The 140,549-nt window shown below is 53.0% G+C and overlaps 3 protein-coding genes across 19 annotated transcripts; 2 read left to right on the top strand and 1 right to left on the bottom strand.

The window, feature by feature from the left end:
* Positions 1-901: 901 nt before the first annotated feature.
* IL1RN (interleukin 1 receptor antagonist) lies at positions 902-13,572 on the top strand. 3 transcript variants are annotated; one of them, XM_019716539.2, is made up of 5 exons: positions 902-1,066; positions 9,154-9,205; positions 10,640-10,728; positions 11,279-11,391; positions 12,387-13,572. In XM_019716539.2, the coding sequence occupies exons 1-5, from the start codon at positions 1,057-1,059 to the stop codon at positions 12,597-12,599; spliced, it is 477 nt and encodes a 158-aa protein (XP_019572098.1). In that variant the 5' UTR covers positions 902-1,056; the 3' UTR covers positions 12,600-13,572. The 3 variants fall into 3 exon arrangements, with proteins under 3 accessions (XP_019572098.1, XP_019572097.1, XP_019572094.1); XM_019716538.2 differs by lacking the exon at positions 902-1,066 and adding an exon at positions 8,862-9,015; XM_019716535.2 differs by lacking the exon at positions 902-1,066 and having other exon boundaries at positions 9,022-9,205.
* A 22,584-nt stretch (positions 13,573-36,156) lies between these two features.
* Positions 36,157-65,362, top strand: PSD4 (pleckstrin and Sec7 domain containing 4). 8 transcript variants are annotated; one of them, XM_074332575.1, is made up of 17 exons: positions 36,157-36,313; positions 52,186-53,175; positions 54,192-54,308; positions 54,568-54,649; positions 55,112-55,457; positions 57,386-57,595; positions 57,944-58,024; positions 58,361-58,473; positions 58,611-58,669; positions 58,749-58,838; positions 59,308-59,351; positions 59,633-59,793; positions 60,725-60,795; positions 60,874-61,022; positions 61,449-61,593; positions 61,773-61,916; positions 63,226-65,362. In XM_074332575.1, exons 2-17 carry the CDS (start codon positions 52,291-52,293, stop codon positions 63,535-63,537), a joined length of 3,009 nt encoding a protein of 1,002 aa, XP_074188676.1. In that variant the 5' UTR covers positions 36,157-36,313; positions 52,186-52,290; the 3' UTR covers positions 63,538-65,362. The 8 variants fall into 8 exon arrangements, with proteins under 8 accessions (XP_074188676.1, XP_074188677.1, XP_074188678.1 ...); XM_074332576.1 differs by lacking the exon at positions 36,157-36,313 and adding an exon at positions 47,885-48,195 and having other exon boundaries at positions 54,571-54,649; XM_074332577.1 differs by lacking the exon at positions 36,157-36,313 and adding an exon at positions 47,885-48,195 and having other exon boundaries at positions 57,419-57,595.
* Positions 65,363-70,909: 5,547 nt separating this feature from the next.
* Positions 70,910-118,194, bottom strand: PAX8 (paired box 8). 8 transcript variants are annotated; one of them, XM_019716530.2, is made up of 12 exons: positions 117,750-118,186; positions 117,328-117,429; positions 94,464-94,629; positions 92,591-92,791; positions 91,312-91,400; positions 90,941-91,066; positions 90,559-90,713; positions 87,119-87,239; positions 86,504-86,710; positions 80,481-80,582; positions 75,377-75,463; positions 70,910-74,174 (listed from the first exon to the last, which is right to left on the bottom strand). In XM_019716530.2, exons 1-12 carry the CDS (start codon positions 117,997-117,999, stop codon positions 74,098-74,100), a joined length of 1,683 nt encoding a protein of 560 aa, XP_019572089.2. In that variant the 5' UTR covers positions 118,000-118,186; the 3' UTR covers positions 70,910-74,097. The 8 variants fall into 8 exon arrangements, with proteins under 8 accessions (XP_019572089.2, XP_019572090.2, XP_074188685.1 ...); XM_019716531.2 differs by having other exon boundaries at positions 92,591-92,788; positions 117,750-118,181; XM_074332583.1 differs by having other exon boundaries at positions 74,035-74,174; positions 86,504-86,631; positions 117,750-118,190.
* Positions 118,195-140,549: the final 22,355 nt, after the last annotated feature.

Below are 140,549 nucleotides of genomic sequence, written 5' to 3'. Positions count from 1 at the left end.
GCCACCAGGTGGACCTGTCACCCCCATCCCTGTGTCCTAAGGTGTTGCAACCACAGGGCCCTGTCCCCACGCCCACCATGCACAAAGCAGTCTGCAGTCAGCACCTGATCTAAGATGGGGCCAGGGGTGACGGCCCTGCTCAGCGTCAAGCAGAGGCCTGGAGAGCAGGAGTGCACATCTGGGGACACGTGCCAGAACTTTCAGTAGAAGGAGCCCTTACCCCTGCACTCTGTGCGTCACCCAGCTGGTTCTGGGGGTTCTGAGTGTCTGTTCCCTGATGGCAGGATCCTGGGGCAGGGCACGGGAGAGCAGGCTCTGAACTGCAAAGAGACAAGGTGTCTTCCAGACGAGGTAGGGAGGGTGTGGCTGCCTTGTGGGCACCATCGCACTGGCTGGGAGGGAGGCGGGGGATGTAGGACACCCCTCTGCTCCCTAAGCCCCAACCACATTGGCCCCATGACCCACACTCAGGGAGGGGCCTTCGCACTTGCTGTCCCCTCCACCTGGAACACACGCTTCCTTTCCTTAACCTCCCTCAAGCCTCAGCTCCAATGTCACCTTCCTGAGGAGACTTTCCCTACCACTTTCCCTAAGATAGAGCCTATGACAGGCCCCTCAGAAAACATAAAGCTCTCACGGCCATCTAAAGTTGTTTTTTCCTGGTTTCCTGTCTGTCTTCCTCTTTAAGACATCAGGGGTCTTGCGTGGCACACCAGGCTCAGTGAGCCTGCTGGGTCTGGGCGAGTGGAGGCATGCATGAACTGCTGGGAGTCACAGTTGGGTGGGCACACGGGTACAGCCCCACTGGTCCAGCTCAGTCTCTCACACGTGACCCCCAGGTTTAGGCAGATAAGAACCAGTTTGGCTTCTGGCAGCCTGAGTCATGCTGTTGCGGCAGGGCCGGGCCAGCTCTGCGTGGGTGTCAGGCGGAAGCACACCCAGCCCAGAGGCGCTGGGGCACAGGTACCACCCACTGTCCTCCTTCCCAGGCAGCTGCTTGTCTGCAGCCAGGGCCTGGAAGACCTCAGGACATCTCGTGGCTGCCAGGCCTTCCCCATGGCTTCAGGTAAGCTCCCTCCACTCCTGTCTTCCACCTGAAAATGGGCAGGACAACGTCATTAGTGGTGTTTGCCAAGAGCTTTCAGATTCTGGAGAACAAGGTCCCCAGGAAACGTCATGGGTGTGAGCTGCTGGCCATGTGGGAGGCCTGGCCGCTGTGGAGGAACAGCTATGTGGGGAGGCCACACAGAGGCGGGGCTGGGCCAGCAGGTGACAGAGAGGGCTGGCCTGCCATAAGGAAAGTCTGGAGCTCTTAGAGTCTCTGCTCATTTTCCACTATTGGTAGAGACAAGGGAGCTGGAGAAATATTTCTGTACAATGAGGGGGAAGGACGGTGTGAGCTCCCCGAGGAACACCGATAGGTCTAAGCAGCAATGGGGAGGGTGGTGGCTGTCACTAAGTAGTTCTAGTGGACGCTTGTCACATGAGAATGCAGGCGCAGGTGGCCAGGACTTGTAATTTCTCCAGAAGAGTCAGATATTCTGATTTGGTATGTGTAGTATTTTGATTGAATAAAACAGTAACATGAACAAAGAAAATATACAGTGTATGAGCTACCAGCTGTCACCTCTAGATCCGTGTGGGCAGAGAACAAATCTTAAGGCTGGTGTCTGAACCCCGTCCTCTGAGAGGTAAACTCTCTCCTCTGAGTGTCACCTCTTGGTTGTCAAGAGGAGGTTGACACAGGCACACCTAGTTTCATTGCACCTCACAGAACTGCTGGGTTGTTTTAAGAATTGAAGGTTTGTGGCAGCCCTGCATCCCGCAAGTCTATCTGCCCATTTTCCCCACAGCGTTTGCTCAGTTTGTGTCTCTGTCACATTTTGGTAAATCTTGCAGTATTTCACACGTTTTCATTATTGTTATCTTTGTCACAGTGACCTTTGACCAGTTTTTTGTTTTTTTTTTAATTAGAATTTTATTGGGGAAGGGGAAGAGGACTTTATTGGGGAACAGTGTGTACTTCCAGGACTTTTTTCCAAGTCAAGTTGTTGTCCTTTCAATCTTAGTTGTGGAAGGTGCCATTCAGCTTCAAGTTGTTATCCTTTCAGTCTTAGTTGTGGAGGGCACAGCTCAGCTCCAGGTCCAGTTGCCGTTGCTAGTTGCAGGGGCACAGCCCACCATCCCTTGCAGGAGTTCAACCGGCAACCTTGTGGTTGAGAGGACGCACTCCAACCAACTGAGCCATCCGGGAGCTCAACGGCAGCTCAGCTTAAGGTGCCATGTTCAATTTTAGTTGCAGGGGGCAGAGCCCACCATCCCTTGTGGGAGTCGAGGAATTGAACTGGCAACCTTGTGGTTGAGAGCCCGCACTCCAACCAACAACTGAGCCATCAGGGAGGCAGCTCAGCTCAAGGTGCCGTGTTCAATCTTAGTTGCAGGGGGCAGAGCCCACCATCCCTTGCGGGATTCGAGGAATTGAACTGGCAACCTTGTGGTTGAGAGCCCACTGGCCCATGTGGGAATCGAACCGGCAGCCTTCGGAGTTAGGAGCACGGAGTTCTAACCGCCTGAGCCACCGGGCCGGCCCTGACCAGTCATTTTTAATGTTACTATTGTAATTGTTTTGGGGCACCACGAACCATGCCCCTATTAGATGGCACATGTGATCGATAAATGTGTGTGTGCTGACTGCTCCCCCGACTGGCTGTCCCTACGTCTCTCCTTGTCCTCAGGCCTCCCTTGTCCCTTAGTCCCTGCGACACAACCATGTTGACATCAGGTCACCTATTGACCGACAGTGGCCCCTAAGTGCCCAAGTGAAAGGGAGAGTCGTACGTCTGTTCCTGGCGAAGATGCTTTGAAGACTGTTGACATGACAAAAAAGGACTGAGAATGTCACATAAACTCAGTTGACAAAGCGGTGGCAAGTTTCAGAGGACTGGCTCCAATTCTGAAAGCAGTCCTACTGTGTGTCAAATGCTGTCAAACAGCTTTGCACGTTACAGAAAAAAATCATTCATGAAAGGGAGAGTCGATCCGTGTGGCAAAGCCCATCGTTGTTTCATTTTAAGAAATTTCCAGGGCCGCCCAGCCTTCAGCAACCACCCCCTGACCAGTGGGTAGCCATCGACATGGAGGCAGACCCTCTACCAGCACCAAGATGGCGACTCGCTGTTGGCTCAGACGTGGCTAGTGTTTTTAGCAATAAAGTATTTTTTAATGAAGGTACATACATTGTTCTTTTAGATATAATTCTGTTGCATTGTCTAGACTTAATAGACTATAGTAGAGTGTAAACATAACGTTTACGTGCACTGGTAAACCAAACATTGTGATATTCGCTTAACTGCAGTGGCCTGGGTGGAGCCCACGGTGTCTGCCTATAGCAGCCATCATGTCCAAGTGTCCCCTGCAGGCCAGGCACTCTGCTTTGCTTGTCACCTGGCTCGTCTCTGTAGTCCTCACAACAAGCACGTGAGGAAGGGCCATTATGGTTCACATTTCCAGAAGAGCACACTGGGGTACACAGAGGTGAAGTAACTTGCCCAAGGCCAGGTGACCACTGCACGGGGACGAGCCAGACTTGCTGCAGGGCAGGGACACTGAATGTGATTATGGGGGGCAACCCAGCTAAACCACAGCACTTATGCCACAGGCAGCACAGCCCCTCCTCCCCCATGGGTGTGTTAACATGTCGGCCACAGTCTTGTGTGTTTTTCAAATGTGTAGAGGAAGGTGCTGGAACCTATTCCAAAACTAGCAATAAACTGAATAAATCACTGTACTTAAAAACAGTTCCATCCAAAACACCAGCACATGGTGCTGAATAAATGTCTGCACTTGTATTGTAATTGCATAGCTGGAGGAGATTAAATATGAATGGCTAAATTAAAAATGAGTTGATCAATACTGTACCTACTATGGCCTCTTTTCTTAAATGGAAGACTTATGGTTTGGGGACACTCTCATATGCTCTGTCTGTCTGTCTAATAAAACAGGATGTACCTCTGCTGCTAAAACCACACTGAACAGGAAAGGGGCAGTAACTGTGCCTGCAATTTGAGGCACCGGCCACCAGATGGTGCCAGCACTTCTAAGGGCTCATGTCACATGGTGACTATCGCAGTTTTCCTGGGGATCAGGAGTTCCTAGGATGTGGGACTTTTCCAGGAAAAACCAAGGCAATTGATCGCCCTAGTCTGTAAGCAGGTAGAGCTTTCTCTTTATCCCATGATAAAGAATCATCTTTTTCTCACTGCCAAAAATTTCAAAACAGTTATGGGCTAAATCATTGCTTTGTAAGCTGTGAAGTCTAACTGCGGGGCACACCATAAGAACACATATAAGCCTTGCTTCTGTGAACAGTGCAATGAAGCAGAGAGGAAAAGCCAGTTGCTGCTCTGGCAGGATGGGCACGGGGACAGGTTCAAATCTTGCCTCCGCCAGGATTGGGGCAAGTGAGCTCTCGGAGGCTCGACTTCTTATTCTACAAAGTGAGCATAAGAACTCACCCATCTTGAAAATGGTGTAAGTGTGCCTGCCCGGCACAGCTTGTTACTGTTACGAGAGCCAAGCGAGATCGGCATGAAAGAGCAGGAAACAGGGCCCGAGCACAGCAGGTGAGACACACAGCCGATACCTACCCAAGCTCCTGTCCCCCTCCTGTCTGCACAGAAGCTGCCTCATAAAGTTCATCATTGGGGCCCAGACGGCAAGAGCAAACACATACCTCTAGAAACACAACATGACGAGATCAAAGTGGCTTTCCAGACAGACACATATCAAACCCAGAACCTGATGGACCAAAATCATCTTGGGAGAACCTCGGGAGGATTTACAGCCAGTTGACCACTGGGACCTGGGAGGGGAAGCAGGAGTCTTGCACAGCAGTGATGGTGACAGTCAGCTTTGCACAGTCTCTGTACTGTCATTCACTGCAGGGCCCGGTGGTGGAGACAGACAAAAAAGACATATGATGGTGCTGGAGAGACACACAGAGAGCATGTCTGATGGTACTGCCCCTCCCCTGTGCACCAGTGTGCTCTTGCACGTCTCAGGAAGGGTAACTGGAGCCTCTTAGGAAAACGTACAGTTTGTACAGCAGCACAGCCAGTGCTATGTGTTGTGTGCTGCGTGTCCAGGCACTCAGGAGCTGGCTGAGATGTCTAAGCGTGTGTTAGTCAGTAGCTGCAGAGGCACACTTGCTGCTTTATTGACAGTGCCTGTGTGACACGGGAGGCACAGCTGGCCATGTCTGCACTGGGATTCAATAAACTTCCCTAATAAACAGGATTTATCCATGGAAAGTGTTTTCTGGGAGGGGACAGGGCCTGTGGATGAGACACTGAACTGAGGAGGAGAGAGACTGTGGTTAGAAAGTGGGACGATTGCTCTAGAAAGACTGAGGAGCAGCCAAAGCTCCCTCCCCCCCTGGAGTTTTAGGGCCAGCGAGTCGCAACATCCCTCCCCAGCTCTGCCCTCAATGACATCATGCTAGTGGCTTGAAATCACCCATGCTAAGTGTAGTCACATCACAGAAGCTAGCAATGCTGTAAGTCAGGTGTCCTCTGGCAGTCGAGCCAGCACACCACTGCCTGCCTTCGGGCTTGTGTCTCACGCATGTGTCCACTGTGACCAGGATGACCCTAAAACAAATCTGATACTGTCACCCTCTGATTCACTTTTCTTCAAGGTAAGTTCCCTTCTCCTCAGTGTGGCGTTAAGTCCCCTCATCTTCCAGTTCTCCCCCAAATGCTGCTTAAACTCCAGCTCCGAGAACAAGACAGGACACATGCCACATCAAGTCCCAGCTTCGGCCAGCGTGGCTAGGGCCCAGCTTCCTGCTCAGATGATGAGTAAAGCTGGACAAAACGTCTCTCTAAAAAATTTGAGGGCGTCGAAAACTGGCTAAGGCTTTGAGGAGCCGCAGAGGCTGGAGGTGGAGCAGGGCCTCGGGCCTTACCCAGAAGCATGGGCCAGCTCCAAAGGCTAGTGCTGAGCTTGGCCAGACTCAGGGCTTGGGCACGGGCAAGAAGGGCTGTGCTGTATCTCCCACTGAGGAGCAGGGCCCGATGGATGCCCAGGTTTGGGTGGGGACCTGGAGGACCAGGAGGGAACAGAAGAGGGGTAGCTGGCACAGTCACCGAGTCACCTCTAACCCTGCCTAGGTGAAAGGTGCCTGGGCTGCAGGGCCCAGGCCTCCCTGCCCAGCGGAGGCCAAAGTGGGTCATCGCTGGGCAAAGTCATCATTTGCAGCCTGGAGGGATCCTCACAGTGTTTGCTGTACCATGTTCAGTAGTCAGCAACCGGGCACAGGCAAGGTGACCCATTCACTGGAGGAAAACATGACTGGAGGAGGCCCAGTAGGGATTCAGGTGGGGGAGGGACCGGGGACAGTGACCGGGGACAGCATTTATGAGAACCACAAAAAATAAGCTCAAGGATTTGAAAGACAAGATTGAAAATTTGGCAGAGAACTGGAAAGTACACAAAAAAGAAACCCAATGGAAATTGCAGGACTGGAAGATGCAATTGACTGAACTTGAGGACGAGCTGGCATTTGCATGGGTGGCACTGGGCTTCTGAGCACTGCACAGGCATTAGCATTGAACTCTCGACCTGCCTACTGACACCGCAGTGTGATGTGGACACGGACAGCCTGCTTTTCCCATCTCCTTGCACGTGGGACTTGGTCCTTTCTGCTGTCACCAGAGTCCAGTCGGGCAGGGCTGAGCATGGAGAGGGCACTAGCACAACGGTGATGTCTGCAGCTGGGAGGGTAGGACCAGGCCGACTGGGAGGGCTGAGTCGACTGCGTGATGCAGCCATTACCCTCAGTTAGGGAAGTGGAGTAAGGGGCCTAGCGCGAGAACTGAGAGTAAGTTTAGTCAGATATTTCCTGTCGGCAGAAATCATAGGGACACTAACCTTTTTAAGACGGAACTAACAGTGGAACTGTGGCAGGGAGTTTGCCCTCCCCCACTTTGTGCCCACCCTAGGGAATGAGGGCCAGAGCACAGGGCATGGCTGACTGGATCAGGGACGTGTGGCTGGCCTCACCCACTTCACCTGGGACGAAGGTTAGGGCTACGCATATCACAAGTGGTACCTCAGTCCTTGCAGCCGCCTATGACATGACTTCTGTTATTAGTCCCAGCTAACAGGTAACAGATAAGGAAACTGGGACCAAGAGACCTTAGGCACATGTTCTGGGTGGCCTAGCTCATAAATGACACAGGAGGACGTAACCCGGGTCCTGGGGATGAACGCCCATCCCCAGACCCAGAAAGGCCTGTGGTCCACTTGCCGGGCACAAACCTGGGAAAGGTGGGGACCCATGACTTCTGCCGTCCAGGAGAAATCTGTCTCTGAATTTGGGTTGGGGTCAGAGGACTGGTCCCAGGAGCTGCACTTTGGGCAGGACCTTGACTACTGATTCGTAAAGGATACCTCCTTCAGGCATCCCTCCCAAACCAACAAAGACAAACAAAATGCTCCCCTGGCCCTCGAAGGGAGATGTCATGTCTCACATGTACTTCAGAGGCAGAGGACTCCGTCCCACCAGGTCACACAGCTCTGAGAACAGGGCAGGGGCACACATGGGTGAGCCACTTACTCCTCCATGCAAATGCCCAGGGAGGCAACTCAGTTTTTGCAGAAATGTCTCATGTGCTCTGATGAGGAGCTTTTTAAAGATCTGGGAAATTCCTTTGTCACCTTCCTCTTTATGTCTCTTTTATTGAGGCGTAATTGACATATTATATCAGTTTTGGGCCAGAACATGATGACTTGCCTGGCACCACACGTAGTTACATAATTCTTTCCTTGTGATGAGAACTTTTGAGATCTATCCTCTTAGCAACTTTAAAATACGCAGTGTGACCTTCCTCTTCAGAGGGTATTCCCTCATTTGAACACTGATTCGTTGGTTGAAAATCGCCAGACTCATCACGTTGCCTGCAGCAGGGGAAGGCCCCTGGTTGGGATCAGGAGGCCTGGATCCCTTCCTGGGTCTTTCTGGGTCGTCTTCCACCAGCAACAGGTGGGGTAGGAGGATGGCTGAGCTTTCACCAGTCCTGAAAGGTCAGTCTGCTTCTGCTCCGCCATGTGAACCCCATCATAGAGGTCACGTGGAGAGAGATTCTCCCACCTTTATTCCCCACACACAGCAGTGTGCTTGCCTTTCCAGCTTTCTGGGATGTAGTAAAGAAGGTGTTTACTCGTGTCCACTGAACGTCAGAACTATCCCCTTCCATCCAGTTAGCCTCCCTCCCCCACTCCCTTCACTCTCCGTGAAGTGACTTGTTCAAAGCCACATGGGTGGTTGACAGCAAGTGGCAGAAGGGGAATTTGAATCCATTTCTGTCCCGGTGCTGAATTCACCTCAATGTCCCCAAGACATGGACGACAGGGACAGAGCTGGTGTCAAAGCCCCTCACAAGAAGTTGGCTCTGGAGCAGAAAAGTTCAGGCAAAGCCAACTTCACCGTTTCTGTAAATAAAGTCGGTGGGGTTCAGCCCGCCTATTGCGTTATAGGCTGTCGACTGCATTTATGTGATGCCGAGTTGAGTAATCATGAGATCATGTGGCCCACAAATCTTAAAATGTTTTCCATTTGGTCCTTTTTACAGAACGTTCATAGTCCCTCGTCCAGAGTCCAGCAAGGACACAATGTAACATGAGACTGTCCCTGTGCTGGGGCCCTGCCACTAGGCATATTGGGAAAGGGGACATTAGATCTGTTTTTTTAAGTCAACAAAGAGTCCCAGGACACCTGTTGGCACATGAGGGTGTCTGGTTCTTGCTGTGCTTCTCTTTCCAGGAGCTCAGTATAGGGAAATGGAAATCTCCACTTTGGGGAAATTGCACAGGGAAAAGGGGACAGTCATTTACAGCACCATGTTGCGACACTCAGCAGGGCTGACGGTGACAACAGCAAGGGTTTCTCTTTTTTTGAAATGCGAGGGCATTTCCGCTTGTCAGAGTGGGGCAGGGCGGTGACAGCTGTTTGGGGTGAGTGACTATCTTCTTTATAAGCAGCTCCTGTGGGCCTGAAATGGCAGTCCCCATAGCCAGCGTGCCACAGGATGGGGGCCTGTAGGTGGCCCCCCAGCCACCTGATCTCTCTCCTCCTCTTCCTGTTCCCTTCAGAGACAGCCTGCCGCCCCTCAGCGAAGAGGCCCTGCAAGGTACAAGCCTTCAGGTAAGGCTGGCCCCTGATGAGGTGGGTCTGTACTGCCAACGGTCCATTATTAGAGAAAGGAGCTGCAATGTGCAGCCCTCTGGGCTGGTTTTCAGAATGTTCTAGATGTGCAAGCCTGGCTGCCTTTGGAGACCTGGTTGACTTTTCCAGAGACGCCAGCAGCTCAGTGAATGATGGACACGTATGTGCCCAGGCGTCCAGTGGGGGTTTGGGTCAAGTGTGCTGGGCAAAGAAGCGGAGAGGGTGCCAGGAGCAGGTGACAGTTAGCAAGGCCTGTCTGTGTTGACACCTGGGAGGATCCCGTCCCTGGGGCCTCAACTTCCCCATCTGTGACATGGGGTTCACGATGACCCCCTGCCTGCCTTACAGGTGGTTGTGAAAATAACACTGGGACAGCGCTCTGTGAGCCGTCAAGTGCCCCCAAATGATTGTGATTTTTAAAAATTGGGTCAGGAGTTTGTGAGATGTCACCATCACTGTCGTGAAGACGACAGGCTGTGATGGGTCTGAATGTGCCCTCTGCCTTGTTAGCCCAGGGCTGAGGGTATCTGGGTGACCTCATCCTCTGGCCTGAGGCTGTGGGTCAGACCTGTGCAGACATCCGGGTTAGTGCCCGCTGTCCCAGCCGCTGGGAGCTCCAGGAAGGCTGTTCAGTCCATCACATGGATACTCACCCAGAAAGGAAGAGTAACTACAAAGAACTTTACAGTTTGCCTGACCATCTCACTGAGCTCACAGGCTCCTTAAAGCTGACAGGGAGGTGGGTGTTGGCAGCCACACTTCCCAGGACAGGAGATGAGGCACAGGCCCCAGGTCTGGCTGGTGGGAGGCAGGAAGTGGAGGGTCCATATCCACCTCACGGCCGGAGGGGCCCCCCACGAAGGAAAGAGTGAGCCAGAAATGGGCTGCTGGGCAAGCTGTACAGGAGGCTGCCCCTGCCAGGCCCAGAGCAGGCCCCTGGTGGGTGGATGACAGGCTCAGGGACATAACCCATGGTCTAGGGCTCAGGGTGAGTGACTGCAAGGTATCTGTCCTTTGAGACTTCTAACTCTGTGCTGTGGTGGCCACTAGTCTCAAGTGACTCTTTAAATTGACATTTCAATTAATAAAAATAGAAATTTAAAAATTCAGATCTTCAGTTGTACCACATCTCAAGGGCTCGGCAACCACGTGTGGCCTTGTGGGACAGCTGACAGGGAGCATCCTGCAGCCTGGAAGTCCTGAGGTCCAGCACTCCTCCTGGGAGCGGACGAAAGGGAGCAGGGCTGGGGTGAGACTGTGTCCTGGCCAGGGCCGCCCTCGGGGTCCTCCTGCCACAGGGGTGTGAAACCGTCGCCCCCTGGGCAGAAGGTTGGACGCAGTCTCAGCAAAGCCTAGGGACATAGGAAGGCTGGGGCTCAGTGCTGTCTGCAATGGGATCCTTTCTCCTTTCAGAATCTGGGATGTCAACCAGAAGACCTTCTACCTGAGGAACAACCAACTAGTTGCCGGATATCTGCAGGGACCAAACACGAAGTTAGAAGGTAAGAGGTTACTGGGGACACCGAAGCTGTGTGGGCTGGGTCACCCTGCCTGGTGGTGCGTCATAGTGGCCTCTGTGTGATGTCCTGGCCACTGGAAGGCAGGGAGGGGTAAGCCTAGGTTGGGAGCTGCTACCTGCGGGCACACTGGTCCCAGGGCCACAGCCTCCAGTGCACAGGCAGCCTGCATTCCTGTATTCAGACTCCAGCTCCTCCCACAAGGGACACACCACATGGGGAGGCTGGCCTTTCCCTGCTTCGGGAGGCCCAGGGTCTCTGGGGACAAGGTGGTTCAAGCCCTGGGATGCCCCTGTGACCTCGTGTGCCAGTCCCCTGCTCAAGGGCAGCATAGCTGTTGACCTGAAGCTCGGGTACAGGGGCGGGTGGGGCCAGCTGGGTGATGTGCCTGGTTTGATCTTCTATTTGGATACAGATGAGAAAGATAGGACCTCGCTGCCCTTATGACCTGGGTTCAGTTAGGGGGAATCCAGGTTCCCCCTACCCGCTGCCCCCTGCTCTCTGCAAACTGACCCTCTGCTCTGCTCTTCCCCAGAGAAGATAGATGTGCTGCCGGTTGAGGCCCATGCTATGTTCCTGGGGATACATGGTGGGAAGCTGTGCCTGTCCTGTGTCAAGGCTGGTGACGAGATCAGGCTCCAGCTGGAGGTAAGGACCTGCCCAGACAGCAACCTCCCCACAGTCTTCCTGCAATTCTGGGGGCCGACTACGACCAGCCGGGCACTTCTGCTCCATGTGGGGAGCTGGGGCTGTTCCTGCTGCTGCTCTCAGCGGGCTCAGCTGTCCCTGCAGTGTCTGGATGGTACCCAGAGTTCAGTAGTCAGCTTCAGCCTCCCTACAGCATGGCTGCTGGCTGACAAGAGGGATTATCCCCCAAACACAAGCACTTATAAAACATCTGCTTCGTAAGTCTGGGACATACTGCTAATGTCCCCTTGGCCAGAGCCCATGTCACACGGCTGAGTCTAGTCTCAATGGGGGAGGGGCTACACAGGGGTCAGCACCAAGAGATTCATTTAGGGATCTCCACCTCTTGTCCAAGGGTCCCCACCCCAAATACATGCTCCCGCTTCCAGTGAAGCCCCCCGTCCCTATCTGCTCAGACCTGCAGCCAGCACCCCTCGGTCCTGTGCAGTTAAGGGCTTGCTGGCCCTGGGAAGAGATGGCTTTGTCTCAGGAGCTTGTTGAACCAAATCTTAACCCAGTTGTGAACCTTAGTCCACAGTGGCCGTAACTGTGGAGTTGTCACCTTACGCTGCTCGAGGGCAGGGCACCTCTCTGGAGAGGACTGCCTACTGTGTGTAGAACAGGGCTGAGGTTGAGTGGACTGTGACACTCTCTGCCTGCCTCCATTTCCCCAAGCTCGAGGTGTGGACCCCAGCACAGCTCAGCCTTCCCAGGCTGGGGCCTCCACTCGTGGCACCATGTGCTCACCAGACTCACCGCCCCCTAGCGAGGGTGGCCAGACCTTCCCAAGCCAAGCTGTGACGAGGGGGCAGTTTCTTTGTGGGGCTGCTATCCCAACAGGCACGTGTGGCCTCCAGCAGGGGTCCCCAGGTCAGCCTTCGCCCCACCAAGGGGGCCCCAGGGTGGGGTGGAAGGTGGTGGCGTGGGAATCCTCACCTGCTGGTCCTGTCCCCCAGGCGGTCGACATCACTGAGCTGAGCAAGACCCAGGAGCAGGGTAGACGCTTCACATTCATCCGCTCAGACAGTGGCCCCACCACCAGCTTCGAGTCGGCCGCCTGCCCTGGCTGGTTCCTGTGCACACAGCTGGAGGCCGACCGGCCCGTGAGCCTCACCAACACGCCCGGGGAGGCCATCATCGTCACCAAGTTCTACTTCCAGCAAGACTAGTGGCGCTGCCACACTCCCGCCTGGGTCCCCAGCTGTCATGGGCTCTGAGTGGCAGCCTCAGTGGGCAGACCCTCAGAAGGGGCTCCAGGGACCCTGGTATCAGAACTGTGTATCCAGGCCCCTCAGCTCCCCAGCCTCCATTTGCCCCACAGTGGTCTTTCTGTAGTGCAGCTCAAAGCCCTTCAGTGTCCTTCCAGGTGACACCCAGGTCATCGGCCAGCCTTCTCTCCTTCCGGGCTAACTCTCCACCCCAACCCACTAAGTGCCTTCTCTCACCTTCCACCACATGGCTCCCAAACCCCAGGGAAGCAGCATTTCCAGGGTTTGTGGCAAAATGGAAAATAAGGATTTCACGGTGTTTTTTAAAAGCCCATTTTATCCAATTTGAAGGAAAGTCTTTTCCTTGGACAAGATGTCCTTCCTGGAAGGGGTAGGGGATCAAAATATCCGTGCACTTGTGAAATGGTGGTGAAAGTCAGTTTTCTTTTTTGTTTCTCTTTCTTGTTTTTGTAACGCCCTAACCTGTAAAAATGAGAAGTTAGCAGACCACGTTGGTCCCTCATTTTTTGTTTCTGAAATGTTCCTTAAGTCTGGACCCTACCGCCCCGGTCCCAAGCACTATCTCCTCTCCAGATCTTCCACAGCTGCTGGCAGTGTCCCCCAGTTCCCAGCCCCCAAGTCACAGCAGCTGCCTTCTCGCTCTGCCCTGTCCCCCGATCTCCCGAGGAGTGACTCTCTCCTTGGCCATTTCAGCACTTCTGACACTGAGGCTTATTTGACAGATGCATGTACGTCTGTCTGTCTGCTCCCAGACTGGAGAAGGGATGTGACTCCATGTGTCTCTGGTCGCTGCAGGGCTGAGAACATTCCTGGCCCTTAGCCGGTGCTCACAGGAATATGTTGTATGTGAGTGGAAAGTTTTCCTGCTCTCCGTGACTCAAGTTCTGTTTTACAATAAAGCCTTGAAAATGCATCTTCATCGCTGGCTGTGTTCATGGCCCCAGGCTCAGGGCAGTGAATACTAGGGAATGGGGAGGCCGAAGGCTTCCTCACCTTGGCCAGTCCAGGCATCTGTCCTCTGGGCCTGTCCCTGCTGGGGCTTTCCTGTCGCCAGACACACTAGAGCACGTTTCCCTGCAGGAAGACGTGTAGCAGCGTTGTCCCCAAACCAGAAACACCCCAAGCCCCTGTCACAGGAGAGGAAGTGCCTACATCGCATGTGTTAACACAGTGCAGCTCAACAACAGACATGGGGAGCTCCAGCTGGTGGCACGCAGCAAAGTGGGGACTGTCATCCACAGAGGCAGAGAGCACAAACAGGCAACGCTGATGGGACAAACACAAGGACTAAGAACGTGTCCTCCCTGAAGGCTGGTGGCAGTGACTGGGGGACACGGAGGGTGGCAGGGGCACAGACAGTCAGGACCCAGGCAGCATGCTGCTGGTTGGCGTGGATGTGGCACTTTTCTGTGTGTGTTGTATTTCAAATTCTGAAATGTTTCACAAATGAAAAGGCTGCCCCTGGTCTGTGGGGGAGGAGGCGTCTGGGAGATGATGGGGTTGGCAGGGGCATTGCATCTGGCCCCATGAGGTGGATGTGTGAATCTGCAGGAGCCACTGTCATTAGACGTCCCTCCCCCGATGGCCTGGCGAGTGGGGATGCTCTCCTCCCTCCTGCCCAGAGTCCCAGAGTCAGGCTACCCGGGGCCATGAGCTGCCCTGAGATCCTCACCACGGGGCTTCTTCTGGGCCGGTGTTGACCGAGATGCCGGGTACAAAGGGGACTGAGCACACCTGTACCCCTCAGCCTGCTCTTCTCCCCATTCCCAAACTGGGCGCCTGCCTGCTTGGCTTTATTAGAGGAGAAGAGCTCTCTGCTGAGAAGAAACTACATCAAGCAGGTTACAAGGCAACAGACGGGGAAATCATCACCGTCTTCTCTAGATCATGCGTCCTGTGATGACTGTGTCAGCACGGCCGTCCATCTCTGTGTCTCTTCCTCGTGTGCAAAGTGGAAGGAGCCACGCCTGCTCCACGGGAACCATACAAGAACAAAATGTGATGATCCAGGTAACATGCTGCGTGTGACAAAAAGGCCCAGGTGGCTGATGTGTCCTCAGTCCTGGTAAAAGGAGGACATTTAAGGCAGGAAACGCTTCAAGGCTGACTGGTGACAACAGCAACAAACATGTGATTCTCTGCAGCCACCAAGCCAGTCAGACACTTCATGTGAGGAGGTCGCACGGTCGCTTACAGATAAGTTCCAGGCTCTGGGCCTCTAGAGCCACTTCCTGTTTGCCTGTGCGCTGCCAGATGCGACCAGTCCGGGGAGTCTTGTCTTCCTTATGCCTAAAGGCAGGTAACAGCTGGTGCAAAGGGGCCAGGTTACCTCGTCAAATCTTTGCAGTAGCTTTCTGCTGGGCATTAACATTATTTTTGCTGTCATTGGTCCTGGAAAGACCTTTTGAGTCAGAGCTCAAAAGAATGCATGTCAAAGTCTGGCTGCTTTAAGCAAGGTCCCCAGATGAGCAGCAGCATGTGGAACCCCAGGCCTCCTGCCGGACTCACTGACTTACCAGGTGGCTCCAGCTCCCTGAGGACGTGACACCGCCCCCAGTGCCTCCTGGCTGGGGAACATGTTCTTCAGGCCAGAATGCCTGCCCCTCCCCCCACACACACCCAGGTTCCCATGTTTTCTTCTGTGACGCATCGTGAGTTCCCAGATCAATGCTCCGCGTCTGCTGGGTGCTCGAAATATTTGGTGACTAAATGAATTGACCACTGACATATCAACAGGGGGTAATGTCTTACCTGGGTCAGAAAATTTGAGAAAATGGGAACTCAGGCCAGCAGAATTTTGAAAGAAGCCTAGAGAAAGGGACGGGCCTGGGTGTGGGGAGTTCCCAGGGTTCAGGGCTCTCAAGGAACAAGATATGAGCACGAGCTGGCCGTGGCACACACAGTCTTTACTGGGTGATGCGGTGAGGGGCCCTGACAGCAGGAGACCGCTCAGTGGTGGTTGCTGCTCAGAAGAGGGCCAAGGGGCTAGGGAGCGAGATGGAAAAGGGCTCCTGTGTCTGGTGATGCACTCTGTAGTACAGCGGGCTCTTGGGCACAGAGATGCCAAAGGGCAGCAGAGCTGGGGTCCCTGTGGCCTGGGCTTATCCATAGCTGGCAGATGTGCGGTATGCGAAGCAAGCAGGCTCTAAAGGCTAAAAATCTGCTCATTTGGATGATGTTTAAGACAATGGATGTGGACATATTTGAATTTGGCAGAGTAGGCTGCTGAGCCTGCTGTGAAGAAATCAATTCCCCAGGGCTGGTATGCAGAGGCCACCTTTGGCTCGTTGATGGAACTCGGGGCCTGGGTATAGTTTGGGAAGCCCGGCCTGGGCAAGACATCCATATGATTCAGAGGCAGTGTGCAAGGAGGATGAGAGGTGGGGTCTCAGGTGTGAAGGGAAAGCACTGGGGGGAGAGGGGGAGGACTGGGAGGAACGTGGCTTCAGAGTCAAAGGCTGAGGTCAAGTCCCCCCAGCTGGCTCTCAGCAGGAACCTACCTGGAGCTCAGCAGGGAGCAAAGGCGGGAGATGGCCCTTCACCTTGCAGAAATGCTCTACCAAGTCACTGGTGTATCCCAATGATATTTTAATTTGGGTTGAAGGTAGAAGTTTTCTGCTTTTTCAGTCACAAGGCTGGTTAAGACACACTTCAAGCTTCACTTTTCCTTTATTGGCATAAATCGTGCTCTAATAGTTGGTGTTAAGTTGGGTTAAAATTCTTGCAAATCTTGAGGGAACCAAATAATTTTGTTTTTTCTCCTCATATAATTATGAAATCTCTAAGCCATAGTGGCAAATCTCAACATTCTTTATATTAAGTCCAGTGCTCAGAAAAGCTTGGAGAGATAGTGAAACACATCTGTGGTGTTCTCAGCCTCAAATGGAAAAAAGCTTAAATAGAGTGATGTCCAGCTTCCAAAAGTTCCTGTGGCCTCTGGGTCTCCTGGGGCGGCAAGTATGAGGGAGTAAAAGAGCAGTTCAAGAAATGACCACCAGGGGTCAGCATCTTCCCGACGATAATCCACACGCCGGCCTTGATTTCGGCTCTAGGCCCTGTGCCTGGGTGATTGACATGTGGAATTACCCCTACACTCGGGTCTGGGGTAACATTTGCCCCAGACCTTCCACTACTTGCCTCCTCCGCTTGTTCATCGGTGTCTGCGCCAAAGGCCATCTCCCCAGATAATCTCTGAGCCTCCGTACTCAAGGTGCCCCAGCGGGCTCCAAGACAGGGAAAGCATAGTTCCTCAGCTCAGTACCACTAGGTGGCTGCTGTGTCCCCAAATAGCACTCAATGCTGCCCTTGAGTCCCCGGTGAAAAACTTGGACTGGGATCGTGTTTCAGTGAGACACACACACTCCGCAGAGGCAACAGTGTGCAAGCGAGTCCCACCAATTAGGGAAGAAACATGGAAGCTGTGTGCAGAGATGTGGCCCCTCGCCTCCCGTCCATGCCATCCACGCCGTCCACACTGCCCACCCCATCCACACCGTCCTCACGCACACCGTCCACACCGTCCGCACCATCCATGCCATCACGCCATCCGCACACGGTCTACCCTGTCCACACCATCCACACCATCCGCACCCTCCACCGCATCCGCAGAACCGCTCTCCACTGCCTGCTTTTGGGATGATGGCTTTTGATTTGTAAATGCATAATCAAATGTCTGCATTCTGTGCCCAGAACAAAGGACCCACCTGCCCCAAATGCCTTCCAAGTGCTCATCTTTCCAAAACAATAAAATTGCTTCCTACTTTGAAATGACAATTGCCCACTCAACTATCCACACCGTGTTTTCAAGGAGATTGGGACGGGGCTGGTCTGGCTCTGACTCCCAGCCTCCAAGCTGGGGGCGTCTCCTCCTCCTGCTCTGTGACAAGGAGGTCCCCCAGCAATGCAGGCTGAGGGATTGTTTTACCCCTGACCACCTCACACTGCTCAACCCTCTTTCCGCAGTTAATCAGGAACAAGAGAATAACATCATATTTATGACTTACCCTTTGGAGGGTTTCAGATAGAATCTGTGGCATTAACATCCATCAACATGTCTCTTTTCTGTCTGGGAGCGTAAAGTCATTTAGTTATCACCCTCAGCTCTACATAACAGTTACCACTCATGGTCTCCTAGGGATGCTGGGGGAGTTAGATTCTGAGCCATCAGAGCCATTGAGTTTTAAGCTAAAAGATGAAAGGACTTGGTTAGCACTTTTGATTGAGGTACAATTTACAAACAGTATCACTCAGGATTTATACATATTCAGCCTGTGAGTTCTGACAAATACAGACGTTTATGTAACTACTGCCTCACCAAAAATGCAGACTGTTTCCATAACTACTGAAATCTTTTTTGTAACTGCTCCCCCAGGGCCACCCTGCACTGATCTCTACCCCACAGCCTTCCCAGAAAAGGACTCAGACCAAATGCTCTTTTCTCTGGGTTTCTTCCTGTTAACACAGCGTTTCTGAGATTGACCCACATTGTTGGGGGAAGTCAGAGAGCTTCTTTCTCATGCTGAGCCGAGTTCCAATGTCTGAATATATAATAATTGTAGCTGTGGACTTGGGGCTCTTGCCAGTTTCATGCATAAAGCAGTTGTGGGCATCCTTTCAGGGAGTCTTCTAGTGGATGTTCATTTCCAAGTCTTTGGATAAACAGTGAGTAGTGGAGCGTCTGGGTTAAATGGTAGATGCGTGTTAGCATCACAAGAAATTGCCGACTGCTTTCTAAAGTGGCTGCATCGTTTTACATCTGCGGCAGTTTCTCCATTTCCTCACCAATATTTTGTATCACCAGTGTTCAAATTATAGCCTTTCTTGTGGGGTGAAGTGGGATCTCACTGCAGCTTTATTCTGCACTGATGATGTGGAGCACCTGTCACGTGCTTATTGGCCATTGGTTTGTCTGTTCCTGTAATGTGCGTTCAAGTGTTTCACCATCATTTTAACTGAGTGTTTTGGTATCTACTATTGGTTTGTAGCAGTTGAATATAATCTGGAAACGATTCTTTCATCAGGTATGTGTTTTGTGAATATTTCCTCCCAGTCTGGGGCTTGCCTATCCATTTTCCTAACAGGGTATTTTGATGGACATAATTTAAAACATTTTTTTTTTTTAGTTTTTAAAAAATTTATTGGAGTAACATTGGTTAATAACATATATAAATTTCAGGTTACAACTTTATAATAGGGCATCTGTATGCTCTATTGTATGCTCCCCACACAAAGCCAAATTTCCTTCTGTCACCATATATTTAACTCCCTTTATCCTCTCTGTCACCCCCCCCCCCCCCCGTCTCCCTTCCCCGCTGGTAACCATCATTCTGTTGTCTGTATCTGTGAGTTTGTTTTTTGTTTGTTTTTTTGGTTCATTTGTTACTTTTTATTTTGTATCTCACATATGAGTGAAATAGTATGGTTCTTGTACTTTTCCACCTGACTTACTTCACTTAGCATGATACTCTCAAGATCTGTCATGTTGTCAAAATAGCAATACAGAAAAAATTAGTATTGATTTACTTTTTCTTTTTTTATGTCTGTGCAAAAGGAATTTTACTAAGAAATTCTCATAGAAGAGAATTTCCCACTGAATTTTTCTTTGACATTCAATATTATTTTATATTAATTTCAGTTGTAAAGCATAGTGGTTAGGCATTTATATAATTTAAGACGTAATCCCCCTGACTAGTCTAGGACCCACCTGGCACTATAAATAGCAGTTATTACCATATCATTGATTATATTCCCTATGCTGTTCTTTACATCACACTGATTGTTCTGTAACTATGAATTTGTACTTCTTAATCCCTTCACTTTTTTTTTAACTTATTGGGGTGACAATTATTAGTAAAGTTACATAGATTTCAGGTGTACAATTCGGTATTACATCATCTATAAATCCCATTGTGTGTTCACCACCCAGAGTCAGTTGTCCTTCCATCACCATATGTTTGATCCCCCTTACCCTCTTCTCCCACCCCCACCCCCCTTACCCTCTGGTAACCACTAAACTATTGTCTGTGCCAATGAGTTTTTGTTTCTCATTTGTTTGTCTTGTTCTTTTGTTGTTTTCGGTTTATATACCACGTATCAGTGAAATCATATGGTTCTCTGCTTTTTCTGTCTGACTTATTTCGCTTAGCATTACACTCTCAAGATCCATCCATGTTGTCACAAATGTTCCTATATCATCTTTTCTTACCGCCGAATAGTATTCCATTGTGTATATATACCACAACTTCTTTATCCATTCATCTATCGAAGGACATTTTGGTTGTTTCCATGTCTTGGCCACCGTAAACAAAGCTGCAGTGAACATTGGAGTATAGGTGTCTTTATGTATAAATGTTTTCAGATTTTTTGAGTAGATACCCAGGAGAGGGATTGCTGGGTCATATGGTAATTCTATTCGTAATTTTTTGAGGAACCTCCACACTGCCTTCCATGACGGCTGCACCAGTCTGCATTCCCACCAACAGTGTATGAGGGTTCCTTTTTCTCTACAGCCTCTCCAACACTTGTTACTATTTGTCTTGTTGATGATAGCCATTCTGACTGGGGTGAGGTGCTATCTCATTGTGGTTTTTATTTGCATTTCTCTGACGATTAGTGATGTTGAGCATTTTTTCATATGTCTATTTGCCATTTGTACGTCCTCTTTGGACAAATGTCTCTTCAGGTCCTCTGCCCATTTTGCAATTGGGTTTTTTGTTTTTTTGCTGTTGAGTTTCATGAGTTCCTTGTATATTCTGGATATTAGCCCCTTATCGGAGGCACTGTTCGCAAAAATTTTCTCCCATTCAGTTGGCTGCCTCTTTATTTTGCCGATGGTTTCTTTTGCTGTGCAGAAGCTTTTAAGTTTCATATAGTCCCATTCGTTTATTTTAGCGTTTACTTCCATTGCCTTTGGAGTCAAGTTCATAAAATGCTCTTTGAACCCAAGGTCCCTAAGTTTAGTACCTATGTTTTCTTCTATGCAGTTTATTGTGTCAGGTCTTATGCTTAAGTCTTTGATCCATTTTGAATTAATTTTGGTACATGGTGACAGATAGCAGTCCAGTTTCATTCTTTTGCACGTGGCTATCCAATTCTCCCAGCACCATTGATTGAAGAGGCTGTCTTTCCTCCATTGTATGTTTTTTGCTTCTTTGTCAAAAATTATCTGTCCATATTTATGTGGTTTTATTTCTGGGTTCTCAATTCTATTCCATTGGTCTATGTGTCTGTTTTTCTGCCAATACCATGCTGTTTTGATTATTGTAGCCCTATAGTACACTCTAAAGTCAGGGAGTGTGATACCTCCAGTATTGTTCTTTTTTCTTAAGATTACATTGGCTATTCGGGGTCTTTTGTGGTTCCAAACAAATCTGATGATTTTTGTTCTATTTCTTTAAAAAATGCCATTGGGATTTGATGCGGATTGCATTAAATCTGTATATTGCTTTGGGTAATATGGCCATTTTAACTATGTTGATTCTTCCAATCCATGAGCACGGAATGTCTTTCCATTTCTTTGTGTCTTCTTCAATTTCTTTCAAAAATGTCTTATAGTTTTCAGCATATAGGTCCTTCACATCCTTGGTTAAGTTTATTCCTAGGTATTTTATTCTTTTTGCTGCAATTGCAAAAGGAATTGTGTTTTGTATTTCTTTTTCTGAGATTTCATTGTTAGTATATAGGAATGCAATGGACTTTTGTACGTTGATTTTGTAGCCAGCAACTTTACTGTATTTGTTGATTGTTTCTAATAGCTTTTTGGTGGAGTCTTTAGGGTTTTCTATATATAGCATCATGTCATCTGCAAAGAGTGATAATTTAACTTCTTCATTCCCAATTTGGATGCCTTTTATTTCTTTCTCTTGCCTGATTGCTCTGGCAAGGACTTCCAACACTATGTTGAAAAGCAGAGGTGATAGGGGACAGCCCTGTCGTGTTCCTGAACGTAGAGCAAAGGGCTTCAGTTTTTCACCATTAATTATGAGATTAGCTGAGGGCTTGTCATATATGGCCTTTATTATGTTAAGGTATTTTCCTTCTATACCTATTTTATTAAGTGTTTTAATCATAAATGGATGTTGTATCTTGTCAAATGCTTTTTCTGCATCAATTGATATAATCATATGATTTTTGTCCTTTATTTTGTTTATGTGATGTATCACATTGATGGACTTGGGGATGTTGAACCATCCTTGTGCCCCGGGGATGAACCCCACTTGGTCGTGATGAATAATGTTTTTAATGCATTGTTGTATTCGATTTGCTAGAATTTTGTTTAGGATTTTTGCATCTGTATTCATCAGAGATATTGGTCTGTAGTTTTCTTTTTTGTGTTGTCCTTACCAGGTTTTGGTATCAGGGTAATGTTGGCCTCATAAAATGAGTTAGGGAGTACTGTCTCTTCTTCAATTTTTTTGGAAGAGTTTGAGCAGGATTGGTATTAGATCCTCTTTGAAGGTTTGGTAGAATTCACTAGTGAAGCCATCTGGTCCCGGACTTTTGCTTTTGGGAAGGTTTTGGATGACTGATTCAATTTTGTTACTGGTGATCGGTCTGTTTAGATTTTCCAGTTCTTCATGGTTCAGCCTTGGAAGGCTATATGTTTCTAAGAACTTGTCCATTTCTTCTAGGTTATTGAATTTGGTGGCATATAGTCCTTCATAGTATTCTTGGATGATCCTTTGTATTTCTGTGGTGTCCGTGATAACTTCCCCTTTTACGTTTCTGATTTTGTTAATCAGTGTCTTCTCTCTTTTTATCTTAGTGAGTCTAGCCAAGGGTTTGTCAATTTTGTTAATCTTTTCAAAGAACCAGCTCTTTGTCACATTAATTTTTCTATTGTCTTTTTGTTCTCTATTTCATTTAGTTCTGCTCTGATTTTTGTTATTTCTTTTCTTCTGTTGACCTTGGGTTTCATTTGTATTTCTTTTTCTAGTTCTTTAAGGTGTAACATGAGGTTATTTATTTGGGATTTATGTTGTTTCTTGAGATAGGCCTGTACTGATATAAATTCCCCTCTTAAAACTGCTCTCGCTGCATCCCAAAAATTTTGGTAGGATGTATTTTCATTGTCATTTGTTTCTATGTATCTTTTGATCTCTCCTCTAATTTCTTCTTTGACCCAGTCGTTCTTTAAAAGTATGTTGTTTAATCTCCATGTATTTGTGTTTTTTCCTGCTTTCTTTTTGCAGTTGATATCCAATTTCAAAGCCTTGTGATCAGAGAATATGCTTGGTATGATTTCAATCTTCTTAAATTTGCTGAGGCTGATTTTATGTCCCAATATATGGTCTATCCTTGAGAATGTTCCATGTACACTAGAAAAGAATGTATAGTCTGATGTTTTAGGATGAAGTGCTCTATATATGTCAATTATGTCCATTTCATCTAATGTGTCATTTAGGGCTGCTATTTCGTTATTTATTTTCTGTTTGGATGATCTATCCATAGCTGTCAATGATGTATTTAAGTCCCCTAGTATAATTGTGTTTTGGTCAATTTCTCCCTTTAGTTCTGTTAGTAGTTGCTTGGTATATTTCGGTGCTCCCTGATTGGGGGCATAAATATTGATGACTGTTTATTATGTCTTCTTGTTGTATAGTCCCCTTTACCATTATGAAATGTCCATCTTTGTCTCTTGTTATCTTTTTCACCCTGAAGGCTGTTTCATCTGATATCATGATGGCTACACCTGATTTTCTCTGGGTACCATTTGCTTGGAGTGTCAATTTCCACCCTTTCACTTTGAGTCTATGCTTGTCATTGTAGCTGAGATGTGTCTCTTGGAGACAGCATATGGTTGGGTTTAGTTTTTTAATCCAATCTGCTACTCTGTGCCTTTTTATTGGTGAGTTCAGTCCATTTCCATGTAGGGTGATTATTGATATGTGAGGATTTCCTGTCATTCTATCTTTAGTTTTCTGGTAAGGCTGTGTCTCCATTGTTTCTTTGCCTTTTTGTTGTTGTCTATTATTTCTGTGTGGTGGCATTCTATGATGTCTCCCACTGTTTCTTCTTTTATTACAGTATGTATTTCTGTTCTGGATTTTTTTTGAGTGGTTACCCTTAAGTTTATGTAAAAGAAAGTTTGATATTTAGAGTGTTCCATTTTCTTCAGCACGTTTACTTTCTCCATTCCCTAATTCCGGTTCAGGCCTTTACTCTCCCCCTTTTTGAGTTTTGGTTGCCACAAATTGTCCCTGTTGATGGTGGTCGAATAGCCTCCTTTAGTATTTCTTGTAGTGCAGGTCGTGTATTAGAAAATTCCCTCGGCTTCTGTATGTCTGGAAACGTCTTTATTCCTCCTTCATATCTAAAGGATATCTTTGCTGGATATATTATTCTTGGCTCATAATTTCTCTCTTTCAATAGTTTATATATTTGGTTCCACTCCCTCCTGGCTTGTAGAGTTTCTGCTGAAAAATCTGATGATAATCTAATGGGCTTTCCTTTGTAGGTTACCGTCTTCTTTTCCCTGGCTGCCTTGAGGATTCTTTCTTTGTCGTTGATTTTAGACACCTTCAATACAATGTGCCTTGGAGAAGGCTTGTTGGGATTGAGGTAATTAGGTGTTCTATTTGCTTCTTGGATTCGAGGATCCAGTTCTGTTCACAAGTTTGGGAAGTTCTCATCGACAATTTGTTTGAATATATTCTCTGTTCCCTTCTCTCTTTCTTCTCCTTCTGGTATGCCCATTATTCTTATATTGCTCTTTCTGATGGAGTCAGAAAGTTCTTGTAGAGTGCTTTCATTTCTTTTAAGTCTCAAGTCTCTTTCTTCTTCCGTCTGTGTAATTTCCAGGTTTCTATCTTCGATGTCACTGATTCTTTCCTCCATCTGGTCAACTCTACTACCTAAGCTGGTTATTTCATTCTTAATTTATTCTATTGAGTTCTTAATCTCCAGAAATTCTATTTGGTTCTTTTTTAAAATTTCAATCTCTTTTGTAAAATGCTCATGTTGTTCTTTGATTGTGTTTCTGAGTTCATTAAACTGCGTTTCTGTGTTTTCTTGCATCTCGTTGAGTTTTTTCAGAACTGCAATCTTGAATTCTCTGTCATTTAAGTCACACATTTCAATATCTTTAAGTTCCTTTTCTGGAGGCTTTTCACATTCTTTCTGAGCTGTCTGGTTGCCTTGGTTATTCATGGCAATTACTGATTTATTATTTCTCTCCCTAGACATCTACAGGAGTGGCTTCTGCAACAGGTTGATAGGAAGAGGTCTTTCTTTTGTTTTCCAGTACTTGTTGGTAGGATGTTTTATTTTCTCTCCGACTGCAGGCTTTTTTTTTTCTCTCTCACACGGTAGTGCTATGTTTTCTCTGCACTATTCCAGCTTCTCACACAATGGGGTGATTTCCCTGGGAGACGGGCTTCTCCTCTGTTAATAGTTCGCGTGGGTCACAGGGCGCAGTGTCCGTGTGGGTATGCGAGAGCTTTTGAAGTTCCAAAGCTCTTCCTGCACCAGATTCAGAGCCCGTGTGTTTCAGCAGTTCTGTTTACTCCTGCAGGGATCCGCCCAGATAGGTGGGGTCAGGGGAGGGGTGAGTTGTGAGAGGTGGCCCAGAGCAATGGCGGCAACCACCACCACAGCCAGTCCTGCTTCCACAGTCAGTCCTGCTTCCACAGCTCCCTCCCTGTCCTGCCGGAGACCCTGCTCGCTGTGCCATTTGTCGTGCGGGAGACCCTGCTCACTGTGCCATTTGTCATGCGCGTAGGCCTGCTCGCCGTGCCATTTTTCAGGCGGGGCGGCCTTCGGGGTATCAGCTCCCGCTCCCCACACAAGAACGCAGGATATGGTGAGGCCAAAAAGGAACACCCACGGAGCCATAGGTAGGGGAGTCATACCACTATGGTCTCACTGGAGGCTGGGCCCACCGGACGCGCGACCTGCCATCTGCCTTTCTGCCAACCTACCGACTGACGACTCTCCTCCACTCTCTCCACTCTGTTCCTCTCCTCTCTTCCGCTCTCCTTGGCTCTGCTCGGCTCCTCGGCAATACTCGGCAGTCCTCGGCAGTCCACGGCTCTCCTCCATAGCCGCAGCAGTTATACCGGTGGCCAATCGGCTAACCGGCCACAGCCGACAGCCAATCAGCGACAGCCGAGCCAGCACCCTTCCACGTGAGGCCGAGAGCCTGTAAACTACTCTCTGGGGCTCTGTCCCCACACTCCCCTTTGCTGGAACTGGTTGGGCTGCGAATCTGTGTCTGCGGTCCACAGTTCTCAGAACCACAAACATTCTGTTCTTTTGATCTGACACTGCTACTGTTCTGCTTCTAGCACCGCACCGGGCAGGTGGGGGCGGGGCGAGCTCTGGGAGGATAGGGAGGGGGCGGCTAGTCTCAGTGCCTAAGGCTTCCGTTCTCTGTGACAGTGAGGGCTTAAACCACCATTTTCAGCCTTCTTCCCTCAGTCTTTTCTCCGAGGTCTCTGCCATGAGCGTTGGGTTCAGCCGTGTTATATGCTGCCCCCTCAGCCCTGTGGGCCATAAGTGGAGCCCTAGCAGTCTGAGTTCTTCCCTCTCCCGCAGCTGTGGTAGTTCCCGGATGCAGTGAGCTCCGAGCACTGAGTTAGGTCTGTGTCCTGTGCCCGCGGCTCAGTCTCCGCACTTCTCCCTTCCCTCCTCCCCCGCTCGTGTGAATTCAGTAGTGGGCCTCTTCGTCCTGCCTGTCTGCTGTGCAGGAGTTATTGTTGTGGAGTTACTCCAGTACTTTGTGGAGTTATTGTTCGATTAGTTGTAAATTCCAGGGGAGTTTTACAGAGGCTCACCTCATGCTGCCATTTTGATCAATCTAAAACATTTTAAAATAAAATCCAATTTATCAATTCTTTTTATCAAGTTGTAAAAAATCTTTGCCTCCCTCAAAGTAGCAAAGATTTCCTCCTGTTTTCTTCTAGATATTTTGTAGTTTTAGTTTTTATTTTTAGGTTGAATTCGTTTTCTGTGTGGCACAATGTTCATTTTTTCCTTTCGAAACAGGTTTATTGAGATATCATCATTCACATGCTGTACAGCTCACCCATTTAAAGTGTACAATCCTGCGTTTTTAGCGTTGTGATGTTAATTTCAAGTGTCCCACAACACGACTGAGGGACACCTGGAGTGCTGGCACAGGATCTCTGGGTATGTCTGGAAGATATTAGCTCTAAATCAGTGACAGAGTGAAACAGACGCCCAAGGTGGGCCCCTTCCACCCGCTGAGGCCCCAACAGTATGAAATGAGGAGGAAAGGTGGTTTTGCTGTCTTTGCTGGAGATGGGATGGCCACCTTCTCCTGCCCTGGGACACTGGAGCCCCTGGTTCTCAGGCCTTTGGACGCAGACTGGGACTTACACCCCTGGCTGTCCTGGTGAGCCAGTGCCTATAACAAGCCTCCTTTTATATATATGCATGTGCGATCCTGCTCTATTTCTCTGGAGAACCCTGACTAATACAAGTACATTCATAGGCTTGTGCAGCCCTCACCACAAACAATTTCATTATTTTTATCACCGTCCCCCCAAAAAAAAACAAAAACCTTATCTTTTAGCTGTCACTCTCCATTTCCCCTCTACCCCAGTCCTAGGCAATCGTTAATCTTTCTGTCTGTTGATTTGCTGAAACCAGACATTTCATGTAGGTGGAATCATGCAATGTGTGGTCTCTTGTGACAGTTCTCTCACTGAGCACAATGCTTTAGGAGCTGACCCGTAAAGTAGGTAGTGTCAGTTTGGTGTTGTTTAGCCATCAGCTGATGGACATTTGGGTTGTATCCACTTTGGGCTGTTCTGATTAATGCTGCTCTGAACATTCATGCACATATTTTTATATGGACATGTATTTCCATTTCTCTTGGGTACACACCAAAAGTGTGCTTGCTGGATCACATCATAGTACTTCTGTGTTTAACCCTTGAGCAGCTTCCTACTGTTTGACAGTGGCTGGATCCTTCCTAATCCCACCTGCAGTCTGCGAAGACTTCAGTCTCTCCATGCCTCCGACACTTACTGTTAATCTTTTCACTAAGGCCAGCCCAGTGGATGGGAAACCTGACCTCACGGTTTTGATTTGCATTACTCTGATGGCTAAAGATACTGAGCAACTTTTCACATGTTTACTGGTCATTTGTGTGTCTTATTTGGAGAAATGTCTATTCAGATCCTTTGCCCATTTTTCAGTTGGGTTATTTGTCTTTTTTTTATTGAGTCGAAACATTTCTTTATATATCTGGGTACAAGTCCAGGATGATTTTTTACCATGCAGATTTCTAGGTGTTCCAGAGCCATCTGTGGACTTCCCTTTCTCCATTGAATTACCTGACATCTTTGACAAAAGATGCCAATTGACCATGGATGTGTGGATTTACATTTAGACACTATGTTTATCTATCTTTAGGTCATTTCAGATTGAAGTATAGTGGTACCTCGGTTTTCGAACATAATCCGTTCTGGAAGACCGTTTGGGTTCTGAAACGTTCGAAAACAGCTGACAGCTAGGCCTCAAGATCTTGCACTCAGCAGAAGCCACGTGATATGTTCAATTTCAGAGACGTGTTCGAAAACCAAAGCATTTACTTCCAGGTTTATGGTGTTTGTAAACTGAAATGTTTGTCAACAGAGACGTTCAAAAACCGAGGTACTACTGTAGTTCCTAATTTTCCCTTTGATTTCTTCTTTGACTCATGGGTTATTTAGAGGTATACTGCTTAACTTCCAAATATTTGGGCACGTTTTAGATGAAATACTGTTGTTCATTTCGAGTTTAATTCCACTGTGACTGAGAAAATAAGATCTATATGACTTCAACCATTGGCAGTTAGATTGTTTTCAGTCAGTCTGTATAGCTGGGCTTGGTCAATGTTCCATGTGCACTTGAGAAGAATCTGTATTCTGCTGCTGGGGGTATAAGATTCTAGAATGTCATTTTGGTAAAGATGACTGGTAACATTTAAATCTTCTACACTCTTACTGAATTTGTGTGTACTTGTTTATTAATTACTGAGAGCGGTGTTAAAATATTCAACGGTATTATGGATTTTATATTTTTCCCTTTGGTTCTGTCTTTTTCTGCCTGATGTATTTGGAAGTTCTGTGGTTAGATTCAGGCATATTTAGGATTGTTAGGTGTTCTTGATGAATTGATCCTTTTATCTTTATAAAATGACACTTTATTTCTGGGAATACTCCTCATATTGAAGTCTCCTTTGTCCTAAATTAATATAACCACACAGCTTTGTCAGGCTTACTGCTTACATAGTATATTTCCCCATTCTTTTCCACCTGTCTGTGTTTTTGTATTTAAAGTGTGTCTCTTTGAAACAGACAGGTGAGTCTTCTTTTCTTAGCCATTTTGACAAGCTCTGCCTTTAAATTGGAGTGTTTAATGGGATCACTGATCATTTTCAACCTTGCTATTTATGTCCCCTCTGGTTTTTGTTCACTCTTTTCTTACTCTCCTGCTTCTTCCTTTCAGTAACTATTTTCATATGCCGTAGTGCACATTACTCTGCATGGATATTATAAAGCTGTATGGGAAGAGCCTCTCAGCAATAGGCATGCCTTTCCCTCTCCCTCCCATGCTGTGTGCTTTTCTTGTCATATACCTACTTCCACATGTGTTATCAACCCCTGACATGCTATTGCTTTTTATTTAAATTGTCAGGTGACTTTTAAATCATTTACCATGAGAGTCTTTCTATTACCCGTCTAGTTCTTATTTCTAGCTTTCTTTGTTCCTTTCTGTAGATTTTATGTTCTTCACTCGTCCTATAGTCTGGGTCTGCCAGTGGCAATCACTCTCAGATTTTGCGTATCTGAAGAGGCCCACTACTGAATTCACCTAAAGGAAGGCGAATAACATGAGCGGGGGAGGAGGGAAGGGAGAAGTGTGGAGACTGACCCGCAGGCGCAGGACACAGACCTAACTCAGTGCTCGGAGCTCACTGCATCCGGGAACTACCACAGCTGCGGGAGAGGGAAGAACTCAGACTGCTAGGGCTCCACTTATGGCCCACAGGGCTGAGGGGGCAGCATATAACACGGCTGAACCCAACGCTCATGGCAGAGACCTCGGAGAAAAGACTGAGGGAAGAAGGCTGAAAATGGTGGTTTAAGCCCTCACTGTCACAGAGAACGGAAGCCTTAGGCACTGAGACTAGCCGCCCCCTCCCTATCCTCCCAGAGCTCGCCCCGCCCCCACCTGCCCGGTGCGGTGCTAGAAGCAGAACAGTAGCAGTGTCAGATCAAAAGAACAGAATGTTTGTGGTTCTGAGAACTGTGGACCGCAGACACAGATTCGCAGCCCAACCAGTTCCAGAAAAGGGGAGTGTGGGGACAGAGCCCCAGAGAGTAGTTTACAGGCTCTCGGCCTCACGTGGAAGGGTGCTGGCTCGGCTGTCGCTGATTGGCTGTCGGCTGTGGCCGGTTAGCCGATTGGCCACCGGTATAACTGCTGCGGCTATGGAGGAGAGCCGTGGACTGCCGAGGACTGCCGAGTATTGCCGAGGAGCCGAGCAGAGCCAAGGAGAGCGGAAGAGAGGAGAGGAACAGAGTGGAGAGAGTGGAGGAGAGTCGTCAGTCGGTAGGTTGGCAGAAAGGCAGATGGCAGGTCGCGCGTCCGGTGGGCCCAGCCTCCAGTGAGACCATAGTGGTATGACTCCCCTACCTATGGCTCCGTGGGTGTTCCTTTTTGGCCTCACCATATCCTGCGTTCTTGTGTGGGGAGCGGGAGCTGATACCCCGAAGGCCGCCCCGCCTGAAAAATGGCACGGCGAGCAGGCCTACGCGCATGACAAATGGCACAGTGAGCAGGGTCTCCCGCACGACAAATGGCACAGCGAGCAGGGTCTCCGGCAGGACAGGGAGGGAGCTGTGGAAGCAGGACTGACTGTGGAAGCAGGACTGGCTGTGGTGGTGGTTGCCGCCATTGCTCTGGGCCACCTCTCACAACTCACCCCGCCCATGTCCCCACCTACCTAGGCGGATGCCTGCAGGAGTAAGCAGAACTGCTGAAACATACGGGCTCTGAATCTGGTGCAGGAAGAGCTTTGGAACATCAAAAGCTCTCCCGCATACCCACACGGATACTGCGCTCTGTGACCCAGGCGAACTATTAACAGAGGAGAAGCCCGTCTCCCAGGAAATCCTTCCATTGTGTGAGAAGCTGGAATAGTGCAGAGAAAACATAGCACTACCGTGTGAGAGAGAAAAAAAAGCCTGCAGTCGGAGAGAAAATAAAACATTCTACCAACAAGTACTGGAAAACAAAAGAAAGACCTCTTCCTATCAACCTGTTGCAGAAGCCACTCCTGTAGATGTCTAGGGAGAGAAATAATAAATCAGTAATTGCCATGAATAACCAAGGCAACCAGACAGCTCAGAAAGAATGTGAAAAGCCTCCAGAAAAGGAACTTAAAGATATTGAAATGTGTGACTTAAATGACAGAGAATTCAAGATTGCAGTTCTGAAAAAACTCAACGAGATGCAAGAAAACACAGAAACGCAGTTTAATGAACTCAGAAACACAATCAAAGAACAACATGAGCATTTTACAAAAGAGATTGAAATTTTAAAAAAGAACCAAATAGAATTTCTGGAGATTAAGAACTCAATAGAATAAATTAAGAATGAAATAACCAGCTTAGGTAGTAGAGTTGACCAGATGGAGGAAAGAATCAGTGACATCGAAGATAGAAACCTGGAAATTACACAGATGGTAAAGGGACTATACAACAAGAAGACAAAACAGTCATCAATATGTATACCCCCAATCAGAGAGCACTGAAATATACCAAGCAACTACTAACAGAAGTAAAGGGAGAAATTGACCAAAATGCAATTATACTCAGAGACTTAAATACATCATTGACAGTTATGGATAGATCATCCAAAATGAAAATAAATGACGAAATAGCAGCCCTAAATGACACATTAGATGAAATGGACATAATTGACATTTATAGAGCACTTCATCCTAAAATATCAGACTATGCATTCTTTTCTAATGTACATGGAACATTCTCAAGGATAGACCATATATTGGGACATGAAATCAGCCTAAGGAAATTTAAGAAGATTGAAATCATACAAAGCATATTCTCTGATCACAAGGCTTTGAAATTGGATATCAACTGCAAAAGAAAGCAGGAAAAAACACAAATACATGGAGATTAAACAACATAGTTTTAAAGAACGACTGGGTCAAAGAAGAAATTAGAGGAGAGATAAAAAGATACATGGAAACAAATGAGAATGAAAATATATCCTACCAAAATTTTTGGGATGTAGCTAAAGCAGTTTTAAGAGGAAATTTATATCATTACAGGCCTATCTCAAGAAACAAGAAAAATCCCAAATAAATAACCTCATGTTACACCTTAAAGAACTAGAAAAAGAAGAACAAGTGAAACCCAAGGTCAGCAGAAGAAAGGAAATAACAAAAATCAGAGCAGAACTAAATGAAATAGAGAACAAAAGACAATAGAAAAAATTAATGTGACAAAGAGCTGGTTCTTTGAAAAGATTAACAAAATTGACAAACCCTTGGCTAGACTCACTAAGATAAAAGAGAAGACACTGATTAACAAAATCAGAAATAAAAAAGGGGAAGTTATCACGGACACCACAGAAATACAAAGGATCATCCAAGAATACTATGAAGGACTATATGCCACCAAATTCAATAACCTAGAAGAAATGGACAAGTTCTTAGAAACATATAGCCTTCTAAGGCTGAACCATGAAGAACTGGAAAATCTAAACAGACCGATCACCAGTAACAAAATTGAATCAGTCATCCAAAACCTTCTCAAAAACAAAAGTCCCGGACCAAGTGGCTTCACTAGTGAATTCTACCAAACCTTCAAAGAGGATCTCATACCAATCATGCTCAAACTCTTCCAAAAAACTGAAGAAGAGACAGTACTCCCTAACTCATTTTATGAGGCCAACATTACCCTGATACCGAAACCTGGTAAGGACAACACAAAAAAAGAAAACTACAGACCAATATCTCTGATGAATACAGATGCAAAACTTCTAAACAAAATTCTAGCAAATCGAATACAACAATGCATTAAAAAGATCATTCATCATGACCAAGTGGGGTTCATCCCAGGGGCACAAGGATGGTTCAACATCTGCAAATCCATCAATGTGATACATCACATAAACAAAATAAAGGACAAAAATCATATGGTTATATCAATTGATGCAGAAAAAGCATTTGACAAGATACAACATCCATTTATGATTAAAACACTTAATAAAATAGGTATAGAAGGAAAATACCTTAACATAATAAAGGCCATATATGACAAGCCCTCAGCTAATCTCATAATTAATGGTGAAAAACTGAAGCCCTTTGTTCAGGAACACGACAGGGCTGTCCCCTATCACCTCTGCTTTTCAACATAGTGTTGGAAGTCCTTGCCAGAGCAATCAGGCAAGAGAAAGAAATAAAAGGCATCCAAATTGGGAATGAAGAAGTTAAATTATCACTCTTTGCAGATGACATGATGCTATATATAGAAAACCCTAAAGACTCCACCAAAAAGCTATTAGAAACAATCAACGAATACAGTAAAGTTGCTGGCTACAAAATCAACGTACAAAAGTCCATTGCATTCCTATATACTAACAATGAAATCTCAGAAAAAGAAATACGAAAAACAATTCCTTTTGCAATTGCAGCAAAAAGAATAAAATACCTAGGAATAAACTTAACCAAGGATGTGAAGGACCTATATGCTGAAAACTATAAGACATTTTTGAAAGAAATTGAAGAAGACACAAAGAAATGGAAAGACATTCCGTGCTCATGGATTGGGAGAATCAACATAGCTAAAATGGCCATATTACCCAAAGTAATACACAGATTTAATGCAATCCGCATCAAAATCCCAATGGCATTTTTTAAAGAAATAGAACAAAAAATCATCAGATTTGTTTGGAAGCACAAAAGACCCCGAATAGCCAAAGCAATCTTAAGAAAAAAGAACAATACTGGAGGCATCACACTCCCTGACTTTAGAGTGTACTATAGGGCTACAATAATCAAAACAGCATGGTGTTGGCAGAAAAACAGACACATAGACCAATGGAATAGAACTGAGAACCCAGAAATAAAACCACATAAATATGGATAGATAATTTTTGACAAAGAAGCAAAAAACATACAATGGAGGAAAGACAGCCTCTTCAATCAATGGTGCTGGGAGAATTGGATACGGTGGCCAAGACATGGAAACAACCAAAATGTCCTTCAATAGATGAATGGATAAAGAAGTTGTGGTATATATACACAATGGAATACTATTCGTCGGTAAGAAAAGATGATATAGGAACATTTGTGACAACATGGATGGATCTTGAGAGTGTAATGCTAAGCGAAATAAGTCAGACAGAAAAAGCAGAGAACCATATGATTTCACTGATACGTGGTATATAAACCGAAAACAACAAAAGAACAAGACAAACAAATGAGAAACAAAAACTCATTGGCACAGACAATAGTTTAGTGGTTACCAGAGGGTAAGGGGGGTGGGGGTGGGAGATGAGGGTAAGGGGGATCAAACATATGGTGATGGAAGGACAACTGACTCTGGGTGGTGAACACACAATGGGATTTATAGATGATGTAATACCGAATTGTACACCTGAAATCTATGTAATTTTACTAATAATTGTCACCCCAATAAATTTAAAAAAAAAAATTCTTAAAAAAAAAAAGAAAATGTCCTTATTTGGATTTCTATTTAAAATATGTTTTTCACTGGATACAGAACTGTAAATTGATAGCTTTTTTTTCCCCTCTGTCAGCACTTTAAATAGGTGTCCCATTGTCCTCTGGCCTACATTGTCTCTGATGAGAAATTAGTCACCATTCCTCTCAGTGGGTCCTGGAATGCAGTGTGTATTTCCCCCTGTGTTCTCATAAGATTTTTCTCTTGATATGTGTTAAGTCAGGAAATGTGAAAGAACCTGAGATTTGATTTTTCTCTGCTAGTAAGCCAGTGAGTTGGCATGTCACCGTTTTCATGTCATTGGGAGGATATCAGACAGTTTATGACCCTTAGCAATGGCAGAGCAACTTCATTGCATAGGTTCCCGACACCAATTCCCACAGGGTGATATGACAAAGGCCAGATATCACCTACATGGACAGTGGGCCATGTTGTAGCAAAGGAACCCCAATATGGGGAGGTCTTGATCTGACATAAGGGACACTGACAAACTCATCCATGTCCTCTAGACAGGGAAATCTTGAGGTGTCTCTTCATTCCAGGGTAATGGAGAGAGGGAGATTTCATTCCCTGGAACAGATTTGTCTATATTCCACTTAGTTGTTTACTTTTAAAAGAATGATGATTATATTTCTGCTGAAATTCCCTATCTCTTCACCCATTATATCCATTTTTTGCTGTAGGCTCTTTAACAGCTTTGTCACAGTTTTCATTTTTAATTCTGTATCCTGTGATTCTAACATCTTACTTGTCTGCAGATGTGATATTGTGACATAACAATAAATATATATTTGGTGTCTGCCCCTGTTCCTGACAGAGCTCATAAACACCCTTGCAATTTCATGAGTGAGGGGTGATAGGGGCATCTTTTGTTTTAACATTTGGTTTTCATTGTATTGTAAACATTGTGAATGATACAATGTAGATGCTCTGGGTTCTGTTACTTTCCTCTGAAGAGTTCTCGCAGGAAGTGAAAATACTGGAAGCTCAGCTTGGCTTTGTGGAGCCTTGGTTTTTGATTTTGGATGGTTTTCTTTTGGCTCTGTCCCTAATTTTAGGATATATTCCGTAATACTGGGGCATAGTCTTTACTTTTTGTGTGTGGCTCTTCTGGGGTCTCAGTGGACAATCCAAAATGTTTACAAAGCCCCTCTAAGATGGCAGGACTGGAACCCCAAATTCCCCAGCAGTAGGCCACTCACAGCTCGAATGTCGGCTCAGCTGCTGTTTTCCTTCTGATTGTTCAGATTTTCTCCAGTGTGTTCACTCAGGAGGCAGCAGAGCATCTGCTGGCCTCCTGTGCAAGGGGAGAGCCTCTCCCTTTGTGGCTCCCCCCTTTCCAGAGTTTTCCCCCAGGGAGCCCTCATTCCAGCACCAGTTACCTCACACCTGTCGGCCTCATTCCACCCCACAGGGCCGGCTCAGTGACTGACATGCACAGTAAGTACACGACAATACTTGTAGAGTGAACACATGAATTGCTAATAAGTTACAGGATTGCTGACCTAGCATCAGGGCCCATCTAAAAAGGACAAAGCGTCAGTGCTGCGTGATGACAAAAAGCATGGCCTTTGACAGACTGACCTCGTGGGTGGAAGGGTGCGCGGGGTTGGGACGCAGGAAGGGGGATGCTCAGGAGTCAGTGGAGACCAGCCCTGGGTGGCCACGGTCAGACCAGTCTGACGGCTACGCCCCGCCCCGCCCCTCTCCTCTTTTCCCCTCCCTTCCCCTCCCTTTTCCTCCCCTCCCCTTCCCGCCTCTACCGGCGCGGGAACCAGTACCTCCCGCGAGCGCACCGGCGAGCTGATGGCCCAGCCCCCGCGGCCGCCGCCTGCAGCCCTTGCTGCCCCCACACCTGGAAACCTGGGCACCTGGCCATGAGGCGCCCGGGCGGATGGGCAGCCGGAGCAGGAGCCTGGTGGGAAAAGGGTAAGGCGGTGGGGAGGCCGGGCTGGGGGTCCCACCGCCCCGACGGGGCTGTGCACCGCTCACGTAGTGCGGGGCCTGGAGCACCTGTCCGGAGCTGGGCCTGGACGGTGAGGGCAGGAAGCCCGCAGCCCGGAAGACCCGGGAGAGGCTGCAGGAGGGTCTAGGGCGAGTGGCAGGTACGAGGACAGCAAAGGACGCTCGGCTGTGCCCCACCGGGAGAGTCGCCCCAGGCCTGGGCGCGGTGGCTCCACCAGCTGCTCCAGCTGGGCCTGGTGGACCTGAGCACCAAGCCTGCCAGAGAGCAGGAGCGTCCCTTAAGGCCACCTAGTGTTGGACTAGGGTCACCCTAAGGGCTTGCCCCTGCCTCCCTGCTCCCATTTTTGGTGCCTCAGTGGCCCCAGCCGGCCATGACCAGGCCTGCGCTGAGGGCCCCTGCTACTGGGGGCCTGGAGGGCAGGCTGACCCCCCAGGAGAGCACGGGGTGGAGGAGAACCCCTCTTTCCCACCCCCTTTGATGCTGCCCCTGCCCTTGGCCCTTCTGGGTGTTACTGGCCACAGGCATTGGAGAGATTCCTGGGAAGATCTACAGTGTCTGCTCAGCTGACAAACTCACATACCCTCCTGGGGCCCTTTCTGGTCCCAGAACTGAGTCTGGCTTGTCCTTTCAGGGGATCATGGGGCAGCAATGTGAGTTCCTGCCCTGTTTCTGTAGGCTACATGACGGATTTTGTTGCTCTGGGCAGTGCCCTCACCCAGACTCCTGGCCCTGTGCATGTCTAGGTCAGGAAGCCGGGATCAAAGTGAAGGCCTGGGCTGCCCTTGAACCTTCCACAGGCCCAGAGTGATGGGTGTAATTAGCAGCTAATTGTGTGTCTCTGAGCCCCTGTACCTAGAAACACCTAGATGAGTGTAGTCCGTGGATGGTTGTGTGACTCATTCCTTTTTCCAGACGTGGTTTTTCTTGTGTGGAGGATATGAAGAAGAGTCATTCATTCCTTCATTCAGCAAGTATTGACTGCAAATACACAGATGGCGCATCATTTCAGAGCGATAAGTGCTATAAAAATGAAACAAACAGGGTGGTGGTGGGTACGACAGTGGGACAGGTGACAGCACCTGGCCCTCAGCTGGAAGAGGCAGCAGGCAGACCTTTGAGTAAGGCAGGAAGGCGGCACCGTCTCAGCCCAAAGCCCTGGTCACAGCGTAGGAGGATGTCTTGTCACTGTGAGCAGGCCACGGGCTGGCTGCAGGGGGCCGGGAAGCAGGGGTGGAGTGGGGGCAGAGCCCCAGAAAGTAGTTTCCAGGCTCTCGGCCTCACATAGACAGGTGCTGGCTCAGGTAGTAAATGGCCATCAACTGTGATTGGATGGCCATCAGCTGTAACCAGTGAGCCATTGGCCACTAATGTAACTGCTGTGGCTACGCTAGCAGAAAATGGGGGCTAGCAAGAAGATGGTGGCTGGGCTGGCAAGTGTGGATGGCGGTTTGCGGACAGTGTGGATCCAGCCTCCAGTGAGAGTATAGTGCCGCCAGAGAGAATATAGTGGTATGACTCCCCTATCTATGGCTCCGTGGGTGTTCCTTTTTGGCCTCACCATGTCCTGCGTTCTTGTATGGGGAGCGGGAGCAGAGACCCCGCCGGACGCCCTGCACGACAAATGGCGCAGCGAGCAGGGTCTCCCGCATTACAGGTGGGCCGGCCCTCTCCGTGTCCCACGAGTGTATTTCCTGTTGGGGGCCTAGTCTAAGGCAGACATTTATGCTTCCCCAGAAAACATGTTCTGTTTCTCTTCGCTCATTGTTCATTCAGGTACTATTGAAGGCCTAGGTGTTCTAGGCTGTATTCCAGGTGTTACGGATACAGCAGTGAACCAGACAGCCCTTCCCCTCACAGAGCTTATTTTCTGGTGGGGAGAAATGACAGTGAACAAGAACAGCGCTGTTTATGTCATGGCAGATATGGCATTTTATAAATGCCATGAAGGAAAGCAGAGCACCTTATGGGGTTCGAAGGCGACTGGGCTGTTGTGTTCAGTAGAGACGTCAGGATGGACTATGCTAGGGGACAGGATTTCAGTGAACAAAGCACAGTCAGGTGACTCTCTGGGGAAGGACATTCCAAGCAGAGGGAACAGCATGTGCAAAGGCCCTGAGTTGAACAAGGCATGAGCTGTGCTAGAGGAACATGACAGAGGCCAACAGGCCTCTCAGAGTTTCTGGTTAGAGGAGGCAGGGGTGGGCTCAGCCTGAGGACCACAGGCACCCAGGAGAGCAGATGGTGCTCCCAAGCAAACTCGGGGTCAGGCCTGCTGGTTGACCCCCAAGCAGGGGACAGTTGATCACCAGAGATGCGGAGTGTGTCTCTAGGTGGGACACTTGCTGTCGTGCGGGAGACCCTGCTCGCTGTGCCATTTGTCATGCAGGGCGGCCTGCGGGGTCTCTGCTCCCGCTCCCCACAAGAGAACGCAGGATATGGTGAGGCCAAAAAGGAACACCCACGGAGCCATAAGTAGGGGAGTCATACTAGTATATTCTTGCTGGCGGCACTATACTCTCACTGGAGGCTGGATCCACACTGTCCGCAACCAGCCATCCTAACTGCAATCCGCACTTGCCAGCCCAGCCACCATCTTCTTGCTAGCCCCCATTTTTACTGCAATCCATGCTTGCCAGCCACAGCAGTTATATTAGTGGCCAATGGCTCACTGGTTACAGCTGACGGCCAACTAGCCACAGCTGATGGCCATGCAATCACAGTTGATGGCCATTTACTACCTGAGCTAGCACCTGTCTATGTGAGGCCGAGAGCCTGGAAACTGCTTTTTGGGGTTCTGTCCCCACACTCGCTTTCCTCACACCCAGCATTATGTGCCAACAGGGAGTGCTGAAGTGGGGTAGACCTGTGCTTCTCAAATCAGTAAAGACACTGGAAACTGGTGATGGAGAGAAGAACTGTTGCCTCCTAGGGACGTCCCAGTAATCTTTCATTCTTAAATTGCTTAGGTGATCTCATTAGTTGGCTTGAAAGGAAGACAGGACATTTATTGAGCATGCATCGTGTGCCAGCCCCCCACCAAGTGCCTTATGTGCAGACACATTGCCCTCACAGCGCGTCTGTACAGGGTGTACCAGCGCTGCCCCCGTTTCACAGATGAGAAAACCGAGGCCAACCTTCACACAGCTGCTAAGGATGGAAGTCAGGTCACAGTCAGGTGGCTTTAGAGCCAAGTGCTGGGAGGGAGAGACTGGGCTGACAACTGACTGGGGAGGTTTGTCCCAGGGGAGATGTTTGTCCTAACGCAGGAGGGCAGGGGTCATTACAGAACCAGCAGGGGTGCTAAGCCCAGTCTACTCCACTTTTCCTTCTTTTTTAAGGTGATATTTGCATGGGTTACAATTTCTTTTAAAAATATTTTTTAAGGTAATACTTGCATGTGTTCAAAATGAAATGTTCTCACAAATGTTACTTCAGACAGGCCTTGGGCACACAGCAAACCATCTGACTCCCTCCTGTCCTCGGACCCCAGTTCTCTATTCCATTTCTTGAGAAAACGTTCAAAAGGATGTGTTTCTAAACAAGCACGTGTGTGTATGCACACACCCCTCCCCTTTCTCTTTCTTACACAAATGGTGCTAATACTCGGGTCTATACTTTGTAATTTTAATCTACTACCATTCTGAGTCCGGACGTACAGATGTACTTGTGGGGACAGAGCCCCAGAAAGCAGTTTCCAGGCTCTCGACCTCACATAGACAGGTGCTGGCTCAGGTAGTAAATGGCCATCAACTGTGACTGGATGGCCATCAGCTGTGGCTAGTTGGCCGTCAGCTGTAACCAGTGAGCCATTGGCCACTAATATAACTGCTGTGGCTACGCTAGCAGAAAAATGGGGGCTAGCAAGAAGATAGTGGCTGAGCTAGCAAAAGCGGGTTGCAGTGAGACCATAGTGGTATGACTCCCCTACCTGTGGCTCCGTGGGTGTTCCTTTTTGGCCTCACCATGTCCTGCGTTCTTATGTGGGGAGCGGGAGCAGAGACCCCGCTTGGCACCCTGCATGACAGTACTTCATCCTTGCTGTGTTAATGTGCCAGCTCCCAAGTGGAGGTCCAACAGTGGGAGGTCATCAGAAGCCTAGGGGGTCCTCTCTGGCTTTCGGGGTCTTGTCCCCATGTTTGTGTGTTTGCAGTAACAACAGCTTATGGAGCTTACTTGTACCTGTGCACTCGCTCACTTCTGCGTCTGCCTCAGCAGGAGGAAGCCACAGATGTGGAGTCATTATTGAAAAGCCATGTGTGTTTTAGGTTTTGGCTGATCTGCTTTCTGGCTTTCCAAGACGGTGAGACTTGGTCCTGAGTGGTTCCTTGGGGCTCCACCAACTGTGTGTTGCAGCTTTCTGTTCCTACTGCTTTGACAGAAACGGCATCACACTCAGGTTTAATAAGTGTTTCTTCATAGTGAGTGGCATTGTGAGTCTCACAGAAGTTTTAAGCTATTTGTCTTCCCCTTTCTGGGTCCTGTTCATATCCTTGGACTGTGGTTTAAATTGGGTTGTTGTCTTGTTCCTTTTTTGTTATTGAGTTATAATCACCCATCAGCTCTAGCCCCACTGACTGCCTCTCACTCCCACCCCAACCCTCACAGGTGGCGGCCACTCTGATACAGTTAGGATGCATTTATCCTCAGATCTGCACGCACGTTAGAGAAGCAGTATTGATTTACATATGCATGCTGAACTTGCACACATGGCATTGAGCCACGAATCATGGTCTTATTCTTAAAGCTGATAGTGTGTTTTGGAAGGACCTCTGACCGCTGTGTGAACTTGGCGGGCGCAGGGCTCTCCATGGTTGGACTTAACTGTGTAGTCATCTAACAGGTGATTGTCATTGGCTTAATCAGAAAGGTTGGAGAAATGGCATTTTGGGCGTGTGCCTTAGAGGATGGGGAAAGGGAACGGAGCTGAGCAAGTGGAAGCACAGGGACACGCTGACTAAAAGCCCTGTGACACTCAGGAAATCCCCGGGGATGCTGGGGTCACTCAGGGTGTGGGCATGTGGCCCCAGGAGAGGCTGGGTGGGGGAATCTCAAACTCCAGGATTGGGCGTTGCCTAAAGGCACCAGGGGAGAGGCAGTGGGGCTGGGAGTCAGTTAGCAAAGGTTTTCAAGGGCCAGAATGGTCTCAGGAGGAGACGTGGGGTGGACTGTGGACGTGGACCCTAGAGGCAGGAGGCCCTTGCAGTCTGAAGACGAGAGAGGAGCGGGTGCTGAGAGTAGTGGGGCCAGGCATCAGAGGGGGCGTGGGGTCTAGGCGGGTCAAGGTTGCTAAGTCGGGAAACCAGGTGGAGTGATGGCACAGACAGGACCTAGGGATGGGAGGCTCACCCTGCTGGGGGATCCCTGTTCGCAGTTAGGCCTCCTTCAGGCTGCAGAGAGCTCTGTGAACCTTTGGTGAGTAGATAGGAAGTGACTATGTGGCAGTGGGTGAGGTTGCCCAGGGACAGAGCCCAGGCATATATGCAAGGAGGAGTGGATGGACAGGCCCAGCCATCTAGGGACTCCTGGTGCCCTTTCGAACTCTGCCCTCTCCTGGCCGGAGGACCTCAGGAAAGCATCCTCTTAGCAGGGACCCAGGCTGGGGTTTGCTGTCCTTATAAACAAGGATATGAAGGAGGGGCCCTGCCCCTGGTGTCTGTCAGGGGCCTTGGAGGATGCATAGGAGTGCTAAGGCAGACAGGAGGCTAGGGGCTCAGGAAGCACAGGCAGATGGGCTCTGTTCCTTGGGATGAGCTTAGACTGGCGCTATTCCTGCTGGGAGTTGCCGGGCTTGCTGTCCCCTTGTCCCTGAGGGTGACTTTATCTGTAGAGTGTGGATCAACTCCTGCGGGCACAGAGAGGGCACTGGCCTGGGGCCTTGTTGCTACAGGCCTGGTGAGTGTGGACACCCCCAGGGGAGTGCGCTACCCTTCAGGTGTCCCAGGAAGTGCCTGGCTCTGTGTTCTGTCTGCCTCCTTCCCTGTGTCACTGTCTCAGCACACCTGTCCTCTGTTTTGCGTAGCACCTGAGTCTTGCTTTCCTGCTAATCATGAGCCCGACGTCCTGTTCAGCACTTAATGGCAGGTCACAACTAATGAGCATTATTAGGAAGACTCAGTTTTTCTTCCAAAGGAGTAAATGCCGGGCACATTTTTGGCACAGTTTTCCACCTATACTGTTTGGCACAGTTTCCACCTTTATTATTTTTCCTTGAATACACACAATTTGAAAAAATAAAATAAAGTAGGCATTATATACTTTAGCATGGTCTTAAGCAATAATATCTATGAAATCATAGGTTGGCTATATCGGTTACTTTAATTTTTTTAATTTTTTTAAGGAGGGCACAGCTCATAGTGGCCCATGCAGGGATCGAACCGGCAACCTTGGTGTTATCAGCACCACGCTCTAACCAACTGAGCTAACTGGCCACCCTTATGTCGGTTATTTTTATAATGCAATTCAAATAAATGTTTAACTATTAAAAATGTTCTGCATCCCACACACCCACTCAGGCAAACCCAGCCGTGGCTGCATAGAATCACAGAGGAGGTGATCTCTGCTGTGAAAGACAGGAAAATCTTTTCCTCTGCCCTCTTAGATTTAGTTACTGGGGACTGCGAATTATACTGACGAAAGACAGATGAACAGTACAAAAGGGTTTATTGGCATACATAGTAGACCAATCAGAGAAGTAGCTGGTTTGTGACATGGCTGAAGGCATATGTACCTAACTCAGCAGGGGAAATGGAGGGACAGAAAAGGCTCCCATGGGAAGACAGATAGGTTTCTGTGGGCCATACGAGTGGGTTTCTAGAAAAAATGGGAGCTAAGAAAGTTTGCAGGGATGTTTGCGTCTTTCAGTCCCTCTGGGCCATAAATGTCCCCTGGAAGAAGGATAGGGGTGGGTTTCATTGAGTTCCCCACAGAGAGTAGGGCTGCTCTGAAGAGGAATTTATGGCAACCTGTTTCCCAGAAGTTGCTGTTTTTATCAGATAAGGGAAGCTCTAAGAAGGCTGCTTTGTGCATCTGTCAAATCTCAAATGTCTTTGCCTTAAAATAGTTTTCATACCAACTCTGGAGCTCAAAGTGAGTCCCCACATCAATATTAGAGAGGTCACACTGGCAGCCACTTGAGAAATGGTGACGGTGAGGGGCCCAAATAGTGACTGCCTGGGCAGACCCTCTCACACCCTTTCCCATCCCATATGGGGCTCAGCCATCACTGGTGATGAGGACAGAGGTTGGCATGGAACCTTCCAGCCTTTAAAGTGAGCAGAAATATTCGATCATTATTTAATGTAACAAATATAATTTTCTAATACCTTTTTTCTGCTGATGATAAACATAATACATATTTATTTTAAAAAGTTAGATACATACCAAAAAAGCATAAAGAACTTAACTGTGTGTACTGTTATCACACACAGAGAGCCATCATCAACCAATGTTTAGATATCTCATTACCTAAATACACAAACAAGTTTTTAAAAGTTGAGATAATACTGAATATATAATCTGTTTTCTTAATAATATACTGTGAGCATCTTTCCACTTCACTAACTACTCTGCAGAAACTGGGCAGTCACATGGCTGTGTGGCTGCAGCACCATCCGCTTATCCAGTCCCCAGTAGTTGGTATTGTCCAGTAAGCATCCTTCCTCTGTAAGTAACTTCATGTACATATGTGTCGGCAGATGTTTTGCGAGCATCTTCTGGATGCCAAGGTGGCTGGGGGCCGGAGGTGAGTGATCCTAGAGTCCTACAAGAGGACAGACCCTTGACAAGTGGCTGTAGGTAAGGTGCTGATCTAAGAACACACTGAGTTGGGAGGGAGCCGAGAAGGGAGCCTGGGAGAGAAAGCCTGGGCCAGGGAGCTGTGGCCTGGGTGTCTGTCCACGGTCAGAGAAGGGACAGCCCGAGGTTACTGTGCCTACCAAATGATTGGGCAACCAGATCCAAGAGACAGAAGCTTGCCATTCACTTTCGAAATCACTTCCTGCCCCAGGAAAACAAGGGTAGTGCCAGTGTGCCAGGAGGCTGGTGATGGTTTGTGCAATCAGAGGCGTTAGGGGTGCCATTGGCCCAGGCCGTGGACTTACCTCCCAGCTCTGCTCCATCCCCAGGGAGCCCACAGTCAAGTTGGCCAGTGGGACTATAACCTCTGACCTGGCCTGGGAATATTGGGAGGCAATATCTGTCCTCAGGCCTGAGGTCTGAGAGGAATGGGCCTTTTCTGGAGGAAGCAGCATGTGGCTGCCCTACGTTCAGGGACACGGAGTCCCTTGAGGTGCTTCTGGCCTGGCTGTCATCCTGCCCGGGAACTGGTGCCCTTAAAAGGACTATGGTGAGCTTGCTCAGCTGCAGAGTTTTAAGTTGGAAGAAGTGAGTTCAGACTACACTGTCAGCAGCCCTGTGGACTTGGAGGGAAGGCTGCTCCTTCATGTCCTCTGGACGCAGAGGGCAAAGGGTGAGGCAGTCCCAGTTCAAGTCCAGCCTGAGTAACTGCTCTGACGCCCAGTCTCCTCATCCATCTGCAGCGTGGTGATAATGACAGCACCCCACCCAGACTCACAGGCGTGGAGAGGCTGCTTGCAAAGGGCCCCTTGGTTAAGGCCAGTCACCAGCCAGACACCCTTCCTTTGCTGCCTCTTGGAGGGCAGACCTTGTGCTGAAACTCCCAGAGCCCCTACCCTGGGGAATCCGCTCCCCTGCTGCTCTCAGTTCTGAGACACCACTTCCTCACCTATGCCCAGTAGCTTCCTCTGTGGGCAAACAGGAAGTCTCTCACCTTGAGGGTGCGGATGGCAGGCAGGGCTGCCTGGTAGGGCTGTGTGTCCTCTGGGCTCTGGGAAGGGGAATGCTGGGTGGGTTTGGGGGGCGCAGGAGATCTAAACTCACTGCTGGCAGGGCCTTGGGCCAGAGCCAGTTTCCCCTTCCGTGCCCTCATTGGAGCCACATACCAGCTGTCCTTGCGCCCAGGGTCTCCCAGCCAGAGCCATGCACCTTGCAGTGTGGAAAGGAGATAAAATTCTAAGAACCAGAACAGAGCTGACAGTACAGGAATCTGGAAGTCTCTTCCAGAAGTTTGCTATAAGCCATGTCATAGCCCCCAAACACACACACCATCATACCCAAGGCCAGGGCCTGGAGCAGAGGGAGAGATGGGTCCCCTTCCCATGGGTGGGTCTGGAAGTGGTCAGGAAGCAGGAGGAGACAAGGGCATAGTCACTCCTCGTGGCTGTGGAGCCAGACACTGCACAACCTGGGTACCGTCATGTGGGGGACCAGTCCTAGTCTTTGAGACATTCACAGTAAAGGGGCAGGTGGACCCCTGGCCCTCGCCTGACCAGCCCTATTCCAGCCACAGGGAGTGAGGACCACTGGGCCTGTGGAGAGGCTGGAGTGAGGCGGTGGGAGACTGACCCCCATCCTCAGCTCGTGGCCGCCTGGCTCCTGCCCCGTCACACGCACCCTCCCCTGCTGTCCATAGCTGCCCTGTGGCCACGTTCAGTGGTCACTTTGACTGCATGACTCCCTAGGCTTTGCAGTAGCATTCAGTAGATCCAACCACATCCTCTTCTAACCTCACCTCCTCTCATCCTCTGTGACGACACTGTCTTCATGTCTCACTCTCCTCCTTGATAGTGCAGCCTGTTGCTGGGCAGGACCCCTAACCCTCAGTGTGGACCCCTTTCTGCTGGTTTCTCCAGCCCTCCCTTCCTGTCCACTCCAGGCATGGTATCCAGTTGCCTGCTGAGTATCTCACAGGCATTGCAAACCTAGTATTTAAAAAAATCAAACTTGATTTTGTCTCCTAAGCCTTATCTCCCCAATTCTGTCCCATTCCAGCATATCCTATCAGCATCTATCATAGTGCTCCAGCGGAAATCCAGAAGCTGCGCCTACACCCCTCTCCTTTGCTCTCTGCAATCCCAATGTGGCAGATCCTGCCAACCACCCAATATATACCCCAAGTCCTCTGTATCCCCTCTAAGCCCCATCTGCCTCCCCAGCTCACTGAGCCCCTGTCTTCTCCATTCAGCAGTGGACCACCTTAAACACTAGCAGAAATGCTCTCTGACCTGTCATCTCCCCAGGACCTGGCCCTGCTGCTCCTGCCCTCCCCAGGCCCCCAGGCCAGCTGCTCCAGCCACACTGCCACTCCTGTTCGCTTAATTCAGGGACCTTTCCAGCCTCAGGTGACGAAGTAAACTGCAGTTTCCTCTTTCTACATTGCCTGCCTCATGCTCTCCACACGTGGGCTGCTTCTGGTTTATAATCTGGCATTGATTCATTCATCTACTTGTTTAATTCTGTCTCTGCCACTGGACTGGACGCTCCCTGAGAGCAGGGGTCTCACACAGGGACCAGGGAACTGAGTCCACAATCCAGGCACGAGGGGGCCTCACATGCTGGCCTCGGTGATTGAGTCTAGGTGTACATGCTGGGCAGTGTTGTAAGCGCCCAGACAGAAGGAGCAGCTGGGGTGGGGGTGGGGGTGGGTAATGATCCAAGTTCCACTGAGTTTGAGGTGCCCCAAACATTTTCCAGTCCAGAAAAAACAGTGGTGGTCCCGTCCAATATGGGAGATGTGTCCAGGTTATAACCACAGCTGACACACTGTCTCATACAGTGTGTCCTGTTCTACCTCCCATCGTAAGTAGAAATCAGGACCCTTAGCCCCCTGGGAACATGGCCACAGCAGAGCCCACCCAAGCCTCCAGCCCCACCATGGCCCCTTTCCCTTCCTGTTTGCCTCCCTACCCACAGATCCCAGACCCCCAGGTCTAGGGCTGTAGGGAGCAGCGAGGCTATGTCCCCGTGGGAGGAAGAGGCCATATGGCAGGCAATTCCAGGCTCCTGGGGCCCAGAGTATGTGGAGAAGGGCCTGGTAGCCATGGCCATGTAGCCCCGCCTAGGGGGTGCAGCTGGAGGAAGGCTGGGGTCAACACCCGGCCCTCTGCACTGAGAGCCATGTGGCCGGTCTAAAGGCACTATGTGTGTGGAGGGGTCTCCTGGGAAGTTACGAATTATGAGGACTGGAGCAGGGGCGGGGCAAGTCAGTGGTAATGAGGCCAGTACACAGGGAGATGAGACAGCATGTGGCCCCAGACCATCTCATGCTCTGCACGCCTGTGGCCTGTGTCCTACAGATGTATGTTGGGAATTCAGCATGGGGAACATACAGCAGTCGGTTCATGTCCTCAGAGGCTCTGAGCTCTAATCCATCTGTGCATCCCTGGACAGAGGCTCGGCCTCTCTGAGCCTGCCTTGGAATCTGTATGATGGGTACCCTGATCCCTCTCCAGGAGGTAAAGGGTGCCACTGGGGAACACTGTAACTACCAGACAATTGTATTAGGTCAAAAAATCGGACTGTTGATTGCCCGAAACAGAAAGGAACAGTTGCCCCACCCGATCTCCTGTGTCCCATGGGGTGCCCTGAAGGGAACTGAGAGCTGTGGGGATGAGAACCTGGTGACAGAACCACAGCAGGAAGGGGTGGGGCCTGTCACAGCCCAAGGCCTGCACCTTCCCCTTTCTGTCCCAGGCCGTGGGGGGTGAAGGGCGTCTTTGGTGGGTTCTCTCTGGCCCAGATGGGGGCCCTGGAGAAGGGGCCTGGGGGCACAAGCCTGGGAGCCAGGCTCCTATCTGTGGGCAGGAAGTAAATGTGAGGTGCAGAGCAGTGGGGAGCCACGGGGAGGGGTGACATTCTCTGGGGCAGGGGGGAGCGGAAGTCGGAAGCTCCAGCGCCACGGTCACACGCTTACCACTCGCGGGCAGACACAGTGCAGGGACTGCTGCTGGGGAGCCAGGTCACCCAGCCTTTCCTGGGTCCTGTGCAGGTGAGCAAGGTGGGGCTGCTGGGGTGGGCATGTGTGGGAGCAGGGGGAGCAGGGCTTGGTAGGGTCACTTGTGCCCTGGTGGCAGTGACAGGTGGGCAGGAAGGGGGCAGCTGGGGGCCTTGCTGTGCACTTTCCCACCGCCTTCTCTCTGTTCCCCTCCCCATTTGGCCTTCCTCTGACTCCTGCCCAGCCTCCCCAGAGCCCTTAGGGTCTGCAGTAGTGAAGGTGGGGGGCGTGGTGACTGCTGTGGCTGGATGTCCAGTGGGTGCTCTTGGGTCAGAGGCCTCAAGTGAGTCTTGGCGTATGACCTTTGAGGGACAGAGGTCAGACAGGCCGGGTTTGTGTGGGGGATGCGGTCACTGCAGGGAGCTTTGGGGGGCTCCCAGCCCCATTCAGGCTGCATGGAGGCTGGGACCCGTTTATGCCTGCTGATCTGAAGGGCAGCAGGGCTGGGTCACTCTGTGTCCCTGTGTAGGGCACTCTGAGGCCTTCAGGTGAGGCCAGGCTTCTGGGTGGAAGCCCCTGTTCTGGAGCCTGAGATGCTGTGCTGAGAGTCACTCCTTGGCTAAAAGGCTGAGAGGGGTGACCTGTCGTTCCCTGAGGACTGTGGGGCCTTGGCCAGGTATGAAGGCTGGACCCCAAATAGGATTTTCTCCCCAACTTCCTGGGGCATCTACAGACAAGGTAGATCCCCAGCTCAGGGATCACAGCTGCTGAGCTGTTGGTGGAGTTTGGGGGAAGAGGTTGTCCAAGAAGGGGTGGGAAGGTCAGCCTGGCCGGGGCCCTCCTGGTGATCCTTGCCCTTCCCAGGCTGCAGCTGCTCTGAGACCTATTGGTGTTCTGCCCCCATCCTCCTGTCTCCATCCTCCCTGTCCCCATCCTCCAGCTCCCCATCCTCCTGTCCCCATCCTCCCTGCCCCCATCCTCCTGTCCCCATCCTCCTGCCCCCATCCTCCTGTCCCCATCCTCCCTGCCCCCCATACTCCCTGTCCCCATCCTCCCTGCCTCCATCCTCCCTTCCCCCATCCTCCTTCCCCATCCTCCCTTTCCCCATCCTCCTTCCCCATCCTCCCTGCCCCCATTCTCCTGTCCCCATCCTCCCTTCCCCATCCTCCTGTCCCCATCCTCCCTTCCCCATCCTCCTGTCCCCATCCTCCTGCCCCATCCTCCTGTCCCCATCCTCCCTTCCCCATCCTCCTGTCCCCATCCTCCTGTCCCCATCCTCCTGCCCCCATCCTCCCCTCCTCCATCCTCCTGTCCCCATCCTCCCTGTCCCCATCCTCCCTGCCCCCATCCTCCTGTCCCCATCCTCCTGCCCCCATCCTCCTGTCCCCATCCTCCGTTCCCCCATCCTCCTGTCCCCATCCTCCCTGTCCCCATCCTCCCTGCCCCATCCTCCTGCCCCCATCCTCCTGCCCCCATTTTCCTGCCCCCATCCTCCTGCCCCCATCCTCCTGTCCCCTATCCTGCCCCCATCCTCCTGCCCCCATCCTCCTGCCCCCATCCTCCTGCCCCCATCCTCCTGTCCCCATCCTCCTGTCCCCTATCCTGCCCCCATCCTCCTGCCCCCATCCTCCTGCCCCCATCCTCCTGCCCCCATTTTCCTGCCCCCCATCCTCCTGCCCTCATCCTCCTGCCCCCTTCTCCTGCCCCCCGTCCTCCCTGTCACCGTCCTCCCTGCCCTATTCATTCTTCCTCCCTCCCTAAGTCCTGGCTGACCCCACCACTGGGTCCTCAGTACCTGGGAGCCCCTCCCTACCTGTCTTTCTCTCTGTGCACATTTGCATGAGGCTCCTTTGTGTGGCAGGAAGTGGGCCTGCCCTAACAGTGTCTTGCAATGCGTAGGCCACAGGTTCAGGCAGGCACATCAGTCTTGCAGCTCCAGACGCAGGACTCAACCCTTGGCTCCTACCCTCTGGGATGACAGTCTGACCTGGTTCCTGCCAGGGCAGTTCAGGGAGAGGACAGGTCACTCCCTAAACCCTGGACAGACCAGGAAGGAAAACGTTTCAAGGGCAAAGAGAGGGAATGTTTGCCAAGTGTGGAAGCTTAAAGGGTGAGAGGGACTTGGGGCAGCTCTGGAGGAGGCTGAGGGCGAGAGTGCCCACAGAGCTGCCTGTGCTGTCAGGAACCATGTCTGCGGGTTTCTTTTCGCTTCTCCTCCTGGACCTGCAAAGCTGCAGAGAGAACTGGGCGTGGTATTTCTGAGCGTAGATATGGCCCAGCCCCCGCCCTGGCGCTCAGACCCATTTCCGTTTCACAAGCTGTGTACTAGCTTACTCCATCTTATCCTCTTATTTTACAGACGAGGAAGCAGGTGGGGTTTCTGAGCAGACTCAGTGGCTGGTCAGTTGTAGTTAGGATTTGAGTCCAGTCTGTGAGCCTCAGATGAGGACGTTGAGCGGGTCCTCGAGTCTCCTCTGCACCCAGCTGCTCCTGAGAGTGGGAACCCTCATGAGCATTTTTGGCTGCTGGCCTGGCAGAAACACCTAGGGACAGCTCTGCCTTCAGGGTGTTGGGCTTCCTGGGAGGAATGTGGTTGGCTCAAGGGGAGCCTGGCCCTTGGGTCATAAGGTTAGGATGCTATTGGCTCTTCAAGGTCAGGCTCCCCAGGCCTTCAGGGAGGTTGTTGAGGCTGCTGGGCTCCTCCCCACCATCCCTCCTCCTCATTGTCACAAACACCTCTGAGTGCTGGCGGGTGAGTCCTAGGGGTCAGTTGGATCTGAGGGACTCCTCACAGGGAGTTTGTGACCTCCAGGGAGGTTTAGTGGTGGGAAGAATAATGCTGGAAGAGCCGTCTTCCTCAGGCACCGAGTGCTCTCATCTCTGGTCTCCAGAAAAAAGCTGCTGCAGCTTGCCCACATTCCCCCTCCTCTCCCTAGAGGGACCCTGGTTTCATGGGAGGGCCTAATCCACATCTGGTGTAGAAGTAGCACGGACCTGTGCACATACACACGCTCAGAAGGACATGTTTGCAAAGATGGACATGTGGCACTCTCTCTTAGAAACTTGCAGGATGCCCTGCCTCCTTCCCTGCCCACCACGCCCACTCCCTTATTGGCATCTGAGCCTTTCCTGTCACGCAAGGGGGTGATGTTGTGTCTTCCAGACAGAATGCACTGACCCACAGGGGCGCTGCAAAGGCCGGACACATTCAGATGCAAGTGTGGGGTGTAGAGGAACGAGGACCCAGTGAGAAGGGGTCCGGGAGGGGACAGCTCAGCCTGGGGAACCCGTGTTCAGGTCCCCGTAAACCCGTTTCTTCCCTGTGCCCTCATCTCCTACATGGAGTTGTTTTCCTAGTGTTTTGGTACCCTGTGGGCTGGTTGCTCAAGGAGGCTGCAGTGGGGACATGTCACCTGCTCCCACTTGGTTACCCAGTGGGCGAGCGTCCACTCTCCAGGGGCCCAGGCCCAGCTTAGAACTTAGTGGGACCTTGACCTGCTTTCCCTGAACCAAGCTGCAGGCTGTAAAAAAGGACTAGCCAGCTAGCCTAGGGAAGGACGCAGGCCAGAAAGATAGGCACCTCGGGCCGTGGACATAGGCAGGCTGTGGCCTCCTTTCCTGGGTGCCTGCTTCTCCTGCAGAAGACTGTTCTTCTTCACTCTAGTCTGTGTCTGTCTCGTTGCCACATGCTTTGGTCTAGGTGTCATTTTTGGCTTGCCACTGATTTCATGCTGCTTTAGGCTGCCAACCACCTCCACCCCTCCAATCCAGCTCCCCAAGAGGAGGTCCAATTCAGCCAGTCCAACTTTCTCAGTAAACCACTTGGGCCACCTTCAGCCCTCAGACGGGTAAGCGGTTGAGATGGTGGTGTCAGAGAGAAAACATGGTTCAGTCCCCCCTCCCCCCTGCAGGGCTGTAGAGGACAGTGTCCCCCAGCAGGGGCCATGGACGTGGCAGGCACTCCCAAACTCGTCTGACACACTAGATGTGAGCTTCCAGGGATGGCAGCCCTTTGCTGACCTTTATTTGCTTGGGCACTTCCAGGGCACGGTGGATTCCAGTTGCCCCCTGGCCAGCACACCCCCTGATGCACACCATGGGATTCTGAAGACGGACACTCCTGGGCTTCCACACCCTTGTACTTTGTGGATGATGGGTGATGACAGACTGTCTGAACATCCCAAGCCTATGGGACTTCTTAACATCTGTTTAGGAGATGACGTGCAGCCCCCTGCAGGAGTGCACCCAAAGGGAACGCCCACACCTTCCTGGGAACACACCTGGGCATCTGCCCCCCCTGATCTCACGAGGCTAGGCGCCCCTCCCAGTGGCTCCAATGCAGAGCCCATGGACCTGGGGACCAGCCCGTCCCCAAGGGACCCAAGGCAGAACCAAGGCACGTCCACGCAGGTGGTGTTTTGGGCAGGCATCCTGCAGGCCCAGATGTGTGTCCTGGACCTGGAGGAGGAGCTGGAGAAGACCGAGGGGCTCAGGGCTGGGCTGAGGTCCTGCCTCCCCATGGCCCCTGCGGACTTGCCCCCCTTTTCCTGCAGCCCTGCGAGCCCTCGGGACTTGGGCCTACTTCCTGGTCCACCTGTGGAGGAGGTCTCAGGGGAGGATAGCAGTGGGCCTGAGGGCGAGGACCAGGACCTGGTGTGGCCAGGCAAGGGGATGCCTGGCTCCTCCCTGGAATGGGGTGCTGAGGAAGAGAGTGTGTTCTTTGACAACCCCCTCTTTCTGGAGAGCCCCTGCTCAGACTCTGCTCCTGGGGCCCGCTTCTCCTGGGGGACCCCAGACGCCTGCGCTGCCATGGGGCTTGACAACCCACACACCCTTGAGCCTCCTGTCCTGGCCCCGGGAGACGGGGTGCCATGGGGGCTGGGCGAAGACCCGGATGGTGGGGAAAGCATTGCTGACTCCAGCGGGCACACCACCCCTCCATTCTCTGTGCCCACCTACAAATCCCACTCCTGGACTGTGGTGGACACCACTGACCAGGCTCCCACAGCACCTCCTGGCCTGGGGGACAGTGAGGTAAGCCGGGCCTGGGAAAAGACCCAGGGCTGTGCGTGGGGACACGGACGGCCCGGCCTTGTTCTGCACTCCACAGTCACTGGGCCCAGAACACTCTTCAGATGCCAGGGCCTTTGGGAACCCTAGAATAATAGAGCTGGAAAACCAGACCAGTGTGGCCTTGAGAATTGTGGGAAATTCTGTGCAGGCCATGATGCCAACTGAACAGGATGGCCCTTGCATCCACAGTGTCTCTGTCTCGCCAGCTCTGAGGGCGGTGTCTGAACACTTGGAACTGGCAGCTCCTCCACTTACAGCCTGTTCCCAGCCTTTCTCAGACGCTACCCCTCCTGCCTCCCCACTGTAGCTGCAGGGTCAGCTGCCAAGGGCGACCTCTGCCCCTGACGGGATGCCCGAGAGTCCCGCCCTGTCTTTTCTTAGTGATTTCAGCATTTTGCTACTTTTAACTCACCATCTTTTATTCCCTCTCCCCTCCCAGTGTCAGTAGATCAGACCCTATGACAATGGCAGAGGTCCTGGATATCAGCTAGGACAAGTTACAGGGACAAGTGTGGGAGACAGCAGGGAGCACAGTTTTCCCAAGGAGGCCTCTGTGAAGAGATAAGGGAACTCCAGATGGCTGAGCAGGGCTGGAATTGTCTGGTATCCTGGGTCCCAGAGAGCAATGCAGACCTGTTACTCCAAGATCAGAGGGGCTTCTGACTGGCTGGGGTCTCAGTGTGAGTGGGACCCTCAGTGTGAGTGGGCTCTGGGGCCCTTGGGATCCTCAGAGGGAAGCCTGGGAGCCCCGCCCACTGCCTAGGGCTGTCACTGTGCCCCCCTCCCCCTGCCGTAGCACAGCCCCTCCTTGGGCATAGCCTCTCCTTGGCTGGTGCTGCAGGAGGCAGGGCCACCTGGGGGACTGGTGAGGGAGAAGGATGGCAGAGAAGATGGGTAGTCAGTGGACATGGGCCCTGGAGGCCTCGGTGTGGGACGGTCCCCCACGTCACACCTGTCCTCCCCTTTCCTTCTCTAAGACTCCTCTGGCAGGTGGTCTTGACCCTGCAGCATCCCATGTGGACAAAGCATCGACCTGGGAAAAGGGACCTGTTGTATCTAACCCTGACCCTGCCACCCATCATGTGCAACCTTGGGCAAGTCACCTCCCCCTCTGAGCCTCATCTCCATCTGTAAAGAAGGAGCGTGAACCCATGATTTCCAGGGCCTGGAATCAGCACCCCTAGGATGTGGGCCTTCTCTGGCCTAGGACCCTCCTCTGAACTCAGGGCTCAGGCCGGATGGGAGGACAGCAGGGTGGGCTCTGTGTTCACAGTCGTGCTCCCTGCTCTCTGCCTCGACCCTCCTCACCTCTCAGGGCCTCCAGACCTCACAGACACCCTGTGCCTCTCTCAGCAGGCCCTGCCCAGTGCCGAGGGCTGGCACACAGAACAGGGTCCTTCCTGGCGCCAGGTGCCTCTCATCTCCCAGGACAGAGGTGAGACATACTGTGGGGCCTGGGAAATTGGGTGTTGGGAGGACTTGCATCTGGAGTGGGACAGAGGTCATTCTTGGATCCATGGGTGTCATTAGGGGTCCCACTGTACTGTGTTGGAGCCAGACAGACTTGGGGTTAAATCCTGCTTCTGCCTGTGTGACGTCATCTGGAATGTGGGTTTCAAATACTCACTTTGCAGAGTAAATGAGGAAATATGCAAGAGTAGTTTAGTAAGTCCTAAGCCCTGGTTGCCTCGGGGCTGGAGACCTGGGAGCTCTATGCAGTCTGCCTCTGCATGTGGGAGGTTACTGCCCGAAGGAGGGACAGGACTTTCCCAGCACAGGGAGGAGCCCCACAGAGAGCGCCTGGAGGGTGGGCCCAGAGAACTGTCCTGGCTCTCCAGGATCCTTGGCCTTCAGCCTGCTGTTCACCCTACCAGCCTCACTCCATGCTCTTCCTCAGGTGACAGACATGCTGAGTGTCCCCAGGAGTCTGCTCTCTGCACCTCAGCCGCTAGCCCCTGGGGGGGCCCAGCCCCTTACCCAGAGCCTAGCAGCCCTGAGTCTGACAGCAGAGGCCCCGGCTCCAGGCCCAGCTCCGAGTCCTCCCCAGAAGGCAGCCCACGGCCCTGGGGCCAGCAGGCCGGCAGCATTCTGCCCATGTGGACACCAGATGCTCCCCGCCCATCACTCCTGGAGACAGGTGGGGCAGAGCCAAGTTCCCAGGAGAGAGCAGCTCCAGAGTCTGGGAGGGATGTGAAGAGTGAGGGGGCAGGCCAGCCTGACGTGCACCGAACCTCCACAGAAGGGTGAGTGTGGGACTGGCTGGCTCTGGCTGCTGCTGCTGGGTGTGTCTGGGAGGGCCCTGACCTAGGAGCATGATAAGTGCACACTGGGACTGAACACACCCATGTCAGTTAAGCCAGGGCTATCTGCCCGGCCACCAGCAAGGTTCTGAGGGAGACGGGAGGGTTTGAAAGCACCAGAAACCAAAGAACAGACAGTCACACACGTGTGCTGAGTCAGGGCCTTGCGAGACCTGTCCAAAGCTGGACAGCAGGGGGCCAGTGCCCAGAGAGATGGCAGTCATGCCAGGTAGGTGTGGGGCGTGGGAGGTCTGAGCTTGTGACGTGGGATCACATATGCTATGAGTCTGAGGAGGCGTCTGGGAGAAACTCATGCCAGAGCCTGGGCCCAGGCTGCTGGCTCAGATCTCGGGAAGCCAGAGCACCAAGGGGGTTTGACTGAGACTAAGGGACAGGGTCTGGGGCACAGGTGGGACCAGGCCAAGTGGGAAAGCAGCTGAGGTCTGCCCCCCCCAGATGCTGGGTGGAGATGTCAGCCCCTGGGGTCTCCACATGGGGAGGGCTTTGTTCTTGGGCTGGCTGACGAGGGGTCACCTGATGCTGCAGTGACTGCAGGGTCAACCCCACTCCCATCGCAGTGTCCCTGGGTGGTGGCACAGAACCCATCAGTGTCAGGATCAAAGAGCTGTCCTCCTCATGCGTCTGGAAAACTTGTCTCTGGAGACAGCTGTTCAGAGTCAGGGTCATTAGAGGGTCTCTCTGTATCTAGACCCAGAGTGTTCATTGTACCAAAATTAAAGTTAATTCAGCCCACAATGAAATAAGTAAATCCTCCTAAAATGAGAACCATACTTTTAGAGTAAATGATATACTAAATGTTCTATAAATGAATTTACTTAATCTTATATTTAATACAATATTGGAGGTCTAATTTTCCTTGCACGAGCTTGCCCAATGAGAGGCTTTCATTCACACTTGACTTTCACAGTGAGATCATAAAGGTCTTTCTGATTTTATTTTAATAGCAGCTTTACTGAGATGAATTTACACACTGTACAGTTCACTCATTTGAAATGTGTAATCACATGACAGTTTATTTTTGTTTAGTGCTTTTCCCCCCAAAGTGCCTCTCCATCTAGACACCATTATAGTAACGACACTAACCGACGAGGTCATTTTTGTAAAAGTATTTCAGGGCTTCGTCAGCTGATCACCCAGACAGTTCTCTCTAGAGGGGACGCATGTGTCATCCTCACATCCCGCTCTCCATTGCTCACTGGATGAGTGCCCCCAGCTTCTCCCCTAACCAGCTTTCCATGTGGTTCCTGGTCTCACAGCATCACTTTCATGGACTTCATGAAATCGTAGGGACTTTTTAAACAAGATTTGTAATTTTGCTGTTTAGTTTAGCTTCCATTATGTTTGCCTTGCTGGGTGTGTCTGAGTTTTAGGATGCAGTGAGAAGTTACCGGCAAGGACACTGACCCCATCAGGCCAGAGCCGGATGTGTTAAGTGGAGAGGGCAGTCTGTCAGTGAGCATTCTCGTACTATGATTTCTGCTTCTGTGCACAATTGCTCACTATGGCAGTGTGGACAATGACCATCCAGTAGACAAGGGTGCCTGGTTGTGATGTCACAGGGCAAACCGAAGGGTTGAGTAGAGACGGGACGTGGGGACTTCTGAGGTAATGTGTCTGTGGGGCTTGCCAGCTCACTCGTGTCCCGCAGTAAGGCCGTTTACCACAGTACAAGAAGGGAAAGGCTGGAAGCCACCTGAAGCTCGTCTAACTTCCCATTCTCGCCTCCTCCACATGCCTTTCTCGGCTCCAGATCTAGCAGTGGAGGCTGGAGCTGGAGGGTGGGGACGGACAGGCAGGTACCCTGAGGCCTCTCCACGACTTGACCAAGAACCCTTTCATGTCCATCCAAGTGGGAGTCTGATGACACCAATGGACTTTCCCAGGCTTCCTGAGAGCTCCATGCCCCAAGTGCAGCCCCCAGAGGAAGGCCAGAGGCCACAGGCTGGAGACAAGCTGGCTAATGGCGTTGGGACCAACAAGCTGGCCTGGGACCTGGCCTCTCGCCTCTATCGCCTAGAGGGCTTCCGGAAGTCGGAAGTGGCAGCCCACCTGCGGAAAAAGTAAGAGTCTCTGAGCCTGAGCAAGGCCAAGGGTGAGGCAAGACAGGCTCCCTCCACTGGCCACCCCTCCCTGTCCCTGTGTCCCTCCAGCTGACCTCTCACCCCATCATGCCTGTTCTGGTATCACCCCTTCTCATACCCTTGACCCAGCTTAGAGCCACTGGACTGGCGACTTTGCCTCTCTGCCCTGATCCCACGTATCTCTCCTACCCAGCAGACCACACCCTGGTTGATCCTTGCCCTCTCAGCCCCCTGGACCCACCTGTCAGGCCTCGGGATGTGTGCAGACCTTGGGGCCCCTCTGTACCTGTGGCCCCAGCCCAGCCCTGACCCCACTTCCCTCTGCAGTGACGACCACAGCAGGGCTGTGGCTCAAGAGTACCTGTCCTTCTTCCAGTTTGGAGGCCAGAGCCTGGACCGTGCCCTCCGGTAATGCTCTGCCCTCTGGTGGTGGGCAGTGTGCCTGGGCCACACCCTCCAGTTATGCTCCGCCCTCTGGGGGTGGACTGTGGGCTTGGGCCATGCCCTCCAGTAATGTCTGCCCTCTGGGTGTTGGGCTGTGGGCATGGGCAACACCCTCTGGTAATACTCTGCCCTCTGGGGGTGGGCTGTGTGCCTGGGCCACACCCTCCAATTATGCTCCGCCCTCTGTGGGTAGGCTGTGGGCTTGGGCCATGCCCTCCGGTAGCCCTCCGCTCTCTCTGGGGTTGGCTGCGTGTGACTGGGCTAGCAGCCCACTGGGGCCTGACTCTGGCCTCCGTGCAGGGGCTTCCTCCAGGCCCTGGTGCTCAGTGGGGAGACCCAGGAACGGGAACGAGTCCTGTACCAGTTCTCCAGACGCTTCCACCACTGCAACCCTAGGCTCTTCTCCTCAGTAGGTAGGAGGGCAGGGTCCCTGGGTGCTGTGGTTTGTTTGGGGGACTGTGAGAACCCTAGTATTTGGGGGTCCCCCACCCAGTGCGGGCAGAGGAAACGCAGGGTCTGGTTGCAGCAGCTTTCTCTCCACTTGGGGCAGACTCGGTCCACACCTTGACTTGCGCCATCATGCTCCTGAACACTGACCTGCACGGACAGGTGAGAGGGTGGGAAGGCCGGGTGGGTCCCAGAGTGGCTGGCTGGGGGGTGCCAACTGTCCTTGTCTCCACGACCACAGAACATTGGGAAGAGCATGAGCTGCCAGGAATTCATCAGCAACCTGAATGGCCTGCAGGATGGTGGGAACTTCCCCAAGGAGCTGCTGAAGGTGTGACGCCCACTCGGGCCTGGCTCTGCCTAAATGGCCTTGAGGGACTGAGTCTGTTTAGTGGAGGGACTGAAGCATCTGCTGGGGTCTGTTAGTATGTGCACGATCTGTTCCCAGTGCCCACCCTGGACCTACTGAATCAGACTCTGGGGCTGGGCCTGAATGGCCGTTGAGCTTCTAGCCCTTCCCACTCTGTCAGCTCCCTCCAAGCAGGATGGCATGTGGCTGATGTCATTTCCCTTCCAGAGAAGTAGCTCAGGCCTCACTCAGCTCAGGCTGGGACTACAACTGCTGTGGTCATCTTGTGTCTCCAGCTCCCCACACAGTGCCCGGAGCTCGGCAAATGCTCCATAAGTTGTCACATGTGTGGGGAGCGTGGATGGGTTCTTTCCTGCTCAAGGGAGGAAAGAGGACCCACTCCATCAGATGGAGTTGGGCTCCTCGGTCCACCTGTTTGCTTCTGTTCCAGGGCCTGTACTGGTCCATCCGAAGTGAGAAGCTGGAGTCCGCGGTGTAAGTGAAAGCCCTCCCCAGCCCTCCAGGACTCTGGGCAGTGCCCCTCAGAGTGGGGTGGGGCCAGTCTCAGAGTGGATACAGCCCAGGTGACACCTGGGGGTGCTGAAGGCAGAGGCTTGGGGGCATGACAGGAACTGATGGTTTGGCTTCGAAGGACAACTTCTGGGTGACCTGGGGTGTGGCTCCCCAGCAAGACAGAGGGTGGGGTTGCTGAGGTAGTGGGCACCTCCTGGTGGCCTCTGCACAGTCAGTACCCCAGCCAGATTCTCTATGTCCAGGGACGAAGAAGATGCGGCCAGACCCGAGAAATCCCAGCTGAGTACCCTGGCTGGCAAGATGAGCAACCCCTTCCTCCAGCTGGCCCATGACCCCACAGTGCCCACGTACAAGCAGGGCATTCTGGCTCGAAAGATGCATCACGACGCAGATGGCAAGAAGAGTGGGTGTCTGCTGTTTTGTGGGGCCTTTGTGTGGGGAGGGTGTGGGGAGCAGCACTGCTCAGGGACACCTGCTGTGTGCACGGTTGAGGACAGGCAGTCCATGTTCCTTCCTCGAAGGTGACTGTGCTGTGTAAGGTGCCCTGGGGGAGGGGGGTGTGCAGACACAAGAGGGGCCTAGTGTTTCTATCCCCAGAGCCCTGTGGCGAGGCAGGGTCTGAGTGGTATCTGGGAGCTAGGTCAGGTGTGGGGTGTGGAACAGGATTTTGTTTGGGGTGGGATGTGGGGGGCAGGATGGTTACGGCGTCTGGGAAACAGTGGGATCGGGGCTGAACCTTAGAGAGTCTGGGTATTGGAAGTTGAGCAGAGGGTGTCCCCCACAGAGAGGAGCAGGCAGTTTACTGCAAACATGGGGTGTGTGAAAGAGAATGGTGGGAGATGCACAGAGTTTCACTGCAGAAGGCTGGAGGCTTTAGAGCAGGGCAATCATGGAGTCCCAGATGGGACTGGTGGACACCAGCCAGGGAGTGAGCATTCCACGGGCCTGAGCTAGGCCAGGGCTCACCACAGGGGGACTGCCTTCTCCTGCCCAAGGGCATGAGCCCAAGGGATGGGTTTACAAAGTGGAGGTCATCTTGCAGAGGGACCAGAATGATGTCTGAGCAGGGCTATGCTTGTGGGTGGGTAGGGGTGTCCGGAGAGGGGATGGCCTGCCTGAAAGTCACATGTGTTGTAAACAGTTCTGGTTTGTTTTGGTTTCCACGTGACTGCCTGTGTGTGAGATACGGTCCGTGCCTGTTTGTGACTGTGTGTGTTTTTGCATCTGTGTGTTTATGTGTACCTGGGTGCTGGAGATGGTGTGAGGGGTGGGTGGGGGGCCTGAGGGTGTCTGGGTGGGGTGCCCCCACCCACCTGTGTGCTCTCCTGGAGCAGCGCCATGGGGCAAGCGCGGCTGGAAGATGTTCCACACCTTGCTTCGAGGGATGGTCCTCTACTTCTTGAAGGTAGGAAGGGGGTACGCACCCAGATGGGCAGGGCAACTGATGAACAGCTCTTTCCTGAGCCGCTGTGCTCTGTGGCAGGGAGAGGACCAGGGCCCTGAGGGGCAGATGGTGGACGAGCCCGTGGGGGTGCACCACTCACTGGCCACACCAGCCACCCACTACACCAAGAAGCCGCACGTCTTCCAGCTGCGGACTGCCGACTGGCGTCTCTACCTCTTCCAGGCACCGTGAGTCGGGGTGGGAAGCAAGCAGAAGAGCCCCGGCTTCCTATCCCTGAGCCCTGCTCACCTCTGGTGGCTTCTGGCCTTGCCCTGGTGGAGCTGCCAGTTGACCAGCAAACCTCAGATGGGCAGTGAGAAGGGTACCACGGCCCACCCTGCCATTGTGTCTGTCTCCTCCTTGCAAGCCCACATCAGCCTCCCATTCCAGAAAGTCACTAACAGTTGTCATTCTTTCATGTTTGGTGTAAAATCTGTTACCTTTCCTGATTTTCCTCTTTGGTGGATGAGCACGACCATTGGCACAGGTCAGCCTCTCTGCCAGCTTCAGGGTTCTGGGTTCTGAGCTGCTGTGAGAACACGAGAGGTGGGGGTGGGAACCGGCGACAGCTCCGACTCCAGGGCCCTGGGGACCCATGGCCTCTGCACTCGCAGCACTGCCAAGGAGATGAGTTCCTGGATCGCACGCATCAACCTGGCCGCGGCCACGCACTCAGCGCCTCCCTTCCCCGCTGCTGTCGGCTCCCAGCGCAGATTCGTGCGGCCAATCCTACCCGCGGGCCCGACCCAGAGCTCCCTGGTACGGCCTTGGGGCGGGAGGCAGCACGGCGGGAGGGTACAGGATAGGGTGCAGGGTGTAAACGGACCTAGAACAGAAGCGTGTGGCTGCGCACCTGGCCTAGGGAGGAGGAGGGGCTCCTGAACCGGGAAGGGTCGGGACAGCTTCTCCCACCTTCAACCCCCCTCCCCCGCTCTCAGGAGGAGCAGCATCGATCCCACGAGAACTGCCTGGATGCTGCCTCCGATGACCTGCTGGATCTGCAAAGGAACTTCCCGGAGCGGCGGGGCCGCAGCCGCGAGCTAGAAGAGTACCGCCTGCGGAAAGAATACCTGGAGCACGAGGTGAGGTGCTGGCTCACGTCCGCCCCCTTGTGGCCGCTCCCAGCCCTGCAACCTGCGCTCTCGGGCCGCTTGGGGCATGAGGTGCTTGTGTGCGCGCAGGGTGTGTCCGGGGACACTGAGCAGCCGCTTGTCTGAAACACTCTTAGGGACTTTACTTTTATAGTTTTTTTCCTCCTAAGTTGAACGAAACAACTATCTTAGCTGAATTATTTCTCCTAATGCCTATCTAATAGTAACAGGCTGTATTACTTGCCTGGATTACCTTGTTAAAATATCTAACGACTCTGGGGTAGGGACTACGATCCTCATTTTATAGATGAGGAAACCAAGGCACAGAGAGATCAAACAAGTGGTCCAGCCTGATAAATTTACGTGCTACTCCAGTCATTTGCAGTCTTGACTAAGAAATGACCTTGATTAGTTCTATGACCCATGCTGGGATGTTTTATCCGGCCTCCCCCAGTCAAATTCTGCTTTGGCCTGACGTCAGTCACATTCTGGGACCTGAGCAGGAGGGGTAGATGAGGGGCAGTGTGACAACAGAGGGGTCAGAGGCGATCCAGAGGCAGAGAAGGGAGCATCCGTGTTGCCTGCTGGCTGTGCCCACTGTACCCTGGGACTGCCCTCTCCCTTCCTGCCTGTTGCTGTCCTGTGCCCCACCTGACCTCCCAGACTGGGATGATGACCCAGTGGGATGGAGGGAGGGAAAGCACTGAGCAAACTGGGAACCAGATCTGGGGGATGCTCGTGACAGAGGCCTTAGGAGTGTTGAGCAGATGAGGGCAGTTGTCATCACACTCTCCAGATGCCAGTTGTCAAAATGCTGTTCAGGGCAGACGGCCGCTGTCTATGCACAGTGCTGCACAGATCTCAGGCCTGCTGGGCCACGGATCTCTCAGTGTCTGGGAGCTGTTACCGTTTTTCCCCGAAAATAAGACCTAACCGGAAAATAAGCCCTAGCATGATTTTTCAGGATGCTCATAGTATAAAATAAGCCCTAATGCGTCTTTTGGAGCAAAAATTAATATAAGACCCGGTCTTATTTTCGGGGAAATACAGTAGGGCTCATTTTCCGGGTAGGTCTTGGTTTCAGGGAAACACGGTAGTTTCAGCACTACACATGTGGGCTGATCATATTATAATCTTGTCCAGGGAGCGGCAGGTCTGTAACACACCTTGCTGTGTTCTGTAGAAGCTGGTTGCTCAGGCACAACACAGACACTAGCCGTCAATCCAGCTTTCTTTCTGCAGGAGTCCTTATCTCCATAGCTCCCTGTGCACCTGAGCTATCTGTCCCTCTCAATTCCAGCCTTCTCCCCTTCTGGAGCCAGGTGATGCTAAGGTGGGGGTGCCTGTGTTGCAGAAAACCCGCTATGAGATGTATGTGCAGTTGCTGGTGGCCCGGCTGCACTGCCCCTCGGATGACCTGGACCTGTGGGAGGAGCAGCTAGGGAGGGAAACTGGAGGCATGCAGGAACCCAAAGCCAGCCTGAAGAAGTCCCACTCCAGCCCGTCCCTGCAGCAGGATGAGGCCCCCACCACAGCCAAGGTGAAGCGCAACATCTCAGAGCGTCGGACCTACCGGAAGATCATCCCCAAGCGGAACCGCCATCAGCTGTGAAGCAGTCACTGCACAGACTGGCTCTGCTCGGGAGCACACCTGGGATGAACCCTGTGGGGAGCCCGTCCCTCCCTCCCTGCTGAGGGGCAGCTTCCTGTTCTGAGCTTTCCAAATATTGCTGTACCTGCGCCTTCCATGGCAGGTCCTCAGCTGCCCCAGGCCCTGGACACTCCCGAGGTGGGAGGGAGGTGAAGGATGTGGTTGCACTCCTGGAGTTTGACCATGTCCCCCCCACCCCTCTAGAATCCAGAGTGGCCCCAGTTCCTGGGCCTGGGGGCAGCTCAGCACTTGTTTGAGACTCAGCATAGTAGGCCCTGAGCTTCCGGGAGAGCCTGAGCATCAGAGGCCATGAGGATGGTCTTGCTCTGGGAACCAGGTGACCTTCTGGACAAGGCCCTGGAAGACCACAGCCAGCCCCTTGTGGCTGAGGGAGCAGCATCACTCAGGCTTCCCATGGAGGGGACAGCTTTCTAGGCAGGGCCCAGTGAGGCTGATCTGGGACCTGGGCCTTTGTTTCCTCTTCTGAACTACCATGGTCCCTGCGTGCCAGCAGCAAATGAGAGAGGCCCTACCTCCCATGCCCAATTGCTAATCAACAGAGCAGAGCCGAAAGCCGAAAGGTGGGGGCTCCGGAGTTCTGCAGGAAGCCCTAAAACAAGGGGCCTTTGTGTCCCCAGAGCCAGAACGGAGGCCCAGACCCCCTCCTATACACTCCATCCCTTAAAGTTCCATTCCCCAAGGCCACCAGGCCCCCTGGGGGCCCCTTCCCTCCTGCCCTACCCAGGCGGGAAGTCCTCTTGAGCTGCCCTCTGGCTGCTCCCAACTGGGCCTACTGTGCAGGAGGATGGCATTCAGGACACTTGGATCTGAGGCTGTGCCTGTGGGAAGGAGGCTGGGCTGAGGAGCAGCCACCATTGTTTCTGTTCACCCAAGTGTGCCTGCAGGCTGCCCGCCAAGTGGGGCCTCTCTGCTGCCCACCTGCCGCCTGCTGGCTGATGCACTGCCTCTCCAGCCTTCCTGCTGGCCCTCCTCCCGTCCTTGCTTGTAACCAGCCCTGGGACCTGGAACTCCACCAAGAGGGGCTGGCCCTTGGGGGGCATGAGAGGTGTCTGACCAGGGACTGGGGCTGCACAATGCACCCAATGGGTGTGTAATAAATACAGAGCAGTGAAAGGAGGTGTGCACGAGTGTGTGGGGAGGGGAGGATCAAGCAGCTCTGAGCAGCTGGGGCCACCTGCGGGTGTCAGGCTGCCTTCCCTGTGCTCTGTGGGCACACGTGTGTCTGCGTGTATGTGTGTGTGTGTGTGTCTGTATGCATGTGTGTAGAGCACTGTTCGTGAGCAGGAGTGACATTTACAGACTGTCAAAGCTGGAGGGGACCTCAGAATCATTCGCCCACTCCTTCATTTAGTTATTTCACAAATATTGGTCACTTTTCATGGGCCAGTCCTAGGGGACTCAAAAATGAACGGAACATGTCCCTGACATACCAGAGGTGACAGTGCTGCCCTCTGGTTCCCAGCTGTTGGCACACAGGCACACTCATTTTGCTGGGGCGGCAAGCTGAAGACACATTCCTACCTGTGCCCAGGGGTTTGGCTCTGTGGTCTGGGTCCAGGGTGGGGCATGCGCTCCTAGGGCCTCCTGGGTAGCTGTGTGTGCAGTTCGCGTAACAGCCCAGCAGCGTCCAACTGCATTACTGAGGTGGATGTGACTTGGCCCAGGACTGATGCTTACAGCTCAGTGGCCTTGGGTGAGTTATTAGCCCCCACTGGCCATGTAGCCTTATTTATAAAACCAGAATAAAGGCAGAGGTTTGTGTGCATGCTTGCGTGTGTAACACTCGATGCTTCTTTGCTCATGTACAACTGGCACCTCTCTTCATCTGGCATGTGAGGCCTGCAGAGCCAGGGATGGTGGCTGCCAGGCACCCTGCTGAGCCTGCAGCCTAGGCGGGCAGACTGTGTTGTTGTGCTGCAGTTATGACAGGTGGCCACTGGGTGGCGGGCTTGCATCTTTCCAGCTCGGAGGCCCAGGTGTCCTGCTGCCTCCTGAGCTCACTGAGCGCAGGTCAGTCTGTCCCGACATCGCCAGAACCAGGAGTGGCCTAGTCCCGGCCTGCCAAATCCGGACATGTCTCTACCACACAGAGGGAGGGACTTTAGCATCTTCATGCAGATGAAAGCAAAAAAGTTTCTGGAGCCTTAAGGGGCGAGGCTGGAAGCTCCCACAGAATTGTCCCAGGTTATCTAGGAAAGTAAAAATAGCCCCAATCCTGGGTGTGGGGCAGGTCAGACCCACACGCCTAGATCTGACCTGCTTGCCTCCCCACCCCCTTTCCTACAGGCTATGGGTTGGTCCATCTCTGCAGGAGTGGACAGCACAGGTTTTGGAGATGAGCTTGGGATCCAGAGCCCTATGCTGCCCGCCATTACCTATCCTGGTCTCAGCATCTCGGCTCGGGCTCGCTTTGTGCTGATGGCAGCATTTGTCTGTTATTTGCCAGGCACCAGGGAAGAGTAGCCGGTCACTAAAGCCCAGACCTGGGTGCATCCTCTGGGCGCTCAGACTCAGATGCAGACAACAGGTGGGGTGTGTTAGAGTTGGAAGGAACTGGGCTGCAGGGTGGAGGGAGGCGATGAGGGGGGCTGAGGCCAGATGGGAAGGGACCTCGCATGCAGCTCAGGGGTTGGTTCTGAATATGGCTGGAGACCATCTATGCTATTAGTGCAACTCGTCTGTAAGTCAAAATAAAAAAAATGAAAAGGGGAAAGAGACAGTGGCTTGGAACCTCGGGATGAGCTGGAAACCCCACACCTGGCCCGCCCCTGCCCTGTCCTCCAGGTGTTGGCTCTTAGGGGTTCCCTGAAGGCCAGGCTCCCTGCGCTCACTCCTCCCCCTGCCCTCTACCTCCAGCTCTTCCTGGTGCCCATGCCCTCACTGTTAGCAACGGCTTGTACCTTTACCTATCTGTTTCTCATCCCTCCTCCTGCCTGCACCTATCTGCGTTGCTGAGACTAAGCCTACCTGCTTCTCTGCTGCCAAGTCTGTCCCTCAGGGGTCCCGGCTGTGTCCATGGGCCTACTGTGTACCCCCTTCATTATCTTGCCTTGTGACTACCTTCAGGTGTCACCACCATGAAGGGAAAGGTGGTCTTTCCAGCTGTCTCCTTCCCTCACCTGGCTCCTTGCTCCTGCTCATACCTTGCAAACTGGCTTCTGCCAGACCCTCCCTAAAATGCCACCGCCAGAGAGGGGCCACTGATGACCTTTCATCATCAGATCCAGTGTCTTCTCAGCCTTCAGCCCATCCCCTCTTGGTGACCTTTGGCCCTATCGGCCACATGACCTGTCTGAGCTGCACAAGACTAGTGTGATGTGGCCTCGGCAGCAGGCCCTGGAGTTGATGGCCTGGGAGTGGTCCCAGCTGTCCCTTACATCTGACCAGTTACTTAGCCTCCTGTGCTCCAGTTTGCTTTTCTCTGTGAAAGGGAATGATAACACTGCTTATGTCCTTGGAGGATAAGGTGGAGCTGTGCATGTAAGTGTCCAGGAACAATGTGGGCGCGGGAGGAAAATGGGCAGGCCAGCTGGCAGCACAGAGCCTCTGGACCTTGGTTTGAGCTCCGCCCTCGGACATGTGAGTCCCCTTCCAGTCTGGTGTCTGTACTCAAGTCACAAGTCTCAACTCAGATGGGCTTCAGCAGGAAAGAACCTTGATTGGTTCCAGCAACAAAACAAACTGCGTGCAAGTGAGGCTTACCCCAGGGCTCCTAGGCCAATGAGGCTGGAGCCGCCTCCTGGTCCAATATGGCCCAGCAGCTCCCAAGACCCCCTCTTCTGGGCGCAAATCCAGCACACAGACAATATCTGCTCCTTCGGGATTGCAGACGCACATCCAGGAACAGTTTTTTGAGCAGCCTACTGTGGGCCATGTGCCCATCTCTGAGCCAATCACTAGGTCCAAGGGCTTCAGCCAGTCAGAGCCCATCTTCTGAGATGGGAGTAGGGTGGGGAGGAGGCAAAACCATCAAAGGACAGACACTGGGACCAGCTGTGGAGAAATTCTGAGTCCTATTAAGAGTGGGAAGGGGAGAAGCCACAGACATCCAGAGGCTACCTCCTCCAGGAAGCCTTCCTTGCGCCCTCCTCCCAGTTACTATCTATCACACGGTGTCTGTAACTCTTTCCATCCGTCCCCTCCTTTCCCATTTCCCAGGAGAAGAGTCAGGCTGGTTTCCACTGCATCCCCAGGGCCTTGTTCGGGGCCTGACACCTAGAGTTGAAAACCGTGAGCCTCACGCTTTGTCCTCCCCAGCCCCCAGCACTTCTGTCCTGCATGTTTGTTTTCTGTCTTTGCTCTCAGACCCCTGAACTCAGACCCCACAGGTCTGGCTGCCTGCAAGGCGCTGGGAAGCTGCGGGGGACTCTCCTAAACTGACCCATCCCATCTCTGCTCTGACTCTCAGACCCGCAGTTGTAACTGCCTGCAGGACTTGGCCTCTCGATAAATCCTCCTGGAAATAGTCAATTTCTGGACAGATGTTATTTATGACACCTAAGTCTGAGCTTGGTGGTGTCTCCTCCCAACCCCTGTCTGTACTGATTCTGTGACAGCTCGCCAACCACTTTGACAGACAGCACACCAGGACAGTGATGACACTGGAGCCAGACAGGCCTTCTGTTCTCTGATCTCTTTGTCCCCATCTGGTGTGACAGGCACAGGGTCAGGAGGTACATGCATAGAGAATCAAGGACTCTCTCATCCAGCAAAAGAGCCAGGCCCACAACCGGACAGCCCTTTCACCTGGCCACCGAGACTCAAGGCCCATGTGCAGTCCCCTCACTATGTCACCTCGGTCCTGAGGCTCTGTCTCCTATTTGTATTTTGCTGATTTACTGTACTCCCTGTGAGCTGTCCCAAACTCCCCATGGAATAAGGTGGGGAATGCATTAATATTTACGATAATATAAACAGAATGTCAATGTGTGTGTGTGTCCTAGGAGGGACATTCCTGAAGCGCAAGGACCATGTCTGTTTGTACAGCGCCTGGCATGGTGTCACACTGAGGCTTAACAAATGAGTTCTGGTGAAGACAAGAAAGGAGCTGGATGCACGAAGATATAGAGGTGTAGACCTCCAGCTGGGCCTCATCCAAATCCCTGAGCAAGGGCCACCCTTCCCCCACCTCACCCTGGCCTACACACACTGCCCCTGTCCATGACCAACTGTGCCTCACCTGCATTGCTCTCTCACACGCCCCTTCCTGCTACAAGTACCCACAGCCACACTCACTCACACTTCACCTGAAACATCCACCGCCTAGCCCACAGGCCCGTCTGGGGCCTGGCAGCAGCACGTGGTGTCAGGAGATGCCAGCGGCTGAGCCCTTGGAGGTGTTGTCCCCAAGCGTGCCTTGGCGCTGTGGGGGCCTCCAGCCAGGCAGGGACCAGGCAGAGGGAGGGAGAGGAGAAGCTGCTGCAGAACTCCAGATGCGGTTGTTAAAAAGAGGACAGAGGCAATGATCCTTCAAATTGCCACATCTGTATAATCTGCCTTTTATTTTCTGCTTCATGAAGTTTTATTTCCTATTATTTATTCACCTCCCCGCCCTGCCCTCCCCCACCTCGTTCCTCAGCAGGCGACATGCTCAGATGGGCCCTGAGCCCTGGCCTGGGTGGGCCACCCCCAGCCCACCCTCACTTCACTGCCCTTACTCCCCACCCAGCTGACTGCCCGAGAAGGCTCCTGCTCCCCTCCATCGTGTTTCCACCCCTGCAGGCCCTCCCTCCTCCCTCCAAGTACAACTGGAGGAAAGGTAGATGGGCAACGGGTCAGTCAGGGGAGCTTGTCTCCAAAGCCCCACCATTGTCACCACCCCTGAGCCGGAGCTTATGGGGAGGAAGAGCCAAAACCTAGGATTCAGCTTCTTCCCTGCCCTCTTCGCCCAGGACCCTCCTCTCTTCCCTCCAGCTCCTTGGACCTGTGGTCAGGGAGCTGGGCTGGCCCCAGCCTGGTGAGGGGGCTGGTGAAATGGGAAAAGCGATACCAGACAACACCACGCAGGGAGGGGCAGCTTCTGATGTGGTTTGAGGCCCCGCCCCCCAACCTGGCCCACTGTCAAAAAAATAAGCAGTTCTTGTCTGGGGGCCCAGGCTGGAGGGGTGGGAAAGGACATACACATCTTGTGTCTGCTTGCCTAGCATCCTCCTCATGCCTCCCTGGGATACAGAAACACAGGAGAAAAACCCTTTCCCAGGAAGAGGGTCCCACTTCAGACCCCAGGTTTAGGGTCTGTGGTTGGTCCCCAGCGGCTGCTTATTGCAGGAGAAGGGGGTCCGACAAAGGCCTGGAGGGCGAGGGATGTGCACACAGCCCCCCACGGCACACACCTCACTCCTCTGTGCCCATCGTGGCTTTCCCACCTGGCTCTGCAAGTGACTGTCATGAAAGCCTCACATCTAAGCTCTGCCGGTTTTTATCTTCTAGGTGCCTGTCACAGGGTCTGGCACATAGTAGGTGGTATGTGAAAGACTTTCGAATGAATGAGTGTGACTTCTCCTGCCCAGCCTGTTTTAATTGTGGCTGGTGAGCCCCGGGTCTGCACCAGCCTGGCCACCTTTGGACACCTGCTATAGCTCAATGAGCTGAGACAGGACCCCAGGGCCCCCACCGCACCCCAGGGACCGGATGCCAAATGTGAGAACGTGGTTTGCCCGTGGTGTTTAGCGGAAAATTACCTGGGGCGTTGGGAGGAAGAGGGCTTCACATCTGACCCAGTCAGATGAGGCTGATTGCCTTTCACTGACACAGGTGACTGTGGGATCAGTGTTAGGACTGGACGTCATCCTGGCCCAAGCCTGGTATTTCACAGCTGAGGAAACAGGGTCCCCAGGAATTGCCAGTGGGGAGGCAACACCCCAGGCCCAGGCTCTTTAGCAGAGGGGTTGGGGATGAGGGCGACGAGCTGATGACCAGGGCTGGTTATGATGACAACAACTAACAGGCCCCAGTGACCACCCCCAGCTCGGCCCCTGGAGGGGCTAGCAGAGCAGCCACCCTCAGCCTGCAGGTCCTGGCTGCTTCCTCCCTTTGTGCCTTTCTCTTTTTCCCTTTGGTGGGAGATGAGTTTCCATTCAGACCGAGCTCATCCCTTACAGAGAGTTTCTTTCCTGCTGCACTGAGGTCCCTGGGTGGTTGGTAGATTGGGGTACGTGTCAGGGAACCAGTGTGGCCCCCAAGAGGCAGAGGGCATGCAAAGACGGCCTGCCATTGGTGGGGAGATGAAGAAACCAGAAGCTGAGGTCCCAGCCAGGTTCCCAGCCAGGCCGGTGCTGCCTATCAGTGCTCCCCTCCCAGACAAACACAAAACAACGCATAGACATTTATTTGTAAATGTGCTCATCTCCCATCCCAGGCAGACCCTCCAGATTTCGGGGCGGCATCTGTGTGACTGTGGCACATGGGCCTGGGCTGGGGGGAGGAGGGGAGTGGGGGTCTTGGTGCAGTGGGGTGCTAGCTCCATGGTGGCGCTGGTTTGATTTATCCCTAATGAGCTCTCAGCACTTGGCTGCTCCCGGCCTCCCGCGGCCCAACCCCCGACTCCACAACAGCCCCCGGATCAGAATGAGCCAATTTCCACACTGCACAGTCCGCTTCACTCACGGGAAGTCACATTTCCCTGGTTGGGCTGCGGGCAGCGTTTCGCTCCTTAGGCTGGCCCGCTGCCACCAGCACAGACAGAGATGCTGGGTCCCTATCCAATGCCCCACTCCCCCTCCAGGAGACCCGAGCTCCCCCACACCCCCAAATCTCCAGGCGCTTCCCTGCAGCTTGGCCCTGGCCCCTGCTACCTGGGAAGAGTAGGAGAAGGTGCTATCCAGGGAGGAAGCTGACTGGAGGGGACTGATCGTCCCTCCCTGCTACCACCTCAAGCTTTCTCCAGGAAGCTGGGTGCCCAGCTCTGTTTGAGGGGCTTAGAGATTGGAGGTGAGCTGATGGTGGCATGTGCCTGTGTGAGAGGCGTGGAGTGGGGAGGTCTCTGCCATGAGAAGGTGAAGGTCCTGTTTGTCCCCAGCGCCCCAAGGAGCCAGAGGAAGAGAAGAAGGTAGTGAGGACAAAAGAACTCAGAGAGAAGGTGGATGGAGAAAGGGCGTTTCCTGAGCTGGGCCATTCCCACACCCTGGGGACACAAAGACCTCTCAAATGGTGGCAGCAAAAGAAATAATTGCTTTGGACACAGTGGAAGAGCAACGAATTAGAAACTAAAAGAGGTAAAAAAAAAAAAAAAAAGGAAGGAGAAGGCAGTGAGAGAGGAGGTGGCCTCTGTGAAACAGGGACTGTGCCTTCACCAGAATCACGAACATGGTCAGCTCAGCTCAGTCACTGCTGTCAGAAGGTGACAGGCAACCTGGGCACAGGGACATCAGGCCTCCTTCAGATGGGGGCTCTTCCTGACCCAAAGGCTGGAGAGGGGAAACTTAGGGAAGGGTGGGTCAACCTGGGACTCCTCCTCCATGATCTGATGCTGACCTGTGGGCCTTTCATCCAGGACAGCTTGCCTCCTGGGCTGGGAGCAGGTGGCTGTGCCCTAGGTGGCCAGTAACTGTCCCCACAAGCACAGTACCTGAGGCCTCTGCACAACCCTGGCCATGTCCAGACACTGGAGGCCTCAGGCAAGGGTGCGGATTCGGCCTTAGGTCAAGGGTCAGGCTGCGGTCCCAGTCCTGTGAACGACCTTGAAAAGGTCATCTCTCATTCTCAGTTTCCCCAAGTGTAAATGGGGCCAATATCCAGAATCAGGAAAATGGACATGGACAAGCTTTACAAACAGAAAGACACTAAGGCAATGTGAGGGCTGTCATAACTTCCAAGGGTGAGGGAGCCCCCAGCCCAGGAAAGGTGTGTGGGGAGGGAGCAGAGCGGCGCACTCAGCAGGCCCTGTGTGGGCAGTGGCACTAGCTCCCCTGCCTGAGCTGTCCCAGTGTTCAGTGTGTGCCTGGCACAGGAGGGGCAGGAAAGGGTGTACTGAACCATGTCACCCACAGCACAAGCGCTGCGCAAGTCCCTTTGTCATTCAGGGCTGGAGAGGGCCAGCCCCGGAGGCTCCCTGGGTGCGCTGCATCTCAGTGATTCATGGGTAGGGTTCCCTGTGGCCCCAGAACTAGGTGGGGGCTGCCTCAGGGCCTCGGACGCAGAGGTTCAGGAGTGCAAGGAGTCTCAGGCATAATGGGGTCCAGTGCCACTGCCAGGCTCGTAGCCAGAGGGGAGTCCTGCTGTTAAAGGACCAGCCTCATCTCGCACCCCCTCAGAAGAAACAGTGACCAGTTTCCTCTGTGGGAGGGTCCCCCCACCCCGTGGCTCCATGCTCTCATTGGTGAGCACCCTGACCTCTCCTGTCTCTCAGCTTTGGAGTCCCCGGGGTATTGTGTGTGCTGGGGGTGAGGACGCCTTCCCTCTGACTCAACCCTGCACACACCACCAGCTTTCAGCTGCTTCTGTGGGCCATGCCCAGGCAGGCGGTCACCGCCTCCACACTGACTCTGTTTTGGGTGGCTACGACTGGCTGGCCTGTGCTTATTTTATACTTGCATTTTCTTGGAGCTGCAGGACACAAAGCATGGGCTAGGTGGTGTGTGGCGTGGCACAAGTTACAGCGGGGGCTCCAGTCCCAGGGATTCCCAGGCAACCCCGGAGCCTGAATGGAGTCGTGGTTTATTGAGTTGAGCGGCAATGGTGGGCAGCCTTTCAAAAAAAGAAGCAGCAAGGGGAGAAGCCCAGCACGGCAGAGGGACAGTTCACTGAGAGGCCCAAGTGCACAGAGGGAAGCAGCCCACACAGAGCTTCATTTACAGTATTTACAGTCAGGCCTTGGGGCACAAGCCCGGGCAAGTGGGGCAGAGAGGGAACCTACATCACTAGCTGGGGTGACGGGGGTCTCCTTGCTGGGGCCTCCTTGGTAGGGCTCTGGGGGCCACAGGGGGTCTCCGCCTGTTCTGCCCGGGCCCTTTGGGAACTCTGTCTCCCAGTGTGACAAGCCCGTGCTCTTGACATCCCAACAGCAGGCGAGAGGAGGCCCCCTGAGCACCACTAGAGCTTCCGGTTGACCAGACCCAGCACTCAGCCTGTGGCCAAGGTGGGGGGCGGGGGTAGGAGGGGCCAAGCAGGCCAGAGCCTTAGCTCTGGGGCAGCCCTGCAGGAGGGACCCTCAGGGTGGCTATGATATGGGATGGACAAAAGGACAGCTGGGGCCCTCAGCCCACTGTGGGCCCTGCTGCCATATGTCTGGAGCTCCGGGCTGTGCCTGTCTCCCCACATTTCTCGTTCTGGGTCTTTTGGGATGGGAATCCTGCCCTCAGTGGAATCTTGGAGGAGAGTCTGGCCTTCTCCGAAGTCGTCCTGTGTCTCATGGTTCATTAAGTCAACCACACAGGGAGTGACCCGCAAGGCTGGACTTGTGATTTTCATGTAATAAATAAAGATTCCTTTCGGTGATGCTCTGGGGCCTGTCCCAAGCCAGGTCCTCTTGCTGCCCCAGTATTCCCACTGTCCCCATGGTGACTACAGGTGGTCAAAGGCTGTGGCGGTGGTGGGTGGCGCACTTGGCCTCGGTGTGGAACTGTAATAATACGGGGAACCTGGACATGGCAGAAAGTAACAGCAATGCACTGATCAGAATGGGCCACGGCTCGGCAGCCCCCAGGCTCTGCGGACCTTTTAGACACCACGCTAACCACTGGCCCCACCTGTCCCAGCACACAGCCCATCTCCTCTCCACTGGTTTCCTCCTCTGGCCCGGGCCCCTAAGACTGCTGTGACCTTCCCTGTCCTTGTTTCAGGGAGAGAGCAACCGAGAGCAGTGATGTCTGGATAACCACACACACTGGGGGACCATAAGGGTCTCCCCAGCTTTGCTCAGAGGCCACAAAATCTTCCTCCTCAGAACCAGAGGGACTGAAACCCCGACTGGTCAAGGGGACCATGGGTTTGAGGGTCTCCACAGGGAAGGGGGGCTCTGTGAGGGGTGCCTGACCCCCCCATGTCTCAGTGCCTCCAGCACTGATGGCTAAACTGGACAGAAAGGTGGCTTGGAGTTAAAGTCACCTGGCAAACAGAGCCCAGGTTAGCCACCACCCCTGCAGACATTTCTGGACTGCCAGGAGGTAAGGGGAGCGAGGGAGGGGGAAGGGGTCTTGGGGGACAAACGGTCCTGCAAGGCCTGTAACCATGCCCACAAGTTCAGCCACACTCACACGCTGCTTCTCTGGGACCCAGGTCAGCTCAAGGTCACCACCCGGAGGGATGAGTGCAGTTCCCCAAGTTCCCCATTTCTGGGGCTTGGTTTCCTGAAGAGCTTCTCTGCGCACCTCAGGCTCCGAGTGAGAGGGGCGTAAGCAGCTGAAGCTCAGCCTATGGGCCTGGCCCCTGAAGCTTGTCCCTATCTCAAGCCACATTCCAGTGCTGCAGTGGAATAGAGGACTTCTGTGCACAATGGGCATGTGTGACCACTCGGGACAGTGCTGCCATCAGCACGCTCCCAGGCAGGGGCCCCCACCACTGTCTGCTGCTGCTGGACTGAGAGCCCCTGAGGGCATGGCGTCCACTACGAGACTTTTGCCATCCACCCAGACCCCCAAGGCCCAAGCCTTGGATTCTACTCAAAGCATGGATCTTGCAGACGTGGCCTTCAGCAGCAGGAGGGACAAGGCTGCAGGGGAGTCTCCCTTCTCCAAAGAACCAGACACACCACCTGCCCACCTGCATTATGTGTGACCCTGTCTCCCAGGTACCTTGGCTAACCCAGGCCCCACATGTCCCTGCACAGCCCCGTGGCACTTACTCAGCAAGCTGGAGTTGGGGAAGCGCCAGGCCTCGCTGTAGGAGGAGTAGGGAGTGTGGCCATAGGCGTTGCCAGAATAGTCACTTCCTGTTGGAGGCACACAGGTGAGAGGTGAGATGAGCGCAGCACAGCAGGGCTGGGCTGGGGGCTGTGCAGGGCTGGCACAGGGAGCCCTGGGGCACAGATGGAGCCAGGGCAGGACATGGGACCCTTGGAACATTTGGAAGGCCCTGCCCTGACAAGCTTGGCCCTCACAGGAACTGCAGGAGGTGGGTGTCACTGTGATGCGTTTTCCAGGTGAGGGACTGAGGCCTGGGGTCTGCAGGTGCCCACAGTGCAGTGTGGGAGCTGTGACTCCAGGGCCCAGGTCCCAACTACTTCTAGTGCCCCTGGACCGTCTGCAGAGAGGCAAAAGGGGGTGAGGGGGACGCCACAGCAGGAACCGGTCATTGTGCAGACCCGTGTTTTTTAGGGATGGCTGTTCACGTCCCATCAGTGTTCACACTGCCTCTGAGAAAGTCATCACTGTCGGGAGCTGAGTGCCTCTGCAGCTCCTGGTCTCCTTCCCAGAACCAAGGGAGGCTGGGACCGCTTGGCCTGGGGGTCACATCCCCGCTCCCCACTTCCTGGCTGTGTCACCTCGGACAATCCCTTAACTTCTCTGAGCCTTGGTTTCCTCATTGTAAAAATGGGACACATTGTGGTCCCTGTCTCCTGGGGATTTCATGAGGATTGAATTAGCTAATGTACATTAAATGCTCAGCACCATGGTTGGTATGTAAGAAACACTCAAGAAATGCTAGTTTTTATTCTTCTCCCATTAAGCAGGTGCCAAAATATAGTGTCAACACCTGGGTTAGGGTCAGTGGGCTGCTTCCTTGTCTGACAAGAAGGCACTTGTACAGGAGGGATAGAAGTCAGGGCAGGAAGGCAGGGGCCCAACCAAGGGAAGTGACAGCAAGCCCTTGGGGCGGGGTCTCCAACCAACTCAAATCAAAACATACGTGCAAAAGAGGGAGGGATAGAGGGAGAGGGGGAAAAAAGCAAAAGAAAAAGAAATGAGGAAATGATCTAATCCAATCATTGGTTTCCCAAATGAAGAAACTGCTACGAAAAAGGGAGTGATATTAACCCAAGGCCACGTGTCCCCTGAGAGCTGGCACTAGAACCCCCAGCTCCTACTGCAGTTCATCCTTGCACCCCACAGTGTGCACTGCCCCATTTACCGCTGGTGTGCCCAGACCCCCGGCTACCCAGCAAGGGCCCCTGCCTCTGCCCCACCCAGTGCCAAGGCTGCTGGCTCCAAGAGACAGGAAGAGAGGTGGGATGCAGTTTGCTCTCTCGTGTTGTCACTCACTCAACACACATTCACTTATGGAACATACATCTGCCTGCCCAGCACTGTCGGCTTCAGTCAGAGGGATGCTGGGGTTGGGACGGGGCTTAGGAGGGGTACAGCATCTTCCCACCACCAGGTCTGTGAGTGTCCCTCACCCACAAAGGGCTGGCCATCCTGTGGGCTCTGCATCCCACCTCATTCACTGTTCCAAGGACTTGGCCACTACAAGGGAGACCTTCTCCTTTCTGCTTCATCGGTCTCTCCCTTTCTAATTCATCACTCCCTTCAGCCAGCAAAACATGCTCTGCTATCCTCTAAAAATCCTCATCCTAGCCCATGTCCATCTCCAGCTCCCAGCCCCATCTCTGCTCCATGGTCCCCACCTTCACCTCCACACCCCCCTGCATTCAGGCTGATGCCTCACACCCCACATCTTCTATCCAGCCACTCCAGTGGTCACTTGTGTCCACTACCCCATCTTTCTAGGTGTGCATCCTGACCCACTGGCCTATCCACGTTACTCTCCTTCAGGTTCCTTCTCTACGAGCACTCTAAAGGTTGGAGAGACCCAGGGCTTGGCATGGAAGCCTTCTGTGATTCCACATCCACAGTCTCTTTCCCATGATCTTGTCTAATCCTCAGCATTAAATAGCAGCTCTGAACAATGGCGGACATGTACACCCTTATCAGAATGTTTTCCTGACTTCACACCTATGCCGTGCCTACTCACTTCTTAAACAGAGTACATAGGGGGTATCGCGGTCCTAATCTGGCCCAGTAGAACTCTTGACCCCTGCCTGCCATACACTCTAGCTCCAGTTCTCCTAGTCTCCCCCACACATACTTGCCACCACCACCCAGGAATCTTCCCAAGCCCCAAACCTAGAGGTCATCCTTGTTTCCTCCATTTTTGAACCCCTATAGCCAATTCACCATGGATAGAAGATGGGTGGATGGGAGGATGGATGAATGGATAATGAAAAGATGGATGATGGAAAGATGGATGGACAGATGGATGAATGGATGGGTACATGAATGGATGGATGGAAGGGTGGATGGATGACGGCTGAATGGATGGAAGGATGGTGGATGGATGGAAGAATGGATAATGGAAAGATGGATGATGGAAAAATGGATGGACACATGGACAGATGGATGGATGGAATGATGGGTAGGTAGAAGAATGGATAGGTGGACGAATGGATGGATGGGTGGGTGGGTGGGTGGATGGATGGGTGGATGGATGGATGGATGAATGGAAGAATGGATGATGGATGATTGGATGGTGGATGATTGGATGGTGGATGAATGGATGGATGGTAGGTGGATGGAAGAATGGATAATGGGAAAATGGATGATGGAAAAATGGATCGACACATGGAGATGGATGGATGAAAAGATGGGTGGATAGAAGGATGGATGGGTGGATGGATGGATGGATGATGGATGGACAGAAGAATGGATAGAAGGATGGGTGGATAGAAAGATGAATGGATGGCTAGAAGGATGGATGAGAAGTTATATGAATGTATGGAAAAATGTGTGTAAAGATGAGTGGATGGAAAGATGGATGGGTGGATGAAGGGATCAAGCTATCTGGAGCTGTTTGATCAGCTCCAGAACTGGTGTGAGGGTTATTAGTTGTGTTGATGCAGCAGGAACAATGACAACTAGAAGGCAAAACAAGAAAAGCCTGTGTCTTATCCTGTCCCTGTGTTGCTCTCTTATAGCTGGTGTGGTGGGAAGCAGTGTGGTGTAGAAGGAAGATCCCTAGGTTTGAAATCAACACAAGTAAGCCACTTGGTGTGGTTATGACTCTGAGCACACCACTTTGCTTTTCTCAGCTTGTTTCCTTATCTGTATAAAACCAGGCTTATGGGAGAGATCAGTGAGAAATAAAGTTAGATCTGTGAATGGTCAAGCATACAGAAGTGCATAATAAATGATCTCTGCCTTCCTTCCATGACTGACTGAAGGCCATCATTGGCATACCTTTCTTGAAGGATTTATTATGTATGTAGCACATAATAGGTGCTCAATGAAGGTTTATTGATCTTAATAAAAGGAACCCCCATAAGGTCAACTGGGAGATTATGGCCAATGGTAAGAGATGGACAAATAATTTTCTACAACAAACTTAAGAATTAATTTACTCCATGGAGTTCCTAGAAATCAGGTGAAACATTTAAATAGCATTACATTTTATGGAAACGAATTTGCATGTAACTTATTGGGAGCCAACCTAGCACACAAGGCAAGGCCCCTCCCTTTTGCAATTCACTTGCTGTGGTTCTGCTGTTTTTGTCTCCACAACACCACTCAGGGTGAGGGCTTTCTGGAAACAACCCAGGGGCCTTTGGTGAGAGACCCATGCCTTCCAGCTACCTCACAGGTCAGACTCTGGGCCCCCAGAACCCTTGCCCTGGGCCTGCCCCAGGGATGATCCCTAACTAAGAGGAACGCCTGGGCTGTAGCATCACCCTCCCTCTAAGCAGGCAGCAGGGGAGGTGGGGAGGATGCAAGGGGGATGGGGAGCCAACTGGAGCCTGGGATTTTGATTGAGAGGCCCCATTATCCACACTCTTGGAAAAATAACCGAGTCTTTTCCTTTTTTATCTTAACCAATCTCATTTCACGCTCCAGAAGAGGAAGGGAGGGAGGGAGGGAAGGAGTCTGGGCCAGGAGGGAAGAGGAGTCGGTATTCTGTATTTTCAACGCTGCATTAAGCACATCGCCCTGGTAACCAGGCAGCAACAAGTGCCAGCTCAGCAGGTTCCCAGGGAGCCAGAGCACCTCCTCTCCCTCTGCCTAGCACAGCCCAGCCCCCGCCTCACACAGGGCACCAGACTTGGTGGCTGGCAAAGATAACCCCTGGGTGGGGGGCAGGGAACAGGCCTGGGTGAGGGCACTGTCTCTGGGGTCAGGCCAGGGAGGTGGGCCCAAGGCTGGCATGGGGGTCAGAGCCCCTTCCAGAAACTCCAGTTCCTCGCCCCCTCCCCCACATCCCCTCCCCCACCCTGGGCAGTGGAAATGGCTGGATTCTACCCTGTCCATCCTTCTTATGTGGTTCCTAGAGAGACAGCCGCCCAAAGAGAGTATTTTTGTCCTCTTCACTTGTCCAGATCTTAACACCCCTGGGGAACCACTGGGTGATGACAATGTTGACAGACAAAGAAACCCAAATGCCTGGCAGGCAGGATTGCAGGACAGCCCAAATGATGATGGACAAATGCTCCCAGCTCATGTCACACTTGGGGTAGTTGGGACATGCGTCCCACCCATGCAGGGTTGAGTGAGTGTGGGGTGTGAAGAGGGCTGTATTTCAGCCATCGTCATTATGATTGTCACCAACACCATTCCTATTCAGATGTTTTAGAAGGTAAACTGAGGCTAAGCAGAGTTAAGTAACTGGGCTTATGTTTAGCCCCCAGAGTTTTGTGGCCCCAAGAGCCCTCCATGGGGCTCCCCATGGGTGGAAGGGGTGAGCTGGGGTCTGAGCAGCCGTCTGCCACAGTTGCCCCCTTTTCATCATGGCGGGATGTGGGATCACCTGGGAAGGAGGACACCAAGCTGGGGACAGTGAAAGAGGCCAGGTGACACTGGGGCCTCTTCGCCAAGCCTGTACGAGGAGATCCCTCTCGGGCCCACCCTGCAGTGCCCTTCGGGAAGCCTGTGCACGGGACGCTCGCCCCTCAGCCCCTCTTGCTCCACCTTTGGCCCACACTTCATCTCGGCAATGCCCCCTCCTCACATCCCTTCCCTTACCTGCCACCATGCCTGCGATGGCAGAAGAGGCATAGCTGCCCTGCCCGCTGGTGGGGATGTGGGGTGGATATCCGGGCAGCGTGGGCCCCACCATCTCTCTTCCTGGAAAGACACAACAAGGAATCATTGGCTGGGTCCCTGTACTTCCTCCCAAACCCGTCTCCCCTGCAGCATACAGGCTCCACCTCACAGGGAGCACTGGCTATTGCAATTCTGCGGTTGTCCCCTGTTCTCATGATTTTATCTTCGGGAATCTCACTCACCCACAAACACATCTTGGATGAGGAGGCTGGGGCTGTGTCTTCCGGGTCCTCCATACCCCCACAGCATCCAGCATAGCAGCAGGGCACTGCTGGCCTAAATGAATATGTTCTAGGCCACTGGACTGAGAGCTCACACCCTTTTAGCCCCAGCTCTGAGCAGAACCAAGAGCAAGGCCCTACGGAGGGTGGCACAGGGCCGGCCTGCTGGCCCGTTGCTAGCCTTCCTTTGGGACTCGTGTCAGACAGCGCTAATCAATCACTGAGCCAGAGCGGTACTCCTCCTGCTGCTGGCCTGACCAGGGATACAACCCATCAGATTTACAAGGGACAGGAGACCACCTGCCTACCCCGACTCAACAGGAGACGCAGGCTGAGAGCTATGCAGCATTTATGCATGGCCATGACCCACATATCTGACAATCCCATTCCTGAAAAGAACCATTTTCAGCAGAATAGACACCAGCTTTTTGCTTATCCATTTGGTGACACTGAGTCAGCTCTGCGGGGTCCCATGTCCCTGGCTTCACCTGTGCACCTGTCCAACCTTCCTGTTTGGAAACCCCACCTGCCCAGGGGGGTGTCTCACCCCTGCGCCCTGCTCTTCTTCTCAAGTCCTGCAGGCCCAGCTCAGACTCCCTCACCGAGGAGTCTTGCCAGGGGGATGACATTCTGGCCAGCCCAGGTCATGGCCATTGCCCCAGCACGTTGTCAGGAACACACATTCCACTCTCAGAATGCCCCAGTTTGGAGGATGAATTATTTGTCGTGTTTCAGGGTTTCTCAGCCTCAGCACTGCTGAGTTTGGGACCGTCCTCTGCACTGTGGGGTGCTCCCATCCTAGGCCTCTACCCACTGATGCCAGGAGCAGCTCCCACCCAGTGTGACAACCAAAATTCTCTTTAGATGCTGCCATATGTCACCTGGCTGCAGAATGTCCCCTGGCTGAGAACTGCTGTGTTAGATTGTGACCACTGTACCTGATACCTTCTGCCTCTGCCACATCAGGGGCTGCATTTCCAATTAGGACTTAACGTGGACCCCCTGAGTCCCTGTCAACCAGCTTACCAAGTGCGTGCCCTCTATGGTACTGCCGGACCGACTTTCTTCCCACCAGTGCCCATGACATCCTTCGTCCCTCAGTCCCATCGGGGTTGTCTGGTGATGACGGAAGGGAAGGCGTGTGCCATGGACCCTATAAGCCATCAGCGGCACAGTCACGTATCCCTCCTCACCTCTCCTTCTGGAGAGTCCCTGAACACAAGCTGCTAATTCAGGAAATGCTTATGAGGAAGCATGATGAACCGGGCACTTGTGGGAAGCTGGAATGCCAACTTAGCAAGGCCAGGCCCTAAGTCAACAAGGGGCATAGATTAGGCGGAGGAGGGAGAACTGAGAGCCAAGCACCAGGGGTCAGAATCAGGACCAGGCCTACTGAACTTATGCCCTTCCTCTGCAGGGGGTCACGGAACCCCAGGACCTCAGCTGGTCTTACCCCACTCCTGTGCCTCTTTTCCCAAGTGCCCTCAGACCAGGGCCTACATTTCCAAAGCCTCAGTTTCCTCACATGCAAAATGTGAAAACAAAGTGGCCTTAGGCACCTTCTCACCATCGCCGTGATATTGTCGGTGGAATTCAGAGCCAAGGTTTCATGCTCCAGGTGGACGCTGATTAGTGACATCAACAGACTGTATGAATTATCACTTGTCACGGGAGCCCTTACATAATAAATCCTATTTGAAATGAGTCGTCTGTGTTCATTATTTGGATCTGTGTGACTGTTGATAAAAGTGAACACAGCCTCTGAGTTGCTTGACCTTCAATGTCCAGCTGTGACTTGTGCTAGAACACAGAGAGGGGACCCGCTGGGGTTCTACAGATGGGCTCAGCTCCCTTGACATGGGATGGGAACGCAGGTGAGGAGAAGGGGACTTCCGCGTATTTGCAGTGGCAGGAGAAAGCCGCACAGATTACCGAGCTACAGCCTGACGTAAAGGGTATCTCTCAGACTCAGCCCTCAGGCCTTGGGCCAAGTGCCTGGCCAGCAGCCTGCATAAGCAGGAGTGACGGGCATCTTTGAGGGCCAGTGGCCTGAGCAGGAGAGTGACCGAAGAGGTGGTGGCCAACCCAGGCTGGACACCTTCTCCATTCCTCTTCCCTTGAGAGGGGGTCTAGATCTAGGTCAGGTTGTGGCTAAGACACAAACCACTTAAGCCCTCTGAGCTACATATTCCCGTGAGTCTCATGAAGACCTGGGCTGGGTGACAGGCTCACCTTACTTTTTGATTGAGTGCCAGGGGCTCCCCGGGTCACTGTGCTGGAAAGGACCCTGAGGCTGCATCTGTGTGACTACAATGGGGCTGGAGGTGAGCAGGCAAGTCTCGGTTCTCAGGCCATGGATCTCCAGGGCTGCCCCTTCCTCCTGGCCTCATCCTGTCCCCTTCATCCCCTGAGCCTGCTGCTTCTTCAGGCAGCTCATTGGGCAGAGCACCAGGGCACAACCTCCCCTTAAGCTGCAACTCAGTTGTCCCCTGAGTCAGCTCCCATGAGAACTAGCTCCCAAATTTCTCTTGGAAATTGAATTCATCAGCCTCACTCCCCTGTATTCTCAGATTTTAATCTTCGTGCCTCTCAGTCACCTAATTTCATCCCAGTGGGGCAGAGACATCTGAACCAAATGCTGGCATAGACCCTAAGGCCTCCTCGTGACATTGGTCTCCTGGACAGGCCGGTAAGACTCCCTTTAGGGCAGTCCTCTCCCAGACTGTGGACATAAACGTTTCTGCTAGTCCCACAAAACTCTTCACTTCAATTTCTTAAATACACGGTTTCTTCCCTAAGAGCCAAGAACCTTGCATCCTTCATAGAAATGAAGCCATAAGGTGGAGGCCCTCCATGGCGGCCTTGCCACGCCCTTTCATCCATTTGTTTCTAAGGCTGTTCACCATAAGTTTATCTTTGGTTTGTAATTCCCATGGAAATACACTTCCAGTATGGTCCTATTTTGAAGAAGTTGGCCTAGCGTCAACAGGTCCACGTCGACTGGCTGTGAAGTGGGGTTTATAAGCCAACACTAGCACCCCAGTAAAACGTTGGCAAATTGTGTAAAGCCTGCTGGAAAGCAGGATCAGAGCACCGTGACGCGGAGGGACTCAGAGGGCAGAGGTAGTTTCAGACCGTTTTATTTGCCCCCTTTGATGTCTGCCCTCTACCTGACCCTTTTGAATTCCTTATCTTGTTCCGATAGCAAGGAGGATTTATGGCAATCCTGAAATCTCTCTGGCAGGGCTAAATATAATTTTGCACAAAAGGATGGAGGCGGGTAATGGACTCTTTGATGATAAAACCAAACTCAAAGCCTTCTGACCAGCAGAGCTAGAGCAGCCAGGACCAGGTACCTCCAGAGCACTCCTGGCAAGTATGTTGGGACCCCAGACAGGGCATCTGAAGGGAGTGGGGAGGAATGTGGGGTGATCCTACATTCCCCAAACCTGGATACTGTTTGGTCTTGGCTGGTTGGGGAGAAGCCCGGAGCCAGGAAAGTCAGAGCTGCCGGGCTGGGAGAGGAGTGACCCGGGAGACTCTGCCAAGCAGCAAAGGTGGCAGGAGGTGGCAGGACGGTCCTTAAGCAGCCTCAGAGGAGGAGGGTCCCCGCACGTGGGGGCTGAGCTGGCCATGGAAAGAGCAGTCACCAGCTCCCTCCTCTCCCCTTGGCCCTCGCTTCCTTTCCTTCCTTTCAAACCCACTTCCTCCTCCCTGGAATAGGTGTCCAGCCCCCACTCCCCAGCCCGCAACCCTTCCTTCTCTCTGGGCCTCCCAGTCTGCTCACCCTGACTTGGACACATGGCAGGTACTTAGGTCCAATCTCAATCAGGGACCATAGGTGGACAGTCTTTAAGGAGATCCAGGCCAACACCTGGGCTTGGCATGGACACCAGCCATCACAGGCCTTGTGCCCAGCCACAGGGCTGGCCCAGCTCTGTGAACTACGGGTTTTGGCAACCTGCCTGGACCCAGTCCCTTGAGGCTGGCCACCACTAGCTCCTCTCAGAGCCCCTGCCTCTGTGCGGGCTGGGCCCTGTGGCCACCATTGGCCCTCATGGGGTTTACACCCTGCACCTCAGCAGCACTGAGCCTGGCGCTGGGCCACCACCTAAAGAACACCTGCCGGTGCACACCCTGCAGCTGGTATAGAGAGCGAACATGTCACCAATCTCAGAGCTGGTAGAAGTCAGAAGCATCCCTGATCTGACTGTGTTTGACAGGGGGTGCTTGAAGCCCTGACAGGGTGACAGGGAGGGAAGGAAGTGTGGGGGCTTCAGGGTAAGGCATTTTCCCTGGGCTGTTCCAGCTACACTTCATGCCACTACCCAGGCTGTGCTCTGAGCCCTCTGTCCTCCCTCCTCACTCAGATGGTCTCATCGCGCCTCTGACTGAAGCCTGCTCTCTGTCCTCTCATCTCATATCTGCATCACTGGGCCCTCCCGGCCCTGCCTGACATTCACACGAGGCCCACGGGGAACAGGGCCTCTTCAGCCACCTCCCCCATTCCATTTTCTCTGGCTGACGTCACCCCATGCAGCTCACAGACTTCTCCTTTCATCACTTTGGTCAAAACAAGTGACCCATCTCCACTGACTTCACCCTCTTTTGAAATCCTGAATTCTGAGTCAACACTTTCTTCCTTGCTTCCTACACACGGGGCTTCCCGTATTAGCCCTTTGCCTCTGTGCCTGCCTCCTCCAAGACGACCTCCCACATCAGACGTGGCGCACGCAAACAGATCCCAGGTGTGCAGTTGGTTCTAAGAGGGGAATAAACTGGGCAGTGGACAAGCAGTGGTTTTCAAGGAAAAGCTTTCATTTCCAGAAAGAGTGGTGAGGTCCAGCACGTCTGAAAACCACTGGTCAGAGGGCCATGCCCCTTCCTGCTGCCCTTTTGGACCTGGTTCCATGCCCGGCCCATGCCTGAAGCAGCGTCCTCCCGGTGGAGGCCCCTCAGATGTCTGAGGGCCAAATGGGACACTGCCCCCACCATCATTCTGTCCAAACAAACACCTCGTGCTTTCAGCCACTGCCCTGGGTGCACAGGCCAAGCATCACCTGCCGACACCAGGCTCCCATTGAGCGCTTCAGCCAGGCCCTCCTCCCCCAGCCCTTCCCCTCTCAGTATAAAGGGGGTTTGCTCAAACACCCCTAAGGTGCTTCCAGCCTGGAATGCTTTGAGGCCATCACTGACCGTGCCCCACTCTCATCTCCCAAGTGTGTGAGTCACTCTGCTGAGTGTCCTCCGAGGGTGGCACTGTGAAGCCTGCACCACCGGAGCTACACCGCATGTGGGGACCCAGCTGTGACTGGCCTCTTTCTTCTTCAGAAATCTGATCCAGAAACTGTCTCCGAAATCCAATGACTTCCCTCCAAAGTTTTTTTCCTTTTTCCCTCTCTTTTAAAAGTGTTTTACTCAGACCAGGGGCTCATTACTTCACAGTACCTGGCTGCTGGCCTCAAGGACAGGTTCTGGAAATCTTCAGGGCACCCCACTTCTACGCACCCCCATAGTACCTGCCCCCCAGTGGCCTGAATTTGCTGCCTGGAGACCGGCATCCTGGCACCTCCAACAGTTGCTGGAGATTTTGGAAGAGGTGATGGTGGCAGGACAGGGGCGAGAGAGGAGGCCGGACCCCCTCAAACCAGGGGACTGGCCCTGAGGTCCCTCCCCCCGCCAGGACGATGATGGCTGCAGGCCCGGCCCTCCCTGTCGTACCTGAGAGGAGGGCCTGGCCCGCGAGCTGCCCGTACACGGAGGCAGCGTGGGGAAAGGCATTGAAGGGCGGGACCGAGGCTCCCGCTGGGACCCCGGAGCTGGCTTGCTGCAGGTCCAAAAAGGCGGAGCTAGATAAAGAGGAAGGGGTGGAGCTAGAACTGGACACCTCGGGGCTTTCCTGCTTTATGGCGAAGGGTGAGTGAGGATCTGTGGGGGGGAGACAAGGACAGAGGGTGAGATGAGAGTGAGGCATGCACAGCCAAGCCATGAGATGGGGGTGCGGGGTGCGGGGCGGGAGGGTCACCCTCTTGGGACTGGGGGCAGTGGGAGCGTGCTCCCCAGGCTGAGAGAGGCAGGGAGAAGCTCCACCTCCCTGCCGTGCCTCTGCCAGTGTAGACAAGGGCCGATGTGCCCACCTGTCCGGCAATGGGGTTGCTGAGCAGACGGTAGGACCCTTGTGACCCACCAGGAGGCCCGGCCGCACAGCCCCTGTCCTGTCCAGTCCCAGAGTCCTAACTCCTTCCTCCTCAGGCCAGCCACTCCCTGCCCTCACCTGCCCACCAGCCCAACCTCGGAGCTGGGGCCACAGGGCCCAGGAGGCTCCAGGCACCCTACCTGCCACCACGGGGTAGGTCTGATGAGTTGAGAGGTTGCGCCCCAAGGGTGTGTTGGACGGGGTCAGGGTGGCCTTCCCGTCGTCCAGGGCGCTATTGAGCAGGGGCAGTGGGTAGAGACCCTGAGGAGAAAGAGAAGTCAGCACAGGGGCACCTGGGGTGAGCCTTACCTGCAGCCGCGTCCCGGAAAACACTCCCTCAGTGTCCCCTGCTCCCACTCACTCCACTTAGCGTGTTCAATAGGTCTTACTCTCCCCAACAGCCCTGCTGTTGTCCAACCCCAGGCTCACAGGGCTGGTGGCATGCAGGATGGAGCGGCTCCTTCCTAGGACCACGCTGCTGGACAGTGGGGCCCTTTTCTTGTCTGCTCACAGGGTTTGAACCCAGCCAGGACAGGATGTGGAGTGGAGCCCTCGGCCCATGGACTGTGCTGAGTACCTCAGTCAATTCATTTGTTTATTCCTCTCCAGTAGGAAACACAGGCACAGAGAGGTCAAGAAACCTGTCACTCTCCCATAGGGGCGGAGCCAGGATTAAACCCAGGGTCTGGCTCCAGTGCCCTGAACTGGTTGACATCACCACTTCTACATTTGCAAAGGGCTTTGCCTCTGTTGTCTGATCCATCCCTTGGCAGCCATGTGATGTGTGTGAGCAATGTCAGGTATGTCCTTCATGTGGACAGCCTGGAGCCCCGAGGTCCCTGGCCCTGCCCCAGGCACTCCCCTTCAGTCACTTGACAGCCGCAGCTCCCACCAGGACAGGAGGGCTCCCTGCCTCTCTCTCCATATCCAGCAAACAGAAATACTCGGCTTCAGTTTGAAGATGAAACAGGCTTTTCTTCTTTCAACAACATTTTAGAACCTACCTCTCCCCCCACCCCGCTTTTGACACAAGCAGGGCCGTCTTCTCAGGTGCTCCCTCCAGAAAGAACATGTTCAGTTAAAGGTAGGCATGCACCACCCCTCACCGTGACCCCTATCACCAGGGGCCAAGGCAGCACACAGCACACACACGTCACAAACATGCCGTAAGACACTGCAAAACAAGTCAGGGGACGCTCCCGGCTAAGCAGCAGCCAGTGACGCCCACTGAGCCTGCTCTCCAAGGAGCCAGGCACCTCCGAAGTTCACCAGGGCACCGTGTCACCGCACTCACTGACTCAGTGGTGCTCTGGTCCCAGGCCCTCTGAGGGCCTGGCTTCAAGGCAGGGGAGGTGGGGACAATCTGACAGCCCAGCTTAACGAAACCGAATGCAATACCTAATTTCTAGAGTAAGGAAAGTCTAAAATGCCTTACGAATGTGTCGCTTCCATACCAAAATACCTGCTGAAATCCTATAGCTGCTCCCAAACCCAGTGAAAATCCCCAAACCTATGTAGTCAGACATTTTGGTGATGTCGCACAGAACAGCTCCACCTCCCGGGCTTTCAGGCGGGCACTGCACTGGAATTGGCCACAGAACTTGGGTGAACCCTGGCTCTGCTCCAGCAGCCAAGTAGCTTAATGTCCTGACCTCTCTGGGCCGTGACTTTGTCACCTGTGCAATGGCTGGCAGGACCTGCTGCATGAGGATGATGTGAGGTTTGTGTGAGCATGGTGCACTGAGTCCAGAGCGCTTGGGGACGTGTGTGGTCAGTAAATAGTTACTATAGGATGACTGTTTCGGCCACATGACAGGTTCTCGTCTCTGTCACTGTAACATTCACAATCTGTCGGCCTGCTTCTTAATACACTTGAAGAACAGAGGGACAAGCACTTCACACTCCTAACTATACTTGGGAGTGACAGTGGCCGCTTCTGCCCAAAAGATGGCATGTTTTCGCCCACCCCAGCCAGACAGCCTCGCCATCCAGGTGGGAGAACACGGTGCCCCTGGGCGGCACTGTCAGCCACAAAGTCAGGAAGGCACCTCTCCAGGGCTGTCCCTGCCCCCTCACCTGAAGCCAGGTGGGGACGAGGAGTAGACGACTGATGGGGGAACCCTGACGGACATGTTGGGCCTCAGTGTTCCCATCTAACACTGGTGACCGGAGGCCTGTTTGAGTGACACCAGGGGCTCTCTATCCTCCCTGGCCCTGGCTCATCTCCACACAAACGGAGACACTGGGCCCAGTGGTCTAGAGATCTCTGTAGCTGTGACTCACTGCATGATTTCCTGTGCACATACAAGCATGGTAGGGTCTTGGTTTCCTTGTCACAGAACAGGGTCCCTTGGGGGGCTCAGGTGTGGGCCCAGCAGGTGCCCAGGACCTCCATGGCAAGGTCCCTTGGAGCCGTGTGCTGGCCCTGTCCCCAGCTGCTGTCCCTCTGCACCCCTCTCCCAGGCCGACTGAAGGACTGATGTAGGTTGCCTGCCCAGCTGTGGGTACTAATAAGGGCCAAGCTGCCCAGATGGCCACTAGCAATGGTTCAGCCGACGGGTGGTATCAGCGCCATTGTCCTACTCAGATCTTAAGGGAGTAAGGGCTTGCCTCACTCCTGGACAATGACAGTGTGAGCAAAGAAAGGAGGGCAGACAGCACCCTAAAACTTCTGAGGTGCTGACTGGCGGGGTGCGGGGGGTACTTGTGGCAGTTGGCAGATCGTAACTACCAGAGGCAGTGTCCTGGGTTCTCTGTCAGAGTGGAGGGACTCTGCTGGGCCATCTCTGCCAGCCTCACAGAAGCCAGCCCATGACAAGCTGTCACCTGCCCTGAGCGCTGCAGGTGACAATGGCCTTGGAGCTTGCAACCGTCTGTGGGTTTCTCAGCTCGGTCATTGAAACCACCCTTACTGAGCATCTCTGCCAACGGGCACAGGGCTTGGTGCCAGAAATTTTAAGTGCCCCAAAATGCTTCCCACTGTGTTGTCACACCTCTGTCCACCAGACGACTGCGATCCAGCATGACAAGTGACCAGGAGGGAAGGGACGCACACTTGGGCAGCACTGATGGGCAAGGTTGTGCTTCGGCTGAGTCATAATGGCCGAGCAGTATTTTTCCAGGCAGAGCAGCGGGAGGAAAGGCACTGTACACGAGAGCACGCAGTGTGCCAGGGCAGGGAGGCATGACGAAAGGGCATGCTCACATCCTGAGTCACGCGGGGTCATGGGGGGCAGGCCTGAGTGGCCAGAGGTGGGGCTGCAAGTGCTGGCTGAGGTCACCGTGCAAGGCTTCGGGCGGCAGGACCTGACCCTGCGTCTGGGAGGGGGATGGCACAGCCAGGTGGCAGGGTCCCCTGAAAGGGCTGAGCTCAGTGTGGCTGAGGGAAGGTGAGAGGCCTGGGGGGATGAGGAGGGAGTGCCAGCACCCCCGTAATAGCTTGTGTCAGGCTCAGAGCTGCACGAATCTTGTGCCGAGGAGCCATTGAGGGGACTTCTGGCTGCTTTGATGGCAGGACCGTAGGCAAGTTGGGGGTCCTCAGAGGCCTGCCAACCACCCGGCACCCTGCACAGCCTCTCACCTGCTCGCCTTTGGTGTGGCTGGGGGAGGCGTAGGCCTCGGGATAGAGCTGTCGCTCCAGGGGACAGTCAAGCGGCTCCAGGTGGTGCTGGCTGAAGGTGTCCGTGCGGAGGTGTTTGCGGGCGTCCGTGCTCAGCCGGCAGCTGTCTTGGTCACCTGGCATCCCCGGGCAGGGACAAAGCTGTCAGGGGACCCTCCACCCACCTGGGCCAGAATGGGGAGCAGACTCAGCTGCACAGGGATGAAAGGACCCATTGCGACCTCGGGCCTCAGGGCTGTGGCCAGCTCAGTTAAGCTGCACGCTGCTGGCCCCTGAGCCTAGGAAGTCCTGGGCCGAAGGGGGGCTTCTGCACCCCAACCTGCCCTCTGCGCCCCACACTCACTGTCGTCCATCTTCCTCTTGCCGTCGCTGCTGGGCTGGGCAATCCCTAGCAGCCCATTGATGGAGTAGGTGGAGCCCAGAGAATCGGACTGGGGTGACTCCGGGGGTGTCACGGCTGAGCTTGGGACTGCAGGGTGTGAGAGGGACAGGGTCAGGATGTGGGGGAGCCCCTGCCCCTGAGAGCCCCTACTGCTGGTGGGAGGGACTCTGCAGTCAAGGCTGCATGACATGCTTTCACCCTGAATATCTCAGTGTCTGGTCCCTGGGAGCCTAGCAGGCTCCTACCCCATGGAAGGGCTCGGTGCACCCATGGTGTGTATGAGACCCCATGTAGGACCCGGTGTGGGCACCTGCAGGCCCCATGGCACTCACTCAGAGTGTGCCCTGGGCTCAGGGACTTGGTGGCCACGCAGCTGTCCATGGGGAGGTTGAACGGTTGCTGCACTTTGGTCCGGATGATTCTGTGAGGAAGGGAAGAAAGGCCGGTGGAGACATGAGGAAGAAGCAGGATCGCTGGCTGCCCCACCCCACATCCAATGCCTTTTTGAAACCCCACTTGGGTGTCTCAAGGGCACCTGACACTCAAAGCCCCACGTTCCCCTCACACCTGATCCATCCTGGGGTTCCCATCTCATGGTGGTGCCATCGGTCAGTCAGGGCAGAAATGCCTCCTTGTGCCACTGTCAAACCACCGTTGGGTGCTGTGATCTGACCCCGCTTCCTGGCCGCCAGCACCCCTGTGCACCACCACCCACCGTCCAGGCCATCCACCACCCACCCCATCCATGATTGACCTTTCTGTTCTCTTCTCCCTATAGCAGCCAGACTGGACTCTTTGAAAGGCAAGTCAGTCTCCTGCTTAAAACTACCATGGGATTCTCGTCGCTCAAGGGTCAGAGGCAAGGACATGTAACCTGCACCCTGACCCCACTGTGTCCCCTGCACAGACAGATCCCACCCGGCGGCCTTCACTGGCTGTTCCATGCCAGCCAGCCTCCTGCTCCCCTCCTCTCTGTCACTGGCTGTCTTTCAGCTTCTTGTATAAGAGCCATAGGGCCTTTGCGTGTGCTGTCTGAGAGCTCTTTTCACTCCCTTCTCAGCTAGTTAACTCTTATTCGTTGTTTCTTACTCAGGCACCTTCCCCCAACAAGTCACCCTGTGGTGGCTTGCATATCTTCGTGTTCCTGTCCTGAGCAGGACTAGAGCTGCAGTTTTGCAACTGTGTGTGTGGGTACTTGATTAGTGTGTGTCTTCCCAGGTGACTGTGAGCTCTGTCAGGCCAAGGATTGTGTGTCCCCAGGGCCTAGCATAGTACAATGAATTGTGTACGTATGAATGAGTGAGTGTGAGCAAATGATTGAGTAAGGTGGTGACTGAATAACTAAATGGCCAAACATATGAGTGAATGCCTGAATGAGGGCCAGGTTGTGGCCTAAGAAAGGATCAATTGAAGAAGAGGGCTTTTTCACTGAATAAAGAGACTGTGGAGTGTAAAGAGGGGAAGTTCAGAGAGCACAGCCAGGCATATAACACCTGCCCTGTGCCCGGGGCTCCTGGCACGAGGCCCCTTCCCAGCTCTGCCCCGTAAGCCACAGCCTTCCCCCGGTGTCTGTCATGACCCTCAGGCCCCTGGCTGCTGTCTGCATCTCACCTGTTGATGGAGCTGACACTGGGCACAGTGTCATTGTCACAGACACCCTCAGCCAGGAGCCGGTCTCGGATCTCCCAGGCAAACATGGTGGGGTTCTGCCGCTTGTAGTCGCCAATCTTCTCCACCACCTTGGGGGTGGCCACCTTGGGCTTGGAGCCGCCAATCACCCCAGGACGGATGCTGCCAGTCTCGTAGTACCTACTCCATTAGAAACCAAAGATTACCCAGGAGGCAGGAGGGTCTCCGGACACGGACTAGCCCTCAGCCCTCATCCCCTGAGGCTTCTGGGAGTAGGACGTCACCCAGGGCTGGCTTCGGACACTTGCTGTCCAGTGGCTGTGTCTCCTACATGGACAGGTTGTGCTGCTGCCCAGCCAGACCTCACCCCTGGACGCTTGCTTCCCCCTTTCCCTCCCCTCCGACCAGCCTCCTGTGTCTGAGGCTACCATATGTGGCAGAAGAGTCCCCTCTGAGAGAGGAAAAGTTCATGTTGATGCTCTGTGAATGCCACCTCACCAAGGCCATTTCCTCTGTCTCGCTTCTCTTGGCTACAGTGTGACTCACTCTGTCCTTGACGGTCCTGCTTTTAGCCCTCACCAGGAGGCCAGCTGGGGTGGCTGGGCCCCCTGCCCTGTCTGCCGGGTCACGTTTGCTCCCTGTCCCCCAGCCCACGCTTTGTAGCAGGTTACATGGCTCAGGTTGAGGCCACTCCTCACGGACTCTGGAATCCCAGCCGCGTCTGGATTTCTGGCCACATCCAGCTCCTTAGGCTGAGCCTTGTCTCCCTCCCAAACACCTGCTTTGGCTATCCATGGCCACGCCAGGATACCCTCCCCTCCTTGGTCTGGAAACTCTGGTTTCCTCTACAAGAAATAACCTCTGCTCTTGACACTGTTGCCACCATCCAAAGCTCAGCTCGTCTCTGGGACACGTGGGCCAGCCCGGGTCCCCTCTGCTGACCCCAGCAAGAGCCACACTCTTCCCTAAGTCCTTCAGTCAGGAAGCCAGAGCTCCCAGGTTCAGTGACAGCTCAAGCCCATTCGCCCCTCTGAACCAGAGCACCCCTGGATCCTATTGTGGGTTGGGGAAGGGAGGCAGGTACCCTCAATTGACTGGGGTCCCAGCACTTTGCCTCAGGGTCCCTTCTGATGGGAGAGGCTGCATCAGCCTCAGTCTGGGTGGACTTTGCTGTTCCTGGTCCCCCGAATCTCTGCTCAGTGATTCTCAACTCTGTATAAAACCTGGGACCCACCCCCCAAGGTTTTGCTTTGAGGGTGTGGTCAGGGGCCTAAACCTTGACTTTTTATTTAATTAAAGCTAGAGGTGATGCTAACATGCAGGGAAGGCTATGAGATACTGCTCTGGGTTAGTGTCCATGATGAGTGTCACCTGTCATCTCATTAAGCTCCCAGCATCCAGGCCTGTGGCAGGTTGGGGTGGGGGTGGGGGCTGCGTTCCATCAGGCCACCCGGTGGCTCTGTGGAAGGTGCTCTGGGGGTTACAGTCTGAGAAGCAGGAACTCAGATGCCCCTTGTGCAGTGGTTCGACTTGGGAGCCAGTCATGATCGTGTGTCCCCTGCCTAGTGGCTCCATCTCCCTTGGTCTCCGCAGAGGGCAGGGACTTTAGGGATGAATCTCCTGCTTTGGGAGCAGAGAAGCCTCTGGAAAGTGAGGCACAAGGTGAGCAGACAAGGGGGTAGGGAGAAACGAAAGGGTGGAAAGGAGGTCAGGGGCACACTGAAAGCAGCGGCCGAGTTCCAGAGGCACCCCATACCCTCTCTGGTCCCAGGTCACGGGAGGGAGGTGGCTGTGTGGTGATGGAATGTGGTCATGGAACCTGCAGGAGGTGGAATGTGGTGAATTTCGTGCTTACCTGCCCAGTATCTTGCTGACACAGCCATGGCTGACACGGAGCTGGCGGGAGATGTCACAGGGCCGCACACCCTGGTGGGCCAGGTCCACGATGCGCTGACGCACCACTTCGGGCAGGGGTCTGCCATTCACGAAAGCGCCTCCCAGCTGGTTCAGCCCCCCATGGCCTGAGAAGATAGCACCATTGTCAGGCTGGCGGGCCACCCACCCACCTACTCAAACACACGTCTCAGCAGGCCAGCATGTGAAGGCCTGCGGGTACTGGGCAGAGCATGGCGGGGTAACCTCTGCCCCTGCCTCATGGGTTTATCAAAGTGGGGGCCAGACCACCAACAGCCTATTAACACACCACATGACCGCTGCTGGGGTAGGGGATGCACAGGGGTGTGGACCCACAGAGGGGACAAAGCCCAGACTCAGGAACCACAAAAGAGTTTCAAAAGAAGTTCACACTGAGACTGAGAGTAAGAGGTAACTCAGTGAAGGGAGAGGGACAAAAGCGTCCTGGGCAGGGGAGCCCCAGGCTGAGGCTGGCAGGGACTGAGATCGCCATTCTGATGAGGACACCGGGGCTCAGAGCGTTTTAGCGGCTCGACCCAGAGGACCCATGTGACTCAGCATGTGTATATTGCAGCCAGGCCCAGCCAGGACCTATGGTTTCCACTGGCCCTACTGCCTGATGTGGGCTCTGCTCAGAAGCCACTGGCACCATGGTCTGGGCATCAGGACATCTGTTCTCAGCAGGCCAGGATGTGGTGACTGGCTGCGATGGTGGGGCCCTGGGGGTGGCAGTCGGGGGAGCAGGCAGGCGGGAGTAAGGGAGAGCCAGGCCTTCTGCATGAGCCCATTAATGACTGTCAATGGCCTCTGCTGGGCACACCGTGCCCATTAACGCCCACTGACTTAGCTCATTCAGAACTGCATGCAGCGTCTCCTCAGGGCCCAAGCTGTCTTCAGCACAACAGTCAATTTCCCTTAAAAAAAAAAAAAAAAGCCAAAAGCCTGTGGCCTGGGCACTAAGTCAGAAGGAAAAGCCCTTCGGGCAAACATAGCAGGAGGGACACAATGACCCGCTTCCTGGGGAGCTTGGGCACAGTTTCCACCTTCCTGTTCTAGGCAGCTTGTCCCCATCTGGAGGGCCGTCAGTGCCACCAGATGGCTGAGAAGTGGCCCGTGCCCTGAGAGCATCCCGCTGTCTCCTCACTGAACAAAGCTGGTCCCTGAACAGTGGTTGTAGCCATTTGACCCTCATTCCATCCATTGCCTTTTGGCTCTTTGGGGTGCACACACTGAACACAAGGGGGCGCCAGACAGCTACCCAAACCCAGACAGGTCCCAGGTGTCCAGCTCTGTTCCCATTTCCCAGAGCGGAGGCCCCAGGACCTCCAGCCGTGCTTAGGTGTTTGTGCTAGGATTTTTGTGTCAGGGAGCGAGGCTCCCACAGGTGGGGTTCTTCATCCCTAGATAGGCAACAGGTTTAAAAACCCAAACACTTTTGGGTGGCATGAAATGGGTCTTTTGCCTTTAAAATCATCTCCCCTGTTTCTCCATTGACGCTGTAAAGGCCAATTTCTTCTATCTTCTCGAAGGGCTGGCCAGGACCCTTAGAACCCAGCCCCTGGACCCCCCGCAAATGTTGTTAACTGGGTCGGCTGGCGTGGGTGTGAAGGGGAAGACGTGTTCGCACCACTGAATTCCGAATTCTCGGTGCTTTGCTTTATTTTACCAGCTTTGTAGTGACTTGTGCGACTGTGCAGAGAACGGGGCCAGATTCCTGCACTGACACAATCTGTTTTAATTTTGTCATTTGGGAAAGCAGGGTTTTTTTCAGCCTTAGTGTTTTCATCCATTGAATACAGCTAAACAGACTCTCTGGCCATCTGCTAGCCCATAACAGCTGCTATAGGAAGATGGAGGTGAGACTGGACAGTGTGTGCTTATCTGAAAATCTGGTATAAACAGAAAAGTTTTCTAATTCAAATAGTCACATGGTTGCCTGTTACAGCCCAAGCTTGGCCCTACGACTGGGACAGTGGCCCCCAGACTTTAGGGTCTTTGATAAAAAAAAATAAAAAAAAAGGCTGCTGAGCACAGTGAGCTTCTGAATCGGCGGGTCTGGGACGGGACCTAGGACCTATGTCTGAGATGGTCCCAGGTGGGGACGCGCCACTGGTCTGAGGCCACGGATGGTGAAGAAAATCTAAGAGAACAAGCAACCACTTGTGTACCTCCCACCCCAGGCTCACCTTCTTCCAGAACAATAGTTCTTATTGTTTGCATATTACAATTCTCATTCCTTTTTATCTCAACATAATGTACTCAGTGCTCACCCGGAATCAGGCACAAAGCCCTGAGGGTGCCAGAAACCAGGCCCATGAGGGAGTTACAATCCTTGGTGGAGGGATGTAATTCAATAGTTGGGGGGTCTTCTGCCAATATGGTCGCCAGAGGTAAGTCCAGAGGCTCGGGCACCCATAGTGGCAGGATGACCAGGGGGTGAGCAGTGGAGACATCTGGTCAGGAAGGAAGCCCACGCACAGGGTCTTGGCGCTCTTGAGACATGGAAGATTTGCTGCGGCTGGGGACGGGCAGGAAGGAGAGCCTGAGCCAGCCTCTGGCTGCAGATGGAGATGGCCCCTCTGTCTTGAGTCCCTGTCATGGAAGGACGTCTGTCCCTCCTGTGTCCTGTGTACGGGAGTGGACTCCTTTGGGTGAGTCACACCAGATGCCCAGAGGTGGGTGCCACCTTCCTTCCTGCCATCGTGAGGGCTGCCCACCCATCGTACTGACCACCTTTCCACGCAGCTGTGGATGGCAGGGCTTTGAGGCCGGAAGCGAGACATGAGTGGGAGCCCCTGGTTGGGCCGGGGGACGGTGGGGACCAGGACGAGGGCCTCAGCAAAGGCCCTCTGCATGGTCTGGAGGGTCGTGGGCGTGAGGAGGACACGATGTCTGGCCAGGTCCACACTGTGGAGGTCCTCAAACAGGTGCTGCTAACTTCCCGGGACTGTGAGGACTCACACGCCCTACGGTGAGGACATGTGGGCCTCTGCAAAGCTCTCGGTGCAGCCTGCTGTCCAGACATGTACACGTAGCAAAAGTGACTATTTGGGGACATCTTAGGACTTTCTTTGATAATTTCTTCACCCCTTACAGGCCTCGAGGTGTACAGACGATGGAAGGGGAGAGTCTCATTGCCCAAAATCCTTGCTACGGTCACTGACACCCAAGCCCTGAGGATGTGGTTATGGTTTTCCTGTGCCCTACAGTCCTTTGCACAAGTCTGTCATAGCACTGGTGGCAATGAGTGGCCTTATCTGTTTACATTCCTGTGTGTGTTCTCCTGTGTACCCAGCACCTGTCACAAACTGTAGGTAATGCTTCAGTGAATAACACACGTGACAGACGAACACTTCACACATGTAAGGGCACTGCAGTCCTGGTGAGGGGGTCCTCACACAGGAACCCCAAGTCCTAGACTCAGTTCTTTTCCTCTTGTCCCTGCTGTCTGGCTTCTCACGAATCTGTCCTAAAGTGACAATGGTCCCAGGTGTTGTTCTGTGAAAATTTCCATGTGACTACCTGGGGATTTTTGCTTTAGCCCCAGAGTGTTGTGACGACAACCTGAGTCCTGACAGGACGAGGGTGGGAGTTGGGGTGTCCTTTAAGTCATGCAGTGCCTTTGGCCCTGTGCAAATGCGTGGCGGGCACAATGCCACCTGTCTCTGGCATCTCTGCCTGTGGCCTTGTGTCCCCAGCACATTCACTTGTAGGCTGTGATCTCCCTATGTGACCTCCCAGCTGTCCCCCATGGCATAAACCTAGTGTTCCAACCTCTTCCACCTTCCAGCCAGGTCTGCGCCCCGGGCACTCCCGTATCCGTGAGGCTGTGGGTCACCTGGCACACAGGCCCTCAGACGAGGACAAAGGGGCAGCACACTGAGAGCAGCACCCACGTCTGGCTTCAGCCCCGACTGGCTGACTGTGCTTGTCCTTATCCTCTGAAGGGAACTGGAGAGGAAATGGCAGCCCTTTCTCATTGCCCCCTCATCCCCTGTCTGTTCTGGAACCGTTCTCCATCAGCTGTCCCCCACTCCTGTCACATCACTCACCTCTCCCTTTCTAGGTCCTTCCCCTGGATTTGCAAACACAGTGAACCCCACCTGTGCTGCCGTCCGGCCCATATGCACAACACACACACACATACCCCTGCCCTGACTAGTTTCCAACCAGACTTCTCAACAAGTCTTCCTACTTGCTGGTCCTACTTCCTTCATATCCTCCTTGCTATGTGGTAGTCAGCTCGCTGTGTGCCTCAGGCTGAGCATGTGCTCAGACGCTTGGTGACACGGAGGCACTTGTTCCTCCCTCTCAAAGGGCTTTCCATGACAATGTGTCTTCTCGTTCCTTACACCTTCAGTCTTGCTGTGGATTCCTTCTAACAGTTTCTCTGCTCCCCTGTGTCCCTTACATCCATTTCCGCGGACTCCTCTTAAATCTTGGTGCTGTGGACACTCCACACAGCTGTCCTTGGTGATCCTGGCCACTTTTACGTTCCACTTCCCATCAGAAACCTCCTCTTTGCTAACAAACAGGCACCACCTCTAGTGCTGTGTGTGTCTCCTCCACCTAGAATCTTGTCCCCCCGTCTTATCTAGTTACCTCCTAACCACCCAGTATAGTTCAGCACAGTCACTTCCTGCAGGTGGCTCTGTGTCACCCCACAGAGCAGGTTAGGGCTTCCATCCAGATGTTCTCACAGCTCCCGTGGCCTTTTCTTGCATGGCACCACTCACATTTCAGTTTCACATTTATTTGCATGGCTATACGTACAAGCAGTGACTCTCTTCACTCATCAGGCTGAAAGCTCCACAAGGACAGGACCATGTCTGTTAAATTATATTAATTATATTAGGTGTTCAATTTGTATATGCCACACGAATTAACTAACTGCCTTTAGCTTCTTCCCCGCCCGATATGGAACACTCACCAAAGCGTGACGTTTTCACCTCCTAAACATTTACCTAAGCAGCACTGTCCAGCCACTCCAGCATGTACACACCCATGTGCTCGTTTCTCCACTCGACACTTGTCTATGGAGTTTCTGTTCCTGGCCAAGCACTTTACTCGAACTGATGACATGGAATTGATCCTGCCTCATGGAGCGATCAGTCCACACACAAGTAAAAGCCATTGTCATTCGAACAGGGGCTAAGGACAGCAGGGTGTGGTATTAAGGAATGTGGGTGAGGATGAGAGATGGAATTAGTTCCAGGTGACCAAAGAAAATCTAAGTGACGTACACTCTGGGATGCAGGTGAATGGGGGCTGACCAGTCCCCTGCACCCAGCCTTGCATGTACCCCTAAAACCCAAACCGGACCATGTCACTTCCATGTGTAAGAAACCTTTCGGGACATGGACCATCACCTTATGGTGAAGCCCAAGCTAGCAAATCTGGAGGAAGGTGCCCGCGGCAGCTGGCCCAGCTGGCCTCATGTCCCACCTGTCTGAGCCTTCAATCTGATGGGGCAGCGTCTGACTCTTCCCCATGTCCTGGTTCGTGCTTTCCTCTGACCAGAAGTCGATTTGATCGATTTATACTCATAGCTGAATTAGTTTCAAGAAGTTGCCTCCTATAGGAAGGCCTCCCTGCCTTTCCTGACTGTTGTCTCCGGTACTTTATTTTAACCACGCCAGGGCACATCTCTCCCATTACATGTAGCAGAACGTAAGTGTGTATTTATTCTGTGTGCCCCTGAGGGGTGAGGGGCTGCTCTATCGTGGAACCCTAATATCTAGTGCAATGCACAGTAGGTGCCCAGCAAATGCTGGTTAAGTTAACTACTGAAGGGAAGGAAGTCTGTCCAAAACAAGTTCAGTGGAGCCCACACATTCTTTGCCCTGAGCAGGACTCTTAGACAAGGGCTGTTTAAAGAGGGGTGCAGATGTCACTGGCAGGAGCAGAGGCTTGCCCTCCTGCAAGGGCTCGGGAACACTGATGAGGCTGTCCTCTTGGGTCTTCCCTCAGGCTCCAACATCAACATTACATGTGTCAGGCTCAGGCCCTGTGAGGAGCCATATAGGCTATGAGGCTGCGAGGACCCACCTCAGCTCCCAGCGGGCTACCCTCTGAGTCCTGGCCAATCAGAGAGTCTCCTGGGATCCTGGGAGCAACAGGATAAGAAGTCTTCTTGGATCAGTCTGAGGGTGGAAGGCAAGCGCCACCGGTCTTCTATCCTGAATAGTGAGAGTGCTGATGGGGGGAGGTGCACAGAGGTGGACAATGCACCTTCCTCTAGGTGGCTTATAGCTGGGAAGCAGCAATGTTGGACAAAAAAGAAGAGGAAAGAGGGGAAAGGGGGAGGGAACAAGGCTACTGTCAGTATGCAGTCCCCGCCCTGTGAGTCAGCGTTTAGAATGCACACCTGCGTGCTCACTCTGGAGCCAGGTTGGATTCTCCTAACAGTCCTTGCAGGGGGCACACTAGGCCTACTTCACAGGTGACACACTGGTAACCTGCAGCGACTGTCTCTTCAAGCCTCCACCATGCGAGCTACTTTCCAAACAAAGCCCACTTCAAAATCTTCACCAGGGTTCATTTTGCTGGGGCCTAATTTTCCCTTTTTCTGATTTCTTTAGTGAGAGAACGGACCTATTTCTGTTACAGTTGCCCCTCTTCCATGTTGGTTTATCCCCAGTCTCCCCGCCTTTGCCCCTGGTTTATCCTCTGTCCTGTCTCTTACAGTTGCCTTGCTCTCTTTGATTTCCACCCCTGCTGATCTCCCTCCTCCGCCATGCTCATAGCCTCCCAGCCCCTTCCCTTCCCAGTCCCTGCCCAGCCACACATAGCAACCCTCCCACCACGTCTCCCACCCTTCACCCCACGGAGATTTTCCTTCCCTCTGCCATCAGCTGGCCTGTCCCGCTCCCAGCACCATCTTTATTGCCTGCATGACTGCTCAGGTTCCTCTCCCCTCAAAGGCATTCACAGCTCGCTGTTATTCTTGTATTAGCATTGAACCCATTAAAGCTAATTTGTTTGCCCTAATCTCCATTTATTTTTCCCTAGTTGATATTAGATTTCCGTTTCTATTGAGACAGCATGATTTTCTCTTTGTCTTCCTAATGGTCTGCCCCCCTCTCTCTTCCTCTATTAATCTGGTTGGCTTCCCTGGTTTCCAGGCCTTTCTCCACCTCCCCCAGCCCTTAGATTAACCCTGTCACCTCTCTCCCAGGATGCCTACGCCCAGTGGATTTCGGGGGATAGAGCTGCTGCAAATATCAATAGGCCTATGAGCCCCTTAAGCAAAGTGTCCCTGAGGAGAGGCCCTGCCTTGTCTGGACAACTCAGGGGGTCACCAAGGCCAAGGGTCCCATGGCAAGGTTCCCTTTGGGGCAGTCTCAAAGATTTCTGGAGACCTCTGCAAGCTTTCTCAGATCCTATAAATTATACCAGTAGGCCAAGCCCAGGATGGGCCACTTTCTCCTCTGTCCCCATTTCCCAAACTGAACACATTCCCTCCCCCCTTCCTGAAGAGGTGATATGGCTTTGTGGCTGGCTAACCCTCATCCTGCACTGTCCCCTGCATGCACCCCAGAAGAAAAGCCTTCCTGGACCAACTCTCAGAACCCCTACCGGCCCCCCCACCGCCGCCTTCCCCCCACCTTCCCTCTCCCCATCCCCTCCCCCACCATCCCCCTCCCCCACCATCCCCTCACCGTCCCCTCCCCCACCACTGTCCCCTCCCTCCCCCACTGTCCTGAACAGCACTCCATCTGAATCTCACTTACCAAGGCCTTTTTCTGGGCCAGTGCTCTGCCTGCCCAGTGTCCCTTCTGACTCCCTCAGGGAGGAGAGCTGAGCTTCCCACCCTGGCTGCTGCCAGCCCGGCTAGTTGTCACTTTCTACCTCTCATCAGGTCAATCAGAATCTCTGGGCATGGTATCCCCAAACCTGAATTTTTAAAAAGCTCCTCTGCTGGTTGCCCAGAGTTTATATCCACTCAGTGGATGGTCAACAAATAAATAATGAAAGCATTAATTAATTGATTAAACACCGACTTCCATTGCTGGATGGAGGTCCCCTAGAGGTTATCCATCCCGGCTCCTTCCCACTGAGTTTCTAGATGTCCCAGACTCCAGCCCAGGCAGTGGGACCCCTGAGTTTGGGGGACAGTGGAAGTGGCAATGCAGGTGTGCCAGCGCCTGCTACACTGCACTGAGGAGCACAGAGTCTGCACAGACCACTCCCTCTGGGCCCAGAGGCCTGAGAATACTAGTGCTGTTTTTTTTTTTTTTTTTAAAGGGGCCTATACTGAAGCAGTTTTCAGTTCATTAGATGTCAATTGAGTGAGTACCTTCGCTGTGTCTAATAATATTCCAGAGGCTGTTCGTGCAGGTGGCTTCTGAGCAGATGACACAGTCCTTGCCCTTGAGAAAGGTATACGTCAATAACCCCTGAGAGTGTCTAAATCCACTCACAGGCACTGTCTCCTGCAGCTCTTCCTACAACCCCATGGGACACCCATGGTGTGTGTGCATGTCTGTGTGTGCACATCTGTGTGTGTGCGTGTCTGTGTGTGTCTGTATGTGTCTGCGTGTCCATGCATGTGTGTGTGAGGTGCAGAGCTCTCAGGGCAGGGAGTGGGCAGGGGGCCTGCAAGTCCTCAGGAGTGACACAGGGACAAATGAAGAAATGCTATTTCAAGCCTGACACATCGAGCAAAATCTGTGACAAAACTGCGTATCTGTGGTTCCCACACCTGTTGAAGGCACATTCCTGGAATGTGACACCTTTGCAAAGAGGATTATACTTAAAAGCCTCTTGCTGCTGCCTAAGGAAGCTGGAGGGGACAGAGGGGGACAGACACAGCCTGCAGGACAGGGAGATGGCCCATCTAATGGCACAGCTCGGGCTCACACTATCTGACCTCAGTCGCCGTTTACTCCACATCCAGGGTCCTTGGGGACCCCGGTGCCATCTTGGCTGGGGCCACCCTGGCAGACGGGGGAAGAGATGCTGGACTGGGCAGAATGGGTTCTGGACATGGCACACCTGAAAGCTTTCTGGTCCTTTTATCCACTCGCTTGTCATTTTTATTTTCATGGTAAAAATGTGAAGTTCTTTTCCGTGGGCCCTGGGCTTGGGGAGCTGAGTGCCCTCCTCTGTGGAGCTCTGGGGTGGCACAACAGGAAAGGCTCCAGAGAATACGTGAGCTTCCCCTTGGTCACTTCCAGACTGAGCCTCCCATAGCTGGTGTCCCTCGGACCCAAACCCACTGAGAGCCTGTTGACGCTGGTTGGAGAGCTGAGCAAGACCAAGAACATGCAACACACGGGTTGTTTTGAGTTGGACTGTGTGCCCCAAATCTCACACATTCAAATCCTGGTCCCCAGTGTGTCTGAATGTGGCCTCATTTGGATAAAGGGTCTTTACAGAAGATCAAGTGAAGAGAATGTCATTAGGGTGGACTCTAATCCCATTTGTCCTTAAGTGCAGGTGACACTGGACACAAAGACAGGGAGAACACCATGTGAAGGCTGCACTCATGCTGCCACAGGCCAAGGGTCACCACAGATGCCACCAGGAGCTGGGGGACAGGCCTGGAGCTCACCGTCCCTTACAGCCACAGAAGGAACCCAGCCTGCCTCACCTGCTCTGGGTCTTCCAGCCCTCGGAGCTGGAAGAGGGTGAAAATCAGGTGTTCTAACCCCTCAGCTGGTGGCACATTGTCACTGCGGCCCTCTGTCGGTGAGCCCGCCTCTCTCACGTCACCCCCTCCCCACAGAGTCAGCAGCCTGCTGTCTACTCCTGAGCCAGTGTCCTGTGCCAGGTTGTAATGCAAGAGTGTTCAGACATCAGCAGAGGCTGGGCCCCAGGCCACCAGGCTTATAGGCTTCTCCCCCACTCAGAACGTTCTGGACCCAGTCCGAAGGTTGGCCATGAACCACCTAACATTTGCCAAACCCGTTCAAAGTGCTGTCAGGCCAGTGATTCTGAAATTTAACTCAGTTCAACAAATAGCCACTGGTCGGATCTGGAACAGGTTTTCACACTGTACGAAGAGCTGGGCTGGCACTTTGAGCCCCGTTTTGTGCGTGAAGATGACAATTTGGAGGTTTTGTGGCTTGTGCACAGCTAGGGGCCAACCCAAGGCTGCATCTGTGTCTGCCCCAGTCCTGAGGTCTCCGGGAGCAGGGTGCTGCGTCAGTGGGAGGGCTGTGTCCCCAGAAGGCTTGAAGACCTGTGGCCGGACCTCCCACCTACTGGTCTGCAGCACAATCCTGACTCCAGGCTCCATGAGTGCTGACAGCCCTGGGATGTCCTGATGCTGGAGTGGACACCACACTAAGAAGCACTGTGCTGAGCAAATTAAAAGGAGGGCTCTTTCTTTTACCAAATATTCACAGAGTATCTGCTGTGTATGCACCATGTGCCAGACATTGTTTGGGCAGTTTCCGTCCCAACCTACAGAATCTTGTAACTGCTGGTCCTCACAGGCGCTCTGCCCTAAATGTGATTGGCTACGCTGCCCAGCCGACACCTAGAGTGGGTCCCCTGTCAGGTCAGAGTTGCCTAGACCAGCCAATCTGCTACTTCAGTGGTCACTGCTGCCCCATCTCACTGCCCTGCATCTGAGCCCAGGACAGAAAGACGCCCCAGCACCGGGGAGGTGTTTCCTCAGCCCCTTAGTGGCCACTCTTTATAAAGAAAACAGAAGAGGAATTACAGCAACATGACATGGGAGAAACACATGTGCTTTGTAATAAAGCTCAGACATAAAGTTAGGTCCACTGGCAGAAGAGCCAAACATGTTATTGTACAATTACGTGAAAACTGCTACCGTGGACACTTGTGAAGCCCTCATTGTATGTGGGATTCGTGTGATGTGCTGGGGAGAGGGTGAGAACCAAGTTCTTACTGTACTCGGCTCTGAGCAGGACCTCACGTGACACGATGAGATAACTGGACCCAAGTGGGATTGAGGGACAGAGAGCCTCCGAGGGACAGCCACCACAGGGGAGGGCATCAGGCGGTCCTGGTGGACAAGGTGAGACTTGACTGCGCATGTGCGAGGGAGGCCCACTGCATGGCACAGGCATGGAGGCTGGGAACAGACTGGGCTGGGACCCGAGCTCACATATGCAAGTAGTGGGAAGTAGGGTCAGGCGTCGTAAAGGGACCTCCCCGGGTTGCACACCAGCCATCTGCCTGCAAATGCCAGTTAATGATTGGATTGAAAGGAAGTACAAACAGGACTCTAGGATTGTTCTGGAAAATCATCAGTCTGGGAAAGGAGAGAAACCAGAACGTTCAACGGTGCAGACCCTCTCGCTCATGCAGAGTGATCCCATGGCTGTCCCTAAGGAAGAGAACACAGAGCCAAGCAGGACGAAGTAAGTGGATGGTGGATCTGGTAAGAGGGGCGAAGGGGACACAGAAATCGACACCTGTGTGTGTGCCGAGCAAGGGCCCACGGCCCAGGCACCAGGACATCTGCGCCTGCCTGTCAGAGCCCACAGCAGTCGTGACCCCAACCCCCTTGTCTTCCCGTTGCTGTCTTTGTCCCTGCTCCCAGAGCTGACTCCGGGCTTGGGCCACCGGCTGGGTCCTGCCCCTGGCCAGCAGGCTCGCACCCCACCTGCAGCAATGCCTGTGTTCCCTGGTCTGCAGAGTCCACAGCCACTGCCCACCCTCCTGGGGGCTCGCACGTGTTCACTGCTGAACTGGGTGCAAAGCTTGATGCCCCTTGAAGCGACCGGGAGTTAGAACTCAAGGCCTGTGTGGCCAGGGGGGTGTCTGCATGAGTGACAGCACATTGTGACAACCCGTGTGACTGAATGTAGGTGCCGTGAGTGATCACGCAGGGTCCTGTGGCAAGTGTGGGCATGCCAGTGGTCGGGGGAGGAATCAGGTGCTCCTTTAGGAAGTGGGGGGTGGGCGGACACCAGGACACCCTTTATGAGCTGCAGTGAGACCACAGGGGACCCAGGCACAGGGTCCACACTGAGCACCCACCCAGGACAAACAGGCCAGGAAGGGATGAGTGGGGTCGTCACACGACGTAGAGGGCTGGGAAGAAGAGCGTTTGGGTAACGAACCGAGTGGTCTGTGCACTGAGGAGAAAAATAAATCACTATTTCTGTGGGTGGTGTTATGGGCTGATGGTTACATCCCCCCAAATCCACATGTTGAAGCCCTAACTGCAGGGGGCATGTGTTGGGAGGTGGTGCCCTTGGGGTCATCAGGGTTCGATGAGGTTGTAGGGTGGGCCCCATGGAGGGGTTAGTGCCTTCTGAGAGAGGGAGAGATAGCAGTTCTCTGCAGGCACAGGCACCGCGGAAGACCACGTGAGGACACAGCAAGAAAAGGCCGTCTACAGCCAGGAAGGGGTGCTAACCATGCAGGCACCCTGACCTCAGATGTCCAGCCTCCAGAGCTGTGAGAAATAAGTGCCTGTTGTTTAAGTTGACCAGTCCGTGGTGTTTTGTAGTAACAGGCCGAGCTGAGGAAGGTGGTGGGAGGGGGCTTCAGGGTGATCTGCAGAGCAAATATCACAGGAGGCGTCATGGCCCCAGATGTGCACCAGAGAGGCTAGGAGTGAGACAGAGGGGAGGCTTGCACTAGGTGTGATGGGCACGTGGACGCTCAGTAACAGGAGATCGGGGTCCTGTGTGTGTCCTTACAGCACCACAAAGCCTGCGTTTCTTAAGGGACTAACACACGTGCCTGGAAAGGAGGTGAGAGGCATGGCCCTTTTCAGTTATCAGTGATGGAAATGCTCCGGCTGCCTCTGACGCAGGCGTGTACAGCTCATCATTCCACACGGCCACCATGTGACATCAGACAATGCCAGCCTCACATCAACACCAGCTGTCCTGGCCCTGGTCAGAACATGGGCACCTGGAAGGTGACACAGTGCTCTGCCAAGAACACCACAGACCAGGCTGGATGTGGCGGAGGCTGGAATGAGTGGCTCCATCAAATCTGATGTCCTAGGGGCCGGTCTCATGCAGTGGTGGTCCTTAAACAGACAACATGACACTCTCCCCTCAAAGGACTTTATCCACAAGTGTACGTCCTCCTGCCACTGCTGTTGTTTGTTACACCAACGAGCATCCCTGCTCACATTTCCTGAAATTACACAAACACTCGACTGAATTCACGAAGCCCTCATGACACCAGTTTGCAATAATCAGTGTTGTGCACATAGACTTTGTAAAGTCTTCCTCATGTGCTCATGTGTGAGTACTGTGCGTGTGTTGGATAGGTGTGTGCGCACGTGTGCACATGCGTGTACGTGTGTGCACATGTGCAGGTTTCCCCAGTCCCCGTCAGTAGGTGTGACGGCCCCTATGATCCCCGGCCTGCTCAGCCCTCACTCTGCCCATATGTGCTCTGAAGGCAACCCGGGGTCAGCAGCAGCCCTGCTCTGCCAGGTCGCTGTGGGGTCTGGGCACGTGGCTCTGGGTGTCTGCGCCCCTGCCTGGCCCATACCAACTTGGGTGCAGCTGCACATTGTGGTTAACAGGAGCCCACAAAGCTCTCAAAGTATGAGGGATGTCCTCCCAGGCGCTCAGGTAGCGTGAGGCTAGAACGTGAGAGCCACGGAGGTAAGGGGCCTGCACAACGTGGAGGGCAAAACAGGCCTGAAATAAAGCGCTGGGCCCTGGGGAGTGGGGAGAAGAGGGCTCGCCAGGGCCTAGGCTGACATGCTGGGTGCGGGGCACCTGCCGCGAGGCATCTCACAAACATGAGCTCAGTCCGTCCCCAGCAGCCCCCGGAGGCAGGAGCTGTGAGTCCACATCACTGTGGCCACTCAAGTGTCAGCGGTTGAAGAGAATTCAAACCCAGTGTGTCTGACCCTGATGGTGCAGCCATCAGGGGGCACAGAGGTTCCCTGGCAAGGCAGGCACCATCATGTGGGGAGAGGATGCTGAGCAACCGTGTGTGTGCTGCGGTACAGACAGTGACTTCCAGGTGGGAACGGAGCAGCGTGGGCAGGGCACGATGTGTTCCTGGCCTCGGGCCCCCCAGGGAGATGGACATTTCTAGCCGACAGGACCAGCCAGGCCCTGAGGACAGCAGATGTGTCACTGCCAGCAGGACTCCCGAGAGCTGGTCCCACAGAGAGGGTGCCCCCGAGGCCCAGTTAGGGGCACCTGTCCAGACAGCTCTGTGGCCAGCAGGAGAGGGGACCATGGGGGGGCATTGGGACTTCTTGGTATGGACACTGTCATATCATCACAGAATATGGAGACTGCAAGGACCCAGGACTTGTCACCCTGTCAAAGAGATAGGAGGACCAGATGGCCGTCTGTGGTCTGCATACCTCTACAGGTACGGGCGTTAAGCTCAGGCATGTCCAGCAAGCGTTTTTATTTGGCAGAGGTGACATGTTTCCCCAGCATTGACATCTACAGCTCTGTTCGGTGTTGCCAGGCTAGCTGGCCCCGCTGGTTCCATTGGTTCCATTGGTTCTGGGCCAGCTAGCCACCCTGGCCCAGAGCCAGTGGAGCCCGTCATGGGGCCAGCCAATCCTATAGGCTCACAGGCTGCCTGTCTGGAGCAGGGAGCGCCCCAGGGCCTAGCAGGCTCAAGGCCGAGCAAGGCTTATCTGGCATTGGCCCCAGTGTGGACATCCGGGGTGGCTTCCAGATAAATGGCTTTGTGCACCCGCCAACCAGGGTGTTACTCCAGGCCTTGCCCTGCACCGGCTAGTTTGGTCTGATCCCTTCCCCTCTTGGTGCTGGTCTGTCCACCTGAGAGGGACTCTCAAGACTCCAGCTGCCGCCCCTGAAGGCGCCTGTCACCATCATCCACCATGACTGCATGGCACCCTGCACACGGCAGGTGGCCGGTTAAATTGAACTGAACCACTGGCCCTCAGATTGCAGCTGCTCCTAGCAGTCCTCTCCGACAGCCTCCCTCCCAGCCTCACTCCCCCTGGTTCCCACCTTGAGGTCACAGCCAGATGCCAGGACACCCCCTTCCTGCCACCTCTATTGTGGCAGCACACAGAGCCATCTCAGTGCTGGAGAACAAAACAGAGCTGGGGCTGGTAGTGTGGTGCTCAGCTCGTCACAGGCTCTTGGGCCAAAGTGGGGTGATTGTTGCACAAAGTTGGGAAATACAAGACGGGGGCTGGGGAGGGAACAGAAGAAAATCGAAGGTGAGTGGGTTTTAATTTTTTAAAAATAAAAGTGTGGTTCTGAGTCACTTACGAACAAATCTTCCTGTCTTAGCTGCACACAGAGAGCTGCACCCTCTTTGGTTCAACTTCTTCCAAGACCAATTCTAGAATGTTCTGGTAAAATGAAATACAAAGTGCTTTTCCACGTGGCCTGCTGATCACGGCCACGGGCTCTGGACCAGCTCGACCCACCACCCTTTCCTTTAAGGCAACAGCCTTGGGCCAGAGGCCTTTGCTTTCATCCACGTGGAATATTAAATTGTCTGCCATAAATTTTAACTGGAACAAAGTTTCAATGCTAGGTTTCAAGTTACTCACGGAGAGTTTCACAGGAAATATCAAGGAAATGTAAGGGTTGGGCATCTGCCCTGGGACTTTGGGAGACTACCCCCCGGTAACAGCAGAAATTTCCTGAGTAGGTGCTATACACCAGGCGAGGGTCCTGTCCAACTTTCAGGACTTCCTGGAAGTCCTGCACTGTCCTGGTATTTTATACAGATGAGAAAATTCAAGGCAGAGGGAAAGTTGACTTGCCTCGGGTCACACAGGGAGAGAGCAGCAAGGTCGGGGTGAAGGTCAAAGCCCAGGCCTGCCCCTCCTGCTCCCACGGAAACGGGGGTCTGCCACAGGTCCTGATCCACAGCGACTTCACAAATCACCCTCTTGACACCTCACTCCCGGAGTGTACTCTGGAATAATGGTCCTGCTGTCTTGGAGAAGCTGGGGAATCACAACACACAGAGCGCCCTGAGTCTGTGTGAATACACAGTTCCCATGATGACAGCAGGCTAAGCATCGCCTTGCCATTCCCCTGGCCTCCTTGCTGTGCTGGTCTGACAACAACAGCGTGTCCCACGGGACTCATCAGCACTAAGTACTCAGGCCACTCCAAGGCTACTTAGGAGATCCGATGGGAAGACAAAGCTGATGAGTGTGGCCGAAGGCAGGAGGAAGCACAGTTAAAAGAAGGGGTGGAAGGCATGACATTTTCTTCCTTCAAGCTGTCTGCTTGGACCACAGAAGTGTTGTCACATAATAAATGCCATCGGCTCCCACCAATGTTACAAGTTCAATTCACTGGGCAGGAACACAGAACTGGGTTAGAACCTGAGTGGATGGACCCAAGGACGCAACAGACCAATGGAGCCTGAACTCGGGTAGCTGGGACCCAGCACCACAAGTGCCCACTAGCTGCCTGGGCAGTGTGTCCAGTCACGGTCCCTGACTTCATTCATGACTTCGTGGGCTCCTCCCAGTGACTCTGAAGCTGATTTCATCCCCCCACTGACCCATCAGTCTCTGACACGGGCCCTGCAGAGAGGTGACACGTGGCCTGGAGACACCCAGGACTAAGTCCCTCTGTGGCCTGTGACTTATTGGGGTGCCCGCGGAGAGTTGCCTTTCTGCAGTGCAGGTGGGAACACGACAGCCTTGGCAGATGTGTTCAGAGAGAGCCCCATCTGCCTTTCCTGGGGGCTGCTCATCTCCATCCCCCTCACAGTGACTCCAGGACCGGCATGGGATAGGGGCCAGCACTGAAAGGGGGCTGTTTTAATTGACGTGGAGAGTTGAGGCCATTGCCAAAGAACAAAGCTGAGAGAAGGCCCCGTCTGTCACCGCTGTTGGTACAGGCCCTGTGCCTTGTCACCAAGGGCTCCCGGTGGAGTTGCAGGTGCAAAAAATCCACCTGTTGCTACAAGGGTGTGATGAGCTGGGCTCTGGGAGGGGGCAAGGGAGCAGCAGAAGTCGGATCAGCCTCTCTGAGCAGCGGTTCCATCCCCCATGAGAGTCAAGGCAGTTCCTGCCTGGGAGTCCTGAGACCCAGCTCTCCCAACAGGCCCAGGCCTGTGGCTGGCGGATCACACGCACACCCCACTGCTGGAGGACTCACAAGCACAGGGCACGCGCAGCCCTTCCTTTGGGTATAAAAGCGGCATTGGCAGAGCTGGAGCGGCTGTTCTGGGCCTTCGCGATACCTCGCATCTCGTGTGGCATTCATGACTAAGGAAGATGCTCAGGCATCAAACAGAGATGCAAATGTCCCTGGGGGACAGGCCTCAGGAAGGACACTCCTGGGGAGGGAGCTACAGTCACCATAGAGCAGACTCAGTGATATGACTTGTGCCCCATGAAGAGTGCTCTGGTGTGTGGCCCCTGTGAGAGATGTGTTCTCACCGTGTCCCACCTGGCCAGGGCAGGGGACTGGAGGGGCTTTCAGAAACCCAAACAGGCATGTGGACCCTGACTCTGGACCAGAGGAAATAATTACGAACACTCAAAGAGTTACGTGCAAATGCAGTGACCCCGGATAAATAAGGAGGGGTGGGTGCTCTGCCCATGCCCCTGACCCAGAGACTCCACTGGGCCACTGACCGTGGGCTGGATGAGCCAGACCAGCCTGGACTGGGGTTCTCTGCACCTCTTCCAGCCCCTCTGCAAACAGCCTGGGCTAAGGTGTTTCAGGGTGAACCCAGAAAAAATCCAGGGAATTGGGGGGTGGTCTCATCTGTTCACAGGTGCTTTACACCCCTCAGTTCTCTCTCTGAAGGGAATCAGCCTCCCCCCCAGAGTCTCAACTACAACAAAAGAAGGTGCAGTCTCACCCAGGGGCACATTCCTGTTCCCCCACCTTTAACATCATCTTTTTATTCTTAAACGACATTGTTCTCTTTGGTTCCTTGTGTACCCAGAACCACAGGGCTCTGAGCTTTCTCTTCACAACTGGGAGCTCAGCCCCTTATGGACTGACGAATATAGAAGCTTCAGAACACTAGGAGCTGAAGAGAGACCGACTGTGAACACAGAGAAAGAAACACATCCCTGCACAGTGAGCCCAGCAGGCTCCTCCTGAGATGGCCAAGTGCAACTGCTGCGTGAACAGGAGGGTGCTGGAAGCCAGCACAGCCAGCAGCCCTGTGCCCCAGAGGGACCGGCTGGACGTCCCTAAGCGTCTCAGAGTCTGCCAACACAGCCCCGCTGGTTTCAGCCTGGAAACATCCCAGGGGCTTCCTTCTTTTGGTCCAAGGGGGCCCCCTCTCCACCCCAAGTGCTTTGTATGCAGGTGAAGTTCCCCAGTGAGAAGCTGGGACTTCTCCCAAGTACGGGGTGATCACTAAGCAATCTGACAGAATATTTGAGACACTTTTCCTATGAAAAATAGATATTTTAAACGCACCTCCAAACACACACACACACACACACACACACACACACATTGTGTTTATGAGAACCAATTAATAAATGCTAATTCATTCAGGCGTGTCTCCACTAAATTACTGTTTCATTTCATTGCAGGGAATTTTCCATTACCAAACTCTCTCTTGCTGATTTTTTTTTTTTTGCATTATTTATATATTTTCACTTTCACTAATAGTGAGGTCGGTATGCGATATTATCTGCTGTTTGTGCGTCTTAAATTTCTTTTTTATCTGGACTGTTTCCTCATTCTTGGAGCCCCACGTAATCTGGGAGAGACATCACTAAGAGCAGACGAGATTTTACACACAAATGATTGGAAAGGGTACTGGCTGAAATCAGACTGACAGGAGGACATCCTGTCCGGCTGTGACCCTCGTTTCAGATATGCACGTGTGTGTGTGAGTGTGTCTCTACTCTGGGCTCATGTGGACATGTTTTCCTATGCCAGTGAGTCACAAGACTATGCGTGAAAAGATTGTGGGGGACACAACCAGGAGTGAAGATCACAAGGGCTTTAATAATAAAATCAACAATACAGATCTCTCTATCAGCCCCCAGAGCTCAGTGCATTGTTTCCTGCCCCTTTTTCATGGACACAGATCAGGACTTGGACATCTAGACTCCGGAGATCCAGACAAGCAAGCTCCCTAAGGTCGGGCCCCTTCTTATGCCAAGAAAGTAGGGGGTTCTGGTGGTGCTTAGGGGTGGCTTGGGGCTGTGGCAGGAGTCGTGTTCAAAAGGGTGTGTTCTGAAGTAGCTTCAATTTTCTTCAATTCCATGGTCAATGTGCCCTGCACCTGGCTACCTTAGGTTCTGAAATGAGTTCTTTCCTCTTTCTCCTCCAGCCACCTTCTCTCCCTGCCCCCACCACTGCGTCCTTTCTGTCTTTCTTTTTCTCTTTACTCTTCCCCTTCTTTCTTTCTCTTTCACAGTTAACATCTAGAGGATGTGAATGATTAAGCTGTTTGCTCTGAGGCTTAGGTATGAAAAGGCATGTCACCGTAAGTCAAGTTTCACCTTTATACCAACTCTATCAATAATTAGAGAACAAGCATGACCATCAGTAAATCTTTCTTACCATTAGCTCTTACAAAAATGATGCCATTTCTTCTGAGCATTCTAAGTTCTGTTGATTTTACTTTTAACAAAAATTAATTACAAAACAGAGTAACCTCCCACGTGAAGTCAGCACCTAAAGGGATTGTGGGATACTGTATATCTATGAGAAACATATACCCATAAAGCATGTACCCCATTAAAATTCGAGATTTGAGGCCATCAATACAAAGTTTTCTCATACTAATGTATCAACAGATGTTATCCTTTGAACGAAAATATCTCTTAGTAATTAAAAATCCATGAGATTGATTTTCGTTCTGTGTTCCTTCACTTCCTTTGTCCTCTTCAGCAAAATTAGGGAGTCCTTTTGGGTGTAGACAGATAAAATTAATTAACTTCCCTTCTACCCCAAAAAAGTCCCAAATAAATGCTTCTAATAGACATCAAAAAAAAAGTGTCAATTAGAAATAATTACTTCTTATCAATCAGTGGTGCAATTAAAGTGACAAAGCTTGAAAGGATACTTATCTTAAAACTAATTCACAAGGTAGCTAAATTATCTCCTAATTGACTTGCACTGAGGAGCCGGGGAGGATGGATGTGTTGAAACAAAGATGGATCGAGGAACCCAGTACCTCTTTCTGTTCCTCCTGATGTTTCTGTCCCAGGAAGACCTTATTTTCAACCGAGGGGAGAGATCTGGAAGAATAGACACCCTCCCCAAATGCCCTTTCTTTTTTTCTAAACCCAGAGGCGAGCAAGGGGCTTCACATCTCACATCTAGGGAGTTACAGGCACTCTCCTCCACAGTCTGAAGTCTGGTCACCACTTGAAAAACCGACTTTCAGGAGCTGGGCGACCGAGTTGCAGCAAGTTACTGCACAAACTTTTAATGACAACCTGCTTGCTTTTTAAACTCTCTTTGCTGAAAGCATATTGTGTATGTTTTAATATTCATGTGGGGTTTCTCACTCATGCATCTTTGACAATTTAAACAATGTTTTTGCTTTAGAGGATCTTTGTTCCTCGATGCTACAAAATTCCCGCTGGGTTTTATGAAACCTGCAGCCCATTGCTAACCAGCACACACTAGAATGATTCGCTATTTGCTCTCCACATCCCTTCAGAATAAAGCTGTAGAAAAACAAATATATTCAGACCTGTCTGCAAAGCAAGAGGAGCCGAGTGTGGGCCAGCAGCCATGGGCAGGGGCGCACAAGACACTCGGGAGCCGGCACCTCTCTCCTTGGAAACGGTGTGCCTGCCCGGTTCCTCCGAAGGGCCCAAGCGCCAGCAGCCTGAGCCCCATCCTGCCCCAGAGGACACTCAGATGGGGGTCTCCAGGTGAAGCCCCTCAGAAATGGAAGTGCCGGGAAGCTGCCTACACCTAAGCGAGAAGTCGGCTTACGAAACCAGGAGGGGCCAGTTTATGAATTGAGTTGTAAATACTGGCAGCAGCGTCAAGTAAAGGAAGGGTTTGCCTACAGAGGACTTAGAAAAGGAGCAGGGCAGCGAACCCCCTGAGTTGCGTTTTAGGCAATTCTCTTCTGTGTTATTAGCATTATATTAAGACAAAGGAGAAAGTCTCATTCTCCCTTCTGCTCAGCCTCTTTTCTTTGTTTTGGGGAGGAGGAGAAGCCCCTCTGCCTCCCAGGACTGAAAAAAAACGCCTCTGCCCTCTGTGGCTCCCCCAAAACCAAGGGCGGTTTGCATCTGAGCTCACAGGAAACTGCGCAGCATCTGGGCCTGTTGCTGATTTAAAATAAAGTAAAAATAAATTGTATCTTTTTTTTCCCTTTCCTTCTTTTATTCCTATTTATGATAAAGAGTATGAAAGCCAGCAGCAGAAACAAAATCAAGTCTGCCCAAGGGACCACGACTTCATCTTACTACTTGAAGGGTCTGGTCCAGCGCTGTAAATTTGGGGTCCGACAGCACCCACTTCTACCACCGCCAGGAAGGTCAGGGGAAGGTTAGGGGAGAAACGACCGGCGTCGGAGTGGAAGCAGCCAGACCAGCCCGGCATGGAACCTGGCACTCGGCGCGCTCGGCCTTGGAGACCGTCCTGCTCCCGAGGCGGCCGACGCCCGGTGTTGTACCGTTTTTTGGCTAAAGACTAAGGGGCAAAAACCTAGTCCTCGCCTCAGAAAGTGCGCGTGACGCCCGGGCGCGGCTGGACAATGGGTGCTGGGCCGCCCGCTTGTCCCCTGGCTCCAGGAAAGGCCGCGAGGTGTCCGCCCCGCGCCCGCAGAGGTACGGCAGCGATGGGGCGAAATGCTGACTCGGTCTCCGCCGTAGAGCAAACCAGAATGAGAAATCCTTCCGGTGCCCCGGGCTCCCGGTGCCCCTCCCGGTGGTGCCTTGGCCCCAGATCCGAGGCTGCGCGCGAAGCTGGACCGCGGCCCTCTGGTTAAATAGAGATCTCAGCCGCGCGCCCCGCTGATCCGACCCTCCTTATTATAACAAATGTCCCGTTTGCCGAGCGGACTTCATATTCGCCGAGAATTCATCTGAAATATTGATTTCCTCTCACTTCGCCGGCCCAAATCGATAGCGCTGCGCCCTGGCCTCATAAATCGCCTTCCCCCGGCCGACCCCGTTCCATCCATCACGGCGCCCGGGCGGTGCCTCTGCCCGCTGCCCACACTTGCTGAGCGCTGGGCGGCTGTGCCCAGCGCGCCCACGGGCCGGACCCTGGGCTCCTTCGCGACACAGACTCCACCCCCACCCCGACCTGGGAAAGAGCAGGCGAAGCGGCCAGGGACCCCGAGGGCGTTTGAAGGCCCTGAGCCCGGGCGATGGGGAGGGGGTTCGGCCCCGCAGGCAGCTCAGTGCTCGCAGGCCGGACGCCGCGCGCCGCTCCCCGCTTGCCCCACGGTGGACCAGAAGGAGTCCGAGCCCCTGAACGCACTCACGGCTCCCAGGCCCCCGACCACCGGCTCCTTTCCCTCTGGCTTGAGAGTTGCGCAGGGCTCAGGATCGCGCTCGGAGAGCTACCGGCGAAAGCTGCGGGCACCCGGACCGGACCGGAGCTTAGAGGTCGGGCCAGGGGAGCTGCAAGTCCTGCAGGGCGCGACCCACGGCCTGAGCGCTCAGGATGCCCATTCTTAAAGGCCATGCAAACCAGGGTGGGCGCGAGGGAGTCCTCTCTGATCCCAGCAAGAGTTCCTCACCGCTCCGTGTGGTCCACAGAAACCAAGGCCTGGGGAAAGCGGCTCCGCCAGGCCGAAGGGACCTCAGGGCCAGAGAGCGACAGGGTGGCAGTGGCAGAGGCCAGGCCCAGGGGCCCCAGAGGCTATCTACGTAAGGGGTCCGGCGAGCCCGGCGCGCACGCCCCCAGCCTCGCCGACCCGAGCGCACGCTTAGACGCATGGCGACGCCGGGCTCGGGGTTCGGCCACGAGCGTCCTTACCGGATCTGATGGAATTATGAGGCATCGCTGGACCTCTCGCTGCCCGCCTGGGGCTCAGGGCGTCCTCACGCAGGTCCCCGCCGCGCCCGCCGCGCCGCTGCCCTGCAAACCCAGGAGAAGGGGCATCAGATTCCTGTCTGCTGCCTTAGACCTCCTCCCAGGCCCTGTCCCCCTGGCTTTCGTCGCGCGGCAGCAGTCGGAGGGTTTTAGGTGAAGTGTGGCCAACCTCAGCCTGGCCTGGCACACACATGTGTGCCTGGCCAAGTCCAGGATTTGGGGTCCGCCGATTAAGCCCCAACTCCAGCCCCGGTACCCAGCCTCATCCAGTTTAATTTGGGAGGGAAAAGGCTTCCTGGGACCCTTTCCCTTCTCTTATTACCCCTCGATCCCAGTGAGCTTGCAGCAGACCCTGGGCGGCATACCTGATCTGGGGCCGCGGGCCCTCACTGCCTGGGTCCTCTGCCAGGGTGCCCTGGGCCCGCTTCTGTCCTCGGTCCCAAGTTTGTTCCCATCCACCCGGCATCGCGGATTGGTTTTATCCCGCCAGGGCCCTGAGGCAAGGGTCTGGAGAGGCTGGCAGCCTGCGGATTGGCTGGCTGGGTGCAGGGGGTGCGAGAAGGGGAGGATTTTGCAAGGGGGACATGGCTGAGTGGGCGCTGGAGTTAGAAGCATTCACTGGAGCTTCAGTTTCCAGCGGAGAAAGGAGAGGGAGGCAGCTGAGCCCTAACTCAGCAGGCCTGGAAATGTTCGAGGAGTGGGAGACGGAGGCCTGGGCCTGAGGATGAGGGTTCCTGGTCCTCCGGGGTCACTGAGAGACATGGCTGCTGTGCGACACCCTGTCCTCTTCTGTCCTGGTCTGCTCCTGGGCAAGTGGCCTTTTCTTTATAGGAGGGACTTCTGTTTTTGTGCCTGGTTTGTAAGGTAGAAGCTGCTCGCAGGGCTGGAGGCCACAGGTCCCACCTTGTCACCACTGGGAGGCCACCCTCAACAGCCCCTGAGCTGTCCCGTCCTCACCCAACAGGGTCCACACCCTCACATCACTAGGCCCACGGAAACAGTGACACAACCCACGCCACAGGACTGCCGACACACAGTGCTAGCCCTCTTGCTCCTGGAGGATTTTGAACTTGGGACAAGAGTTTAGAGGACTGGCAGTGAGGGACTCGATTTCACTCAGTGTGGAAGGGTGTTAGAAAGGGACAGGACTGAGGTGACCTCTGGCATTGTCTGCAGGTCTCACAGCCTCAGGGAGGTGGGGGCCTGGGTCTCTTGTGTGGGACTAAGGAGCCCTTCATGGTAGCAAAAGCTGCCCCTCCTTCCTCACAGGACAGAATCTGGGTACAGGGAAGACCGGGAGAGGGGGCAAGGCCCTGGGTGCTTCTCCAGTCTCAAGTTGGGCTCTGGGACTCAGGGTTACAGCTGACAGGACGGTGGTGCTCCCTGGTCCGGAGGGGCTGTGCTGCCTAGAGGGGCTGCTGTGCATTACAGAGGCCAGAGGTGCTGCAGTGAGAGGGAGTGAGGGGGCAGAGAAGCCTTGTGAGTGAGTGCATGTGTCTGTGTGTGTATGTGTGTGTGCACATGTGTGTGTGTGCATGCATGTATGCACATATGTCTATGTGATAATACACACACTAAGTGAGAGGGAAGTGAAGGGGCAGGGGAGCCTGGGTCATTCAGCAGATATGTGCGTGCATCTGTGTGCATGTGTGTGTGCGTAAGAATACACACATTTTTTAAATTAGAAACACTTATCTCTCAGGTTAATCCATTCCTCCTCTCACGCAGCCTCTCTTGTTTTTCAAATTTAGCAGAAATTAATCATTTTGTGAACAGAAAGAGAAAAGAATATGTATGTCCCCAATGGATCCTCTGCATTTGCAAATGTCTCTAAACAAGAACCATAGGTGCTTTACGGTTTTAAATATTTCTCCAAATTGTTATCTACAATTGCTCTGTGGTTTCCAGGTGTGCAGGCACCCCACCTCTCTGGTCAGACCCCAGAGAAACTCCAATGGTATTGAGATGAAAGTGACCTCAGCAGAGGTGCTACCAGTAACTGGCAGCTGGGCCCCTGCTGCTGTAGGGGAGCCGTGGTTGTGGGGGCCACAGAAAGGCTACTCCAGGGACCTGAGCCCCAGGGAGAGCCTGACAGCCCTCATCTCAGGAGCTCTGCAGACCTCAGAGGGGCCATCCAAGGGGGAGGGGTGGCTGAGAGATACCAGCAGCCATGGAACCCACATACCCATTCTCAATGCTTTCCTCCAGCTCAACAAACAAGCCCCCTCCCCCTCTCCATTTCTGGCAAAAGTTCTCAAAGGACAAAAAGGGCAAGTCATCACAACATTCCTGTCCCATTTGTGAGCTTATTTTTTTTAAGTCATTTTAATATGAAAACAGTGTGCAAAAAACACCTCCACACACTTTGAGGGCACACCTTCCCCAGACTGCAGGTGACACAGCAGATGGTCAGTTGGCTCTGCAGATAAGTTCTGGAGTCGAGGGGCCCCAGGCAGCAGGGGCGCAGTGAGCCCAGCCTCCAGCTCTGGCCAGCTCTCTGGCATCAGTGGGAAACAGGCCTGGGGTCCTTGCTGCTTCCTGGTTCTTTTAAACCAAGGCCAAGAAAATGGTATTAACAGCACCCCAAGTCCTTGGGGCCAGCCTCCTCTGCAAAATGAAGGGGTTGAGAGTATATATTTATATATATTTCAAAAATATCACATTCTTTTCTCAAACTTTAAAAAATCTATTATACTCTTAGTTAAGCATAACAATCTCAAACCTTTCTTTGATGTTACTTAAAATTTCAAAATAAACATATCATTATGACTAAGAGACTCTAAGACCAGTGGGCAATTTAGAACGTAGTTTCCAGAACCACCTTCTCTTCCAGCCCTTCTCAGATTTGATGGCTGCAAGCCTTTCATGCCGAGATTATCAACTGACAACCTGTGGTTTAAGCCCAGTTACAATCGTTGTTTTTAACTCAGTGTTTTTCCAAGAAAATTTAATTAGTTGCCAGTATGAAAATAAATAGAGAAGAGAGAGGAACTCTGGCTTGCCTTTAAAAATTGGACAGATCTGGCCACAGACCTGAGTGTTTCTTTGTGGAAATGAGTATCCTTTCAGATTTAACATCCAAAGAGTTTAATACACATGTCAACCAGCTACCTAAGCCCAGTGAGTAGTCTGTAACTTTTTAATTTCTGGTTGATTGGCTGAGCCTTCAAAGATGGCCTTCCTTCACAGGACTGAGCTGAAATGCACCCAGTTGGTGGCAGGGCTGTTCAGGGAGGAGACCAAGGGCATCTGTCCCCTGGATGTGGGGTTTTTGGTGCTAAAACGCAGCTATGCCAGAAAAACCAGGACGAGCTGGGTGAGCTGCGAAGCAGGTGGTTCGTTCGGGCCCTTCACAGGCAGCTTGGGACTCACACTGGCCGCTGGGCAGGTGTTAACTGCACCTCCTGGCCCAGGCTGCGTGGCCTCTTAAACTCCACTGTGGTCTTCGGCCTCTCCCCTCTGACCCGCACCCAGGAGAGGCCAGCCTGGGGGGAAGCCCCAACTCTAGGACTAAAGTGCACCCTTTGGGAAGAAACCTCCACTCTGCTTCGTTAGGAGGTGAGCATTTCTGCCTGGTGGTGCGGGGTAGGACCTTTCCTTTCTCTGAGCCTCAGTTTCCTCTTCTGTGGGGTGTGGGTGAAGGTAAGAAGGAGGCCCCCTCCAACCTTGTGAGGTGAATAGAATTATGGATGCGAAAGCCCTTTCAAAGGGCAGCTCTGCATAGAGTTAATTATTATCAGACAACAAAGGCAGGCAGGACTTCCAAGAAGGGCAGAGTTAAAACTCCACTGAAATTCTGCTGGAGAAGTCGGTTCCTTTAATCCTTTCACCAAAGCACTGTGAGTTTTTCAAGCAGCCACCTGAGCCCCTGGGTGATGGACAGGTGATTTCCTGTTGGCAGGAAAGGGGCAGGGAGTGCTTCTCTGTGTAGGGTGGGTGTGGGGGCTGTACAGGGGCAGGGGTGACTGTGAGGGGACCCAGAAAGAGGGAGCATGGCCAAAGGCAGAGGAGGACCCCAGGGGTACAGGGCACCCTCTCCCTGCAGACTTGCCCAGCTGTGCCATACCCACATGGGATTTCTACCCTGTCCCCACACCTCAGGAAATGGCCACTGCCTGCCCTGAGGCCTCCTGGTAGTTGTGCCAGAGAATCAATCATTAATTACCCCATGCTCCTCCCCTCCCCTCAGGCTTTCCAAACCCACAAATAGAAATACAGGTCCTGGCAGGTGAAAGGAAAGGGCCACTGGTAGTGGAGAGCAGTTTGGAAAAAGCCACTAGTGGCATTTGTCCAGTGGTTTCGGGTGGGAAAGGTGTGTCCTTGCCCATCTGCAGACCTGGTGGCTGCCCTTTGGGCTGCTCTTGGGAGACCTGCTGTCTCAGGGCTTGAGCCAGAAGGACCCTCAGGGAGGGAACACAGAGGAAGGTGACAAGGAAAGGAAAGGGGTGCACTGTGGAGAGGGGATAACAGAGACCAATTGTTTTTCTAGTAATAACAGTCTTTTAAAACTTACAAATAATGAGCCAGGCCCTTTTGCAATCCATTTTGCAGATGAGAAAACAAAGCCCCAGGAAAGAGAGTGCCACTTCCAAGGTTCTCAGCTGGTGGGTGGATGATTTAGTGTCCTAACAAACACTGGTGACCCAGGCCTTACCTTAAGTGTCAGGAATTCTGCTCTCCCCAGCCTGGTTCTTCCCTCCCCAGCACCTACGCCCTCCCTTCAGGAAGAAGATTCTGGAACCCAGGGAGTGGCCAGGGTGAGGTCAGACCCCCTTGGCTAGAAAACTTTCCTGCCCCAGGAGAGGGGACCAGGTCACTCAGCAGGAATGCCCTCCCCTGGCCAGGCCCCTGCATCCACCCCAGAGCAGCAGGAGTCAGGCCCCAGGAGCCCCCAGGCCACCCCCACCGAGTGAGCCGTCCTCCTGAGGACTGTGCCAAGGAAAAAACCCAGGCACGGGGCTCCTCAGCAGGCCCAGGGCAGCTTTGTTGTCTATGGCCTTGGAATGCCAGACGTTCCTGCTCTTGGCAGGAATCACAGAACAGAGCCCGCCCTCCCCTGACCCTGGGCAGTGCCCAGGGCCCTGCTGGCTGGGGAGTGGGACTGGCCCCTGCCCTGGAAGGAAGGCTGGGCTTCTGAGCCCCCGCGTCTGGAGGAGCAGCCCTGAGGGCTTAGGGCTTTGTGCCTATTCCTGTCTCCAAGCCCCCATCCTGGGTATGGTATGCCCTGTAGCAGGATGGACACACCCTCACTGGGGGACTGAGCATGGCGCTTCCTTCAAGTAACAGCAGCTACCTGTACTATCACTGGCAAGTATTGCTGAAAGCCGGGGGACTGTCACGTGCCTTCCGTAGAGCCACTTTATTTTCACAGCACCCAGTGAAGCAGCGTTTTGGGGCCACCAGGACATAGAGGCTGCTCTGGGTCACCCTGGTGCCAGCAGCCCATGGATCTGGATGCTGAGCCTCCGTCCTTACCACCACCTGTGTTTCCAGGGCAGGCTGGTGTAGCAAGAGCCCCAAGGAAGCCACTGGAGCAAACTAGAATGCAGACTAGAAAGGAGGCAGCCAGTGGCCTGTTGGAGGAAGCTCCACCCTTAGTAAAGGGATTTCCATGTCCCAGGCCCTCACAGAGGACAGGTAGAGAGAGGACAAAAGACATCAAAGCCACCACTCCTGCCCGAATTCCTGCTCTCCTGGCACAGCATGGACACCGCACACGTTGGTAGAAAGACTGAGTGCATCACCCAGCTGCACGTTTTCCTTTTTTTTTTTTTTTTTGCTTTTCAGCTTTATTGAGGTAAAATTGACAAAACTGTAAGATACTTAAGGTGTACGTGATGGTGATGATATAAGTACCTATCGCAAAAGGGTTCCCCAGATGGTTAACTCACACACCCATCACCTCACACATCCACTGTTTTCATGGTGACATTTTAGTTCTACTTTTAGCAAATTTCAATAATGTAACAGCGTTCTCAGCTGTGGGCACCTTCTAAACTTGGTTTTAGAACTCTGCACTCAGGCATGTCGTCTTTGTGTGGCAGTTTTTCCCTTTATTTGTCCCAAACTCCCGTCCTTGTACCTCATAGACTGTGCTATGCCTTGGGGACTGAGTTTTGCTTCATTTCCTGTCACTTGGCAGACTTGGATCCATCGGCTCTGAGACGTCCACTCCGTGGATATGGCCCAGCGTCCAGAAGGGTCTTGTCCGACTTGGGTCCAGGCACTGCCCTTCTGTAATGCAGACACAGTGTGGGGGTCGCAGCAGATCTCAGAGCTGGGAGCCTGGCCCACTCCAGCCCAGCTGTGTGACCTAGTGCATTTGCCCCACTTCTCTGGGTCCCAGCAGTGACGCCAACAACGGTACTTGTGTTGTGATGACTAGTCAGACAAAGCGTGTGGGACACCTGGGTGCTCAGTGAATGTTAGAACTGAAGGTACAACTGGCCACAATAAAGACACGGAGCGGTGACGTCACTGTTACCAGACTCAGGACAGGAGGAGACAGGGACATTTTCCACTGGGGGAGGGGACAGGGCAGGAGTAGAACTGAGCTTGCAGGTCCCTGGGACAAGCAGAGCTCAGGACCTCAGGCCTGGGAGCTGCTGCCTTCATCCACCCGGGCTCTGGGTGTGCGCTCGCCAGGCTGGACTCAGAGTACCCAGGGCTGACTCCAGGACTGACCGGAGCCTCTGCCTGGAAGAGCTGCTAAGTCCTTCAGCCTGAGATGTCTCCTCCCAGACAGCATACCTGTGGCTCCAGGGGCGGGGCTCAGCACTCAGGACACCCTTCCCGGGAGGGCAGGCATGGGGCTCAGCTTCCTGGGACACTGTCTGACCTAACTGCCGCTTCACGGTTCATTGAGAAGCAGAAGTCTTCTCCAGTTTTCTTTCTGTTTTCACTTATTTATTTTAACCTATACACATAATGTAACTTAAATAATTCACTGTGAAGATAAATGTCTCTTCCTTCAGCCTCAGGTGACCCTATTATTATCTGATGCTGGTCCTTGCACACTTTTCACATTCATACTGTGTTTCCCTGAAAATAAAAGCTAGCCGGACCATCAGCTCTAATGTGTCTTTTGGAGGAAAAATTAATATAAGACCCAGTATTATATATTATATTATATTATATTATATTATATTATATTATATTATATTATATTATATTAATCATATTATATTCCCGATCTTATATTATATTAAATTAAGACCGGGTCTTATATTAATTTTTCCTCCAAAAGACGCATTAGAGCTGATGGTCCAGCTAGGCCTTATTTTTGGGGAAACACGCTACCTATGTCTATTCTGTGACAATGAGGACCTTGCCCCAGGGTGTGTGTTTGGTACCCAGCAGCGCACAGCATGAAGTCTTGCTCTGCAAGTTGCTTTTATTCCCTTACAATGTCTTGAACGTCTTTCCATGTCAGGACGTGTAGCTACCTTGTTCTTTCCAACTTCTCCATCAGAGTCCAAAATGTGGATGTTATGTCCTAGTAACTGGCCCTTTTCGATAGAGATGTCTCTCTCATATTTTTCTCATCAAAATTGCTCTGCAGTGAACTTTTGTGCACACATGTGCACATTTCCCTAGAAAAGCTGGAAATGAAGAAAGGGAACTGCAGGAGCACAGGTGGGTGCCTGTGAAAAGGAGTGTTCTTCCCACAAGCCTCCTTTGCCTTCTCTTCTCATTAATCTTGAATATTCCTCTGAAGACTGAAGGTCAGCAGGTAGGCAGGTGAGGAGGGGGTGCTGGTGAGTTCCCCTAGTCCTCCAGGCAGTGAACATGACAGAAGCTCAGGCAGACATCCTGGCAGGGGAAAGCTCTGTACCCTGAGATTACCCTTGACTGCCCAGAGTTAACCGGGGAACAAAGACAGGCTGACCTCAGCCCCCGAGACCCCAAAGCCACCTTCACAGGTCATACTGGTGACTAGTTATTTCTCTCCTTCAGGATTCAAGAAAGAGCTGAACCCCCATGCATGTGACTCAGTCTCTCTATTCCAGAACCTGAGAAGCTGTGAACTCAGAGAGCCCTGGCTTTGTGACACAGCCCTGCCCTGAGGTGTGGTCTTGGAAGAGTCACTGTGGTTCTCAGGTTCTTTGCACTTAGTTTAAAAAGGGTGTATAATATTCACATCCTACAAGCAGGGTGGTATGAAACTGATTTGTAAACTGTTAAGAAATGGAGCAATGTGAAGGAGGGTGAATTTGGATCAATTATGATGTGAAGGCCAGGGTCTCCTCAGCAGGAGAGCCCTCTCTCCCTTCCTCCTCTCCTTCCCTCCATTTCCCCCTCTGGCCTCTGTCTCCTCCTCCCTCCTCCCTCCTTCCTTTTCCCCCTCCCTCCCTCCGCTCCCTCCCTCTCCCTTCATTGCCATGTATTTCCTCGTACAAATACTCATCTACTCAGTGCCAGGCACTCTGCTAGGACCTGGGAACACAGTGGTGACAAAAACAAGAGTCATGTCTTCATGGAATAGACAAGTGCTTGCAGGGGGCAATGGGGTTGGAGTGGAGAGCAGACCCCTCACACCTCTGTTCTGAAGAGACTTCTAAGCAAAGATGAGAAAGAGGAGGTGGTGACAACCTGGCAAGTAGAGGGACCAAGAAAGTGAAGATAGAATGTTCTGGTATGGGCAGAAAAAAGGCACATGTGAAGGTCCAGTGGCCAGGGTGGCACTGGGCACATTTAGGGAACTGAATTCACAGTAGTGGGAAATAAAGTGCAATTACAGGGTGTGTGAGCATGCACACAGGTGTGGTGGGGTGAAGACACAGGACTGGAAAAGGCTGCAGGGTGAGATCCCAGGTCCTTGAAGGCAGGGTAAGGAATTTGGACTCTATCCTCAAGAGCCAAGGGGAGTGTGTGAAGGATTGCTCCAGGGGAAAGGAATGGCCAGACCCCATTTTAGAAAACCCTTCTGGCTGTAGTGGGGACAGCGGGTTGCAGCTGGGAAGGCTGTTCCCATAATTCCCTGAGGGCTGATGGGAGAATTGGGGGTGGGGAGGGACGATGACAGGGACAAAATAGTGCACACATTGGACTCAGCTACAGACTCTCACAGTCACCCTTGGACTACACCCTGTGAAGACCAGACCCAGTGTGCGCTCTGGCTGTGCCCGACCTTCCTGTGTCCTCTGAAGGGCTCCCAAAACGGCTGGGCAAGAGAGTGGGGAGCTGCTGGTGCAGCACCGACAGTGTGCAATGGCTGACGGGATGGGAAGCAGGCTGGGCCTAAGGTTGCCCAGCGTTTGGGTTTCAAATCCCACCCCACATGGAGGCTGGCAGCACCCCTGAGGCTGAGGGCAGAGCAACACTCACTAGGATGAAGGAGAGTGGAAAGCTACACAAGACATGTCTGCATCTACAGGACCGGGAGGAGCCTTGGCTGCGAGTCAGGAGTTTAGGGGCCCAGACTTGGGACCTTGGGACCTTGGGGAGGTCATTCAGCTTCCCTGGGCCTTGGGGTCCCTGTCTATAAAGACGAAGGGTGTGGGAGGTAGATGGTGTCCTTCCTGGCTCTCAGCTTACAGTGCGGGGGGAGTGGTTCCCAGATCTGTGCTGTGAGCAAAAAGCATTCTCTCCACACCGTGTTTTCTCACTTTACACAAAGTGCTAAAGGACAGCTTCCTTCTGAGTCTCATTGGGTTGGCTCTTGTGCACATGTGTGTAAGCACTTTGAAACCCCCAGGGTGAGTGACACTGGACCGACGCAGCTCTTCACAGTGTGGAAATGCTACCGCATCCCTTACGTCATTTACCACATTTGGTGCTGGGTGTGCTGGGTCGCTACTGTGCCCACTATGTAATAATGTACGATACTGTATTGATACGACACGTTACCCTGCATCTCAGAGCAGGAGCCAGGTTCTAACACACCCAGTTCACACTCAGAGCGAGACGACTTCCCACACTGGCCTCCAAGTCCCACTCCGTCGCACATCCCTCCTGCAAGTCCTCTCCTCTTCCCACTTAATTCTGCTCCAGCCACACTGGCCTCTCTGTCCCCGAGTCCCCCAGGCGGGCCCCACGAGAGACCTTCTTGTTAGCTAGGTGCTCCCCCTTCAGCTCCACGTCGGGACTCAGCTCACCTTTTCAGTGAACCTTCAGTCCCCAATTGCAACCCTCTCCCCTGTTACTGGGCTTCTCTCCATCATCTGACATGTTACACACCCTTTACCCAGGCAGGTAAGGAGCAGTTCTTTTCATTTCTGCATCCTCTGTGCCTAGAGCAGTGTCTGGCACATAGGGGGCACCCAGTAACCTTTGTGCTGGCATGATGTTTGATGAAGGGGTGCGAGCGGCAGGGACAAGGTGATGACCCCCCTGTGACGGCATGCATCCAGGCACTAGGCACACAGCGGTTAACAAGACAAGCACTGGCCCAAGGTTTTAGCTATGTGCGCCCCTCATTGGTTCTTGGCAGCTGGTGGTTGAAGCAGAAACACAGTCACTTTAACTCTTACCCAGGGTGGTGCCTGCCTGACTCTCCTTTGTCCCAGGCAGCAGAGGGTCCTCTGAGTAGATGTACATGGGTGGTGGGTTCAGAGACAGGGAGAGGTGTACAGGGAGTGGCTCCCCAAGTCCTGGCAGTGGGAGACAGCCAGACCACTCTCCTCCTCTTCAGCACACAGTCCTGTTACCGAAGTCTCCAGAACTCTGGGCAAAGGTCACAGCACCTGCTGCCCACAGGACAAGTGACTATTTAAGCACTGCTGAGTTGGAACAATCAGGTCACTGTACTAAAAATGCAGGTCCCCTTGCTAAGCAACACCCTATTCCATCATTGCCAGACCTTTGCTGGATGCTGATTTTCAGGGGCCTCAAACTGGAGAAGGTGGTGTCCCAGGGGAGGAGGGGCCTTGTCGGAGACCCTGGGGAAAATAGATGGGAGGAGGCAGTGACCCCATGGGGAGTAGCAGACACTTACAAGACCACTACTGTTTGACTCTTGGTGACACTCGGACATTAAGCATTGTCCTCCAAAGTTTGCTTTGAGTGGTGGAGATTGGATCACTGACTGACTTTTTTGTGAGAATACAAAGGTTTTCCTCCTGTCATGACTGGGTCTAGGAATCGCCAGTAGGTACACGCCGAGCGGGAGACTTTCCTTTACAGAACTGGTCCTCGGCAGGCCACTAGACAAGGAATTGGCCACTGAACTCCGGGTGACCCTTCCAATAGCACAGAGCATGGGGGGCAATGAGGGTGACGCAGCGTCAGACCGAGCTGTCAGGGAGAACATCTCAGCTTTTCCACTTTTAAGCTAAGTGGCCTTGGGCCACCTCACCTCTCTGAGCCTTCATGTTCCCATCTATAAGACGGGTCTCGCACAACACAAGTGTGTTTGTCACTGTCCTTCTAGGAGTGAGGAGCTGCACCCTGCAGACCCTCAGGTTTCCCGCCACAAGTCATTTAGTGACTGTAAGGGATCCTGCCCTGCTTGGGGCGCTTACTTTTGTCACTATAGGCGACTTAGGAGAGATGGCGTGATGAGGTGTCACAGTGATCTTGCTTTCAACAGGCAGGTGAGGAGGAATGCACCTTTGCTGGGTGGACTGCGAGGTCCTCAGGTGCTTGGCGGGCAGTGAGTGTAAACGAGAGCTGAAACTGAGTCAGGACCACCTGAGGCCTGGCTGTTCATTATGGGTTTGGAGACCCCGGTTCTACTCTGTCACATCCTCAGCTCACCTTTCCACACACACAGAGAGAGACAGTAAACAGCACGCATCCCTCTCCACCTCACCTGCAGGACAGGTGCCAGGTGCACCTAGATGCCCTGACCATCAGCAAGGCCCTTGAGGCCCAGCCAGCGATTTCTGTGCCCCATGTTTTGTCTTTCCAGAATCATCTTCCGGGGGACACTCCCACACCATGTGAATGGAAGGGCATTACAGTTACTGGGCACAAGGGCTGTGTGTACCCCATTTCCACATGCTGTCCTGGGTGTCCTCATCCCTGAAGAAAAGGCCCCGAGACCTTGAGCTCTGGAGTTGGATGGTCTTGGAGCCTCTTCTCTGCTACTTACTGTGGGCCACACAAGGATTTAACCTCCTCTGTGAGGTCATTTCAAGGGCTGCATGGGGGTTAACTGCAATGAGATAAGTAAAGCCCAGGGCACAGGGCTTAAGGGCTCTGCACATTTTAGGGGTGATGATAACATGAAGTTGTGCATGCTCTAAAAACCTCCCTTGATGTTACCCTGGGCCTCACTGCTACTTGGAGCTCAGAGCTTGACTATTTCTCACTTGCCTGGTCACATGGGGTCATTCCCTTCCACCAATTTCCATTCTGGGGTCTGAGAGTTGGATCCCCAGGCATTGGGCCAGCCTGGCTATGTTAGAGGTATTCCAATGGACAGAATGGCCCTCCCCTCTCCACTTCTCCAGTCTCACCCCCCAACATAGCGAGGGTGGGCTACCCCTTCCTCCGTGTGTGTTGTGGGGGGTGGTTGTTGGACCAGCCCAGGACCAAGGAAAGGGTGAAGCCTGAGGCCGGCTGGTTCTCTCACTCCTGCTGCCTGGGCAGCCTGCGACCTGCTCCAGTTCTTTCCTCCCACCTGCTGGTCTCTAGGTGCCTCCCATTAATTAAAAGCATTTAGCCTTCATTTGCATTCTAGCTGGGAGGTTCACAGAGCATTGTCACAGTGTTGTCCAGCAGTGTCCCAGGACAGCCCTCTGAGCCCTGTGCCCCATCCCAGGCTCCCTGCCCCAGTCCACAGGCAGCCAACCCCTCCATACTTGGGCCAAGCTGCCAGGGGTCTCCAGCCCCTCCGCCGCTGCCTGGCTTGGCCCCCAGCCCTCCTCCAGGAAGTGCATCCCAGATGCTCCTCTGTCCATCGTGCAAGCCAGGGAGTCCTCCTTGCACATCTGAATCCAGGAGAAAGGTGGTGTTTTCTAGTGACCTATGTTTGCAGGACACTGGACTGAGTCCCCCAGGTATTTCAGGAGAGTCTCAACTCCTGTCTGCAAGGAGAAATGGTATTGGATATTGCACAACGAACCGTGATGTCAGTAAGAAGTCACCTGAAGGGGTGCTGGGCTTCAGAGGAAGGGAGGGCACCAACTGCTGGTCATGCCTTACTAGTATTAAAAAGAATATTCTGGTGCTCAGAAAAATCAGGCAGGTACACCAAGGTCATTGTACACACTGGTCCTTCCATCTTCCAGATTGTTCTGACTCTTCTTCCCTGCCCATCTCCAACTCAAGGTATGTTTTAATGTTGGGGACTTGGTCAGTCTCCTTTCTACACTCTCTCTCCTCTGGTCAACCCCAAACTTCTCACTTCAGCACTCCCTGCTACACAGGTAACAAATGTGTCTTTCTGGCCTGTCGGCAGAGCTCAGGGCAAACACTGCCACTTGGAAATCACTGAAGAGCCTCAAAGGTAATATACTCATATGCCTGCATAGCACCTCCTCCTCACACATGCTCACACACGCATGCAGACATGTTCGCACACACATACATGCACACACTGACACACACTCATACACATGCATACACAGATATGCACTCACATACATGCACTCACTCACACAATGCACACATGTACACACAAACACACACACACATACTGACATACACACACCCTGACCAAAGAAACAACTTGCTTCTCTTCTCAGCTTCCCTATTAGTAATACTAACACCACCATCCTCCTGTCCTTTATTTTCCAACTATTCGTGTAAGTTTTTGTGAAATTGGTTTGAGGCTTCCAGAACTACTGTGGCACTTCGAATGTGGAACCAATCCCCGGAGATGTGCCTTATTGCCATGTTGTCACCCCATCTTTCGACGCAGGCTGTGAAGCCTGGGGAAGTCTGGGCCGCACCGACTTCTGTTGGCTGAGACTCAAAGCAACAACAGCAAAAGCACAGGTGATGACAACCTGTTAATGCAGACACTGCCGGCCTGGTTTCGGACACAGGGAAGCCCAGAGCACCTCCTCTCCCATATGCCATTTCTGTTGGAGTGTGTGGCTTCCCCTTCAGTTCTGTATTCTCCCAGAGCCTCTGGTAGAGTGCCTCACAGATAGCTAACTTCCTGTAGAGGTGGGGGACGATGGTGTTTGCTGGGTGCTTGTCTCAGCCACAGAACCTGACATGCTTGCATTCAAGGGTCTGTCAGTGAGCAGTTGGTGCCCCTTGTCTGCAGCCTAGCCCTGGAGCCCGCATGGCAGAGTGTGTGACATGGGGGGTCAGTCCTGCTTCTAGTCCTTCATTCCATTGTTCTGATACTGGGGGACTTCACCAGGGCCCCCATGTGGTCCTCTGACATGCTGGACTAAGATGGCCATTCCTGGGCTGGGCAGAGGGGCCTCCACAAGCTCAGCAGCCTGCAGTGTGCACTGGAGAGTGGGGTGCGGGGTGGGGGCAGTACTGTTGCACATTCGTCCTGTCGTACTCCTCAAGCAAAGCATCCTGGGAGCCTTTAGTGATGGGCGGACCCTGGGTTCTGGAGGGATGACCAGGGGTATTCAGTGCTGCCAGTAATGGGGATTTTATCCCTTTGGGGACCTCCGGTGTTTATATGTAGCCTAAGTATTTGTTCTGTTCTCAAGGGTGCTGTTGGGCTCTATGGCCTCTTTCAATAAAGGGAGACTTGTCGGGCAGCTGAAAATCAGTGTCACTCACATAGTCATGTGACTCTAAAGAGGAGCTTGGCTCTGAAATGGTACCTGGACTGTGCCTTGTCATGGTGCAGCAGTTTATATACAGCAAGATGGACCAGGAGTACAGGTTTTATCATCTGTTCAATTTATCTTATTCATAAATGTGTGAATGTGTGTGACAGACGGGTGCCCAGGCCCGAGGTCCAGGCACAGGGACCTGATGCTTTCAGGACACGCTGAGTTGTCTGGGAGGGCCTTTGGAATCTGGGCTGCTCACTCACGGAGCCCCGGACAGGGGCCCAGGCATTGTAGACAGGTGAGAACTGTGTCTCCCAAGGTTGAGGCCTTCCTGTTACATGAAGTCTCTGGGACCCAGTGTCCTTGTTCTCTGACACTCGATGCTCTGCATATGCAGTCTGACATTTAAGTCCACGAACTCATCCTGGAAAAAGTGCCACATACCCCATTGCTGAATATCACCACGTCACCTTCGAAGCACTCCCCTTGCGAAGCTAGGCACCGACGCCAACACCTAGTCCACCCTTCAAAGCATTTTGGAACTCTTTTTCTGGAACGACCATCAGAGCTGTCATTGTATTACCCTTGATGTCCTGAATGTCATCAAAATGTGTTCCTTTCAATATTTCCTTTATCTTTAGGTAAAGAAAGAAGTCATTGGGGGCCAGATCAAGCAAGTAGGGAGGGTGTTCCAATACAGTTATTTGTTTACTGGCTCAGAACTCTCTTGCAGACAGTGCTGTGTGAGCTGGTGCATTGTCGTGATGCAAGAGCCGTGAATTGTTGGCGAAAAGTTCGGGTTGTCTAACTTTTTCACGCAGCCTTTACAGCACTTCCAAATAGTCAACTTGGTTAACTGTTTGTCCAGTTGGTACAAATTCATAATGAATAATCCCTCTGATATCAAAAAAGGCTAGCGACAGCGGTGCAACAAATTTGCAAACTTAATTGCCAGAACTCGTATGGCCTCATTAGGCCACTGTCACGTAGGCTCTGGCGTCAGAGGGACATAAGGACAATAGGAGAGGGAGGCAGTGGTGAGGCCAGTGCTTGTGACTTCCTACCTGTTAGGTGCTTGCTGGGCAGTAAGTCATGTGACCCTCTCAGCAGCCTCCTAAGTTATGCACTGATCTCTTAATGCCCACTTAAAGAGTTCTCACTCAGAGAGGTTAAAAAGTATCCTCAAGCCACCCAGAGCCTGGCTGCACTGCTGGGGGAGCTGGGACGTGTGTGCTCACCACCCAGGTGGCCCTTCTACCTGCCTGGCCAGGTGGCTATGCCCAGCCTACCTGCACGGCTGGCGAGTGACACACAGTGAGCCTTGATTCCTGCCTGACAGGCAGAAGATAAACAGCTTCCAGTTAAATCTCACTTAATGCTGATATTTATACATTTATTCAGCTGTGTTTACTGAATCGCGAGAATCCCTAATAACATAACGTGCTTCATCTCACATGTTCCTACTAATGAGAATGCAAGTATTGCTTAATTTTTTTTTTTAACATTTCGTTTGCTTCCCTCTCCCCTCATCTCCTCCTGTAGTGGCTTGCATTTCAATCTATTGCCAAATTCTGGAAAATGTGGCCTCTAGTGAAGAGAGGACCAACACTTGCCTGAGATACTCGTTGGACGTAGCCCTGTCCACATGGGCAGCTCACTCATGAAGTCGGTGCCCATGGGCTCAGGGTGCCACAGGGATGGAGCACACTGACATGACAACAAATGCCTATTGTAATTTCTGCTGCCATTGGCGGAAGCTGCATGGTTTGGGTCAAATTTGCAGTATTTTGGGGTTTTAGGAAGAAGGAATTTAGGACAAAGGGCAGAAGCTAGTATCCTTGGCTTTAGAGAGACAAGGATTCTGGCCAGAATGACCACAGGAAATAGGCAACATTTGTGAGACTGTGGTGCATGTGTGTGTGTGTGTGTGTGTGTGCATGGTTGTAGTGTGGTGCGTGTGTTTGTATCTGTGTGTAAGTGGTGTGTGTGTGGTGTGTGTGTGTGCATGGTCGTGGTGTGGTGTGTGTGTATCTGTGTGTGTGTGTGTAAGTTGTAAGTGGTGTGTGTGTGGTGGTGTGTGTGTGTGTACATGGTCGTGGTGTGGTGTGTGTGTGTGTATCTGTGTGTGTGTGTAAGTGGTGTGTGTGTGTGGTGGTGTGTGTGGTGTGTATCTGTGTGTGTGTGTGTAAGTTGTAAGTGGTGTGTGTGTGGTGGTGTGTGTGTGTGTACATGGTCGTGGTGTGGTGTGTGTGTGTGTATCTGTGTGTGTGTAAGTGGTGTGTGTGTGTGTGGTGTGTGTGTGTGGTGGGGTGTGTGTGTGTGCATGGTCGTGGTGTGGTGTGTGGGTGTGTATCTGTGTGTGTGTAAGTGGTGTGTGTGTGGTGGTATGTGTGTGTGTGTGCGTGCGTGGTCGTGGTGTGGTGTGTGTGTATCTGTGTGTGTAAGTGGTATGTGTGTGTATCTGTGTGTGTGTGAGTGGTGTGTGTGGTGGTATGTGTGTGTGTGCGTGCGTGGTCATGGTGTGGTGTGTGCGTGTGTGTATCTGTGTGTGTGTAAGTGGTGTGTGTGTATGTTTGTGTATGGTTTTTGTGTGTGTGTGTGTGTGTAGACAGCATGATAGCATAGACACCACTTTTACTGTAGTTTGATCTGCTCCCTATTAACATAAATGTCTTCACATGGCTGTTGATCCCACTAAAGTCAACTCTGCTGGCTACTGACTCACCAGGCAGCCTTCACCTGGCCAGGATAAGCCCCAGAGCAGGGCAGGGAGAGGTGGCATCTGGAAAGGCATTTTGGCCATAGTCTGATGATGGGGAGAACTGGGACGGTCTGTGCTGGGCTTGCCTGCATAGGGGTGGGTGGGAGAGGGATGAGGGTGGCCAGCTGCCTGGCCTGAGGAGTAGGATGCCAAGCGAAGTCCGGAATCACGTGCTGGGGGATGATGACCAGTGGGGCACACAGTTGGGGGAGAATAGAGAGAACGGACGCCCCCAGGAGGACAACTAGGGAAGGACATGGGATGCAGATCTCCGGCTGGCCCTCCCCCAATGCTCAGGGTGCTGCCAGAGGAGAGGCCATGGGGGACAGACCAGCACTGTGGCCCTCATCCTCCTTACACTTCTGTGGGCCTCCTGGCTCTGCTTGGGTGGCAGGTTCTGGTCTGGAGTCCTGTTACTGGGGGGCAGAGCAGGAGGTGGGCCTGGTGCTGGTGGCAGCTCCGGGAGCAGCTGTCTGCCCTTTTCTCGTTCGAGGCAGAATACGGCTGTCCTCTGGGGCCCGGCACTTGCCTTCTGGCATTACCCAGGCAACTCCCCGCCCCGCCCCGCGCCCCGGGGACCCAGGCAGGCTGGGCAGTCTCGGCCAGGACACAGGCTCCGGCTTAGTGTCAGAGGCCCGGTTCTGCCCAGCGCAGGGAGTGGACAACACACCACGTTCCAGTCTGCTCATCCGGACTGTGCCCTGCACTGAGTCCTGTCCCTGTGCGGTTAAGGACAGGCTGTCACCAAATGCCCAGTAAAGCCTCTCTAGCTCTGTCTATGGTCTAGGCAGCCCTAAGCCATCCACGGCGCAGGCCTGCGGGTTCACCTGGCAGCCCCTTCCCAGGGCCAGCACATGCTGTTCCATTTTGTTTGCTTCCCTGAGGGTCAAGGGACCGGGAGGTGGCCTGGATATCAGGTGTCCTGGGTAGCACATGCCTCTGTGAGGAATTTGAGGAGTCAAAAAAGAAGCCCCAGGCCCAGCCCCTGCCATGTCCTGCTTCCTCCTTGGAGATTCAGTCCTCTCTACATGCAGTGTGTCCCCGTCAACACACACAGCTCTGTGCCCATTGGAGTGGTCAGCCATTCAGGCTCCTCTCTGCTGGCTGCAGACCCAGGAATTTCCTCTTAACCCCCCTCTGGGCCTGGCTCTGTTTGGGGTTCCCTCAGGAGGGAAGGAAGGGCTCTCATCCCTGGCTTTTGTGCTACCTCCCCCTCCCACTTCCGCTCCCTGCCTGCTCTGGGTGACCTTTCACCCCTCCCCTGGATGTCCCTCAAAGACAGCTCCTGGGGTTAATAACTTCGGCTGGCAGCCCCACACAAAGCCAGGGCCAGAATCCATTGTCCCAGGGACAATGGTGGAGCTGCCCAATAATGGGGCCTCCACAGTGTTGTCTGACATCCCAGGTTGCCCTGGTGAAGGGGGAGGGGCACAGCCATGCCCTGCCTTCCTGGGTCCTCCTCCTGAGGCAGCAGGGTGGATGTCACCCAGAGACCCCAGCACACGCAGCTCTGTCCCCAGTGGGAGCACCTCCCAGGTTAACCATTGACTGGTTCTAGCCAATGGATTTGGTTGGGGGCTCTCAACCTGCCACCTGCAGCAGGCACGCATGACACTCTGGGCCTGGCCCCACCCCTTTGCTGGCTGTGTGACCTGGGGAGCTGGGTGGGAACCAAGAGGAGGGCTCTCAGCAGTTACCTCACAAGGGAGTGTCTGCCACCCGTGGTGGGTGAGGCTGGCTGCTATGTGAGTGAGTGGCCCTTCCTCAGCTATAATCTCACTTCTTACGCAGGCCCCTGCCTTGTGTCCCAAACCAGACGATTACTCAGGGACACATGCTATTTCTCCACCTGAGCCCTCTGCCCTCTGCACAGCGCTGGCCACTTGGGGGCCTGATGAAGCCACCGGAAGTGGCTGCTGAGGCTCTGTGTTCTCAGCTCTGCTGTCTGTCTGATTACCTGGAAAACCTTGAAAACCCCGGGACTTCTGACCTATCCTGTGGCCTGTGGCAATGGGACTGTGTGTGGGGTGACATGCCACCTGTCACTGATGCCTGAGCACAGCCTGTCCAGGGGAAGAAAGGACTGTGACATGAGACGTTCTTTACTTTAGCTTGAATGTCACCACAGGATTTGGGTTCAGGGATAGTTTTCTTTTTGAATCATCTTTATTGAGTTATAATATAAATATACCAAAATGAACCCATGCGAAGGACACAGCTCATGAGTTTTGAAAAATGTGTACGTCTGTGTCACCACTGGCACAGAATCATCTGTCACCCAGAAAGGCCCCTGTGGACGTGTGGTTTTCAGCCTCCCAGCTGGCTTTGTGCTGCAGCCTCTGCTCTGAAATCCCAGGGGAGTGTCCGTTGGCCGGTGCCCCTCACACCCCCTCACTCTCCCCCCCAGCAGGCACAGCAGTGGCTCAGTCCCAGGGTGAGGGGTGACATGACTGACAGGCCTGTGCCTGGACCTCCAGCCGTCCCCTCAGCCTCACCCAGATTCTTTATCCTGGAGATGTCTCTCTTTACTGCTCACCTTTTGCTGACTTATGGCTCCAGATCCATTACTCTGCCCCTGGTTGTGTACCTGTCACCCCTCGGGCGGGCGGACCCCTTGGCTTTTCTCTAGGGCTCACCTTGGATTCCATCTGCATGCGGGCCATACGCACCACACTCTGTCTACTCTGGACTCCATGTAAAATACCCTCAGGTAAGGAGCCCAGACACGCACGTGCCCCCCCAGGACTGGAGGGACAGGAGGTGCAGGGGCACAGAGGAGGAGGCTGCCAGTGATGTGCACACCTCAGCACCCCCGCCCAGCCTCTGACCCTCACTTGAGTGTGCTCAGCTGTACAGTGGGACACTCATTTCCACCTTGTGATTTGTTGGGCAGTGTTTGCTAAAGGCATGGCTCTGTGACTGTTAGCAGACTGTAACTCTGCTAGGTTCCCTTGAGGGCTGGATGGTAAGGAGAGATGGTGGGAGAGGGGACACCAGTACACAGTGGACACCCTCAGGGGGTGGAGACCATTTTAGAAGTATTACTGTTGTCATTGCTGCTGCAGGCTTTGCACGCACCCGACTACCATGGACCCCATGACCTGCACTGCTGGGAGCCCACTCCAGGTCAAGTGCTGGGGGCTCAGCATGGGTCCCAGAGCAAAGATTGACATGACCAGCACTCTTTTAAAATTTGGGTGGTCTTGCCACCAACAGGTCTTGTCCACGATTATGAGACTGCGTCCAACCACTCAGGAAGGACAGGAGTGACAGAGGAGCCAGGGTCCTGACCTTTTGCACAGAAACATTATAAATCCTTAGAATTCCCACGCTGGCCATGCAGAGAGCAGCGAAGACCTGCACCTCACAGTGACATGAGCCTCATGTCACACAGCTGCTGTGTTAGTAAGAGTTGAATGGACTGTTTGCACTTACCCTGAAAGCTGACCTCCTGAAGAAAAGCAACCGACTAGGAGAGCTGGACAGTAGACTTCCAGGGGCAGTGTGATATTCACAGACTTATGACATCTAATCCCAGTGTTCTCACCGTTATCGACAGACACGTGTATCAGTCATGACCAAGGTCAAGCTTTGGCTCACAAATAGGATGACTAAGGGAGAAGGGGGTGCGAGAGGAAGCAGGAAGCTCACAGATTTCCCTCAAGACACCAAACAACAGCCAATCAGTAAACAAAAGAGTTTGGGCCCTTCTGCACTAATCCTGAAGGTAGGGTCAATGAGGCGGGGAGGGAGGGTAGGAGGTGGACACTAAGCTTCTGCCCAGGCGGGACAGCCTGGTGGGGCATCAGTGGGGGTGGGGGAGGGGCAGCCCGCAGAAGGAGTGAAATATGTGCATGGCCAGGTGTTTGTACCTTGGCGGTGAGGATCCTGTGGTGGTGGGGGCAAGCTGTTCTTCTAATACCCTTGTCTTAGTTGGATTGGTTGTTTTCTCCCTTCACCCAGCATATATCAACTGGTCTACAACTGTGCTCCAGTTTTGGGGGTACAGTGATGAGTACAGACAGTCTCTTCGCAGGAGCTTGAATCATGTAACTTCACAAATGCCCGTAAATCTGCATGGTGATAGATGGCGAGTGTGGTCCTTCCTGGAAGGGTTTGACCTGTCCTCTCTGAGGAAGTGACGCTTGAGCCCAGATCTGAAGGACAGGAACCGTGTGCACTGGGAACTGAGAGTAAGCCAGTGGGGAGGGGGGTGGCAGCATGTGCGCGGAGGGAGGGTGGTGGGGACAGGCTCCCTGAGGTCAGTGCTGTGGAGGTGACACAGGAAGGAAGTGGGGCGTAGGAGGAGGCTGTGGGTGGTTACAGGTGAGGAAATGGAGGCTTAGATAGGGTGGGTGGTTTTTTGAAAAATATCACTCAACTCAGACCAGGCCTGGCACTCAGTCCTCATTGCTGGAAAGGTATGGGGCCCCTGTTGATATTTCCATATATCAGGGACTTTGTTCAATGTGCATACTTGCAGAATAACATCTTATTATCGTGAAAGAACATCTTATTGTCGCTCGTTGAAACGATGTTATGGATTCCTGATCAAGCACCTAGGAAGTACATGACACCACGATTTGTCTTATGCTAATAGAAGCATTAATTAAGTATGCACACAGCAGTCACATTCTTGCTTCAGTGCCAAGCACGATTCTGGACCTCGCTGGTGAGTGACACCACACCAGCAAGAATGAGTGTGGGCACATTGTGCCCCAGGGCCTCTGTGGTGCGGTGCAGAGCTGCACACCCGAGCACCATCCCCACACAACACACATGGTCTACAAGCGCCTCTCTATGTTGAAGTTGGGCAATTCACATGGTAACCTGAAGACTCTTCCAGAACCAAGTCTGATGTGTTCGCACACTTGTATAACACGTTTTCTTAAAGCAGGGCATACATGTACTATGTCCCAAGTCATTTATTAAGTCACCTTGAGGACTGACCTTGAACGTGGTAACAACTTTTGCTGTCTCCATGTGAACGGGTAGGAGGTGTACGGAGTGTAGGTCCACCTGTGTCTAACCTGGCAGTTAACATACATGGTCTACACCTGAGGTGGTATATAAATAGGTTGACTGGCTGTCTGCGCCAGTTTGGAAAGCTTCTTGGCAGAGGTGATCCAGGACAATGGAAGCTGGATGGCTGACCCTCCAGATCTCCATGCAGCCACAGGCCGCATCTGCAGTGACCTTCCCCTCCCTGGCAGGATGGGCTTTGTGCTAAAAGCCACCTCTCCCACAGGCTTTGGGGTCCCGCACTGGTTTCCTGAGCTGTCTGCTCTCACTGGCACTGCCAAGCTCCTTAGCTCATGACCTCCAAAGTCACCATCTGAGTCCTTGTGGCTTCTGTGTGGGTGCTGTGGCTCGCCACACAAACACATCTCATAGCTTTTGACCTCCACTGTCCTCTTGTGGACATTTGGTCTCTGCACTTGGCTGGGGCGAGGGGAAGTCCTTGATAGTTTGCAATGTCCTTTCTTGAAGGACTCATGGTGCTGAATGGGTGGAGGACTGAATGATGGGCAGAGGGCTCTGGAAACAAGCAGACCTGGGTTTGGATCCTGGCTCCACCGCCTACCAGAAAACGACTTGGCAAGTTATTTCCTCTCTCTGCCCCTCAGTTTCCTTCACTATTGAATGGTGAGGAAAACTCCCCTCTCATAGTGTTGTAGGGAGGAGTTAGTGAGAGAACGTACACAGACCATCTGGCACATGGCAGGTGGTAACAAGTCCCATTTTATTATGAACAGGTGGCACACACA

Source organism: Rhinolophus sinicus, linkage group LG05, assembly GCF_036562045.2.
Source record: "Rhinolophus sinicus isolate RSC01 linkage group LG05, ASM3656204v1, whole genome shotgun sequence".
Lineage (NCBI taxonomy): Eukaryota > Metazoa > Chordata > Mammalia > Chiroptera > Rhinolophidae > Rhinolophus > Rhinolophus sinicus.
Note: the sequence above shows the minus strand (reverse complement) of the source record. Positions and strands in the feature narration are given on the sequence as shown.

Coding starts and splice junctions, on each gene's coding strand:
- IL1RN (XM_019716535.2), top strand. CDS start 9,090: ATGGGGGCCTGTAGGTGGCCCCCCAGCCACCTGATCTCTCTCCTCCTC. Junction 9,206..10,639: donor TGCAAGGTACAAGCCTTCAG/GTAAGGCTGGCC, acceptor TTCTCCTTTCAG/AATCTGGGATGTCAACCAGA. Junction 11,392..12,386: donor AGATCAGGCTCCAGCTGGAG/GTAAGGACCTGC, acceptor CCTGTCCCCCAG/GCGGTCGACATCACTGAGCT.
- PAX8 (XM_019716530.2), bottom strand. CDS start 117,999: ATGCTTCTAACTCCAGCGCCCACTCAGCCATGTCCCCCTTGCAAAATC. Junction 86,711..87,118: donor GACCTACCCCGTGGTGGCAG/GTAGGGTGCCTG, acceptor TCCCCCCCACAG/ATCCTCACTCACCCTTCGCC. Junction 80,583..86,503: donor GGGCCAGGCCCTCCTCTCAG/GTACGACAGGGA, acceptor GTGTCTTTCCAG/GAAGAGAGATGGTGGGGCCC.
- PSD4 (XM_074332575.1), top strand. CDS start 52,291: ATGATGGGTGATGACAGACTGTCTGAACATCCCAAGCCTATGGGACTT. Junction 55,458..57,385: donor CACCGAACCTCCACAGAAGG/GTGAGTGTGGGA, acceptor TGTCCATCCAAG/TGGGAGTCTGATGACACCAA. Junction 58,670..58,748: donor ACACTGACCTGCACGGACAG/GTGAGAGGGTGG, acceptor CCACGACCACAG/AACATTGGGAAGAGCATGAG.